The sequence below is a fragment of the Rhinichthys klamathensis genome, unplaced genomic scaffold, assembly GCF_029890125.1.
Source record: "Rhinichthys klamathensis goyatoka isolate OS25496 unplaced genomic scaffold, OSU_Roscu_1.1 h1tg000485l_1, whole genome shotgun sequence".
NCBI classification, from domain to species: domain Eukaryota; kingdom Metazoa; phylum Chordata; class Actinopteri; order Cypriniformes; family Leuciscidae; genus Rhinichthys; species Rhinichthys klamathensis.
The window spans coordinates 2,214,430-2,358,608 of record NW_026606972.1 but is presented as its reverse complement, the minus strand read 5'-3'; the positions used below and the strand labels follow the sequence as shown (position 1 = coordinate 2,358,608).

Genomic DNA, 144,179 nt, shown 5'->3' with positions numbered 1-144,179 from the left:
CCCTAAATAGCCGACTTCCTGTTGGGCTGGCGTAAAACTTAGAGCGCGAAAGTTGTTCAGCCCGATGAGATCTATAAGTGTACTGAGTTTCAGATTATTACATGCAAGCGTGTTTGATATATGGACAAGTGTTCAAACCCCATTCCAGGGGGCGCTGTCGAGCCCCCCTGCCACGCCCGGGTACCAGCTTCAGCCCGGCCCTGATGGCCGCGGGTTCTGACCCGTGTGCAAAGTTTCAGGAGTTTTTGAGCACGTTAAGAGCCCCAAAAGTGCCCAAAAGGTAGTAAAATAATAATAATAAGTCGGAAGAATAATAATAAATATAGCTGCGAGCAGCGATTACGGGCCCAAGCCTGTGGCACCGCAACCCCGGTGCCTTTAGTTATCTAAAGGCACCGGGGTGGCGGTGCCGCCGGCTTGGGCCCTTCATCGCTGCTCGCAGCTATATATATATATATATATATATATATAAAGCCGGTGGCACCGCCACCCTGGTGCCTTTAGGGTTATTGTGCACGACGTGCAAAAAAACGTAACCCTGCTTTGACTGTCGAAAAGAAGTGTGCTGTAGAGCTTGCATTGGTGTGGGCTCTGCAAAAGCGCGCATCGAGGGCACATATCAATCACAAAGTATGCGTGAGCAACCTTCTGAAAGGTCAGGTCTACATCCAGGTCTGCATCTGCCGTGTGTTTACATTATAGTAGTGAAGTTTGAAGCAAATCAGGTAAAAATAAGAGGGTGATTTCAAATAATTTTGAAAGTGACACACTTCCTGCTGCCAGTTGGTGGCGCTATAACCGGGGTTGCGGTGCCACCGGCTTGGGCCCGTAATCGCTGCTCGTAGCTATAAATATATATATATATATATACACACACACACACACATTCATTCATTTAGCTGACGCTTTTATCCAAAGCGACTTACAATTGCCATATATGTCAGAGGTCGCACACCTCTGGAGCAACTAGGGGTTAAGTGTCTTGCTCAGGGACACATTGGTGTCTCACAGTGGATTCGAACCCGGGTCTTTCACACCAAAGGCATGTGTCTTATCCACTGCGCCATTACCACCATGTGTGTATATTTATATAAAGATACAGAGAATATTACTTGCTTTACCTGGTTAGAATGCTACCTTGAAAAACAATCATTTAAATTAAATCTCACCCAAAAGATAAATCCCCCTGCCACCTCCCCACACAGGATTGTCCTCAAACAAAGCTCTAATCTGTTTATTTTTAAGTTACACATTCTACATTGATTAAAAAAGAAACATCAAAAGTGTTTTTAGTCAGAGTATTATTTCATACAGAAAAAAAAATATTTGTAATTCAGATGAGAATGAGGTTAGTGTTTTAAAATTTTAAGGAAAACAAATATATTGAAATATAGCACATGAATTTTAAATTCATTCAGCTTCAATTACCAAAACAATCTTACTTTTATTTAAAGCAAACTATACATTTAAAAGATGGGGGTTATATGCATATTTTGTCATTTAAAAAAAATACAAAAATTGTTATGCGAAAAGACAAGGACTTAGAGATTTCTTTATCCTTTAATGCAGGAAAAATCATACAGCCAGCCACACACACACACACATAAACACAGACACCAACCCTCCCTCCCTCCCCTCCCCTCTGGTCCCCTCCCCTCCCCTCCCCACTCAAACACACACACACACACACACACACACACACACACACACACACACACACACACACACACACACACACACACACACACACACACACACACACACACACACACACACACACACACACACACACACACACACACACACACACACACACACACACACACACAGAGAGAGAGAATGGCAGGGGGTACAAGAAATCCATTCAAACTACAATATCTGACTTTCTGTTGCTCAGAGCTAATGACTTTAAATTAGAAAATTGATCGGCTTTATGAGAACAATATCCGTGGCAAGTTTTGTAACTGTAGGTAAAACGAGCAAAGTTATAACACACTTTATGTGTCCTTTTTTAGTCATAAAATTCATTTCCTCGCCACGGCCAAACCGTTCGAGATATCAAAAATCCGTCTGGAATTTAGCATCCTCAATGTCTTGACTTCATGCTGACCGAGTTTGGTTGGAATCCGATCAATTCCCAAGGAGAATTAAATTGAATTTCAGGGGTATGCGTTTCCAAACAAACCATAATAGCCGGCTTCCTGTTGGACTGTCGTAAAACTTAGAGCACGAAAGTTGTTCAACCCAATGAGATCTATAAGTGTACCGAGTTTCATATTATTACATGCAAGTGTGTTTGACTTATGGAAAAGTGTTTGAATCCCAGTCCAGGGGGCGCTGTCAAGCAGCCCTGCCACGCCCGGGTACCAGCTTCAGCCCGGCCCTGATGGCCGCGGGTTCTGACCCGTGTGCAAAGTTTCAAGAGTTTTAGAGGATGTTAAGGGCCCCAAAAGCCCCCGAAACCTTGAACAACAATAATTAAAAGCATTCTCACTCAAACAGACACATCCCCCTCCCCCCACAGACACAGAGGTACGCAGAGAGAGGGAGAGAGTGACAGAGATTACTCCGAAACATCCACATTCAAACCAAAATATCTGACTTTCTTTTGTTCGGAGCCAAAATCTGTAAATTAGAAAGTTGTCCGGCTTGATCTGAACAATATGCCTACCGAGTTTTATGATTGCAGGTAAAACTATGAAACTAACCCTCTCACTTTTGTCAAAAGGTGGCGCTACTGAGCCCCTGCACCACGTCCGTTGCTGAAACTTTGCACATGTCTACTGGCTAATAAATGTGACATGTCTGTCGAGTTTCATGCAATTTCAAGCATGCTAAGAGTCTCAAAAGCATCCTAAAATAATTTTAAAGTGTGATGCGTTGCCACGGCAACAGTATCAAATATATCAAGAATCCATTCACAGGTCTACATCTGCCGTATGTTTACATTATACAGATGAAGTTTGAAGCAAATTGGGTTCAAATAAGAGGGTGATTTCACAGCATTTTGAAAGTGACACACTTCCTGCTGCCAGTTGGTGGCGCTATAACTTTGACTCACAATAGTCACATCCATGTGATCGTCCTCTTACAACGAACACACTGCTGAAGTTTCATTAAGATCAGTTAATGTATGCTGAAGTTTATCCTCTGAGCCATACAATATGTGTTTATGTATTTAGTATGTTTTAGGGTCTTTTATGCAGTTCTTTTCTTTTGTTTTGAATCAGGTTTTCAAAGCTAGCATCAAACTGGACATGTCATGTGATTTCAGAAAATGAGGTTTCTTCACATCATACTGTCACGAAACATTTGGACATTTTGATGGTTCGCCACTAGGGGGTTTGTGACCATCTGGTGAACCCATGAACAATTGTTTAATACATGGTTTCTACTGATCTGGGTCAGTTTTATATTTAGGTTAAGTTTAATGACAAACACGAGTGTGTATAATTGAAAAATTGAGACTGATAGAGTTAACTGTCTTTCATTGGCCTGATTAGGCAAAAACCTCCTAAAACCACATACTACAAATTAATACAATTATACAGTTTGCACATACACTTCATATTTAATAATGGAGTAATTTAATAATCATCATTAAATTACACTTTAATGGAAATATGTAGTGTCATCATTTCTAGAGGCCTGCATTTCAGCCCGAGCCCGACGGGCCCCGACTTATTTAAGCTCCTAGGGCCGGGCTTCGGGCCAATTTTCACGTCATAGTTCACACGCGGGCCGGGCCTCGGGCCTGTTTTTAGACGGTGGGCCGAGGGGGGATTTCGTGTTTTCAGACGATCTCTGGGGATGGATAACCCAGTTTTTTATATATAACCACTACACTTTTCAACAAAGCAAATAAAAATTGTTGCCACTCACATACTTTGCACATTACTATAATATCGGTAACTTTGTCCAGGTTATTTTCCCGGCGAATAGAGCAGGCGGCTACGTGTTGGGTCCGACATGCGTGACGTATTTGTTGCCTTCATCCAATAGCGTGCGTGGGAAAGTGTCGGTGTTGGTGACGCGTTTGTCAACACACGGGCGCGCTGATATGAAGTTGCTGTCTGACCTACAGTCTATGCTCTGTGCACATCTTTTCGAGAAGTGATTTTAGCCCAGGAAAGATTGAACTTGTTAACTAATTTTGCCCACTTATGCTACGTATTCAGTTTGACACAAAATGTGAATGTAGAGGTAACGTTATGCATTGTCACTGTTTTTATTTTATGTAACCATCTTTTGTCATACGATGTCCTGTCATTTCGTTGTAATCTTTAATAAATATACCGTTCTGATTTCACACATTTAATCCATGGTATTGCTTGGAAACACAACATCATGAAAACCATAGACATCTACAGCAGGATACAACGTTAAAATAGCCTAAATATAAAGTTATGAAACTTTACTTTGCCCTCAGCCAAAACGATTTGCCAAGGAACAAATTATAGATTAATGAGACCAAAGATTACCTGTTAGATATACACAAGTCGAATTATATATCATGTTTAACCACTAGACATCAGAGCCAGCGGCAAACGTCAGAAGCACTATAGCCGAGGTAAGGCTGTTCCAGGTGGGGTACATGAGCGCCCGGATCTCTCACTCCAAAAACGTCAGATAAAATTTTTAAATAGGCTCCATCTTTACGAATAAACCATAGATTTGAGCTTTAGACAACTACATTGTCGACTGAAAAACTATTAAAACTACATTTCGTGACACAATAACAGTAGTATTTTGAAATTTCTAATTATATAATGGCCAAATACAACCAGAAACAAATTTTCAGTCTTGCTTGTGAAAAGTAATTGCTCGAGACCTGTTTTCAATTGTGTGGCGATTTGTACAGCCCCAAGCAGCACACGAAACACATTTTTCTCAATTCCCAGTATGAAATCTATGGGAAAGTTGCCCTCCGCAATATGGCCGCACCGTTGACGTACGCTCCAGCGGGCAATTGGGCGTCTATGTATTGATTATGTCTATGATAAAAACGCACATTTCTCTTTTTCCCGCACATTTTTACTATGGATGAAATCGCAAAAACATGAAGTGCTGCATGCATATATGTGAGGGAAATAGACCCACCATTCCCTTCACAGACATAAGTTGGGAGAAATTTATTAAATCTGTGTTTCTGTGGAAAGACCTTGAATGCAGAGAAAGTATTATAGCAGAAGAGGCAGTACAGGCATACAAATTACAAAGCCAGGAACCTACAAACCAGTTAGTCAAACCAGCTAACATTGGCTACCACAGGGAGTGCTACAGCCATTTCACAAATATCACGAAGATAGAACGAGCACAAAGGAGAAGAGAGAAGGCAGTATTAGTTGAAGAAACTGCAAATGAAGGTTGGTATTATATTGTACAGACAGGAGGTGCAGTAAAAGACATACAGTGCAGTATTATATTGTATAGACAGGTGGCGCAGTATATTACAGTGCAGTATTATATTGTATAGATAGGTGGCGCAGTATAAGACATTCGGTACAGTAGTATACATTTAAGAAAGTAGTATGTTTTACAGTAATATTAATTAAATATAAATGTGCAATGTATTAGCAGTAGCCTTATAAGAGTGTAATAGATATGGATTTCCAGTACGATCAAACACATACAGTTATGTGCAGTGTAATAGCAGTAACAGTATAATAGTACAAATAATATAAATATATTACTGTTAATACACTGTATATAATAAAAACATCCTGCAAAAATGTACCCTTCCAATTATGGCATTATTAACATCAACAAGGCCAGACACCTGAACGCTGTGAAACTGGTTTATTAACCATGTTAAGGGAACAGGTGAAACCAATATATGAAGGATGAGTTTTCCCCTGCCTAAAGTTTCAAACCATTTCTTAATTCAGTGATGTGGGGAAGGGTGGTAGGGGATTTCTACGGAGTGGACTGGATGACACTTCCGCCAGCTCCAGAGGCCATTCTGGAACTTGTGCACTGCTCATGTAAAAAAACAAATTGTGTTAAGGGTAGATGCACATGTAAACTGCATGAGCTGCCATGTACAAACCTCTGTCAGTGTGTAAACTGTGACAATAAGTCACTTGAAGATGACTAGGGCACATGTGGTTATGTAAATGCACATGTGGGGAGGGGTGTGTGTGTGTGTGTTGGCTACTCCAGCAGAAGTAAATCTGTACGATGTTTATGTACATTATAACTCTGCTCTGTTTGATAGCATATGTTCTTTGATAGTCTAATCTTATTTCTATTACATGCCGTTCTTCTTGAGCTCTTAGCTCTCTGGTTATAATATTGGCTGCTTGCTGACCCTTTAATGTTATGTCAGATATAACTGATAATTAAATATGTTTTATATATCAAGAGGTTCATGTTTACCTTGAGTTTTTGGCGAACGTTTGCAAAACAGTCTGAGGTAATTATCCGGGGACATACAGTGGAGCTGTAGCCTATGTGAGTTGGACGAAGTGTTACCGTTAGAATTAAGTACTTAAAACTTTACACCAAATCAAATATGTAATCGCATGATGCTAGCTACTGCTAGTTAGCCAGCTGAAACTACCCTACTTAAAAAGACACTAACGAGACGCTTACATCCATTTTAATTCCAAAATCTAAACCAAGCTAATCTCATGCATACGATCGCAAGAGATCGTATGCAGGAGATTAGCTTGGTTTAGATTTTGGAATTAAAATGAAGGATGCATTAATCTACTAGTAATGTTGTAGTTTTGGTTCAGAGCTGTGACCTAACGTTAGACATGCTAGCTACTATGTCAGTTAGCCAGCTGAAACTACCCTACTTAAAACGACACTAACGAGACGCTTACATACGTTTGAACAACACAGTGTACAAAACAAACATTTGTCATAGATATCATATTCTAATTAAATGAATACTTACAATCACAAAAACAATGTCCTTGGCGATTGTCACTGTGCTGCCGCCGCAGATGCTGTTCGTGTCTGACAGCTGAATCATCCGCGTAACAACTGTTCTAAATAAGCTACATCTGATTGGTTAATAATAATCCTATGTCAGTATCTTGCCACGCTATTGGCTCGACTGATATAGTAGGCAACCGCGTTTGCCTGCATATTTACGGTCGTGCATTATGATTTCGGGGGAAAATGTGCAACAAATGGGAGTGGCAACACTTTTCATATCGTTGAGGATAAAACAACCGTCCCAACTTTACAAATTCAGGTTCTCCCTCCATGGGGATCATTCATTTCGAAAAGTAAAGCAGATACGGGGCCTCGGCCCACCGTCTATTTAGGCTTATCTTTTTTATAGCCTATTTTAGACATTAATTAAAATAAAACATGAGAAGATGACGATTGAAAAGCAAACATAGAAAGACGTTTTATAGCCTATCACACTGACATATGACTGACACATGACAGTCTGCTCATGCTCACGCTCACGCACACACACACAGGTTTCCCGGCGGCGCGATCTGAGATTCGCGCGACCGGCTCGTTCTAGTGTCCCGCTATGGTAGCGAGCGTGACTTCAGCGCAGCTGGAAAAAGTACGACTGGATTAAAACCTTCCACTGTGGATGCTGTGCTTTTTCTTCACGATGCTCTGAGACTGTTCTTAGCCATGTTAGGAGGAGGTTGTTTTTTGTTTGATTGGACTTTATTTTCATGAGTCTGTTGGAAACTATTGGAAATGGCCATGTTCTGTAGTGAAGAATTGATTTTTGAGGTAAGATAACCTGCATGTTTGTTTTTAATGTAATTTATTTGATTTGTTTAGATTGCATTCTCTGTATTGTAGCCTATATTATAAATTCATTTAGTTTGCGAGCGCTGTTGCGACTGAGCAGCAGAGCAGTTTGCCTCAGCTTTTCAAAAATGACAATAAACGTTTAAACTAACGTTAACTGTCTGTGTGATATGCTTAAGTTGTTTTATATCTATGGATTTTATTGTAGCCAAGTAAAGTGTTGATTTGAGAGGCTATAAATCAATCAATGGATCAAACATGTTTAACTCGCTGTCGGCTGCTTGGTCGTCATACATTTTTGTTGTTGTTTTTTCTTAATTAACTGTATAAAGAAATGAAAATAAACTTACCGGTAAATACTTTGCCATTGAAAACAAAATATATCTGGTTTACTGACTGCAACATAGGTCAGGCTGTTTATCTTTTTTTTTTTTACGGGCTCGGGTCGGACTCGGGCTGATCATTCTGGTGAGCTGTCGGACACGGGCCGGGCTAGGGCCTGAGCGTCTCGGGGCAGGGCCGGGCTAGGGCCTAGATTTGAGGCCCGTGCAGGGCTCTAATCATTTCACATGTTTGGGCTGTTCTCGTTGCATTGACAATATTTTAAACAGCATGTGTCACTAGCGTGCAGTGCTTCACTTTCCACAGCTGAAGGATCCCACAGGCTTCATGTGTATCTCAGCTTTATCAACTCATTCACAGCAAGAGTGGGATTATATATATATATATATATATATATATATATATATATATATATTAGAAATGTACTACATCATTTATGTTTAACTTGCTCAATGTACGTGGATATGGTGATTCATCTAAACTTTTTATGTTTATTATGGGTTTTAATAATACAATTATTAGTTTGCTTGGTGTAATTAGTCACGGCTCTCTATCCTCTTCCTTTCATTCCTCAAAATTCATTCCGTCTCTTTAATCCTGCTGGTGTCATCAATTATTAATGCAGATATACTTCATGTCCACAAGGAGGGGCTGTATATATGCTGCTTGAATCTGCAACAACGACTCGAAATCATTGTTTAATTGTGAACAAAAATACATAGATCACGTTAAATCGAAAGATTCAAAAAGCTTCTTTACTCATAAACAAACCATTCAAGAAGTCTAGTAATGTCGTTTGTTCCTTTATTTGTGTTTGTGTTTCGGCCATGTGACTGTCAGTTCAACACATCAGGCGTTTCATCTGTCTCTTACCCTTCAGTTGAGAGCTGATCTGAGTCAATTAACTAGTAGATTACAACTTTATCTGCTGGTCCAGATTCTGACAAAATCACGGATTTACTTAAAAGTATGTCACAATTAAACATTTCTGTCGTCTCGTTTGAGTTTGAGTTTGGCGTTTCATTAATGCTGTTGATGCACTTATTGGCCACAGGAGGGAGCTGGTGATCAGCTGTCTTATTTCACGTAATAAATTTGATTTTTTTGAGTATGACATTTTTAAAGTAAGCTGGACGCATAAGAACTAAGCAACCTGAAGCAATTTTCGGTCTGTTGGTGGTAATTACACGATTCGTCTGGTAGAAACTGTGCAGTTTGGCATCCGCTCCTCTAGGCGGCGTAAGCGCGCTTCACGTTCAGCATGACACCTTTGGATTCTTGTCAACAACAACCACAACAACATGACACCTGCTGACAGTCGCCACAACACGTTCTGGTAGTTTTAAGGCCATTAAATTACAAATCCTGCAGATTACAGCTCAGTGAAAGACTCGCAATGTCACTTAACAACACATATTTCAGTCCATCTGCAAAAACAACCGACACACACTGTTATAAAGTGCAGGAATCAAGAATGTCACGCGACTCACCTGTAAGTCTCTTTCCACATGAAGTGCTTTTCTCTTGTAAAGTCACAACCACACATTATATAGCAATCATCATTTGAATTTGATTTAAGTTTGTGTTGATGCATCATTCTTCTATGTGTCAGAGCACGGGTTTAATGTGTTTGCTGGATTATTTTGGTGATGCTGCTCTTTCTGTATCAGATACTCATTCTCTGTTTAAAAGTCTTACGTTAACCCTGCTGTTGCATGATCTTTATCATGTGAATCTAAGGAGGTGATTCCTATAAGGCTTATAAAGTAGAACAATAAGCAGTAGAGCTGATGTTGTGGTGGTGTCACTGTAGTTAATAGTCTGCTGGATTCATGTATAATAGAGTTAGTTGGTGTTCTGTGAAGCTCTGATGTTCTTGCTAATTTACACAGTTCAGGTTATCACAGCATTTGGTCATGAAGTCTTTTGAATCTTTATCTTTTGTTTTGTAGATCTGGGATTCTCTGACTTTAACAGAGTCGTTGCCCTCAACTTCATCATGGGCTTTGGTTTTTCAGACAAACCGGTAAGATGAAAGACTCACAGCCATTTCAAGTAGTCATTACACTCCTCCAGTACCACAAATTTAAAGCTCTGTCTATATAATTTATTTTATTATTCATAATTTAATAAAAGCTGTTTAAATGGCATACACTGAAAAGGTAAAAGGTGAAGAGAGGGGGGGGGGGGGGGTAGCGGGGCATAAATGTGTAAATTAAGATTGTTTGTGCTATTATAACATGTAACGTTTATATACAATATAGAGCGACGTCTTTGTTGATTATGTGTTTGCCCCACAGAATAAGAGATGTGTTTGGACCGTTACACCCAGTGACGTGTGGACAGACATTCACTGTTTGATGGACATCTGCTCAGACACTGGTAATGCTTCTAACATGTCAATGTGTGTTGTTGGCTTGTAAATGTGTAGGTTACCATCATTTTCGGTTTGAAGGATTTCCCCTTTGAAAAGCAAATGATGGTAACCTAAGTAGGTGGGGAAGGGATGGTGATGGGAAATTTTTTTCTAGCCTTTTTAATTTTTTTTCAGTTAAAAGCATAACCATTGCTGGACCCCATGATCCCCCATACCTTCTCACTCGCACAACAGCATTCATTCATATCGTGGAGATCTGGCTGGAGTCGAACCAGCAACCTCTGAAACTGTGAGGCAGCGCTCTTACCTGTGAGCCACAGATCTCGTCTGGACATGTGAAGGAACTTATATTTCACTATTCACCCATCTGGGATTTTACAATAAACCAGTTAAAGCCACGCTGCCGAAGTGGGATTTGAACCCAAGCCTTTATTGCAGCCTCATCCTCAACTGATGTGTGTTTAGCCACTGCACCATCATGGCTCTCACACTGAGTGCTGGCATTTGGGGTGTTTTGTTGAATATTAGTAAGGTTTGTTGGATGTAATGCAATTTAATATAAGTAATAGTAGGATTTGAACCCAAGCCTTTATTGCAGCCTCATCCACAACTCATGTGTCTAGCCACTGCACCATCATGGCTTTCACGAGAAGTACTGCTGTTCGGGCCAACTTTGCTGGATATAATACAAAACGTGGGTTTTAATGTAAGCGATAATGGGATTTGAACCCAAGCATCTAGCACAGCCTTGTTCACAACTAACGTGTGCTTAGCCACTTGCGCCACTGTGACTTTCACAGCAAGTGCTGCTGTTTGGGCCTCTTTGTTGGAAATAATACAAAACATGGGTTTTAATGTAAGCAACAATGTGATTTGAACCCAAGCATTTAGCACAGTCTTGCTCACAACTAACACGTGTTTAGCCACTTGCGCCACTGTGACTTTCATAAGAAATGCCGCTGTTTGGGTCGCTTTGTTGGATATAATGCAAAACGTGAGTTTTAAAGTAGGCAATAGTGGGATTTGAACTAAGGACTCTGGGTGAATGCGTTTGTATTTCAGTTTGAAATGTGATCAAATATAACAAGACATGACAAAATAAAACAACTGGATTTTAATTAAGTTTTATGTACTAAAGGCAAACAATTATCTTGTAAGCCACAAATTTTGTAAATAATTGACTTTCCTTTTGTGTTTTTGTAAAATGCAGAGTTGGGATTAGGACCCAGGCTCTTAACTCTCCACACAAACACTCATACCACTGCACCGCTGGCAACTTCTTACAGTGAAAAAATAACTTAGAAGAATAGTCTGAGTTGCATGTGAGTGAAACAACCCTAATTAACATCATTATTTAGTTAGAGTTAGAGCTAAACGCAACAGTTTAAGTCATAGATCTTAGTCACACAAAACACACACAAACTTTTGACTGAAGATCTTTTCATCTTCTATGAGACTGATGAGCATTACAACTTATTTATTATATTTATCATGAATGAATGAATCATATTCAGTGTTTTTTTTACTCATATCCTGTTATGAGCTGATTGTCATTTTGTTGTTGGCTGGCTGCTGTTATAAGTGTTACCGCTGATTTCACACCAGGTACATCTGTTCAGATGTTCGAGTTTTATTGTGAGTGAATTGTACAGATTCAGTCACTGAGCACAAGAGTCACTCAAAGAGACACCAGAACATCAAATGAGCTCAGAGAGACTTTATTCACATTTGACAATACATTTGTGACACAACATTATTAATGCATCAGGAAGATCTTATGGATGTGAAAAAGACATTGTAATATCCTTCAGGGACAAACAAACACACCATTGAACTTTTAACATATAATAGCATTTCAGACAAGGAGATGGAGACATAAACCTCGAATGTGTTAACAGTCAAAATGTTATTAATTTAATATAACAGTTCATAACATGAAGCAATTACAACGGTTTTATAACGGTTAAATAATTTAATGAGATTGCTTTAAATATTCAAATAAGAAACGTTAGAAAGAAGCACAGTAGTATGTTTTAAACATAACACTAAACCGCCAGTAGGAGGCGGCAGGTGACCGTCTTAATGAGCCAATCATTGATTCATTCATTCAAATGATTTGTTCAAAAATGCTGAATCATTTATTAATGAAAACACGTGCGAGTGTTGCTGTTAGATGTATATGGTTCTGTGATGTTTGGAACTATTTTCGCGGCTAAAACAGAACAACAACCGTCAATATTGTATCTAAAATGTAAGTGACTTAATTTGAACTGTTTATTGAACTGTTGTATGAAATCAATGTCACATTTTCAATCCTGATGATATTCAGGAAAACAGCACTCGTTGTGTGAGGTCTAACTGTATCATGCAGTTCTACTCGTCAACGGTATCGTTAAAAATATAGAAACTCTTCGTGTGTGCTGCGCTCATTTGTTTTGATTTCTCCGAGAGGGCCTGCGCGAGCCTAAACGGCGCAACCTTGTTACTGCCAGTAATACATTTATTATCCATCGATCACAACCATGATCGCAACTTACAATACATGTAATAAAATCAGAATCATTCTCTCGGTTTAATGATTTCCTAGTCATTTTTTTCTTATTAACGTTCAAATCGGCTACTCCTGTCGTGCAAGTAAAATTCTTTTTTACTTGTCCCTTAAAAAAAATCCACTTGTCGTGGTGTGGTGCCGAATTGGCTTTATGCCACAGCTTCACTACTTCCTGAACTTCAGCCAGCCCTTTGTTTCCTGTCTGTCATTATTGGACAAACTGATTAATCCAGGTGTGCCTGGCCTCAGTAACAATAATCAGGCACACCTGGATTAATCAGTTTGTCCAATAATGGCAGACAGGAAACAAAGGAGCTGGCTGAAGTTCAGGAAGTAGTGAAGCTGTGGCATAAAGCCTATTCTGACCCCCGCCAAATTATTACCCCCCCTAGTATGGTAGGTTTAGGATTAGTTGTGGGGGAGGGGTTAGGATTAGGGGTGGGGTTAGGATTAGGCAATCAGGTACTGATTTCAACGAGGGGGGTAATAATTTGGCAGGGAGTCGAAATTCGGCACAACACCGGACAATCGTTAATGTCGAGCCCTGATATACTGCATTAATTTTCCGATGCGGATATGTGTATTAATCCATGAAAATGTGTTTTTGTAAGTTGGACGTGGGGAAAAGTTTAATCAGTCGATCCCATAGACTGTAAAAAAAGGTCAGTCCCATAGATCGACAGTAAAAGAAAGGCCAGTCTACTTGATTATGTCTGAAATGCCATTCGTGACCAACAGAGGGGGACCGTCGGAATGTGAAACCCACGCAAAAATAATTTTCAACACATTTATGTTTCTTAAAAACGACAACGCTTCGTTACAGATACCATATTATATTTAGCCTCACAAAACAGAATAGCTTTAGAAAGTCTTCAAACCACAGTAACGTAAAACAATAACTTGCTAGAGAGGGGATATTAACAAACAAGTTGTGATGTTTACTCGTTTAGTAGGCTAACCGAGATTAGAGTTTGTGGACTCTTTGGAATTACAAATACCATTGACACCAAAAATTGTTAACTGGGATATCATTCTTATTCACACATGTTTGTGCAGTGTGTTAAAGGGATACTCCACTTTTTTTGGAAATAGGCTCATTTTACAACTCCCCCAGAGTTAAACTGTTGAGTTTTTACCGTTTTTGAATCCATTCAGCCGATCTCCGGTTCTGGCCCGTTTTTGAATCCATTCAGCCGATCTCCGGTTCTGGCGGTACCACTTTTAGCATAGCTTAGCATACATCATTGGAGTGGACAAGACCATTAGCATTTCTAAAAAAAAAATGACCAAAGAGTTTCGATATTTTTCCTATTTAAAACTTGACTCTTCTGTAGTTACATCGTGCACTAAGACCGACGGAAAATATAAAGTTGCGATTTTCTAGGCTGATATGGCTTGGAACTATACTCTCATTCCTGTGTAATAATCAAGAAACTTCACTGCCGTACCATGAGTGCAGCAGGCGTAATGATATGACGCAGCGCCTGAAAATAGTTCCGTTGTGTTGACGGAAGGTGGCCTATTTTCAGGCGCTGCGTCATATCATTACGCCTGCTGCTCTCATGGTACGGCAGTGAAGTTTCTTGATTATTACGCAGGAATGAGAGTATAGTTCCAAGCCATATCAGCCTAGAAAATCGCAACTTTATATTTTCCGTCGGTCTTAGTGCACGATGTAACTACAGAAGAGTCAAGTTTTAAATAGGAAAAATATCAAAACTCTTTGGTCATTTTTTTTTTTTAGAAATGCTAATGGTCTTGTCCACTTCAATGATGTATGCTAAGCTATGCTAAAAGTGGTACCGCCAGAACCGGAGATCGGCTGAATGGATTCAAAAACGGTAAAACTCAACAGTTTAAAGCTGCTGTCCGTAGCTTTTTTTGGGTTAAAAATTATCCAAAATACATATTTGATAAAATACATAACCAGCCAGTGTTCAAAACTATCTGCTTGCCTTAGCTCGATGCAAAACGGTAAGCTTGTAATAATGTTTTTAATTTTAGTGGTACTGGTGGATTTCCACGGGAGATTCGAGCATGTCTTTGCGTCATTACGTCACACCCGTACACATAAAGAAGGAGTCTCGGCTAGTATAAGCTATATTGCGTATGAGGATGTTGGAGGTAGAGATTTATAGCCTTTTCTCACAGCACTTGATATAATTAAACTTATCAATTTGATGGCGGATCCAGAAAGGTTCAAACGACGATCATCATCAGTGACAACTAGAGACTCACCCGCTGTAAAATGCAAAAGACTTCGTTCGGACTTCGGAGTGGCTACAGAAAAAAAGAGACTGCAACCGGACCCATGCGAAAACAAGGATAATATCGGAAGGACATTACATGATGTAGTCACGCAATGCTTGCTGACGTTGTTAACATTAACAATTAGAGAACATAGTATAGCTACTTTGCACGGTTTTGCGTGAAATGATAACTTATAAGCAATTGTTAGATTTAATCAGCGCGATTTACTGCAATGTCAGAACCAGAACAAAAGTGGATGTTTCTTACTAGTTCAGATGACATTTCCCGGTGAAAATTCTTATGTTGGTCATACTTCCAAAATGAATAATCTGTGATTCTGAATGACAATATCCACATCGGCGCGGTGACTGACAGCCTCACAGTCTCCTCAAAACACTGTGTTCATCCGCGCTGTGCCGTGTCGAGGGTGTTGAACTACAACCCACGTAAAGTTGATAATTCCGCGAATGACTGCAATTGCAGATTTCGAACAGAGATGGCGACAAAGAGGAAAAATGCCGGACTGCAGCTTTAACTCTGGGGGAGTTGTAAAATGAGCCTATTTCCAAAAAAAGTGGAGTATCCCTTTAAGACCATAGACTGTAAAAAAATAGGTTAAGACCAGTAGTCTTAAACATTCCCAAACCTACCCTCTTGTAGTAAAACATTAAAAGTGCAACTACATCTAACTTAAGGAAATAATATTAAGGTTCTCTGAATGTGAAAAGCTACAACACGGGATGATATTCTAAATCAGATGAATCATATTTGTCATGTTAGAGTTGGATACATACTCACAATCACAAGCATTTTTGCTCCAGTTTTGACACAGGATCAGAAATGAACTAGTCTGGTCTTGCTAAACTCATCGATGAGTGGGTGTTCAAACTTTCTGGCTGTGATAATCCGTGGATCGTTCATTACAAGGAAACTATTCTGCAACCAAACCGGCTAGTCCAGCTTTTCACACGCACCGAAACGCCGTGAAACACGGAGTTTTTTTTTTTTTACGATTCTCACACGTTATTATGCCGTTTTGAACTACTGATTCAAACTGCGCGTGTTGGCACGTTAAACTTTGACGCGTTTCGTTATTAGGTTTTTGTCCCTTATGGCCGCTCATACATCATCAGTTCCTTTACTGTGGCGCTTACATCAGAGGCGGCGCGCTCGTGCGGCGCTCGAGACACTCCTCAAACAGACAGGCTCGAGACTAGTGCGGCTGGCAGAGCTGACGCATCGGTACGTATCATGTCATGTCTGTTTGACAACAACAACACACGCGAGCACATGATAGACGAGACAAGACACATACATTCTGCTTTATAATCCGCTCCGGGGTTGTCGGGTTAGTTATAAACTGTTGTTTTCTTTTCAGGTTGATTTATCACCTTTTATGAAGGTATATAGGCTATTACAAATGTGGCATAATTAGATTCTCTGGCCAGATAAATATAGCATATTCCTTCGAGACAGTGCACGTTACATGTTTTTTTTTATGAAGGGTGTCTGCCAGAATAAAAAAAAAATGCACTATCAAGGTATAGGTTTTTAATAGTCCAGTTTTGAGTTTACAGCCTTGTCCTAAAAAGGTGTGTTTACAGTGATAACAGTCAAATGATTAAATTATGCAAAGCTGCTTTGAAACAATCTCTATTGTATAAAGCGCTATACAAATAAAGGCTACTTGTACAGATGGATACTGGTATGTTCAGTAACGGCAATGCAAATGTGCACAAGCGACCAGAAGGATATGCAGAAAAATGAGATTATCAAAAATAGCCATGTGTGATGTGAATAATTTTTTTTTTTTTTTTTTGCAGTTTTCTGCAGGACAGTTGTGTTAATTAAGGTCTTTCACCTCTTATGTGTTCTTATCTGTCTTATGCTAAAGTAGCTCAAATATGTTTTTAACAGGTGTTTGTGCAGTTCAGCTGCAGACAGGACTATCATGGCAGAGAAACCTTTAGTCACTGCAGGGAACAACTTCCCGCTGGATTACCGAGGAGAGCAAGATGTCTCATGTTCCAGACGGGACTCTCGTGGATGCTTTGTAAACCCTTGGACAACATGGCAGTTCCCCTCCTACAGTACCATTGCTCGCCTGTTCCTCATGGAGAAGAACAACAGTAATGTGCCCAGTGTCAAAGAGGTAAACAACACACATTTTGTGCTCGGTTTAGGAGTCACTGATCAGGAATGCATTGATTCAGCAGCGTGGAATCTGAAATGTCACACACACATGATTGCTGTGCTTTAAAACGGGAATATTATTGAATATAAGCATTCGCAAGTAAAACTAGTTTAGATTTGATTATTGTCTGTAAAGTCTGGGGTATAGAGGATTTTTAAAGTAGAAAAGGAGCAGCTAAATGGCATTCAACATTTCCTTTAATGTTTTGAAATAATTTGCTTCGAACGGTGGAATAGTTTTTCAGTTTAACATAATAGTTTAACATATTTTATATAACATATATAAATATGTTATATAAAACGTTTATTTTATACATTTGAATAAATCTTTAATTTACTTTTTACCTATTAATACATTTATAGTATACATTTACTTGTTATACACATTTATAGTAATTATAAATGTAATGTACATTTATATATAAAATGATTACATTTCCTATACATTTATAATTCTATATTTACTTTTTATGCCTATTTATAATCATTATAAAATACAATATACATTTACTTTTATAGAAAATTACATTAAATGTATAAAAAGTAATAACCATATATAAATGTATATTCATTTTATAATTGTATATTATAATAATTATATAAACTTATTATTTTATATTTAGACATTTATATATAAATGTATAATCAATTTCATATATTCAGTATAATGCATTTATAAATAGGTATGAGATGTAAATATGCAATTATAAATGTATATAAAATTGAACAATTGTATGCATCTTTTTTTATTTCAAATTTTATGAAAAAAAGGAAAACATTTTTTAAATGTTTTCTGTTTTTTTTATCCTCAGGTTCTGGACCGTGAGCTGCCGGTTCTGGAGCCGTATTTCGTCCAGAGGCCAGATCAGTGCGGGCAGACGGGCCCATCTGTGCGAGCGACCTGGCTGGGTCATGCCTCTGTTCTGGTGGAGATGGAAGGACTGGTGGTTCTGACTGATCCCATGTTCAGCCAGAGAGCCTCTCCACTGGCATTCGTGGGCCCGAAGCGTTACCGTGACCCGCCTTGCACTGTAGAACAGATTCCTCGCCTGGACGCTGTGGTCATCAGTCATACACACTACGATCACCTCGACGCAGGCTCTGTGGCAGCGCTGAACGTTCGCTTCGGTTCTGGTTTGCGCTGGTTTGTGCCGCTCGGGTTGGCCGAATGGATGAGGAAGGCAGGCTGTGAGAACGTCACAGAGCTGGACTGGTGGGTGGGGAGCCGCATTCCCGGGCATGATGATGTCACTTTTTTTTGCACGCCTGCACAGCACTGGTGCAAACGCTCGCCTGTGGATGAGAACAAAGCATTATGGGGTAGCTGGACTATCGTAGGGCCCAATTGTCGTTTCTTCTTCGCTGGGGATACGGGATACTGTTCAGAGTTTAAGGAGATCGGAAAACGGCTCGGACCGTTTGACCTGGCTGCCATCCCGATCGGAGCGTACCTGCCCAGGTAAGACTGTAAAGAACAGCTGTGTGTATTAAACAAAAGTTCATTAAATAATGATTTAACTTGTCTTGTTTAGAGGGATCATGAAGTCTCAACATGTGGACCCTGAAGAGGCTGTTCTGATTCACATTGACATTCAGGCGAAAACATCGCTGGCCATTCACTGGGGGACATTTGCGTTGGCCTATGAGGTATTAGCCCGTCTTTCTCTCACTCTCCCACACATTAATTTTCTCAGTGTGAATGGCTTTCACCGAGCTGGCCAGCGGTCACTGCTCTGATTGTGTGTAATAGCTGTCCAGCTGCAGTTGGGAAGTCCAGTCTTTGTAGTTGTAGTCAGTGCTTCCAGAAAAACGCTCCGGTTTTCTTTAAAAATGCGATGGAATATGAGGGATATTTATGCAATATTATGCGATGAAATTGCTGGAACTTGCAAAAACTATGGTTTGATGAAAAAGAGGGGGAAAAAGTGATTCCCCCAACACCCTGTTCTCACTAGGCTACTACCTTAATGTAAAGAGTCATTTCTTATTACTTTCTATGATAAGCAAGCATACTACATCACAGAAAGTGCTGGGAATATTTAAGTTCTCATCTTGTTTTATCTCAGACCATAATAAATACATCAAACTTACAAAACATTGATGAGTCAAACAAGTTCTGTAGCTTTACAAAAGGAATATGCTACAATTTCGGTAAAAATGAATAAATGAAATCTAAAAAAAGAAAGTGTGCTGTTTTACAGCTTTTCGATGTTCACGTCGCGTAATTACGTCACTTCATAACGTTCCCATGGCAACAGGGGGAAATGGCTGCTCTTGTGTGAAACGCAACATTTTTCAACTTTCTGCTAAGATATGACTTTTTTGCAACGAAAATGCGAGGATTATGACATCATGCAAGCCCCACATATTTTACATGGAAATCGGCAATTTATGCGACGAAAGTGCGGCGTATTTGAAAAAATGCGGCCCCCGCATAAATATGCGGATTTGGCTGATTATGCACTAAATCATGCGATCGCATAATCGCGTTTTTCTGGAGGGACTGTGTAGTGTGTCAGGCTTCACTGTTGTGTCTACGTTTCCATGCTTCTTCAGGCTCAACACTCCCTCAGAGGCATGTACACATTTGAGCTGGTTTCTAGATTACAATTAGCTGATTAAGTCAGTTTAGAGAACTTAAGTTTTACTGTGTCTCAGGATTAGGTTAGCATTGTTTATTATATTTGTCAGTCCGAGGATTATTAACCCTTTCATGCATGAATTATGATAACCTCAGTCAGGATTTTTTTACTATGTGTTTTTATTGCTCTTATGGCATGAAAAACAAGATTTGATTTTTAAATATTTTTTTTTTCAAAGAGATTTTCAGGTGTCCACTTGAGTGGACAGCATGCATTTATGGTTTAAAACTGAAGAGATACTATATTAAACATAATACAATAATCAAACAGATAAAGTATGTGTATTTAACAAACTAATCAATACAATTATATCAAATCATGTGAAAACTATAAAATATATACAAAAAATATAAATTTGAAATATTGCAAATGCAATTGAACTTCATACAAGTTGCACTTCGTGTATCTTTGATATCAGAACATGAGGACGTGATTCCATCAGAAATTTCTTTATTAGCTGATAATTCTGATTATGTTCAAGATAGACACATTTCTAGCATAGGCCTCTTCTGGGAAAACCAAGCGATACGTATTTTTCAATCTCATCTGAAATTAGCAGTGTTGGGGCATGCATAACGCATTCAGGTTACTTTTTTGATGTTACAAGTAAAGTAATGTGTCACAAGTAATGTGCATTACATAATCAGATTTGTTTTAATGTTACGAGTAAAGTAATGTATTACAAGTAACATGTATTACCTAATCAGACTACTTTTTGATCTAACAAGTAAAGTAATTAATTACAAGTAATGTGCATTACGTAATCAGATTACTTTTTGTTGTTACGAGTAAAGTAACGCATTACAATATAGTACATTACGAAATCAGATTACTTTTTGATCTAACAAGTAAAATAATGCATTACATGTAACATGCATAACGTAATCAGATTACTTTTTGATGTTACGAGTAAAATGCATTACAAGCAACATTCATTGCGTAAACATAACTTTTTGATCTAACAAGTAATGCATTACATAATTAGATTACTTTTTTGATGAAATGAGTAAAGTAATACATAAGTCACATAAATTATGTAATCGCATAACTTTTTTCGATGTCAATGAAATTAACATTCTAATAATACAAATACATTTATTTACAGTAAAAAAACGTCACTGCAGATTAAGTATTTTCAAAAACAATATTCACAGTATAAGTATGAATTGTAGCTGAAATATAGCCATTGATGCATGAGGTCCACTATAGTGGACAGGTGATTAATCAGATTTTTCTCCCAATCTAAAATCAAAACTTGAAAAATTTTACTGTCATATGACTCATTAGATATTGCTTGATGCTGCAATATTTTTTTTACCTACAAGAGTCTCCTAGGATAGAAGGAATGGGTGGATATTCCGGAGCAACTTGGCATGTCTGACTGACCATTGGCCATCTTGGTTTGGAGGGGGAAAAACTCGAAACACAACGGCTTGCAACTTGGTTGCAATGTATAGGATGATGCACCAGGGTCCACTGAAGAGATTGATGTGCAACTTTGCCATCAAAACCCTTGCAAATTCAAGAAAATGCTTTTTTTTAATAGCTGTCCACTCTAGTGACCACTGTGCATGAAAGGGGAGACATTTTTTCTGACCTGTATTTAGGCCTCACTTGCTGAACTAGGAATTCAGTATTTGTATTGCAGTTGTTTTTCCTGTTTATTTATATAATATGTTGTGTAAACTCACACGAGTTTTAATATTGACATGTTTTTCTTGCATGTTTCTTGAGCACCAAATCTGGAATAAATTACAATGCAAAATATTTTGCAATAGAAAACAGTTTATTTAAATTGTAATATTTCAGAGTATTATTGTTTTTACTGATGAGCACAAGAGATCCCCAAACTTTTGAACAGTAGTACATATAAACTACTTTTCAAACTGTTTTATTAAAATGTTTTTGAAAGAATTGAATTAAATCCTGTTCCCCTCCCTCTCTCTCTCTCTCTCTCTCTCTCTCTCTCTCTCTCTCTCTCTCTCTCTCTCTCTCTCTCTCTCTCTCTCTCTCTCTCTCTCTCTCTCTCTCTCTCTCTCTCTCTCTCACTCTCTCTCTCTCTCTCTCTCTCTCTCTCTCTCTCTCTCTCTCTCTCTCTCTCTCTCTCTCTCTCTCTCTCTCTCTCTCAGCATTATCTTGAGCCTCCAGCACGTTTGCGTGAGGCTATGGTGAATCATGGACTGAATCCAGATCAGTTCTTCACGCTCCATCACGGAGAGTCACGGATGATCAACCACAAGGACATGCACTCGTCCAGCTAAACCAAAACACAGGAAGTAAGCAGACACACATATATGACTGCTTTACACAGGCTGCATTTTTATAAATCATTTTGAAGATAGTGCTGATCCAGTGGCTGGACTCTGGATTTAATGCAACATGAATGTATTATATTTCTATTTTGTTTAATATAATTTGTCATTTAAAATATCATGGAATGACCATAATAAAACAACATCTGAGTTTAGCCTGTGTTTCAAAACAGTATTTAGAAGCTCTGCTGTCTAGAAGAAGAACATAGTTCAGGTGAGAACAATTACCTGTGAACATTGCAGCGTTCATAAGATGGAGAAGAACCAAACCTTAAGAAATTCACTTTATTTGCAATTGTTTAATAACATCATTCTCAGATAAAAATGCAATATTACAGGAATATACAGCAGAGATTAATTTAAAACTTCCTGTCAAGAACCATACAATCTAAAGATATTTTTTAGTTTTTATTTACTGGTAGCGTGCGTTATAAGCAAGACACACTCTGTCACCAAAGACAGACTGACAGATACAGATACAAACTGTACAATCACTTATTTACAAATCCAATTTTTTGTTGTTTTTTTTCTTTTCACTTATTTTTTGAAAATAGGAGTAGAAAAAGTGATTGAATCTTCAGATTTACGTAGCGTATTCTTTTTAAAATCTAAATGAACAAATGAAAGAATGATGGAATGAAACAAAAGAGTCAGTAAAAGTAGAGGAGGGAATGACAGACCATGCAGACGTCTCACAGACTTATCAATAACACCTGGGGTCTAAACTCGATTAAATAGTCCAAAATGTGAATGACCTCTGACGGTGTTTCGTGAGAGTCCTGAATGGTCAGCACTGATTCCTTCGAATTCTACCAAAAGCACGACACGCATCTAATTTTAATTCAGCTCGTAAATCTAACAAACAGCTCAGGACCTTGAGACTACTCTTCCCGTCCGCACCGTCGATCAAAACTAGAGAAGCTGCTTGTGTGGTCACTGAAATAAAGCCACTGAGACGATCCGCTCAGATTTCTCCCTTTGCGAGTCTGATGGACTTGAGTGGTTAAATGACAACCGAATCGCATCAAAACAGTGTGGCGCAGATTCGCCTTTCAGCCAACAGAAAGACTTGTGGGACGGTGTAGATGAGTGAGCGTGAGGGAATCAATTCCCTCAGTTCTCCTACCCTTTATAGAAAGAGACCCAACGAATCAAGCCCAGAGCTGGAGCATTACGTCCATCTCTGCAGAAAGATAAAGAATAAGCCATTACAATATGTTCACTCATACATGGAGATTTGTGCAATATTAACTATTCGAGCTCCTCATCATAATCGTTACCGTTCTGATAATTTCTTTGTCTCTAGTGCTACATTCGCTGGGTGGAACTAGAGGCGGGGAAATGCCACTTAAAATATAAATTGTTCTGCATTCATTAGGCCCTAATCTACCCGTGATTTCGGGTTTCAAAAGCAGTCAGTGCACTAAAAAACACTGAAGACCCGTCTCACCTACTGCAGGAGACAGCCTGAAACAATCTGCATTAATTATCGTCCCACCTGTTGAAATGAAACTATGGCAAGATTGACATTTTGAGCTTAGGGCGAAATTAATAATTACACGACAGCTAAAATCTATGCATAAATTCATCCTTCACTTGGATTGTGTACGATGTGTCAAACTAAATGTGGTTTAAATGTGCAAATTGTGATTATTGCATCACCACCTTAGCTTTTAATTTATCATTAAAACTCATTAACAAACTAGATTAACTTATAATATCAAATTAACAGTCATATAAAGGAGGACATTAGAGATACGTGCTACACAAAGGTTAAACCAGAGGGCAGACATTGCAGCTGTCCAGGCTTCCTCTGGGTCAAAGGTCAACCCCACGGCACGTTCCTTCAGTCTGACACATGCAGAATTAGCCAACGAACACACATGAACCCAGAAACACCAGATGGCCCGACTGCATTACTGGGTTTATCCAAATAAAACAAAAACACCCTAAAGATAAAAAAAAAAAAAAAACTGACCTACTGTGGTTTACTGTAATGTTTTATGAACTTGAAAGATTATAACAATGCTGCTCAATTGCAAAAAAAAATTTCTCATACATTCTGATCAAACGATTTTTTTTTTTTTTTTCAATATATCCTTTTTTTTTTATTAGGGAAACTTGTGTGTGCTCTACTGCTACTGATGGCAAATCGAAATATAAGCCACAACCAATCAGAGTCCATCAGGAGAGCGGCCTACGCTTCCCCCACTGAAATATCACGACTTTGGCCGTTCCCTCCAACCAGAGCAAAATATCTAAACTTCCATCTGATAAATATTTCTCATATATTAAAATATATAAAATAACTTCTGATTCTCTGAGAGAAGAAAAGCTACATTACAACCATTTGGGCAAAAAACCTCACTGAGCAACTAATAAAATATTCAGTCAAATATTTGGTACATTTCCCCAAGGCCTGAGCGGACAGCTCTCTGTGTTCATTCGTTAGTGGTTTCATTTAACACAGGGGCTGCTTTTGTGTCATAAAAGCTCGTGGCTTTTCCACTCTGTTCTATCATGTGCAGGTGCTCGGAGGGGAACGTGATGTGTTGATCTGAATAAAGCAGCGGTGAAAAAGCCCTCGGATTTGAAATCTCTTGATTGATCTCATTGCACTCCTCCCTCAGCAAAAACGCCCAACCATCCTGCTTAAAAACAGGCCGTACGACCGGAGTTTCAAAGGAGCTACTGCGGTGAATACGAATGATTTACTCTATATTTCTCTATCATAAATTTAATTTCTATCTATACATAATCACTACATACATTCTCAAACACGGTTGTGTGTAGCCATTTTAACCCTGACATTCAGCAGATATAGATGAGTTTATATTGTCGCTTTTCTAGTGTTAATTCTTTTCTAAGTCTATAAAAATATACAATCATTGGCTAATGAAGGGAGAGGACGACTCCGTCTGCTAGGTTGATTCTTAAGATTCCATGCAAACGCAACCAAAAACGAGAAAGAAAAATTCAAGCTTAGCATCCAAATCCATTATTTCCAACCTAAATCTCCTCGCCGAACGCGGATTGTCCATGAGGCTTGAGAAATGACGGGGGATTTCTAATGTTTCCGCTTGCAGCCTTAAATAATAGTGAGAATTTATGTGCATGACCAACCATTTAGAGTGAGCCCATTCACCGGCATGCGGGTGCCGTAATAAAACGCCTTCACTGTGATGTCTGCTGAAGAAAGGACAAGGAGGGTGAGTGAATGAAAAGATAAAAGGGAAAAAAGCGAGAGAGAGAGAGAGAGAGAGAGAGCTGCTCTTGCGTATCATGCACCTTTCAGCTGAGCACAAGATATGCAAAATCATTTTCACACCATCGAGACACTTCTCTTCTCCGTCTGTATTTACACCTTCACTCCTCGTCATCAGTGTTTCCTCAATGTTTAAAATGAAAACAACAAAAAAAATACTCAAAACGCTTGGCACACCAAAATAATCCTCATGCAGAGATAATTGAAACCAACAGAAGAAAAACATCAAACCAAACTGACCCGCACAAGATTTTCAAAATACTCAATACTCAAATGCACCCGATTTCAAGTATGACAGGTTTCTTCGATTTAAAGTTCTGTAACTTAATACACAACAGTGAATATATTTCTCTCTGTATCTTAGATTTTTGTACAGCTGTAGTTCTGAAAGAAAACTGTTGTACAGTCAAAGTTATTGCATTGTTTTTGCATATCTTGTGGTATGCAAGCACATACGCATGCACTCACGCACTCATCCTGCATATACTAACACGAACACCACACAAACACGCTCGTTTCTGCACTCTGTATATGCTAAACACGGAGAAACTCGCACACGTACACAACCAAGGCCTCGAAATATGCCTGGGGCAGCCTCACAATGACATATGGCACGTGTGTGGAGGAGATATGAGGGTGAGGTGGCGGCTTTGGAACAGAGCAGGTGGATTCTGGCTACATTTGTCACGTTTTTTTTTAAAAGCTTTGCATCATCCTCAGAGCAGAGACCTCCTGTAAACAATCAGGAACTCTATCGCACTCTAAAACAGCACAGGACCAGAGACGGAAATCAAATGGGATGTTTGAGGCCTGAAACGAAACGCCAGGACGCTCGGTGTAGAAAGTGAAGAGTCAGTTTGACAAAAATAGTCGATTATCTTTTCATGTATGGAAAGAGAAATTTATATTGTCTGAAGTAGTGTGCAAAACGGTGACAGAACTTCTAACCGAGTCTAGTGTTGCACGAACGGAGAGATGCCTGGAAGTGGATTGGTCAGGTTTCTCATCAGCGGATGTGTTTTGGGGACACCTTCCATCCTGTCGACACATTACCAACACAATGCTAATGCTTCAACACCTTATTTGCATAATAGATCAATAAGTAGTTCTCTGTGTGTCTGCCGAACTGCATGGAAACAGCAGAAAAATATCCTTATCAATAGTAGTAATAATAATAGCGATCAATAACATTGTATGATGATGACACTGCTGATGTTGGTACTTTCATAAGGATGGTCATATATTTAGCCCTGTGTGAACTACATTAGTTTGTTTGTTTTTTCTTAAATGATGCGCTACCCAGACATCCCTGAATACTCCACCCTTCTTCCTCTCTTCAAAGTGCACCTTTACTGACCTTCCAAAGATCTGCTGTTTCCTGTGTCGAGCAGGTGGGATCATGACAGAATCGCAGCTGTCAGCTGAATGTTTCTGGAGATCAGCAGTGAAGAAACGTCAGTAGTTTCAGAGCAAAACGCGAGTCCGATCCAACAGCAGCAAGGGGAACCATGAGACCTGTCAGTGCTACCTGATTCCAGGCGAGTGACACTGCTCATTTACAGCTTGTGAGCTACCAATAAACATTGTGAGTGAGACCGAACCCCCGGCGGAACACGCTTCACCTCTGACAGGAATAAATAAATAAATAATTTTTTGTGTGTCAGTAAGAGGCATTAGATTCACAACACTGCATCTGGCATAAACATCTTAAATGCCTTCAATAATAATAAGAAGAATAATTTAAGAAGAAAAAAAACAGCATCCACCTGTGCGCAATCCAAGATAAACATTATAAACACTAAATGCTGGACGATAAAAAAAGAAATAAAACCTGAAGCAGATCTCGAATAAAAGGCCACTGATGCAATGACCCGTACCTTGCACGGCTAGCAGCTACCTGAAAGCCGAAACGGTACACGAGAAAAAGCAATTTTGGGAGTTCAGTCTTCCACTAAAAAAAAAAAAAAAAAGTGCAGGCTTACCTAGAGAATCATGGGTGGAAATCAAATTTAAAAAGCAGCAAAAATCATTAACTGAACAAGAAAGCCGAAAAGGAGACGGATGACATTTCTCTTGATGAACAGATGGATGGATAGATGGACAGTCCCGTGAAAGGAAAGAGAGCGAGCATGAGAGAGCCGCTCCAGTGTGTCTCTCTGAGCATCTCTTGAACCCCTGACGGCTCCTGGGCCGACAAGATCCACCTGCTCGGCACAACACGTCCCCGCCGATGAGGCGGCCGTCGAGTCCTACCATCACACACACAGGTCAGCGCAAACTCGCTCTGTCCTCCCACCGGCAGACAGATCCCACTGCTTGAGCAACAACATCGCATCTTTTCCCTTAATTCCCTGCTCGGTCAGGGTTGTTTTTCATTTCCTTACTGCAATCAAGGTTGTGAGAACTGTGAGGCACTTTTAGAAACACGCACACAAACATGTACACACGCCTACTCGCTCGTGCTCTTGCAAACACACAGACGAACTAAAAACCAACTCGGTCTCAGCTAAGCAGAATGGCCTTATACCCCTACGGTAGGTACACGCAACAGACGGGTCAGACTGCAGGACAGCAGTGTCCTTGGAGAGAGCTGGGCTAAGACAGGAAGTCCTCCGTGCTGCTGCTGTTCCCCCTACAAGCTCGTCACACACTCCATATCTTCGTCGTCCATCAGAGCGCTGTTCCTCTGCCCAGCCCCCTCGGACTGGTCTAACTCCGTCCCCAGCAGCTCATCAGAGCCTGTGGGGGTGGAGAGGCCCAGTGCGTGGCTGCAATGGGACTCCTGCGAGCCAGTGTCTCTGCACTGCATGAAGGGTAGCAGGTTTCCGTTGGCGTTGGGCGGCGCGTTAGCATTGAGAATGTTGTCAGCGGCATTCTCCATCTCCTCCATGGTCATGTCGCAGGCGTCCGCTAGTTCCTGCTTCGCTACCTGGATGAAGGTGGGATCGTGTGCATACCGACCCAAACCCTCAGATATCAACACCTGAGTGGAGAAAGTAAGACTTTGAGGACTGTAGACAAGACACTACAAAAAAAAAAAAAAACAGTCACCATACTTTCCCCAGTTGATCAATCACAGTACATTAAGACATTTGTTTATTATGAGTTTTCTGAAATGTTATGTTTAAATGTGCAAAAGAGGCATTACCTTATTAAACATGCACTCAATTGTATACATTTCCACCACAGAAATCTGAACATTGGATAAAGCCAGGTTTAAAATTATTGTTTCATTTTATGTTCAGGTTAAAGGTTTTTAATGAGGGGATCTTGGATATCTGTTTCTCTCCATAAATCAGAAAATACCATCAACAGCCAGAAAAAACAATATTTAAGGAATAAAATGTTATATAAATTAGGCAAATGTTCTATGAACAAACCCCTCTGTAAAAACCTTCAGAATATAGGTAAGAATAAAACTGAACAGTTTGGTGAAAGTGCTTCTGAAATGAGTTTCAGAGGAGTTTCTGGCTCCTTGCATGAGAAAAAAAACCTCATTTTGAGAACTTTTGTTTTGTAACTGAAATCTACAGATGAAAATAGATAAATTGTGTACACTTAAATGTGTATTTGGGATGTTTTCTTTCCACCAGTCTGAGGCCCTGTTTACAGCTGGTATTAAGCGTTTTGGTCGATCGGATCACAAGTAGACGAGGGAGACATATCTGTTTACACCTGGTGTTTTAATCACTTAATCTTTTATCCACTTTCAACCACTTCTGTCCTGATTTATTTGAGCGGAGTGTCAATGGGCGGGTAAATGTGTGAGCTTTTTCAGATCTTTCAATTTAATGGAAGAAATAAGCTCACAATTTAGATATGAACGCAACCGAAGATGACGGAAAAACATACGGAGAGCGTGAGCGAGAAATCAGGAATGGTAAGAGAACATTGTGCTTGGTACATTTTTTTCATCTTCAAACCAAACTTGGGTCTTCAGTCAACAAAGTTTAAATCCCATCTGGCTAGCGTGCTTCCCATAATGTTTAGGCGTTATAGGTCAGTAGGCGGAGAGTAGGTAGTCTTTTGTGGTACGAACTCATTCCACCACGAGCGTTTACACTACAAAAGTAATCCGGTCTAATGCGTTTTCGACTACCTCTAGAAGTTGTCGAAAGAGGACAAGCTCAAATCGTTTTAGACCCCGTTTACACCTGTATTTAGCGTTGCCCACTTGTGATCCGATCGAACAAAATGCATCTTAATTGCAGATGTAAACAGGGCTTGAAAGAAAACGTTTTGGAACCAAAACAACCCACAATTTTAAGATTTACCATTGGCTTTAAAAAAATAAAGGTTTTGCCCATAAAGTCTTGCATAAAGTGAGGGAAAATGCATCTTACCGCCTCCACAAGGCTGCCAGCGCTCCCGTGTGCCAGGGATGTGGAGTCTCTGCGCGAGACCGGCGGAACCGTGAGGGACACGGGTCGCTGCATCCTCTGCACGCTCCTGCTGTGGTTGCCGTTACTGTCGCTGTACCACGAGCTGCAGTTCACAGACGGCATGCTGCTGTTGAGTTTCTCGTAAGATCCGCTGCCCTCCAACCGCAGAGAAGGAACGGGCTGGTAGCACGGCCCTCCCCCGCCGCGGCCGCTGGGACTCGCAGGAGGTGTGGAACACAGACGCGTGAACAGCGTCGGAGAATGACTCCGTCTCAGCAAGGGACTTAACCCAGCAACAGCCAGAGCCTTTGAAAACCAGATGATGAATGAGTGAAAAGGATTAAAAAATATGTGTGGATAATAAAGTGTGGATAAGCTCACCTGATGATGCACTAGGTGCAGTGGTAGTGCTGTCTTCTGAGAAACATCAGGTCTGTTATGTTTTCTCAGACACTCCAAGTGAAAGGAAGACCGTCGACCTGTTAAAAAGTAAATATGCAGTTAACTTCAGCATCACATCTGAAGCAAAACTAAAGATTGTATGGAATCAAAGGAACTGTAATGTATGTGTGTGAGTATTTACCCAGTGCAGTGGGGCAGAGAAAGGCCCGGCGCCGTGGAGACTGCCACAGCCTCCTCTCCTCCTCTACATCCGCCTCCACCATGGGAGCCAACTGCTTGCTCTCTTCATCCTGAAATTCCAGCCTGCACCCAGCACACACATTCAGAATATTAATATATTAGGTAACACTTTATTTCGATGGTCCACTTTAGACATTCTACTAACTATAAGGAAGTTTGCAACTACATGTCAACTAACTCTCATTAGAGTATTAGTAGACTGTCTGCTTAAAATCTGTCAACTCTTTATTTTGATGGTCCCCCAACAGACATTCTACTGTCTAGAAGTATCTTTGCAACTACATGTCATCTTATTCTACTAACCTGAACCCTAACCTAATGAGAGTTAGTTGACATGTAGTTGCAAAGTTACTTATAGTTAGTTGAATGTCTGAAGTGGACTCGAAATAACCAAATATTATTCTTTCTAGGAGGCTGAATCTCACGAAAGTGTCAAATTTCACCCCAAAATAAAGAATAAGAAATTATATTTTGTTAAGTTTGGGGTCAGTAAGATTTTTATGTTTTTGAAAGAAGTCTCTTACTGTATGTTGCACCAAGGCTGCATTTATTTGATCAAAAATACAGTAAAACAGCAATTGTGAAATATTACAATTTAAAATAACTGGTTTTCTATTCCTTCTATGAAATATTGCGTCTTTATACCAAATTTGTCATTTTTATAGAAGGCAATAAGCAACCTGAGGTCATGCATCACTGTATCGCACACCCTCCTGTGGCTTATTGTTGTATTAAATGTTCTGATATTAATTTAGGTAAAAGCAGAATATTGAAGTCTTACATGTCCATTGAGAGCATGGCCTGATCTCTCTCATCTAGAAATGTTTCATCGTACGTCTCATCCGTAGACGCTTCCTCTCTGCGTATTATAGGGAGACGACTGTCACTGGAATCAGAGCTACACAAGACACACATCAACACACACAGGTGAACTATAAGCATATTGCGCATCTTTATCATCTGCTCTTCAGAAAGTGAGGAAACCTCACCTATAACTTTACAGATAACAGCAGTTACTCTCTCCTCAAGCTCTCATAAGGCTGATATAATGTGAACAATCAATTGAAGCAGCTTACGGTTTGTTTTGTCTGAAGCACTGCTGTCTAACAAACCGCATTGCACAGTTTTAACCGATTGTGTCACATTACAGAAGCACTGATATTATTTTTGCGTGGAAACCTTATGATACTACATTTAAGAGGAGACATTTTTTGTCAAGGGGCACTTCATAAAGACTGGAGCTCCACTAACAGAAGTAACTGTATATCCTGTTTTTGGGATTGTGCTGAAAACATGTAGTACTTCCTGTTTAATAGCTTGCCGGCAGAGCTGCTTGTACAATTGATGCTTTTGTATTTTGGTCGAAATGAAGAGCCCCTTCAGTACAGCCTGGAAATGACCAGCAGGATGAGCTTCAACACTAACACCTAACATGGCCGAGCAGAGCGGTTTTCAACTGGTGGGTCGCAAGTTCTGATAGCAAACATGCTTAGTTATGATAAATAGGCTACAGTTTTATATAAAAAAATAGCCTTAATCTATATGTTATGTTGATGTCAAAGGGTCTACATTCAAATATTCAAACAAATACAGTATTTTGCAACAAATTTATCTGTCAGCAGTGTATTTATTAATATTTTGAATTAGCTTTTTATTTCAATTTTTATTTAAGTTTAAGTAATTTTAGTAATAATGAAGTAATTTAACTTGATGAACATGTTTCACATCCCCAGGTTTGGGTGAATTTCCCATCACTGAGAGCATGAAATCTGGGTTCAGAAGGAAAACCAGTTGAAATCCGCTGGCCTAGCACATGCTCATTCAGCTGTCAGCCAATCAGGAAAGCTGCTCACAGATCCTGCTAGATAAACTTATGCATGGAGTGGATCTCTCAACACACTGAGAGTGTGTGTTGCACACATTTCGCTTCAGATCCACCCCAGTATGGACAGAGCATACAACAGCCCTCCAAAGAGATGAGGTCTCTCTCTGTCTCTGTGAGAGGAACGTACCGCATGAAAGAATCATAGAAACAGCTCCTGGTTCACATCAGAGACAATCAGGGGTGAGACAAACCACAATTAGGAACCATATTCTGACAAACCTGAAAATCTCCCCACTAACTCACACATCTGCTTTCTAGTACAGAAAGCATATGTTATCCTACCTCTTATTAGGAAAGCACCATGTGGGCCGTGGCAGTGGGACGGTGGTGAGGGGAGGCCCCGTTTGTCCGTCCACTGTGCTGATGGTAGGTTTGGGATACCGGTGTCCGATGGCTGTGTTGTTGGCGTTGTTGATGTTTGCGTTGGATCCTGAGGAAGAGTAACTGCTCGGAGTGAAGGTGGAGTCGACGAGCTTCTGATGAGAGGGAGATTCTGCCTCCCCGGGACTCCCGGATTTACTGATGTGCAATGGCCGCTGTGTTGTGAAGGATTGTGGGAAGGAGGCGTGACCATCACTCTGGTTATAGTAGTTGACGTGGTTACCGAAGAGGCCCCCAGACCGCTGCAAAGACAAATATGCGAGCATGAGTGGTCACATTTACGCAAACCTGATCAACCCTCCCCGTTCACACCTGGTATTAATATCTTCAGGGATTTTTCAGTAGATGTCGTCGAGCAGAGGGACTACATACATAGTGTTAGTGTGACATTACATGTCATGCACAAGTCATGACGTCTTGTGCAAGTACATGTTTGCATGGATGAGTTTGCTTGGACGTTGCTTTCTGTAAAACCTCTGATTTCTTTTCTTGTTTTCTCATGATCAACTTAATTTTCTTTTGATCTCAACACAACAAAAAATCTTAGGGAATAACATTCTCAATAATATTTTATATTATGGTTACTACTATCTATTAAATTCTATAATTAACTTTGTATACTATTATTAAACTCATTACATTTGGTTTGATTTCTACAGTTTCTTGATTTGTACAGTAACACGCTTTCAGCTATATTTAGTGATGTCTACATCTGATCCGGATTACTCAACACAAATGTTAATACCAGGTAAATGAGGCCAAACAGACACACATACACTGAAACACTTTCCACTTCCTCTGTTCACTCTGCACTTACATTCAGACAGCAGTGATGTTTTTGATTTTTCTAAACCGTCTACAAATGTACTTCAACATCACTGATGACTAAATCCAAATGAATCATTCTTAATAGAGTTATTTGGATTTTCCTTTAAAACTCTGATCTGTATGATGAGGGCAAAGCGCTGCTCATTAATGACTTCTAATATATTTAGAAGTAAAGCTTGTAAAATTGGAAACGTTTATGAACTTAATATGAACATAATGATTTTGTTATACTAAATAACAAATGGAAAAAAGAATTTAAGGCCCCCAGTGCTGAGCAATGAATCTAAACAAGCAGCTCTGCCACAGCAACCCTTCACAGCCTGGAAAGGACTCTGGTTTGAAGATCCGGCTGATGGTCGCATGCAAGTGGGCAGAAGCTCCGGCAGCAGAAGCGATGATGTGAGCAGAGAAGAGAGGAAATAAGAGGCAATATCAGACCTTTACCCTGAAGATATCATCCTCAGAAGCAGTACACACGGTTTCTTTCATGGCTCTCTCCAATTCCTCCTCCACGGTCAGGTCTCCTGATATCGCTCTTCTGATCTCAGGACCCATATCATGCAGTGTACGCAGGCCAGCCTGGTCAGAACACACGCAAACAGACACAGATTCATATGCTAACAAAAACACACTTCTCAGCTGTAGCAGGTGAAAGTGTGCATGTGGTCTTCTGTACCCACCTGCAGTGAAAGCGCAGTCTTTGGGGGAATTTTGGCCACCAGGCCCTGTTCCTTGCGCTTCTTAAATTTCCTGAAGTATTCCTGAATCAGGAATGTGGCATAGAACTTCCCCACTGTTACTTCATCATCTGTTGGGCAAGGTAACACACACTCAGGTTTTGTTTGTTGTGCTGGGTGGTTATGTTGCTTCCTGCATTTTTCTTTTAGTTAATACATATATCAGTTTAAGCTCTTGAAATACACTTGACAGCATCTTGAAGTTCTAGGACAGGAGAAGAGAACTTGACTACATTTCTTTTTATTATTTAGTTTACAAGTTTGGGGTCAGATCGATTTTTTTTCTTTTATTCAGCAAAGATGCATTAAACTGATCAAAAGTGTCAGTCAAGACTTTGTCTTACATTGTTACAAAAGATTTTCATCTTCAAATAAAGGCTGTTGTTTTGAACTTTCTATTCATCAAAGCAGCATATTAGATCATGTGACACTGAAGACTGGAGTAATGATGTTGAAAATTCAGTTTTGCATCACAGGAATAAATTACATTTTTACATTTTACAATTTTAACATTGAGCTCAATTTTTTTGTACATTTGGAGTGCTGTCAGTACAGACAAAAACGACAAAAATCAGTGTTGCCTACACCGTGTTATCCTCTTTTTAAAATTCGCACCCTGTTGACTTCAATGGGGCAAGTTCTAAACCTGCTTTTAGCCTCTTAACAACCTTAATGTGTCATTACAAGTGCACAGCCATGTGAGTGGTGTTATTAAGAGTGACCACGGTCAATCTGACTGCAGTAGATGTGAAAGATATTAATAAAAATGATGTTAATTCAGCCAGCTCACATACCTGTATTTACTTCCTGTTTTCATTCGAAGTCCACAGTAGTCGATTGTCGAGTTCGCGCGCGCGATCATTAGTTATATTAGTTACCAATGATCACTCTTAATAACACCACTCACATGGCTGTGCACTTGTAATGACAAATCAAGGATGTTAAGAGGCTAAAAGCAGGTTTAGAACTTGCCCCATTGAAGTCAACAGGGTGCGAATTTTAAAAAGAGGATAACACGGTGTAGGCAACACTGATTTTTGTCGTTTTTGTCTGTACTGACAGCACTCCAAATGTACAAAAAAATGAGCTCAATGTTAAAATTGACCGGAGTTCTCCTTTAACGTCTGAGTAGTGTACATAAACGTAACATAAACCTTCAACCTTTTCCCACCACCCACCTCCAGCAGGGGGAACAACTTGATCCAGCAGCTTCATGCTCGTCCTCTTCCAGATCTTCTTCACGATGGCCCTGAGTTCCTCATTCGCTTGTTCCAGGTTACCTGATTAAAAGCAAACACATACAAGCAGTGACTGATAAAGATCTGTCCGTTTTGAAGGTTGAAGGTTAGTATGTGTATTAGGGTTATGCGTGTGTTTATGACCTGCATAAGTATTGTGTGACATTTTCACACCTTCAGTTTTGATTCGTAAAGCCGTCCGTACTAGGGCAAAGAGAGTAGCGTTGAACATCACCGTTCCGTCGCTATTGAGAGGCATGTTCATGGACACAAGCCGCTGCAGATGCACGCATTAAAATAAGTCAAGCAATGTGAATAATGCACTGCAGAATTAGTTTGTTTTGTGATTTTGGGTACCTTGCAAGCCACTCTATGTGGACAAAGCTTTCCAAATCCAAGGGGAGGCTGAATCCTGCGCAGTAACGTCACCACATCCAGGTGCTTTATCCGACCCCTGCAATCACATTGAAGTCCGATCTCAACTTTAGTGATAATAATAATCAATGATTATTCATGATAAGACCTAGAGACTGCAGATGATTGGAGAGAGCGGAAGTGTGAAAGATGGCAAAACAGGAAGTGACTGACTTGGCCTCAGGATCGTATTCCGCCCATATCCTCTTGAACTCGTCCAGATGATGCGGCCCCAATATTGACCAATCACGTGTTAAATAGTCAAAGTTGTCCATGATGACGGCCACAAAGAGGTTAATGATCTGTGGGAGAGCAAGGATCTGAATCATCTTGTGTTCGCGAAACCCAGAATCACACCCGCTGCTTCTGTTATTATTATGGATATGGTAAACACTGATGTCGTGCTCGTGGAGATGATTTCACAGCAAATTTCACAGCTGATATACAATAACACAGTTGCTTAGTGGGAAGGAATCTCGATGTCAACTTACCAGGAAGGCGCAGAGCATATAAAAGCTGACAAAGTAGATGATGGCAAAGTGGCTGCCACAGTCTTCACTGGAATTGCCGACCTCTGACCCCTTCTCACACGGGCGGTTCGGGGAACAGGCCAGCATGATTTCCTGCCATGCCTCCCCTGTTGCACACCTACACAAATACACAAGCTCACAGTGACAACGAGACATCAAACGAGTGAAAGAGCGAAAGTGAAAGGGTAGCTGACCTGAAGAGCAGCAGAACAGCCTGAGGAAACGTCTGGAAGTTGTTGTTTCGGTTGATCTGGCTGTTGTCCCTCAGGCCAATCTTACCAAACATCTGTGGAGTCAGACACACATAGCTCAGCATCAACATGTACAAGTACAGGAGCTCTAACAGACATGAAGTCACTTCCTTGAGGAAGATGAGGAGGGAGTGTGAAGCAAATGAAGCCGGGTCTGACCTGCATCCCAATGACGGCATAGATGAAGAACAGCATTACGATCAGCAAAGCAACATAGGGAAGAGCCTGTGAACAAAGAGAGGGAGATGGAGAAGGGGAAAAGGAAAGATTAAATATACAAAGCAATACAGGAATATAGCAGAAAAATGTAAGGCCACTTTCTGTTCCTTTTCACTCGTTAACCTGAACGACCTATTAGTCAAATAACAATTTTTTTTTAACAAAGTCTGGACCACAGTACAGTTACACAGAAAGATGCAGCCTAATTTCATTCTTCTCACCTGAAAGGATTTAATGAATGTCCAGAGTAGCGTCCGAATGCCCTCTCCCCGAGACAGGAGCTTCACCAGCCTCATCACGCGGAACAGCCGAAAGAACGTGATTGAGATCCTGGCGTTATCTTCAGTGTTTTGGAGTCCCTTTTTCAGCATGACAGACACAAACATATGAGTGTTCATGGGGAGGCACACACACATAAATACACTCAACCATTTGTACACCACCAAGAACAATTCAAGGTGACACACACACACACACACACACACACACATTTAATATGTCTACTACAGCATGTTAAACACTTCCACCAATAGCACACTACAGAGACACATAGGATGTCTGGTGGCTTTATGAAAAAATGACAATTTTCCAAATGGATGCAAAGCACTAATAGATGTCCACCACAATGCACAACACCCCTGAAGTAATAATCTTTCCAGCTAATCAAATATAATATACCCTACAGCACTAACCTGCATTGGAAGCATATCACTGTATTTCACAGGTGATATTAGAACACAGACATTAAACCACAGGCGTAACATTTATCTCGTCCTTTAACATCTATCATATACATCATGGCACATTTCCGCCACATGAGAAAAAAAAACCCATCATACTTTGGTAAGTCATAATTATGACATAAAGCGTTATAATTATGACAAAAAAAAGCAAAAATTAGGAGATAGTAAGTCATATGAGATCAAAAGTCCTAATCATGACCAGAATTTTTTTAATTATGAGATAAAAAGGTGAAATTATGAAATAAAATGTCATAAATATGATCAACACTGACAAAAGTCAAAATGGCGGTCACTATGACATCATAATTATCACTTATCTCATAATTATCACTTATTTCATAATTATGTATGTCGACTTAGTATGTCGATTTAAATTTTTTATCTCATAACTGAGTGAGTTAGTGTCATAATTTTGACTTAGTACATCATAATGACATAATTTAAACTTTTTATGTCATAATTAGTATTTACGTGACTTTTTTCCCTTATGTGGCGGAAATGGGCATAGTCATTTGTACACCCTTTAAAATTTTAATTCTATATATCTAAATATATACATAAAATTGCTGCTCACTGTTTTAAAGGTGCACTCAGTGTTTTCTCATTAAAATAGCTTTACAAATAGAAATTAATTGTAGTTTTAAAAATTTGTTAACAATCACGTAAATCAACAATTATATAGAATAAAGCCAGCAGTCATATCGGTCACCTAAAAACCGGTTTTATTTTCATGGAGAGGGTGACCTCATAGAATTTGTATTTCTTGCCAGTGTGAAATCCACTGACCAACCAAATCTTGACAAGACCCCTGTTATCTGACACTTTAACTTGTGGAAAATATTTGATATGCATGACAGCGAATAGTGCATTTCTTCAATGGCATTGGTTGGTAAAATTTTACTTTGACACCTAGTGGTGTGGATGCATCAAATAATATCAGTGTAAGCACAACACAAAAAATTACTCGGTGCACCTCTAAAAATGTCTAATACCTACATCTGCACACACATGCCCTGTAAAAACACATCAAACAAACCAAGCAAAACTGAGAAAAAGCTTCATGCATATGGACATCGCACAGGAAATCGTCTTTTCACAAGCCCCCAGCTTATTTCAGAGCTCTGCCACACAGATGGTGAACTGTCACATCAGAGCTGACCAGCAGAGGCCGACACTGGACCACACACAGAGAGAGCGATGACCATGTGACTACAGCGCACCAATGACAGGCATCGCAGCCTAGGGGAGGGGAGAGGTCGAGGCAATGGACACACTACCAGCATATACACGTGCCTGCCCAATGCCACAGTGATGAGAGAGAACACGTGCGTTCATGCCGAAGTCACGTGGTGAATGACAGGTGGTGATGGACAGGTTGACAGGTGATGGGGTGGAATGAGAGGTGGGGTTTTGGTTACCGTTGGTCCGTACCATTGGTCTTACCACAGAGGAGGGGGGAGAGGAGGAGAGGTCAGCTGGCTTTAAAGAAAGACAGACAGATGAAAGCTATAGCAACGCCAACCACCCACTGTACACCTGTGTGTGTGTGTGTGTGTGTGTGTGGGAATATGTGTGGGAAAGTGTCCGTCAGTGTGTTTTGAGGTACATCTGTTGGGTCGTTTGCAGGGGAGACGCCTCATAGCACATCTGTCTTTCTGCCAGCTGAGGGGCTACAGCACATGGTCCGTGTGAGGAGGAGCCATACGCTGTTCTGCAGCCGCAGACTGGAGGATGGGTTGGTGACACACGCAGACACATGCACAGATTTGACATCTCTCACGACCCGAGTCAAGAATCTCTCATAAGGTCTATCACGGTGTGTGTGTGTGATGCAGTGGGTGACTGTATGTGTGACTGTATGTAGGTGTGTGTTGAATTTCTACATGCAGAGAGACTGATTTCTAAATCCTCTGCAGTGCCACGATAGGCTGAAATGACTGTCTATTATATTTTCATGTTTTTATTGCCAATGACAATTCGATTATTTAATCGATGTTGTTGCGGTAGAACTGCAGAGGATCTGGCAACCCCAACCATGCATGTAGCACACACATTACAGAACTGGGTCAACGGTAACTTGTTCCAAATGTGCATCTGTGAGACAGTTATCATGATCAAATCTCCACACAGAGCCACTTTCAGAGGACTGCTCCATATCACAGATATTATCTCACATTGCACAAGTATAGAGATTTGGCACACACTGGTAAACGCTGCCCCCTGGAGGTTACAATCATGCCCATCGGCTGGCTGACACTCAATGATAACTTCAGGTCTTAGGCCTTGTCCACACGGACACGGGTATTTTTATAACCGGAGTTTTTCCTACAGCGTTTTTAAAAAAAATCCCATCCACACATGCTCGGTCTCCGTCTACATGAAAACGCAAAAACACGCTATCAAGCGCGATCAAGAGCATGCCACGCCAGCAGGCGGCGATATAAACCTTAACCCTAAAGCCACGTTGGCCAGTCAGAAGCGCAAATCTGACGTCAAACACAGCGGATAACGGCACACACTCTGACGTCGCAAGGCAAAAACCCCGGTTTCACTGTCTACACGACAGCACTGTAACCGGCGTTTCTGAAAATCCTCACCCTGGCAGGGGTTTTCAAAAACGTTTGGTTTCAGTGCGTTTTCGTGTGGACGAACAGCCGAACCGCGTAAAAAAACTCACGGTTATAAAAATACCCGTGTCCGTGTGGACAGGGCCTTAGGGTGAATATCACGAAAATAAATGTCTTGTTTATATTTTCAAACAAAAGAATCAATCAATCAATCAATCAATCAATCAATCAATCAGTCAATCAATCAATCAATCAACTAAATCAAAATACCCAATTTTAGATCTATTTATTTTAAATAAATTTAGTATTTAACGTAAACATATAAACCATAGTGGTATTTGCCTTATGCATGTTGTATTTAATTTATGCACATTTAAACCCACTTTCCCCAATGATAATAATAATGATAAACTTTAGATGTATTAATTCATTCTAAATAAATTAATTAATATTTAAATGTAAACATAAATTCGAGGTAGTATTTGTTGCATTTTATTTATGCTTAAATGAAAATAAATAAATAAATAAAATAAATCTCCATTTTCTTTATAATATTATATATATATATATATATATATATATATATATATATATATATATATAACATTACTATATCTTTCTTTTTATTCTTTCTTTTTGAGGTAAAATACAAATCAGGACATTTCAAGAGATTCCCCCTGGTTGGTCAATAGGAGTTTTCTGAAATGCGTTTTAGCCAATTAATATCAGTGATTGTGGTTGTATCAGTCAGCCAACAGCTAATGACACAGGGAGCAGGCCTACACAGAATGCTATGAGGGTGTACAAGAGTACAAAAGAAGAAAGAGAGAAGAGACAGAAGAAAAAAAAACACTGAAAAAGGGGAGGAAAATGCAGAACAGAGAGACAGAAAAGAAGAGGCATTCATAGAGAAGGATGCAATGTGGCATCGTCAGCAAGACAGAGCTGGCAAACACTCCCATCTCTCCACCCCCCGCTTCTGTCCAATCAGACACCGCGAATCAGACAGCGCCTCCAACAGGCAGGGAGGACAAAGCACTGAGAGGAGCAGAGCGGCCTCAGGGGGAGGAGGGGTTACATTAACGCTTTTCTAAGGGAGAACAGAGTCGTCCGGTTTCACTCTAATCTCCTTGTAGCACTGAGAGGAGGGACTGGCTATCAGCACGGATTCATCAGTTTCATTTCAGATCACTAATCAGATTAATTAACGGGTTAATGAAGCATGAGAAAAAAGTGCTCAGAGTTTTCTCAAAGGAAAATAAGGGGGGAAAAAACAAACAATCACAATGCTGGGACAAAGGTCATGCCTTTATATCAAATCAGATGCTCGATGAAGAGAAAACTCCAACCAAATCAAACCCAGTCAGTGCTGAAATGGATGTGTATAGCAAAACAGGGGGTATATCTCCGGCACAACTGCTGTCAATCATAAACTACCTTCAATAATTCCTTTTGATCAAAGAGCTCAAATCTTTAACTGAAGTTAAAAAAAACAACAACACATGGACCTGTAGTCTTGTAGTCAATGTTCATCTACCTTCAAGCATATTCATGTAGCTTGATGTTCTCAGAAGATGGAGGATGTGTTTTCATAACTTTTTAGAATAAATAGTAACAGATAAAACCACTACCACTCAAAAGTTTGGGATCAGTTTTTTTTAAATACTTTACCTTTTGACCAATTTAATGCATCCTTGTTGAATTGTTAAAGTAAAGACATTTATAAAGTTACAAATAAATGCTGTTCTTTTCATGAAAAACATCAGTTTCCACAGAAATACTAAGCAGCACAACAGTTTCCAACATAGATATTAATGAGAAATGTTTCTTGAGTACCAAACCAAACTTTTGAAAGGTAGTGTACCTGTATAAAAACAGTGCCAAAGATAAAGTGCTGTCTGAGTTTTAACTACAGATTTTTTTTTTTTTTTTTAAATATGAATTTGACATTTTACAAGTGATGATTTCAGGTGAAACCCAGCCAATCTACCAGATATTCATCAAGTTTCCCATTTAAAACCACATTTAAATGTGGCCCAAATTCGAAGAGAAAAATGTTGACCCTTATATGCGCTTTTGTTGTTTACACACATACAACAAGTCTGTACCAGATCTAAATTGGTTGACAATATAAATTAAGTATTAATACCAATGTGGAGGGGGGAAACAGTTTTTCTGAGTAGAATCTGGGCTCTTCTGTCCAAATGAGTTTGAAGGTTTATGAATCGATACAACAGTTAAACATTTATCAGAATTTATTGAATTATGGGCAACATTGATAAGACTGACCATCCATCTTAATGTAACTGATTGGCAAAACAATTTGATTGAATATTGATTGTGAAGCCAGAATATATCACCCTGAGAGCTATACAAGGTCATTCATGCCTATGTGTGCGGGTGGAGGGTTAAAGCAACTCCATCTTTGTTAGTGTGGGAGGGTTATGGGGGTGCAGGCAGGCAGATTGAGAGAGAGAGATTACTTACGTTAACCTCTGTGATGGCTATATCAACAACACTACCCACTACAATAAGGGCATCAAACGTGTTCCATGCATCAACAAAATAATGCTGGACGGAAAAAAATGAAAAAGAAAAGGAGAGAGGAGAAAATAAGGAAGAAAACAGTTACACATGAACATTTAACTCACAGAAGACATGAGGAAAAAAATCATAAAATCAAATGACGGGTGTGAAGAAATCAAAACGAAATCAGAGAATCCCATGATGACCTGGGACCTGTCATGCTCCACAACAGCAGTCAAACATCCATCAAAACCACCCTGAAAAGAATGGCCGGGACTCCTGGGTTAGTTCAGGTGTGACTGTTAGTTACAGCAAAAAAATATACATCACGGCCTGGAAGATGAATACAAGCGTTCGCTCTCTCTCTTTCACTGGCCTACTGAAAAACGCTCCTGTTCGAACCATTCGTTTTCTTGCGCGCTGTGTGCCCTAAATAAACCTCTCACCACCAGAGGGCGACCTGCCATAGAAGCCATCTTGCCATTGGAACAGGAAATGAAGAGTTGGAGGAGATAGCAGGAGCAGAGAATGGCAGGAAGCACAGGGGAATGAAAGACAGCAGAGATGGACAGGAGAGCAAAAGAGAGAAAAGGAGGTGGGAAAAGAGAGAGAGAGAGAGAGAGAAAGAGAGAGAGGTGGCGATGTACTTACGTTGATCTCACTCAGAATGACGTCTATAATGCTGCCAATTACGATGAGGAAGTCAAAAACATTCCAGGGGTCACTAAAGTAACCCTACACAGGACGAGGGGAAGGTGGGGTGAGGGGTGAGAGAGGGCAGTTAGAGAGGCAGAATTGACCATAACTAGCGCTGCCCGTACCCATGATGCATGAGCACAGTCAACATCCCAAATGCTCGTTAGCCAATTACAATTCAGCACAACAAAATCACCTCATCCAGACTTTCAGGAAATTACTGATTAAATATATCCATTTCCACAGGAAAATGCTCTTAGAATTGTGTTGATGCTCTTGTATACTGGGAAAAGATGGCTTTCATTGCGCTAGAGGAATTCTGAGAGCACGTCTGCTTCTTCCTGTGAGTAATTCTGAGCGGTAATATTTGATTTGTGCTTAATAGGGCAGGAAACCTTTAACGGACTGGAAATGGCTGCCAAGTTATGCAAGAAATAAAGCTCTTTAAACACTAACTGATAGAATTACTGGCTGTCTATGTCTTAAGGCAGGCGATGTAACTCATTTCTGAAGAAGAGCGTGAGAGAGACTATTATTTTACATTACATTTATCTCAGTCATCATCTGGGGCAAAGCTAGTGATTGTAGTTAAAGCCATATAGGGTAAATAAGTGAAATGTGACATTTCTGGTGATAAGCAGAGTTATCCACTATAAACTGCATTTTTGATAAAACAAAACAAAACAAAAACAAAACAAATAAAAACATAAGCAAATGAACAGAAAACATCTAGCCTGGAGGACAGCTGCAAAAATTGGTTATTAAATGGCACACAGCAAAAGAACACAAAAGCACTGATAATAAAATACTAAACAATGCATGCTGGGACATCTGTATTAAGAATAGCTCATAGTCTAATCATCTCAAATCTGATATTTAAAAATTATATATAATTTCATTTTAAAGACTTGATTTTGAGTATTTCATGGACACAACAGCCTAATAATAAATCTAAATTCACTGCTTAATTTAAATTTTTTGTAATATATAATACATAAAAACAAGCAGGGTGTGTGTGAGGACGTACCCTTGGTTTGAAGGCGATGAGTTTGAGGATCATTTCCACAGTGAAGAGGCCGGTGAACAACATATTGAGGATATTCATGGCTTTGTTGAAGGACTGAGATTGACCATGATGCTGCAAACAACAAAATTAATAAAAAAAAATATATTTTTTAAAAAGATAAGGATCTGTGTATTTGTCTGTATGCATTAGTTAGGTTCCTGAGTGTACTGACCTGCATGGCCAGGCAGATGGTATTGAGAAGAATGAGGGTGAACATCAGGTACTCAAAGTAGGTGGAGTTCACCACGTACCAAACCTTGTACTGATACGGGTTCTTGGGGATGTACCTGCGCAGGGGGCGAGCCTTCAGGGCATATTCCACACACTGACGCTGTACACACACACAGAAACACATGGACATATATAATCAGAGTTACACTTTAAAACACTCTCTGTATTCCTGAAGAAATACTATACATTTCAACCATTATCAAAAACATTCATTTAACCAAACTCGATTTATTTACTGGTCTACCTGGTTCTTGTCCAGCTCACAGTTCTTGTACTCTTGCTCTCCCTGCTCCTGAAATGTCACAATCACGAAACCTACAAATATGTTCATCATGAAGAAGGCGATGATGATGATGTAGATGATGAAGAATATAGAGATGACCACCCGGTAGTTGTAGATCGGCCCAACATCCTCTGTATGGGAGTCAATGGCTCTGTAGAGGAGCCTGTGGGAGGACAGAGAAGTTCCTGTCAGTGTTTTGAATCACTGTTTTGAATTAAAAATATATATTACAGACTGTTCACTTGAATAAATATATTAAAATAGAAACACATATTTTAAATTAAATTTTTGATATATAGTGTATGTGAAGTATGTCTGTGAGCATATGAGTAAGTGTCCGTGAGTTTGTGTATCGTACGCTGGCCAACCCTCAAAAGTAGACACGGCAAACAGAGCCATCATGCCCTGCAGAACATCATCAAAGTTGAAATCACTATTCTCCCATGAACGCAGAGCTTTCTCTGGCTTCCCAACATTCCCATCCTTGTACAATATGTATGACCCCCTGTAACACAAACACACACACACACACACACACAGATGAATTGGCTTTGAGCAGTTTTTTTAACTGTAAATGTACATCTTTGCATCCAAAGACAAAGGGACGTTACCTGCAATCGGCCTGTGTCTGTTTAGAGGTGTCTGTGCAGTAGTAGAATTTGCCCTAGAAAACAAACATTAGTTCACACACATTGACTAATGTGCCAACAGCACATACAAAACAACAGCTGGGTTCCGGAATTAAAAAAAATCATGTTTATGTTCTCTATAGAGAAATAGGTTTTTAATGTATAAACCTGTTCGATCTGTTACTGAAGTGTGTGTTGTGAAACAGCAGAACTTACCTTGAAGAGTTGAACACCAATACAGGCAAACATGAACTGCAGCAAAGAGGTGACGATGACGATATTCCCAATGGTGCGGATGGCTACAAACACACACTGGACCACATGCTGTGGATGCAAATAAAGCTCTCAATTAAAATAAATGTTCATCACATCTATCACAATACATGAAAAGCATTGGTCAGAGTCATCTGAACAGTTTTTTGTGCAAATTTTCTGTGAATAAAAGAGAGACTCACTTTGAGGCCCTTGGCTCTGTTGATTGCTCTCAGGGGCCTCAATACCCTCAGCACTCTGAGAATCTTCACTACATTAATGGCACTTGACCTGTGAATCACAGCGCACAGTTTAGCACCACCAATCACACTGGCTAATTACTGATCATGTGACCTACGCACAACACTATACAGAGATGCAGATTCCCACGGACAGCAGGGGAGGTGAGAAATGCAACTCCATATTAATCTTAATTACACTGGATATGACCATTTATATGTATAGATTAAACGTAAAAAAACAGTTAAAAGTTTTGTTTCATAATAATTAATATTAAAATATACAAAAATATATTTAAAAAAAATTGAAAGTGAGCAACAGGGTCTCATTTACAGTTGGGATTTAGTTTTAATTTAGATTAAGGATTTATATTTAAATGTCGTTGCTGACCTCCTCCCATAGGATGCTAATTAATTTAGTGCCAGAAATTTGGAACAGACAGCATCTTTATTGGCCCAGTGTTATTTATTTTAACATTATTTGTATTATAATATTTATTCATATTTTTGATTAGCTTTCATGTTCATATTTTCAGTTTAATTTTAGTTTAAATTATCTTTATTTCAGTTTTCATTTTAGTACTTAAACTTTTATAATTTTATTAGTTCCCAAGGCATCGTTTCAATTTCCATTATCATTTTTTACCACAAGGTGACACTGTATCAACTGAAACTTTTTAAATACCCTCAGAGGCATGGTGATGACACTTACTAAGATTCGTAAGGATACGCCAATGTGGTCATACAAATTCTAAATGGCCTACACCTAAAATAACTGGGTAACTGGGAAATAGTAACACTGGGTTGGCTGTGTCACGTCTTGGTTGTGGTCCATGTTTCATGTCAGTCATGTTTCCTGTTGTAATGTGATGTCCATCCATGTGTTCCCAATGTGAATGTGTCATGTTGTCATTGGTTGATTGTCATGATTATGTTCACAGGTGTCACTTGTCTAGTCATTAGTGTGTATTTAAGCCCTCATGTTTTCCATGTGTCCTGGGGCCTGTACCATGATGGTAGTTGAACAAACTCCGGGTTACAGGATTAGTTTTGAGTTGACCAAACCAAACCGGCTTTGTTGGTACCATGATGCTGATCATCAACTTTATCAACTCAGGCTTGGATCCTGAGTATAGGTGTGACATCAGTAGCCAACAGCCAATCACATGCTGAGAAGAGAGAAGCAGCGCGATTCACTTTTCTCTTCTGCAGAATATTTTTTTTTAAATTAGGAATTTAAACAAATTTACACACCAAGAACAAAATAGCTGTCTATGAAAGAGCACAACTAAAAGAAAAAGTCTTGCTATATCAGTGCAAGTAAAAGTTGTGAAGTTAATTTATTCAGTTGATAAAGGTATAGAGAGCATTGAACTTTTAAGATCACATTTTGTTCATTTTATAGCTTAATCTATTGATTCTAAAGCGTATTTATATTACCTTTATATATTTATTCCTTTAAATTGTACTTAAAAAAAATGATAAACTAAAATTGTACGTGTGATCGATTAATAATTACATGAATAATATCTAAATCATACAAAATTATTATTTTAAATAAGTGTTACTAAAAGCCAGACGATTTTGTCTTTAAAAATCATTTGCTATGTAGTGACCTTTAATTTGGAGTAGAAACAGGTGGAGTGACTTTATCCTTTGCTCACAGCTGATTGGTCCAATTTCGGGTTGAGATCTCTTACCTGGAACATAATCTGCCCCGGACCAGGTTAGCCGTGGAGTGTGAGTTACTATGGCGATGAACACTGCTAAAAGCCAAACCACTTTCATGGTGCATAAAACCTAGGGTTGGCGCAAACTAAACTGAAACATACCTGGCTAGCCAGCTAAACCGGCTTCATGGTATAGGCCCCTGGTCAAGTATTGTTTCCCTGTAACCACTGTTGGTAAGCGTCATGTCCATGTTTCTGTTTTGAGTTCCATGCCAAGCCATTCCTTTGTTTTACGTTTGATCTTGTTTTGAGTATTAATAAATTGCACTTGGGTTCTACAACTTGCCTCTAGTGGATCACCTGTTACAGGCTGGACATGAACTGAATAGCATTTGATTGGACATAGATATTAAAAAGGGTTGCACTGGATAGGTTATTTGTGACATGAGAAGCAGTAGTACTGGTTAGTTTGTCAGTTAGTTTGGAAAAAGTACTTACTGAATTCCAGAGGAGATCAGAGACACACTGACCACCACCAGATCCAAAATATTAAAATAATTTCGACAAAATGAACCCTTATGTAGGAACGCTCCATACGCTGTCATCTGAGAGGAAGAGCAGACAAATGGAGAGACAGCGAGGAATTAGATGAGTATGAAAGAAACTCATGAGAAGGTTATAGTAGGAAAGATATTATTAGCATGAAATGAACAAGGACACATTTACCTTTACATGTAAATTTACCTTTAATATGATCTCTATGGTGAAGATTCCTGTAAACACATAATCTGCATAGCCTAGAATCTAGCAGAGAAAAAGTGAGACACGCACATATCAAAGCCTCGTAACAGCAGCGCTACAAATATGATGTATATGTCAGTGTGTGTTTGCGTGTACCTGATTCCTGAATGAGTCATTCTTCACTGGGTCCTCCGCTGCCAGTGAAATGCTGCTCAGCAGTATAAAGAACAGGATTAAATTGGTGAAGACGTTGTGGTTTACAATCTTATGACACAAAACCCTGAACCTACAGAAGAGAGAGAGAGAGGTAGGAGAGACATTTTCGAGTGTGGACTGTAGAATACATACCGAGTGACATAACCCACTGAAAATCAAGGTCTATAGGTGTGTGTGTGTGCATTTCATACTTGTTACTGGGGCTGAAAATAAAGAAAGCTCTGGCTTCTGGCATGGGGATGGCTTTCTCCTTCAGCTGAATGTCGGAGAGTGGACGTGGACGAGGACCTACTGGCATCTCTGGCTCTTCCTCGTCCTCCGCTCCTGCTAAAAAGAACAGACAAAAGAGAATTAAAAAAAAAAAAAAAAAAATCCACTAACTGCATCAGACACATCATTCCTCAACAGTCCAACAGAAGAAGTCTTCGCATCACTCTAATGACCCACGTCATCTAGTGAAGGTGACAAGGGCCGGGGAGAAGATCTTTTCTCAACTGAAAAACAATTCACATCGAGTGCTCCCAGAGCTGAATAAAACAGGCCTGGGCTCTTCTGTGGAATTACTTCTGTCAGTTTCCTCGGTTTTTTTATTTTTATATAAATATATTTTTAACACACCTGGGAAATCGTTCACAGGATATGGATTCTTCTCTTCGTTCTCCTCCCCCGTGTACTCATCTATGTTGATCTAAAATCAGAGAAGCAAACCATTTTAAAAATGTTATAATATTAATTATTATACAATTAATACTATTATTTTAAAATGATTATTATTAATAATAATATTATATTATTATTATTAATTATTATTATAAATACTTTTTTACCCAACAAATTACTGTAAAGGGAAATTAATTTAAAAAAACGATTCATTAGAAGAATTAATTATTACAAATAAATGAACAACTACAAAGTCCCAGTGCATCTGTAAATGGCTGTGTATTCGTGTATGGTTTGTATGTCATTTTTTCCACAATAAACAAAGATTTGAACATTTGTGTCATTTATTTATCATGGTGTTGTTACCACCATTTTAAACAAGTCATTCTAGGCTGTGTGCAGAATAAAGATTTGCCTTTGGAGATAATAATATTATAATTAAAATTTAAATTATTATTATTTCTTCGCCCAAATTACTGGAAAATGTTAATTAATCCCCAAAAACTTAATTAGACAATTATTTTGAAGAATTATCTTAATAATAGATTAATTGATACAAAAAGTCCCTGTCCATCTAAATATAAATGCCTGCATATTTGTGTGTGTGGTCCGTTGTCTTTTTGCATTGATGCATTGAGATTTTTTATGTTAATTAACTTTCTCCTTTATCGTATTTACAAATATAAATACAGTGTGTGGTGCTTTCAGAATGTACTACTGGGACTATCAATTAATCCAAACAATATTATGAACATAAGTGATTTTAACATGTTTTTGATTTCACTCTAGGGTGTGCACTATATTCCTATTATTATTGCTTTATTTTGTGTTTCTATCTCTGCCTCTTGCTAGTGACCTTGGTGGCAGTTGGTGTCTCTCCATCAGAAGTGATGGATTTTAGTTCAATCTTTTCCTCTTTCTTTTTATCCTCCAGAGGTGGTTTCTCAGAGTTCTGGCGCTTCTCGGGACTAGCCGTTCTGTAAGACAGAAATCACGTCATAAATGTGTGTGTGTGCAGCTCTACCGTCCCACTAAGCACCTGTATTTACAGCTCTTCAGAGGGGCAAAAACACTTCTGTAAAACGATACTTCATTTCCTAATGAAGTCATAACCGATACAGCCTTAATGAGCTCATTAAGCGAGAGACAGGAAATCCTCATAGGAAGGTTTAATAGCCCCTCAGACCATCTAAAAGCACTGCACTTATATGAACTGAGTCACTGAACCTGGCTAGTTTCTTCCTCTCTTTCTCCTCCTCTTCCTCTTTCTGTGCTGATGTCAGACTTTCGGCGTCTGCCAAGTTGTCCACGGCAATGGCCAAGAAGACATTCAGGAGGATGTCTGTTTAGAGTTCAGGAACATCCAGGAACAGAACTATCAGTTTTATAAGATTAGAAACAGGTGTTTTTTTTAGGATACAGTTTCCACAGATGAAGAGGATGATGAAATAAATGCAGACGAGCATGCCAGGAAAGGAGGGCCCTCCATAGGCCATGATGCCATCATACATCACAGAGTTCCAGTCCTCACCGGTTAAAATCTACAATCACAAAACAAATTCATGTCACACATGGGTCATGTTTAATGACACATGTAGAGTGTGTGCTGAGATTCAGACTGTGGCAGAACCTGAAAGACGGTGAGGAGAGACTGGGGGAAATTATCAAAGGTGCTGCGGCGGGTCTCATCGAAGTTGAACTTGCCACCAAAGAGCTGCATTCCAAGCAGACTGAAGATGATGATGAACAGGAAGAGCAGCAGAAGCAGGGACGCGATCGAACGCACCGAATTCAGTAGAGACGCAACCAGATTACTGAGAGAGTTCCAGTACCTGAGAATGGACAGTCAGAATTAATACAAAGTCACACACCACAACTAGCTAAACATACACACACACACGTCTCAAACACATACCTGGTGATCTTGAAGATGCGGAGCAGACGTACGCAGCGCAGCACAGAGATACCGAGGGGTGACATGATCTTTGTCTCCACCAGGATGGTCTCCAGAATCCCACCGCACACCACAAAACTGTCGAAGCGGTTAAAAAGGGAGACGAAATAGGCCTGTAGGCCCAGGCTGTACATCTTCAGCAGCATCTCACCGGTAAAAAGAGCAAGCAACACCTTATTGGCGATATCTGTAGGCACATAAACAACACATCCATTCACTTTAAGATTTATACAAATTCAAAAGTTCGGAGTCAGTAAGATTTTTTTTAATGAAATGAATACTTTTTATTCAGCAAGGAGACATTAAAGTGATCAGAAATGACATTAAAGACATTAATAATATTACAAAAGATTTATACATTTAAATAAAAGCTGTTCTTTGGAACTTTCTATATAGGTATTTATCAACGAGTTTCAACGTTGATAATAATATTAAATGTTTTTTGAGCAGCAAATCAGCATATTATACTGATTTCTGAAGGATCATGTGATACTGAAGACTGGAGTAATGATGCTGAAAATTAATTTCATTTATTTTAAATTGTAATAATATTTCACAATATTACTGTTTTTAATGTATTTTTGATCAAATAAATGCAGCCTCAGTAAGCATAAGAGATCTTAGAACAGTAGTGTACATTGAGTGGATCCGAAAAAACAAATATAGTGTGACATTACACACAGAATCAATATTGTGTTATTTTTTTATATATATATTTTTTTTATATCTACAGTAATGTAGCATTATTAACAGAGCAGCCTTGGTCGGCCAAGTATTTTTCATTTTGTCTATAGACATTTCAAAACATCTTTTAATATAGATAGACCAGACCAAGGCTCTGAGATCAATCACATTACAACATTTGACAGGGTTTAATGAGACTGGATGGTCACTGCTGAGCTCCAAGAGACTGTAGAGCAGGGATGGGCAACTTCGGACCTGGAGGGCCACTTTCAGAGTTCAGCTCCAACCCAAATTAAACACACCTGAACAAGCTAATCAAGGTCAAGAATGCTATTTCCTGGGTTAGAAACTCTGCAGGACAGTGGCTCTTTAGCCCTCTGAAGTTGCCCATTCCTGCTGTAGAGAGATATGAGACATGGAACACATAAAAGTAGCATTGCCAAAGGGAATTAAACTAATTACAGTACAGTTTATCAAAAGTTTATCAAAGATACATTTTTACAAATATTTGACCGCTCAAAGCTACATTGTTTTATATTTCAATAGTTACAGTATTTTAGTATTGTATTTTGAAATATGTACAGTATTGTAATGTTGAGTACCTTGAACATTGGTGAGCCAGTCTAGCTGCTGATGGTGCTCTGAGGCAATGGTAAGTGTGTTCAAAAATACCAGGAAAATCACCAGCCAGTAGAACACATTTGACTTCACTGCTGCGCGGCACTTGCGCCGGCATAACCGATTCCACCGGCGTGAATATCGACTGCAAAAACAAAGACAGAGAGATAGAGAGACGAAGAGAAGAATGTTATATAAAAAGTTCAGAATTCAAAGTATGTGCAACCTGATTCTTCAACCCGCAATTCTTACCAGCTGGGATAAATATCCTTTCAGTATTCACTAACTGCACTTTCTATAAACATAACTATGTGTGTTTCAACTGGCAGTGATTGGAAATTCTGCTGCTCTGAATTATTTTGGCATCTATAGCAAACAAGTCTGAATAATTCTGAACTTGTTAATGGATATGCAGCCACTGATTAGAGGGCAACCGTGATGATCAAAACACAACACTGGCATCAAAACACAACACACACATATATATATATATACATGAGAGGCAGCCTCGCCTGCAGACGGTATGTAATGTACTAACCTGAATTTGGATTTGGAGATCCTATTTCTGGAATGGAAAACAGAATGTATTATACATTCAGAACAGACACGACATCATGAAGGACAGTGTTTCCACAGAGACATCAGAACTGGGGGGGCAGTCAGGTGGGCTTGCTCATACATCATCACTGTTACAGCGCCCCCATGTGGAACAAAAGATGATGAGCAGGAGCAACTGAGTGACACCCATAGATAGACAGACAGATAGACATAGATAGACAGATAGATAGATAGATAGATAGATAGATAGATAGATAGATAGATAGATAGATAGATAGATAGATAGATAGATAGATAGATAGATAGATAGATAGATAGATAGATAGATAGATAGATAGATAGATAGATAGATAGATAGATAGATAGATAGATAGATAGATAGATAGGATATCAACAGGTCTGTTTTAGTTTAGTGTGATGCATTGGCTTGACAAATGTTGTTTTCAGGAAAGACTTATAGTTTACAGCATAGGTTCTCAAAGTGCGGCCCGCGGGCCAATGGCGGCCCGCCGAAACATTTCTGGCGGCCCGCGATAACATCTGATAACATCTGTAAAACTGTTAAAACTATTGCTTTGAAAAAATGAATATCTCCGTTTAGTGGTGTTTAGCGACATCTATAGGCATAAGCGGTAATTACATGGTCCGACCGACCGATCGCACTTGACCTCACTCCCAAGGCCACCAGGAACAGTGGTTGTCTACACAGGAATAGGAATCGTGGCCAACCGAAACCAGCACCACAAATCCCATTGCAATTTAAAAGGGTATGTTGACCAAGTAATCAATATTCAATGTGACTTAATAATAATCTTAACAATGTCAAGCTTATTAATAGCCGCGTTTCCATTAGCCTACCTTTCAAATTTTTCGCGGGCGCGAACACTTGCATTTTCCTATCAACAGTGGAAACAACTTAAACTAGTCTATCATTTCTGGTCATACAGAAAATAATAATGCATTATTCGCAACTACTTTTATTTGTGTAAACTCATAACAAGAAAACGTGCTTTTGTAAAATAAAATAAAACAATCAGTAGGCCTAGGCTACGCGCTTTCATGATCTCCGTGAACTGGAGCGCGAGAACTGAAACAAAATATAGCCTATGTAGGCTAAAGCTTAAAATGTGCACTTTAAAACAAACAAACTCGAATCGAAAGCAAATACCTGATTATGTGATCCGTATGAAAGGTGGATTTCTCTCTAAAAGCGCATCTGCTTAACAGCGGAGATGGAGATATGTTTTTAGCCGACACTTAACAATAGTTTATTAATAAACAATTAAAATGCCTCGCTGTTTTTTCAGACGCATTTATTATCATTAGCCTATAACTCACCTCTAAATCAGGCTAGATCAGACACAGGCTATATGGCTCTTCTCATTCATCACTGCGGGAAAAATATAAATTCCAGGTTCTAATTTGGCCTTAGAAAACCAGTATTCCATATTAATTTGTGAATATTTAAAATATTTAATAAAGGGGCAAAAAGTCACTTAAACAAAAATCTGAAAAAGTCTGTCGATATTTACTTTTTTTGCGCAGCAGTTGGTGAAGCCAGTTCAAATTAAAATTGTGTTCAACTTTGCGTTTTAAAAAGACAACAACCGTTCATTTTTCGTTTTTCAGTTACGGGTTAAAAAAGATACATAATAATATGCAAATCTGCAATAATGGAAACGCGACTAAAAAGCAATGATAGAAATGAATGATGATGATGACTTGTTTGGTAAGCTTCTATTTTAAAAGTTTCTTTCTCTCCCCACCCAAGATTTTCACAAGTTTTGCCAGGTTTAGCCTCAGTTAAGTTAATTAAAATGTGTTTATTGCAACTAATGTAAACTGTAGAGATGCAACCTGGTCATTAAAATAATTTCAAATGGGATTTTCTTTTCAGTTTTTTTTTCTTTTTCGTTTTCTCCCCCGCCCCTTTGGCGGCCCTCAGTTCAATGTTGGGTTCCTAAATTGGCCCTCACCTATCAAAACTTTGAGAACCCCTGGTTTACAGGAATACATTTTTGTTCAATACATTTTTTCGTTTAACTTTGTATTCACATTTGCGAGTAATTGAACAGTTCTTCTGATTTAACAGTTTAATAGATTCACATTCAATTTTCAATATCTGTGGGAATGTTTGTATATAATAACTATTATGGCTATAGTGTTCCTATCTGTGTTTGTGACATAAAACACTGATCACTGACAGGGCAGATCAGCTGGAAAACAGACAACAGCAACAGATGCACAGAGAGAAAACGACACTGAAGATCACGGGAGCGCCAGAAGCCGCCCACTGGGCCATGCTGACCTCGCCTGCCAGTTTACTGCCAAAAACCTGGGACTCCGTTTAAAACTAGAGCTCAACCTTACAACTGAGATTTCTGTAAATGTCTGAATACTGAAAAGAATATGTCTGAAGAGGATTAAACATGGGGCAAAATGAATATAGGAATTAGAGAAAAGCAGAGGAGATGATCAGGAAGGAGAACAGAAGCAAGAGGAGAAAAGAGGATGAACGGAATGCTGTGGAGACTTACGCCATACGGGTACAGCAGGTCTCTCCTTCCATGTCTCCAGCTGGAGCATTATCAGTGTTCACTGACTCATTTTCACTCGCCGGCATACTCACTAAGAGAGAGAGAGAGAGAGAGAGAGCGAGAGAGAGATGAATTACCAGTAAAGACGATACTCATTGCTCATCAAAGGCTGGTTTCACACACGCACTGACAAACAAGAAACTGACTTCCAACCTGTAAAGAACACTTTGACAGCAGAGATTAGATCAGGGTCCAAAATAAAAAAATACTAAATGTCAAATGCCAGTAATCACAATATATTTTCACTATTTTTGTGATAAGTGCAGTTTCACTGAGAAACAGAGACTAGATAATTTTGTATATAATGCTGCAAGCATCATAAAGCTGGTTGTCAGCAATATGCAATAATAAAAAATGAATAATCCTAAATTCCACAGAATAAAAAAAACTAAATCATTACATACAAACATAGTTGTTACTGTGCCAGTTCTTTATAAACACAGTCCTGATAACATCCAAGCCAGCTTTTCATCCATATCCATGCTCAGATGTGACCTTCAACGTTTAAGATGAACCATGATTAAGATGAAAGTGCTTGCAAAGAATAAAATACCACACTTCATCAACAGACACATACTTACAACATACTATACTCTTAGTATAGTTTTATGGGTGTTGAACCTATGAATCAATCTTGATTAAACTAGGCCTTAAATACATAAAAAAAAAAAAAAAAAAACGGAAAACAAAACAAAAAACAGTTTGACAAACTTACCCAAATATGTCATGTAAAAGATTCTGTTGCCAGCCAAAAGTCTAATCTACCAATCAGCATGCAGGCCTACAATTCCATCTCATTAACATGCATAGGGGGCGGGCTCAAGCAGGGTCTCTAAATTCCATGCTGCATCCTCATTGGCTCTGACCTTTTTTCCCCTAATTCTATTTCTCAAAAAAAAAATATATATATATATATATATATATATATTTATATATATAATATATATATATATATTATCAACCAGAATACACCACCCTTGGAAATGGGATTATGGGATTATGTTTGATCGAATATCACGAGAGAAGATTACAGATGTCGAACAGTGACATTGCATCATTAGTACACTGATGATGTATTTAGAAAATTAATGTATTTTAGATGGAAATGATTGTTACTCTTGTCATTTTTTCTTCTTGTTTTATTAAAGATATAAAAAAATAACATAAACACGAATGCAAATCTAGCGTAGACCGATGGGGATAGGCAACATGAGTCAGAAAAAAATATGTCCACAATACTTTGCATCCTATCTCTCTATGAACGTCTCACAATGGCTGTCAAAGAGAAACCACAATCTCAGAGTCAGAACCATCTGGACCGTGGTGTGCACAGCAGAACTGTTTCTGTCTAGGCATCACATGCAGATCACATCAGAACAGGAGCCTGTGTGACTGAAATGTAATACAAAGCACCTGATTCTGATTAAAATACCTGGAGAGAAAAAAAAAAAAAAAAAAAAACAACAACATGCTAAAAGTCCAGATATTTCAAACAGAAAAAACTTCTACCACCCAAAAGAGCAGTGGGCCAAAATTTCAAAACTCTCAGATCTTCATGCCCATCATCCTCATTCAGAAATCTAAAAGAACTGAGCAGGGAGTCCCCATCACCCTCCGTACCCAGATTGGAGGGTGAGGATGGGTTAGGGGTCAGTATAAAGGTCTGGGAGGCTTGTTGCACTTTTGCCATGCAGACGCAAAAGTAAACCGTGGTTGCTATTGAGACGCACACGCCTTACGAAGCAGAGCCGCTTTTTTCTTCACCGCTCCACGGATGTACTGTAAACGATGAGTCTTCCCTGAAAACAACAGAGCAAGACTCAAACAGTCAAAGACAGACACATTCGCAGACACTGAAAGAGAGAGAGAGTCCACCAGTCCTCTCCATCCTGAACATTTATCATTGAGCACGCAAGTCACACCCAACACTTAACATAAAACATCACTGTTCATACAAAACACACAAATAATTGTTGCATTAATGAGGTGCAGTTCTATTTTGTGCCACTAGATGTGCGTCAGCATGTGCATTGGGGTATATCTGAATATATTGTACGTGTGTGAAAGTCCTTTCCCATCTGATCTCAGTACACAATCTCAGGCTATGAAAAAAGTCCAAATACACACACACACACACACACACACACACAAGTATATCCCTGCAAGAACTTATCGTTTGCATCTATTATTCTTAACATAGATGAATTATAATTACTCTAAACAAACCCTAAGCATAAAGCTGGCATTTTTAGACATCTGGCTCGATCTAGATCACTATCTATATCCTCTCTGAAATTTGTATCCTTATTGAAATATCCTCACAAGGAGGTTTGGTCCGCTTCTGTTTGCTGCTTTTTTTATATCCCTAATAAGGACTGCAAAGCCAGTCCACATACAAGCACAAACGTCCATAATATCTCTTTGAGTTTCGGTTTGTGGTGAGTTTCTGATGGAGAACTCTCATCTGCAGTATACAGTAATATGAGCTAATGATTTATATCTGGATGAACGTATTCCAAAGGTTTTGTCCACTAGAACTTGGCAGCCAATGTGCACAGTTAATCTTTTAAGGTGAGCTGCTGTTTATTTTCAAATGGAAAACAGAGACAGAAAACTAGCCAATAGGCAAATTTGTTTCTTCAGAGAATATTACCCAAAATCCACACAGTGTTTCTAATATTTCAGGATTGTTTGCATATGTAGAGAGTGAGAATGTACATCAGCCTTGCTGTGTGATGTCAGGCCTTGAGCATGCATGAAGGGCCAGAGATAAAAGAAAAAAAAAAATTCGTGTAGATATATATAGATTTGGAAGTATTTTCAGATTAAGTATAGATTAAAGCAATCATTGGAACACTTAAAACATTTCAATGTCCTCATTTGCTTTCAAAATTAATATATTAAATATGCATGGACAAAGTTCTCGCACACAACTCGGATTTTAACAAACTAAGAGCAGATCAATTCCCTATCCTAGAGCTTCCCTGCGTCGTACTTACGATTTCTAGGTTTGTCGTCATCCAGTCCCTCGTCGTCATTCTCAGGGTCGATATCCTCCGCCTGCGTGATCCAGTCCAGGTAGCCCTTCAGATCCTCCTCCAGCTGCTGCTTCTCACGGAGCTTCTGGAAATCGCCGCGAGCTTTGGCCTTTTCTCGCTCTTTAGAGAACTCTCTGAAAAGAGGAGAGACTTCTGCTAAATATCCATCCTTTAAACTGAATTAAGAATTAAAGAATTATTCTTAAAAGTGCAATTAAATATTATAAAAGTGATTAAAGTCAGCATAAATTGGTATTCACTAGTTCACTATATGCACTAGTTTTTGTCACCAAGGCTGCATTTATTTGATCAAAAATACAGTAAAAACATGAATAATGTACAATATTAATACAATTTAAAATAACTGTTTTCTATACTAATATATTTTAAATTGACTCTCAGTGATTACTCCAGTAAAATTACTCCAGTCTTCAGTTTCACATGATCCTTCAGAAATCATTCTAATATGTTGATTTAGTGCTCAAGAAACATCGTGTCGCACAAAAGAACAGCATTTACTTGAAATAGAAATCTTCACAACATTATAAATGCCTTTTGTGTCACCTTTGATAAATGTAATGCATCCTTGATGAACAAAGGTATCAATTTCTTTAAAAACTAATCTTACGGATCCCAAACTTTTGTACATTAGTACTTTCATGAAACAGAACAAGATATTCAACGAGAAATTTTTAAAGCTGATTTCATGTTGACTTTTGGGCACATTTTGAAGAAGTGTGATTAAATTCATAGCAAAGTTGGCTATAAAATGCACACATGTAATTAGATATTAAAGAGTGTCATCAGAAACCAATTTTTTATAGAAAGAGAAAAAGGAAACAAAACACCTCCGATCCTTCATTGTTTACATTTGTGTTAAACAGAAAATACACAGAGCTCTCTCACACACACACACTCTCTCCGACAAAGGATAAAAATTCAGTTAGAAAGAGAGAAAAAAATATGGAGAGAGAATGAATGAGTGTCCCTTACCCGCTTAAAACCCCAAGAACCAAATTAAGAACAAAAAAGGAGCCAATGATGATTAAAGTGACAAAATAAAGCCACGGCCAGGAATTCCCTACAGCATCATTGACCTGGGAATGGAGGGAAGGGTTGAAATATGGGGAGAGAGAGGGATGGATGGAGGGGTACAGAGGGATGAATGATCGATTAGTATGTGTCTGCTGGACATGGACAGTGCTACACAAACCCTCTGTGGCTCGCTCAATCCCAGTGCTTTAAGAAAAAAAAATGTTGGATGGTTCAGTGAGAGCTTGTTGTATTGTCCACAGAAAACACACACACACACACACTCAGCACACAATGCTTACCCGCTCAACACACCCAGAACCAGATTTAGAACGAAAAAGGATCCAAAGATGACCAGACTGACAAAATAGACCCACGGAAGCTCATAACCCATGGCATCCTGCATCTGAGACGAGGAGGGGACAGTTAGAAAAAAAGACAGAAGAGTGGAGAGAAGAGGAAGACAGTCAGCAGAAACGAGTGCAGTGAACAGCACATGCTTGTCCCTCTGAAACCCAGAACATCAAGCAAACCCATGAAGCATAGAGCATCTTCAACAGAGAGAAAGACAGAGAGAGAGAGAGAGAGAGAGAAACGTTCAGCCGAGTCTTTTTGACTGTGTTACAGGATGTTATCAGGAAAACCGTCAATCACTTTAAGTATCTGTGAGAGTGCAGAAGACTGAGATACAGTATAGATGGCCTGTAGAGATCAGCAGTGATAATCACACACAGAGGGCTCAACAGGGTTTTTTTCTGCTAGCGACTGCGAGTCAGGCATGTAGTCCTTATTTTTACTTGCCTTGCAAACATTTTCAATGGTTCCATCATACAAGAATGTTCAATGTTTAGTTTTAGCAATGGTTTTATATATTTGCTAGAAATATACTGATTATATACTAAAATTATAAGTTTACAAATAATTTACTAATTTTTTCTTTACAAAAAGCAAAGTGTAACACACTGGAAATTATACAGCTATAATATAACTTCATAAATTCATAAAAACTCTTTTGCTGGAAAATAATGTCATATGATGTTTTCAACACATTCAACACATTCTTACTGATGTTTAGCAAGTTATTTCTGTAAATTTAAAACATTATCTTGGTGAAAAATTGACAGAATCATTTTCAATGTAACCAAAGGTTTAAGTATAAAAATGGATGTACAAAATCAATAAATGTAAAATTTTCAGTGGCAAAGCAGTATTGGACAGTGAGTCATCCTTGTTGTTGAGCCCTAACCTACACACCACCCACCTAGTCCAAAAAAAAAACAAAAAAACACTAATACAAATAAAAATAGAAAAGCCAACATATACACATATGAATTAAATAAATAAATACATATAACAAACTATCAAGCCCCTAAAGCGACACGGTGAAGGAAAAAAATATGAGATGGGAGGAAAAATTATTTATCAATGATTTTGCGTTGTCTCGCAAATGTATTGTGTTCCCCCAAGAAATGTTAAGTGAGTGTGAACACAGTTTCACGGGGGAACACAAAAGTTGACAAATAATTTTTCCTCCCATCTCATATTTTTTCCTTCACATGTCCCTTTAGGGGCTCCGTAACAAACAAACAAATACACAAAATTGCAAAATAATGTGTGCAGGATTCCTAATAGAATTTCTATTAGATTTTGGAACTAAGACTGCAGATCCTTTTAAAATATCTGAAATTCTTACAACATTTTTATTTGATCTTTATCAGAAACTCAGAATGTCACAGAATGTCCATCCATTATAATGGAAATCAAATCACATAGTTAAATAGTTTAAATGTTATGCATTTTATCTTGCAGGTAATCATTATAGTCCTATTGACAATTGTATGTTCTAAAATACCTAGATTTTGTGTGAAATCCTATGAGAACATTCCCATTATGCTACATTAGGATTCCCTTTAGAAATTCCAATAGGGTTCCTTTATGATTTTTAACTAAGAAGACTGGGAAATATTCCTAACCCTACCTCATTCATATGCTGTGCATGTCTCGCTGTACTGGACCATGTTTGCTCATGTGTTCAATCATAAGGTGTGGTGTGCCGTTACTGGAGCAGACTCACCCAGTACAGGACGTCAGTCCAGCCCTCCATCGTGATGCATTGAAACACAGTCAGCATGGCAAATGCAAAGTTATCAAAGTTTGTGATTCCGTCATTTGGACCCTCCCATCCCATCATGCACTGTGTTAAGTTGGCCGGGGAGCAGTGTCGTCCATGGGCGGAGCTTGGGGCGCAGGGGGCTGGCTTCTCTTCAGATATAGGACCTGAACGAAAATAGGATTTTGTCCGTTTATCTGGGTGAAAACCAGGGGCTAATGACTAGAACAAGGGAGGAACAATTTCTAAAGATAAAGTCCTGACCTTTGTGTCCATCTTTGAAGAAAAAACAGGTTCTGTGCATCTTGCCCATGAAGAGCTCGAGGCCGATGATAGCATAAATGATGATGACGAACAGAACGAGCAGAGCGATGTGCAGGAGGGGAACCATGGCTTTAATGATGGAGTTCAGCACCACCTGTAAACCTGCAACCACAAAGGAAATCATTAAAAAAAAAAACTCAATCATCAAACTAATCATTTTCCTCATGGATGGTTTTCTTTGTTTTATGAATGAAGTGCAAAGTAACTGTTTATACTTTGAATATGATCAATGATCAAATGATCATGTACAGTCAGCTGATCATGAATCTCATAGTGAAGTGAAGCCAGAACAGGTTAAAATGGATGGTCAATTACAGTGTACAGTTTAACAGTCATTATACTTAAGTGTTGAAAAAAACATTTGACTGCCGAATAAAGCAACTGCTTAAACAGAAGTATTCCAGAGAGACACATAATAACGGGTAATGAACAGACACATTCTGGACAAATTTGCCAATCAAAAAGGAAATGGATTTTCCTACATAACAATAAAAAGCTGTGCTTGCACCTGCTGATAACAACAGCTTAATAGAGTTTTGACTTCTGAATTTCTGGGTTGTGATTACTGAATCTAGGCTACATTTTGTAGAATCGTTTCAGATCCTCCCACAGAAAGGACATTTAAATTCATGTTCTCTCTGTTTCTCAGCCCTGACTCATAAACGACTTACTCAGCAATCATCAGATGAGTGTGTGTGTGTGTGTGTGTGTGTTACTCACTAGGTACTCCAGACACGAGTCTCAGAGGTCTCAACACTCTAAAGGCTCGCAGGGCTTTAACATCAAACCCCGCAGCCTTGCCTCCCATTGAAGTCCCACCGTCTCCTTTAGTGGCCTGCTCTAATATTGCACTGAAGAGCCTAAAAGAGAGAATGAAAGAGGAAGTTACTGACTCATTATCATTTTACATTCCAGATTTCAAAATATGTTAACTAATTAAAGTAATGTGTTGTTTAAGTCATTAAATGATAGCAATCTTGACTTTACTCAGGATGCAGCATCATGCAAAATAAAATAGCTTTTCCGACGTGAAAAGTCCATTTGAATTGAAGATGTTTTTCTATTTTGAATGAGACATAGAACTTAACGGTTACATTCAGAAATGACATTCAGACAATTAGTGTGAGTGACTTTTTTGATTGGGAATCCCCCCAAAAACTTTTTTCAGCAGGTCCTGGAAATGAACTATGTTCAAATAAAAGTCACTCATTGTCATCTGCGACAGATGGGGGCAAAGGAGATATATATATATATATATATATACACTACCGTTCAAAAGTTTGGGGTCAGTGAGAATTTTATTTTTATTTTTTGGAGGAAAGAAATCAATACTTTTATTTATCAAGGAATAATTAATTTGATCGAAAGTGACAGTAAAGACATTTATAATGTTACAAAAGTCTTTTGAACTTCCTATTCATCAAAGAATCCAAAAAAAAAAAAAAAAACTGTACAACTGACAGACCAACAACTGTTTCAACATTGATAATAATAATAAATGTTTCTTGAGCATCAAATCCTCATATTATACTGATCTGTGAAGGATCATTTGACACTGAAGACACTGACACTGGTGATGCTGAAAATTCAGCTTTGATCACAGGAATAAATTACACTTTACTATATATTCACACAGAAAACAGCTGATTTACACTGGAATAATATTTAATACTATAACTGATTTTTGTTGTATTTTTAATCAAATAAGCGCAGCCATGGTTAGCAGAAGAGAATTCTTTTAAAAGTATTTAAAATCGTACCGACAACAAACTTTTGAACGGTAGTGTATATATATATATATATATATATATATATATATGACAGCAAATAAAATAATATATATATTTTTTATTACGGCGCAGCTTTTATATTTGCCACTAAAGATGTGCAAACGCAATGATGCTATACACTGACGCGTTATAAAAAGCATTTTTCTTTATTAAAATGATGTTTCCATGATAACTCAAACCATACACTCACTCGTCCATATGTGTCTCAAGGGTTACACAGGGTTCTTGTACTCACCCTACCACCACAATGATGAAATCCAACAGGTTCCAGCCATTCCGCAGGTACGCATTAGGATGACACAGCAGCCCGTATGCAATAACTTTCAGAAACGCCTCCACCGTAAAAATGATCAGAAAGAGATACTCCACCCGTTCCTAAACAGACAAAACAGAGAGAAAGAGGATATTAGTTCTGTAATTGCATCATCTCTAATATCTTTAAACGTAAAGCCGCCCGAAGCTCTGAACCAACATCAGAAAATGTAGAGCCATTTGTCTGCATGACATTTTATTACAGATCAGGCCTATCAGAAGAGAACAGATATCACACGCACAAACACACAGAATGTCGCTGCACCAGAGACACTGTGTTCGAGTGGATTATAGAGCAGAAATGCTGCGTCTGTAAATGCCAGATGAATTTCAGTCTTTGCTGACTGTCTCCCAACTTTCCTGTGAGAATCAAAACACAGACATTCATCTCTGAGGATGTGTCTAGAGCTACAGGACTGTGGGAAAAAAGGGATTTCAGACGTGATTTGTTTCAATGAAGGCCGTCAATTGATTAATTGATAATATTGATTTCATATCAATATTTGCTGGAATAAAAATATATAAAATTGCAATAAATTATATAATTAGTTTTTAATAATAATGAAAGAGACTTAAAAGAGACAAAGAGCTCAACTGTTACTCTCAGAAATAACATTTGGACCATTACACATTCAGTGGGAATCAAAAAAATAATAATATTAAGATAAAGGTCAAAATAGTTTCTACACACAGAAGGGAGAACATTAACTTGGAAATTACCATAAATGTCATTGTAGCTGAGTTTTATTTAAAAAAATAAAAAATCTGCTGGCAATTTCCTTTGTGGAGGGGATAGTGGACTGAACATCATGATAAGCCTTCATTTTAAGGAACTAGTCAATTTAAAACTTCAACACATGTAGATGATTCACTGCAAAGCTGCACTCTGAATCAAAACCACTTAATTCAGATGAGAAAAACATGTTTCTTAGTAACAGAAACACTAGTATACAGAGCCAATTGTTGCTTACATTTAAAATGCATTAGTCACTTTTTAACACAAACTTTTAAAAAAAAATTTTGAACACGAGAGTAACACATTAAGCAAATGCAGCTAATTAATGAGTCCAATAAATGTGTCTGCTGATTTTATATATAATGTTATAATATAATATATATATATAATGACCTTTATCATTTCAAATTATTTTTGTGTTCATAAGAAAAAAAAACAGCAGCACATGGATTTGCAACAATAAAAATATAGAAAACCGCTACATGTGTGTTAATAATGATGGATTTTCAACAGATATTGAACAGGAGCAGAATGGTGTTTAGTTTGTGTGGAATCACATTTTAAATCCAGCCGCTTTAAAAACAGGGTTAAATGATCCTGTTATCACCTACTTTACTGTACACTAAACTCTGAGATCCGGAATCAATCCGAGGCTCTTAAATTAATTAAGCTCAATTACTGACAAGAGCCCTCGGTCATCAGCGCAATCAACGCCACAGCAATCCATTACACACACACAGACAGACAAACACACACACAGACACGCACACACACGCACACGCAATCTAACAATTACATTTAAATAGACAGATGAATCTGCTGTATTAGATTTAATCATGGATTCACAATTTGATATCCTGTTCTCTTCATTCCCTCTGTGTTCTACAATGTGACTGGATAAGACGTATCCATGCAGTCTAACTAGAACACATTCAATCTTGCTTGACTCCACCCCTTTTCTCCTGTTTTGCTGTGTTTGTGGATGTAGGAGGTCAGAGGTCGTGGGAGCTGCACTGAGACGGTCTAGTCCCCTGAGATCTGTTTGGGTCTACAGAACAAAATAAGGCCTCCAACTATTCTCTCACTGAGAGAGACAGAAATATTCCCATGGCTTGACCTGTCAACAGTAACTTTTACCAAATACGATAACTGTAGGGATCGTCAATCTGTCCTCAACAGTTCATGGGTCTTCCCAAAATCCGGATTTGGGCCCATAAGTTCTCAGATCCATTCAAACTACACAACCTGCCAGAATCCTCTTCTTTCCTGCACATCAGTAACAAGTACAAATTGGTTGTGTAAAGAAAATGGAGTGGAATAATGCTGGAATGACTCTTGATTGTGCTCCACTCACTTTGTTTAAAGGGATCCTTCCTGAGTAATCAAATTTGCAAAGGTTTGATGTACTATAAAAACATACTGTATGTTCAAAACTGCCCAGTACTTCTCAGTCCAAAGAGACCATATATTGAAGCTAAGCTACAAAAAAAATCAACTCCAATTTCCAAAATTAGCTGGAATCTCATGCAATCTCATTCACATGCAGAGGACTTTACATAGGCTATGCGTTTTAAAGCCATATAAACAAAAATCATCCAGTTTAATTCTAAGTGTCAGAGAGAGGGTGGAAAATAGTCAATAGAAAACTTTTTTTATTTTATTACTGATAGCATTATGTGGACCTGGGGGGAAAAATGAACTGCATAAATCATGAAAAGATCCTTTTTAAACCAAGCATTACTTCTTTAAAGAGTCAATATTCTCTCAAAATTCTTTCAGTATTCTCTCCACCAGCCTTAATTTGTGCTAAACACATCTATATATCAGTCCATCAGGGGACAATATCATGCCTATCACAACAGTCCCATATCTAATCTCTCCTTGTGAGGTATCTGTGAGGACAATGAAGATAAAGATAAAGTGTGTGTTTGTGTTTATGTGTGTTATGACTTCATAATTATGAGTTTACGCTGCATATCCTTCAGCAAGACTGACCGGCTGCTCTCTGAAAGACGGAGCGAGAGAGACAGAGAAAGTGTAAGTGAGAGAGAGCGATTTACAGGGCTACTCACTCATGCCCATAATTGCAGCAATAGCACATTTAAAAAGGTCAATTTAAGCCTGGAGTAGCGTAAGATATCCGTGTGAGTGAGAATGTATTATTAAGACTCTTAGAAGGCGAGACGTGTTAGTTCCTTTGAACCAGCTGGCACAGAGACAGACACACACACTCAGAGGCATCTAGCACAGTGTAACTCTGCGCACTCAGGTTCTGCCTCTGATCCAGGACCTTTCCCGGACACACACATGTTGGGTTTTCATGTATTATGGGGACTTACCATAGACACAATTATTTTTATACTGTACAAACTGTATATTCTGTCCCCCGACACTAACCCTACCCTTAAACCTACCCATCACAGAAAACTTTCTACATTTTTACTTTTAAGAAAAAAACTCATTTAGTCTGATTTATAAGCTGTTTTCCTCATGGGGACCAAAAACTATACCCACAAGGACAAGGATTTCGGATATTGCCATCTTTGTGGGGACATTTTGTCCTCATAACATAGGGTTTACCAGGCTACACACAAACACACACACATATAACATATAACAGTATCATAAAAGTGGTACATCTGACTTTTGCACCACATTGCAAATGTTCACCTATGATAGTTTTGTGTTAGAAATCGTGATAATCTTTATCTCAACCTGAAATTTACTACAGAGCCTCTAAGGGGAGTATATAAAAAACAGGCACATAAGAAATGTTTTAGTTTTACATTCCCCTGAGAAACTTTGCATTGTTTTTGGGCAAATGTAACATTTCTTGGGGGAACGTAAAACTTTTGCGAGCGAATGTAAACTTTCTTGAGGGAACACATAAGTTTTTCGAGTGAATGCAAAACAATCATGATATAATTTATCCTTCCATCTCATATTTTTTTCCTTTAGTGGCTCCAATCATTTGCGTTGACGTTTAGAATAAAAAAGGGCACACTGAGGAGTGCCATCAGCTTTGACGTAATTGTCGTCAAATTCCATTCGTTTTTGAGTGTTGTATTCAAACAAGATGCACCAGTCTGAATATGTGGAAGGAAAAACATTTACTTTATGTTTTTTCATCCTTTTTTGAGCTTGTAAGCCGTGAGCAGCACTATAAAATGTTGTTATATGAGGGGGGAAAATGACAGAATATTACTTTTTGGGTATTCCTTTAACTCGCATCTGCACAGGAACAGCAATTAAGTTGTTTAACTGGTTTGCAACCCATCCCTTTCTTTTTCCACTCTCTAAAAAGTGAGCAACAACGATGCAGGCAAACAAAATAGATGAGAGAAGACATGATAAAAGAATCGAAGGAAGAGCAGAGAGGCAAAAATGAGAAGTAAATGAGAGGAGGAGGGGAGAGATGGAGGGATGCAGACAGGAGAGGTGAGCTGTGCGGCTCTCTGGATGACAGTCACGATAATTCAATTTTCTGTGATGGGTGCACAAACGGGGCCGCGAGCCAATCAAATTACAAGGAGCTGCTCGGGGGACAGAACCTCCCGATCTTTGTGACCTTACCTTTATGCCCAGTCTGTCTGTAACCAAGGTAACAGGATTTGCGGTCAGCAGATGCCATGTCAGACACACCTACCCACAAGTCATTTCTGACGGACAAATGATGTCACAAAGCAACACACTGTTCCTTAGTTAGGGACACGGCAGCTTATAGAAACACTCTTTTTGTCTTGACAGCATGGACAAAATAAAGTGGACGGGAACAAGTGAATGAAGACGCAAGCCAAATTCAAACTCGGACACATGCACTAACTTCTAAACCACGGCTCCGGCAACAGGCTTTGCATCTGGTACGTTCCTGCTGGGTTTGCGTAAGTGCTTGTGTGATCATTTGGTTACAGCTGTGACATGCTCTTCATTTGTATCGGGTTTATATTCCCACGTGGCCGAAGAACCTGCGAGAAACGACATGATGAATTAGGAGATTTTAGTTGAAGTCCTGACTCAGATTAAATATTGACTGTACGCACAGAGTTAAATAGTGCTCTCGGGAGCCGTACACGTTGCAAAACCCACAGCATGCTGCTGTCAGTTTCCATGACAACCAGAGCCCATCTTGGTCTCCATGGAGACAGCTGGTGAGCAGCAGCCTGCTGTGAATCCTGCGTATGCGTGTAAGTGTTCGCACGTGTGTGGCTCGGCTCATTTCACTGAGGAAAGCCGCTCTCCGTCGTTACCCCACGCCACACTGCGACAGGAAGTTACACGGCCACATGCGTGCTTACCACACCTGTAGTCAACACACAAGGAAGCTTTCAGCCTTTATGGTCTCGCAAATCTGTTCCATTTTATTCTTTTCATTCAGAGTCACTGTAGCATGAATCTACTGCAGGAGAAAGAAAAAGTAGGTGAATAGACCCGTTCTAACTATTGGGACGTATCCTAAACTGCATTTTTTAAGTACTTAAACCATTTTTATTATTAAATTGTTATTAATATAATTTAACAACCTGTTAACTGTCAGTGTCCTGCTTAAAATTTGGAACACAACTTGGTTAGACATTATGGCTTTGATTTTCTAGCAATTTTAGACTCAGAATTACCTTTTAACTTTTTTAACTAACTAAAAAAAAAATGTTTTTGACATTTTACTTCAGCAATGATATGAGTGTCTTCTTTAAAATATATCAACATTATGCCTGTATTCCACAGCATTCATGAATTACCATTTAAAGGGGACGTATCATGAAAATCTGACTTTTTCAGTGTTTAAGTGCTATTCCCTGCTGCATCAACCAACCCAGAAAATGTGAAAAGTGACAACCAAATAACTTTTTTTTAATAAGCCATTCTCTGCAAGCATGTTAAAAATCTATGTTAAAAATAAACTGATGAGATTTCGCTCCCCTTCTGACGCAAGGGGATCTTATTATAATATTACCGCCCCTTAAAGCTGCTGTCCGTAAACTTTTTTCAAGTTAAAAATAATCCAAAATAATAATTAAAAAAAAAACATATTCTGCCAGTGGTCAAAACTATCTGCTTGCCATAGCTAGATTCAAAACGGTTAGCTTGTAATAATGATTTTAATTCCAGTGGTACTGGTGGGTTTCCGCGGGAGATTCGAGCATGTCTTTGCGTCATTACGTCACATCTGTACACATAAAGAAGGAGTTTCGGCTAGCCGGCTATACTGCGCGTGAGGATGTTGATGTTGGGGAGAGTGGAGATGCCTTTTCTCGCAGCACTTTACATAATTGAACTTATGGCGGATCCAGAAAGATCCAAACGACAATCATCAGTGTCAACTGGAGATTCACCAGTTATAAAACCCAAAAGACTTCGTACTTCGGATTTAAAGTGGCTAGAGAAAGACAGCAACCGTCTCATGTGAACACAAGGAACATAGGCAGGGCGTTTGGTGTTTTGAAGGGGTTCAAAACGGAAGAAGAGACGCTTTTTTCTGCTGGACAAGTAAGACATTTCAATAGTTCAATCGTGTAACAGTACCACAATTGTTTGCTTAATTCACACAGTTATGGAGTTTCCTTTGTTGTGCCTTTCTCGTTTAGCTATTATGGAGAAAATGAATTCTGAACTGCAGGTAACCATAAAACACATTAAATGTAGTCACGTAAAGCTGATGTTGTTAACATTAACAATTTGAGAACAAAGTATAATTTGCACGGTTCGGCATAAGCGATCGTTAGATTTAATCAGCACGATTTACTGCAGTGCAATCAATGCATTTTCCCTGTAGTTGATCTGAACAAAAGTGAATGTTACTTACTTGTTTAGATGACATTTTCCGGTGAAAATTCTTATGTTGGTCATCCTGTACTTCCAAAAAGTAGAATGTGTACTTTTGAATGCCAGTAACGTTATCCACACCGGCGCTGACCATAGACAGCCGCGACGCGCACTCTCCTCACAACATTGTGTTCATCCGCGCTGTTTCATGCCGATGTACAACTCACGTAAAATTAATAATTCCGCGAATGACTGCAATTGCAGACTTCAAACAGAGATGGCGACAAAGAGGAAAAGCTACGGACTGCAGCTTTAATCTGCACGTTTCCTCGCACGGGCACGGCGCCGCCATTTGGTTTTCGCAAGCCACAACAGTGTAACCAGTTCTAACAATGGCAAAAGTTCGAGCAAAACATGCAAACTGTTCTGCACAGACGAGCACAGAACACTATTTTACCAAAAAAAAATCCAAAAAAAATCACAGCTGTCTGATAAAGACCTCAGGGATCTGTGTCAACTTTTGTAAAAAGTTAAACATGACAGTAACTTACATGCAAGTCGGTGAGATGAATTAATGTAACTCCACAACAACTACATAAATGTATCAACTAACCATTCAGAAACGTCCAGGTGTTTCTAAAAGTTGCATCCTAGCTCTCCTGAGTTATTTCTGAGATTTCGGATGAGTGAGATTCGCGTTTTGTTATAGCTGGAGGTATCCGAAGCTTGTGTAAATGATCGTTTGTCTTCTTCTGAATGGAGGCAGGGAGCAGCAACTCATTTGCATTTAAAGGGGCACACACAAAAAAGCCGCGTTTTTGCTCACACCCAAAATGGGGCAAATTTGACAAGCTATAATGGATGATCTGGGGGGTATTTTGAGCTGAAATTTCACAGACACATTCTGGGGACACCATATCTGTATATTATATCTTGTGAAAAGGGGAATAATATGTCACCTTTAAGCTCAGATCTATGCTCAAAAAGGGGGTAGTTAACAGGTCAATTTTTTTCACTCTCATTCTTATAACCCACACTAATAATTCAAATAATTTTTCAAAATACCTAATTATATTTTATGCATTATATATTTACTACTTTATCATCAATATTTTATTAATAATTACAGTAGCCTACATGTCAAAAGTTTGGAAACATACATTTTTTTTAAAGAAAAATTAGAGTAAAAACAGTAATATTGTGAAATATTACAATTTAAAATAATTTATTTTATGTATTCCTGTGACAACAAATTATCATCATTACTCCAGTCTTCAGTGTCACATGATCCTTCAGAAATCAGTATTATGCTGATTTGCTGCTCAATAAATATTTCTTATTATTATCAATGTTGAAAACAGTTTTTGCTGCTTAATATTTTTGTGGAAACAATGATACCATTCAAACATTTGGGTTAATATCTTTAAAAAATAGAGAAATTAATACCTTTATTCATCAAGGATGCATTAAATTGATCTAAAGTGACATTTATAATGCTACTAAAGATTTCTATTTAATAAATGCTTTAATACATTTAATAAATACATTTAATAAATGCAAAAAAAAAAAAAAAAAAAGTGTCCATTGAACTTTTTATTCTTCAAAGAAACCTGAAAAAAGTATCACCATTTCCACAAAAATGTTAAGCAGAACAACCATTTTCAACATTGATGATAATAATAAATGTTTCTTTATCAGCATATTATGCTGACTTCTGAAGGATCACGTGACACTGAAGACTGGAGTAATGATACTGGAAATTCAGCTTTGACATCACAGGAATAAATTACCTTTCACAATATATTCAAATAGAAGATAGTTCTTTTATTTTGTAATAATATTTTACAAAAATAAAATTTTTACTCTATTTTAATTTATATATAGGCTATATATGTCAAAATACAGTCAAAATAGTAATTTTGTATCATTTTTATTCTTTTTATTATTATTAATAATTCATTTCAATTTTCATTTGGGTTGGCTGCAGTGCAAACAACAACTTGAAAACTCTGCCAGCTGAAGTCTCTGCCAAATGTTTGTGACGGCAATGCGCAAACAGTAAGCAGCAATCCTAGCAAGAATTGTGATTCTTTACCGGTGACTCTTTTTCAGCAAATCATGTGAAGACTATTGGCCAAACATCTTGAACTAAGCTACATTTTTATAATGTGCCTCCCCCACTTTTCCAAACGTTCCTGTGCTCCTGGACTAAACCCAAACAAACCTAGACAAACTATCCAAACTGAACCTGCTCTAAAACCAGATATGAAGGGAGTTCTGGCAGTGTCGTAATTTCTCCAGAAATAACATCACTAGGTCTATTCATCATCACACTGCAGCCCAGAGCGTGTGTGTGTGTGTGTGTGTGTGTGTGTGTGTGTGTGTGTGTGTGTGTGTGTGTGTGTGTGTGTGTGTGTGTGTGTGTGTGTGAGAGAGGAATTATTTATGGTGCAGTGCTCAAATGCTATCTAAAAGTGACTGCCAAATTCCACCCACTCTCCCTACACTAATATAATAATCGACATGGGGCGGGGATCATATTTTCTCTGAGTGTGTGTATATTTAAGGAAGGACCCTGATGGGTCTATTACTCTCATAATTCCCCCATGACGATACGTCTCATTGGCCAAAAGGGATCACTGCGCAAAGTTCGACCAATCGGAGGTGAACGGCTGAGAAAAGAGGAGGAACGCTCTGTTCCGCTGCATTTTTCACACCACTTTCTAAAATTAACCACATACTCATCAGTATACCCTCCCTTTCTTTCTCTCTTTGTCTCTCTCTATCTGTCTCAGCAGGTACCAAAAATATTCTGTCCCATAGGAACAGACTTATCTGCAGCTTCTAGTTCTTAAGAACGAGAGTGTGTACGTCTGTATGCTGGGTGGCCGTCTTACCATCTCAGGTAGAGTCAGAAACACATACACACACAACTTCTTCAGCTTCACACTAAACCATTTTTTTCTTAGGCAAACATGAGGTACAAAATCAACATGAAATTAATTTTCTTTTATGTCCGATCTTCTTCAACAGGAGGGTCTCTTGGTAGGACCTTATACCAAGTACATAAGGCAATTTTAAAAAAGAAAACTAGATTTTTATAGCTTTATAAGAAAATGTAAGTGATACTTTCTTGTGCTGGATTCACTATCATGATGCTAGTCTGTTCTGGGTGGTTGCTAGGGTGTTGCTATGTGATTGTTAAGGTGTTTTGAGTGGTCTTTAGAACGTTGCTATGCAGTAGCTAGTGGTTAATAAATGGCCTAAGTAAAAAATTCCCAACCAGAAAGTCTATTTAGATATGGTTATTGTACCTATTATAGTCCACCAGGTGAAACATTTTTCAAGTCTGTTTTGAGGTATTTTTCACATCTACTGCAGAAAAATCATGGGATGTTCAACATGTCGGAGATAGGTGCAATTACAATAGCGACATTTTTTATGAGATTTTGCAGGCAAAAAAAAAAAAGACAAAAAAGATCCATTGTCAATAGTGTGTGCATGTCACTTTCAATCCAATCAGCTTTCTGTTAGTTAACGCAGCAAATTTGTGTGACATACAAAATCTTTTGTCCTCACAAGAAATTCTAGCTTGCTAGAAATGACTGGATTTTGCCCGTGAAAATTCAGCAGAAAATAGGACTGCACCTTAATAGTGATTCTTGGCTTTCTTGCAAAAACCACTAATAGGCAATCAACAATAAATAAAGGGCTTTATTGTTGATTTTGTGGGTTGCTTGTTAGTTTATGTCACTTGTAGTGACCGTTATGGAACAACTCCCCTCTCCTGTTCATGAGAAACTGAACGCGGCGTGAATGTCGAGGATGTTGCTGCCAGCAGGAGAGGAGACATGTATGAAAACGGCATTAAGGATGGACGAGGTAGCGCTGCCTTTCTCAAAGGAGTGAAATCTTGTTAGTCTTTTAATTGACAGTGGAGGTTGGGTGGGTGGAGTGTAACGTACTGTTTGATGCTGGGTCAAGAAAAAAAAGAAAAAAAGAACCAAACAAAGATGCTACATTCCCGAGATTAAAGCGGCACATGCTCGTCACCTCTGTAGAGTTATATGTGACTAAGATGTGAGTTATTTGTGAGAAAAATAGATTTCATGGTTTAAGGTACAGCACTTGTGTAATTTATACATTTGGGGAGATAAATGGATAAGTGACATTGGGCGTCTCTCTTTCTTTCCTTTTCCTTCTGTCTTTTTCTCTCTATCCATCTGTCGGACAGCTTCTCTACGGCATGATTAAAGCAATATGACTCACTCTGCCGTTCCAGTGACTCACAGAGAGAGAAGTAAGGAGGGTTTAAAGGAAGCTGTAAACTGTTGGGACTCAAAGCCACCAGCCCTATTACATGTCTACAGACTCATAGAGATACACACATACAGATGTTCATGCATATGTTTGCGGTCATAATCACATATGTGCACAGTCTCTCACACACACACACACACACAAACACACACATTTGTTTCAGCAGTATATACTAGATATAAAGCTATGGGCTGTCAAGTGTCTGCCGACCGGGGCTCCATCCCAGAGGACCCTGCCCCCCCCCCCCCCCCCCCGCCGCCTCCTCCACCTTGATGACCAGGGGTCTCTGCAGCAGATTAATCAATCAATAGAAGCCAAATTCACTCACACACACATGCGCACAACCTTCAAAAAGGACAATATCAAACACCTGCAGTGCATAAATAGTAAGTATATCAAAAAGGGACATTTTTACTATTTTAATCTATTTATTAAACATTAGTAATTTTTATAATTACTATTAGTAATATTACAATATCTCTTTTTCTGGTTGAACATTAAAATTAAGCCTATTTTTAGGAACACTGATTATTATGCATTGTGACTTTATTTTCATGACAATTAAGACTCTAAAATTCTCATTATCATAATGCGTTCAGATATTATATATATATATAAACAGTATCTCATGAAAGTGAGTAAACCCCTCACATTTCAGCAAACATTTTAGTGTATCTTCTCAAGGGACAATACTATAGAAATTAAACTTGGATATATTTTAGAGTAGTCATTATGTGCTGCTTGTATAGCAGTATATACACTGAACAAAATTATAAACGCAAAAAGGACAATGTCAAACACCTGCAGTGCATAAATAGTAAGTATTATATATCAAAAAGGGACTTTTTACTATTTTAATCTATTTAGCCAGCTTCAGAAGAGGCTTCCTTCTGGGATGACGAACATGCAAACCAACTTGTTGGTTGGCTGAGCACTAACAAGCTGACCTTCCGCTATATGTCGTTTAACCATGCAAAGCCACATGTCCTATTCATCATTTTCATGTTTTTGTCTGCTTGACAGGACCATACAAATTTGTATTGTCGTGCTGTGCGTCAGGTGCAGAAGCTGGCTTCAAAAAACTGACGCATGATTGCTGCCAGCATTGCTTTAGAGGTTGCAGAAGCGGAAGGTCAGCTTGTCAGTGCTCAGACCATACGCCGCACACTGCAACAAGACGGTTTGCATGTTCGTCATCCCAGAAGGAAGCCTCTTCTGAAGCTGGCTCACAAGATGGCCCGCAAACAGTTTGCTGAAAACAACCTGTCCAAAGAGCATGAATTACTGGAACCATGTCCTGTGGTCAGATGAGACTAAGATAAACTTGTTTGGCTCAGACAGTGTCCAGCATGTGTGGCGACGCCCTGGTGAGGAGGACCAAGAAAATTGTGTCTTGCCTACAGTCAAGCATGGTGGTGGTAACATCATGGTCTGGGGCTGCATGAGTGCCGCTGGTACTGAGGAGCTGCGCTTCAGTGAGAGAAACATGGATTCCAACATGTACTGTGACATTTTGAAGCAGGACATGATGCCCTCCCTTCAGAAACTGGGCCGAACGGCATGATAACAACCCCAAACACACCGCCAAGATGACAACTGCCTTGCTGAGGAAGCTGAAGGTGAAGGTGATGGAGTGGCCAAGTATGTCTCCAGACCTGAACCCTATTGAGCACCTGTGGGGTGTCCTCAAGCGGAAGGTGGCGAGGCGCCATGTGTCTAACATCCAGCAGCTCTGTGATGTCATTATGGAAGAGTGGAAGAGGATCCCAGCAACAGCTTGTGCAGCTCTGGTGAATGCCATGCCCAGGAGGATTAAGGCAATGCTAGATAACAATGGTGCTCAAACAAAATATTGACACTTTGGACACAGACATGTTCACTTTTGTTGCCAGCTATTTTGACAATAATGGCTGTTGAGTTATTTTCAGAGGACAGTAAATATATACTGCTATACAAGCAGCACATCATGACTACTCTAAAATCTTTCCAAGTTTCATTTCTATAGTATTGTCCCTTGAGATGGTATGCTAAAATGTTTGCTGAAATGTGAGGGGTGTACTCACTTTTGTGATATATATATATAAATTTCTTAATTTTCCCCCTTTGATTGTGTGGTTAAATGTTACCTGGACATGTTTTGACAGGTTTGGTCAAATTCACAGTTCTATCAATTATAATATGGAGCCTAAAATGCTGCACAAAATATTCTGATGACTATAACCTCTGTGTCTGCACAATAATACGACTGGTAAAAATTATACACACATAAACAGAGACATCTGCCCTTTTGTGCATTTGGCTGACAGGAATGATCACAGAGAAGCACAAAAGCTTACAAAGAGAGGGGAAGAGCTGGTCTGCTTTTCTCAGTGGAATGTAAATAATGTTGATGAGACCGGTGTGACATCTCAGTGAAGGACTCAAGCCAAATATTTCAGATGTCTCTTCTGGCTGCCAAGCTCAGACCTTTAACAAACACCACAGTCTGAAAACACACTGTTCCACCTCCATCTACCTGTCTTTATGTTTTTGTTTCAATTCAGGCTGAATAATTTTAAAGAGAAATCTAGTCTAACTGTCCTTGTCATTTCTCTCTTAACTCTATAAACAAGTTTTCATTTACATCCATTGTTGCCATGGCAACACACTCACACAGAGCCTAAGAACTGAAAAAAAAGTTTAACAAGACATGAGATAATAAAAAAACAGCAGGAGAAAAGTGTTAATAGGAGAGAAAGACTTTACTGCATCTAAACAGTGTACTTCTTATCTTATTGGGATTAGCTTTAAAAAACAGAATAATATATCACACAGTCTCATACGGGAACATCAGAGGTTTTTAGAAGTGCTATTAAATTCATAGACAAATTCAGAGAGTGGCAAATTCATAGAAAAAAAATTAATAACGTCCAGTTAAATTTAATTAAATGATTCCAGATTTTCTTCTTAAACAACCATGGTTTTAGTAGCTTGGCTTAGTTTGTGCCACATTTAACATAGATTACAACATAGATTACAACATCTATTTGCAGGCATTGAAATCACACTCCACAATTTTCATTAAATAAACAAACAAACTCACTCTTTAGACTGAATCATCAATGACCTCAGAAGTCATTGATGAACTGAGTGAGTCAGTGGAAACACTGCGCTCACTGAACTCTCTTCAACTGCTGAAGTAAACTACAGAACAGAATAGAGAGAAATACAAGACAGAACAATAGGACAAAAAAGGACTGACCAAAAGAACAAATTTTTAAATTGGGCACTGTATTAAAGGCTAGGCAGTAGGCACTGAAATACAGGGAAGACTCTAAACCACAGATTCTCAACTTTGGCCCTCACACAGCAACTTTGCTGCAGAGTTCAGCTCCAACCATAATCAAACACACCTGAACAAAATAATAAAGGTGTTTAGGATTACTAGAAAGTTCCAGGCAGGTGAGTTTGATCAAGGTTGGAGGTAAACTCTGCAGGACAGTGGACCTCAAGATTTGAGAAAACCTGCTCTAAACTATAAGACAGACACAAAACTACAGGACAGGCATGAGCCACATGACAGATTGTCAACTACAGACAGACTCGGTCACCTTAACAACAGGACAGATTCTGTCTACTTGACAAACATTGCACTACCATTCTAACCCACAGGACACACTCAGAACTTTGAGATTGTAAACTACAGAAGAGAATCTACCACCTGAAATACAGGACATAAACAGTGACAGGACAAATTCTGAACTACAGTACACACTCAAAACAGAGAGACTGTGAACTACAAGAAGACAGATTGCAAACTACAGGACAGGACTTCCACCTGAACACCCTGACAAACTGAGTGACAGGACAGATTCTGAACTACAGCACACGGCATGCTAAAAATGGAGTGATTGTAAATTACATGATGGTAGACATAATGATTTTCTTTGCAACCACATTAAAAGGCAAAATTGTGGGTGGTGAAATGTTACCTGGACACTACAGTTCAAAACACAAAGTAAACTGTGCACTGTAAAACAAATCTGTAGAAATTACAGTATTACTGGCAGCTGCTTGCCAGTAACTTACTGTAGTTTTAAATTGGTGTTATTTACTGGCAACAGTTTGTTCAAAGTTAAATGAACATTAAACATTAACAAGTCTTTATCTTTACAGAATAAAACTAAAATAACAGCCTCATGCAAAGCATTCTGGGAACCAAAAAAAACAGAAAAAGGTTGAAGAAGATTTCTGGTTCCCAGAATGCTTTGCATTAGATTGTTATTTTATAATTTTATTCTGTAAAGACAAAGACTTGTTAATGTTTAATGTTCATTTAACTTTGAACAAACTGTTGCCAGTAAATATACATCAATTTAAATCTACAGTAAGTTACTGGCAAACAGCTGCATAACTACAGCAATTTTTTTACAGTGTAGGACAGACAGTAAACTACAGAATGGACTTAAAAAGGACTAAACTACAGAAATAGAAATGTGTTGCAAAATAGAACCAGCTGATTGTAAAAGCTGATGAGTATACATGAATACCCTGCATTCGCATCTGTAATACACAAACAATGAGACCTGTGCTCTCATGTTGCTGCATTTCACCGTTTATTCACCTTTCACACTCCAGCTCATCTCCACAGCAACATGCTCACATTGCTCAGGATCAGGAATGTTAGGAATCTGAGTGAGATGGCTAAAGAGCATCGCCATGACGACAGTACAGAGAGGGATGAGTTTAGAGGAGCACCATGTAAGGAGGAGTTGATGTCACCGGCATCAGGGAAGAGAGAGGCTGAAACTAAACAGAGCGCAGCATAGGACAGAGAGAGAGAATTATTCTGAGATGTCTTTACGTAAACAACACTGAACCATTAATTCATCATTCCCAAGCATTCATTTGCCATGGCAACAGTGCCACATTGTGCGATCGGGGACTGGTGACGGATTGATTCCAGGATGAGGTTTGTGTGACCAGCGCTTCAATCACTCTCGTCCTTTCTGAGCAGTGTGTTACCACACTCCTATGATGCTATTTAGGGTCTGACTGTGCACCCTGAGATAAAAACGAACAGAAATGTGCTCTTTGATGATTATTTACTTCTAAAGATTATTATAGCACCACTGTTACCATGGTGAAGTGATGGTAAAAGCATGACACTTTGATATATTCAATAGAATTTACAAAATAATACAGTAATATGGTAAAACCATTACGGTACATGTCCAAAAACAAAACAAAACATGGTAACAATTTATGTTATGGTCCGACATAAATGTTTAAATGTGTTTAATTGATTCAGAGATGACTGAAGACTGTCTTAATTATGTACAGAGGAGCTCATGCAGACATGAAGCACATAAATAAATGCACAAAAAGCTGAATTTGGGCAGAAAGCTGAAAGTCTGTGGTAACTATGACACTTGTTGTCATGGAGACCGTGTACTCTGCAGAGCATTGTTTTGATTGGTGATGATGCCAAAGTGAGGCTCCATCAAACGTCATGAACAGCCAAAACCACAATCCTCCCACACTGTGTGTGTGTGGGCAAGAACATGACATTTTTCTCTGTTGAAGACTCTTGTAAAAGACTGGTTAAAAGTTAAATGTGAAGCAGCAGCTTATTATCTCCATACAGTAATTCACAAAACACACAAAAAGAATCAATTAAGTATTTGATTATTCTGTTAATGTGTGAGGGTTTGCTGACGTTGACCCTCATCACAGACGTTTGTTGCAGCGTGGGACTGCAGGATTGCAAAAGATATTCAAGAAATGCTCAGGTCACAGGACCACAACAAACTTTATAAAAGACCCACAACAAACACATACAGGCCAGGGGCATTTTCTCTGAGCAGGCACAGGAGGCAGTGAAATATGAAATTGGATAATGTATAAATCATTCGTAAGTAACACTGTCCAACAGGAACACCAGAGGACGATATATTTCAGAGGGAGGGTGCCTTCCTTGAGCTCAAGGTGTTCTCATTGAGATCCAAACCAAGTGCAAAGAATGTAATGGAAGTAGCAGCACAAATGCATGCATTTGATTATTTTGTTAATGTGCATAAATACATAAGTACATGTGAAATATGCTTTTACTGTATTATTGTAGTATTGAAATATATACATAAATATATATAACTTGAAATGACTTGAAACGATGAAATTACTGTGCACTCAGGTCCATTAAATAAAATCTGCACCTCTGCACTTGTATGATACCTGTTGTGTTTACAGACTAATTGAAACTAGTAATACTAATACAAATAATAACAACACCAAGCTATAACAAAACAGAAAAAAATCAACATGAAACATGGTTTTTACTATATTATTGTAGTAGCTATTTTTGAGGAAATATAAAAAAGACAAATTTGATGAAACTCCGTTGTGACTTGGTTTTATTAATTTTGTGTTAACCCTTAAACAGGCAAGAGTGGAAAATCCTAAGCAAAAAATAATTTCATGTCATTTTTTATATCATCTGGACTTGAATTTTGTAAAAATTTGATATATTTTGGATTTTATGAGTTGTGTCTCCTGGATCACGTTGCCTGATTAAAAAAAGGACCAAGTCATTAATCTGTTAACTGTTACTGCCACTGCATGTTTAAAACAATTATATCCCATACTTCACCTGATCTAATGTTGACAAATGATATATCATTCGAAAGCTTGCGAACTCAAGATTCAGCCTGTGAAACCCGTTTTGAAATTGGACGTTACGTTACCATAGAAACGGTACTCTAAATTCTTTTATCGGGCTCCTCCCCTTTTGGGCATCGTCATGTTTCATAATTTATGATCAAAACCTTTTCTAATCTTGACAAAACACATATTGTCAGAAAGGTCTGAGTCTCAAGGTTCCATATTTTGTGACAGAGGTGATATTTGGACAGAAATGTATTAATTTGTCATGGCAGAATGCATATAATTAAATTCAATGGAATGTAAGTCACCCAGTGGCTATTTTTGGTATTATGCCTAAACAAAATATCATGGGAACATCAATTTTTGTGATATCAACTTCAAATTTGGAACACAACTTGGTTAGATACATGGCTTTGATTTTATAGTAATTTTATAGTAAAAAATATTTTGTAAAATACATATTTTATAAAAAAGAAAAAAATATTAAGTACAGTATATTTGATTTACTGTAAGTTTAAACTTTGTAACTTTTTCATACTTTCATTTTTTGAAGTACTTTCAGTACTTCAGCAATAATCTGCTGACTGTTTTCTTTAAAACAAGACCAAACTTAGGTCTATATTCCAAAGCATTCTTGAATTAGAGTGACTCGTGAGTCACGTTGTCTGTTTTAGGGTTAATATAAACATACAACAATATAGAACCGATTGCTTATGTAAGGTGTTGTAACGCACTGGCTTGACTTGATAATCCAAAAATAATGCTTGGGAATCGTGAATCGTGAAACCGCACCTTAAGGAACGGATTCCAGACGCTCCTAAATCTGACACAAAAAGTCCAGGAGGGTGTTGAAGTGGAGGAGGAACAGGGGGAGGGATGGAGGGCCAGGCCTATGTGGTGGAATGAGCCTATATAGACCAAGGTTGTTGAGACCATCACCAGTTCGGGGAGCCAAGGTGAAGCCGGCAGCGACCAGGGTGGAGCAGGCGGAGCATGAGACCCCAAGGCGGAGCTCAAGGTGGAGGAGACCACCAGGGTGGAGCAGATGGATAAGAAGACCACCATGGTGGAGCCAGTACCATCAGAGCAGAGCAGATGGTACTGAAGATCCCCATGGTGGAGCAGAAGAACATCACGGTGTATAAACAGAGCATACTGAACTGGCAGAAAGTTCAACGATGGCCTTTTTGGCCATCACAGGGCAGACAAAGAGTTCATATTCGGCGTCCTTGGCCGTGACAGAGACAACAGGGAGCGCAGGTAAAACAGAGTTCACAGAGCTGTAGCGGTCACCGGTGACTCGGGATAATATAATATAGACTAGGAAGTAGGAACAATACAGATAAATACAAGCATGAAACGTTAACACAAGACAGTAAACAGATGAGGACTGAAGGTTTAAATACACATAGGTAACAAGAGGCTAAATGATGGACAGGTAATAGTGATTAGTTGACATGGTAACAAACAAGAGTATCGATGGAAACAGGAACTAAACCACAAGAAGAGAACACAGGCACAGAAAGAAAACAGATTATTAAAAAAAGAGTCCATGAAACAGACAGGGAATTGTGACAGGTGTAAAAGGTGGTTGTTGTGTCTTTACAATGTAACTGTTAACATCAAATGGAACATACATATTCTAATTAAATTAAAAATAAACCAACGCAGTTTCAGAACTCCGCGACACAGCACTAACACACACACAATGTACCTAAACCGCAGCAAACTAAAGACAGACAAAAATAACCATACTCAGAGTGCATAAATATCTGCCTAACAGCAAAACACAGCTCTTTCTAATCTAATGCGACAGAGAAGAAAAGAGAGAGAGGAGAGAAGTTATGAAGAGATGAGAGTAGGAGGTGTGAAGATGGAGACAGGACAAAATGAGTGCCATCTACCAAAAAGAGGTCTTTGGCCCAAGGACATCTGTAACTCACAGGACAGAGAGATCTGACTTCCTAATATTTATCTAAGATGCTGCAGCTGCAACTCATCCTTCCATATACCAATCTGATAGCAGATTTTCTCTGTATGCAAAGAAACCCTAAAGATTTTTTATCAATATTTTATTTTTGTGGTGGGACATTTACAAAAACTGTAGTGGCAGTGGTTTACACTTACGGGAGGGTTTCATTCTAATCCTGCTTGCTATTTTAGATGGATAGTAAATCAATTTACACCTGAGCATTGATTATTATATGATAGTGACATCATATAATAATCAATGCTCAGGTGTAAATTGATTTACTATCCATCTAAAATAGTAAGTATGGATGAAAAATAGTGATATGGATGACACATTCGCCCACAATAACCAAACATGCTTAATTTAAATCTGCTGCTTGTAAACCCAAACACTTGTGACCTGAGGACCCACAAAGCACCTGTCACAAACATCTGTCCTGGTGCCACTGTGCAGCTCTGTATAGCATTACGTAATTACATCAATATATTCAAATGGCACATCGCTGCATGATGGCTTGTTTAATTTTGGACCACAGAACAGACTTGGAATGATAACGAGCAACTGCGCACACACGCACACACATGCGCACACACACACACGGTAATTCAATCTATAAGATATTTTCTTCATGTTTTATGCCTGCTTCCCATGGAGCATCATGAATAAAGGCATGTTTTTTCCTTTTTAAATTGTATTTATAATTTATTCATTCTCATATAACACACTATGCAACATTATAACTACATGATTTCCTCAAACTCAAACACTAAGAAACTTGCTTCACTTTCTGATGATTCTCTGTTGTCATAGCAACTTGTTGTAAGCCTTTGCTGGGATACAGGAAGCTGGGGGCCGCAGGAACTACATTACCCAGCAGAAAGGGGTTGTGCTAAATTATTTGTTGAGAATTCTTGAAGCCAAGAGGTCACATAAAACGAAGCGAGATGTATAAAACGAAAAATGATTTTTTACATATAGAAAGTAAATATGTGGGTTTACATGATTTACAATTACAATACTATATACGTATACACATAAAACATGGGCTAAGTGGAGTCTGAAATATAATAATAAATTCATATCTAACACAGTGAAGCACTGTTGGTACTGTTGAGCACTACTTGAGCACTATGAAAAGTCATGAGAGCACTATGGGAGCAAGTCTATCAGGCTCATGGTTTGGCCTGGTCAGAGTCCAGATTTGAACCATAGTGAAAATTTGGACTCACATTAAACTCAAACCAACTGAGAGACGTTTCATCAACAACTTATGAACTGTTTGAAGCCATCAACATTGAGTGGAACAACACTGACTCTTCTTTCTGTAAAAAGCTGTCTGCAAAGTTTACCCACACAGATTAAACATTTAAAGAAAACAAAGAGAAAGGCTGTTCCATGTTAAATAACTTTATCTACAAAACCAACAAAATATTAATAACTGATAAATGTATGTTTTTTTTCTGAGCGTTTTGCTTTTCTATGCATTTTTTGTTGCATAAGTAAAATAAAAGCTGTAGTTTGCCTTTTTGCCAAAATATTTTGTCAGATGAATACCTCAACCAAGTTTAGTGTTTTGTTCTTCCCTTATAATTAATATATATATATATATTTAAATATAAAATGTTTTTCTCATATTTTGATTGTTTAATCGAACTTGTAGGGTCGTTAAAAACAAATATTCCCTCCGATGTTTAAAAGAGACCAGCTAATGATAAGGTGTACAAATATAGAACATATAATACTTATTCCTTCTATATTAAAACATTCAATACTTTTACTGTATACTCTATAAATAAGATTTAAAAAAGAAAAGAAAATTAATTTATGCAAACAGTTAGAAATACATTTAGCACTGTAAGGTAATTTACTCGAGTCACTAGGTGGCGTCTGAGAGCAAGTGTCATCCAAAATCTCTTATTCAGCTGCCACACACTCCAATCTCTCTTCCCTTCATACTCTCTGAGAGGTGTGTTACCAGAATCCAGCCCCCTAAAGTAGGTCAGTCTCTTTCTAGCTCTTCTTTCACCTCTTCAACGTGTGTGTGTGTGTGTGTGTCCTACTGAATGCCTCAATATAGAAATAGCCAAAAATAATAAAATTCCTGAACATTTAATGGTGGCATAGACAACCGCATGTATGAAAAACACATGCACACACGTGTGTATCCGGCGTCTGGATGATGTATAAGGGTCTTAATTAACTAATAAAAACACAGAAGCTATCCTTCACAGAAACACGCACAAACAAATAATTAGCTCAAACAAAATCATTTACATAAACACAACCTACATACTTACAGTACACACAAACACCAGGAGGGGAGAAAGAAATAAAGAGAAAGAGAGGGAGAGAGAAGAAGTAGAGAAAGGAGGAATCTGGGCCTTTGAAGTGTCATGGCTAAATTAGCCTTTCTAATTGTGGCAGTTCATTTCCGGCCTTTTCCCAAAAGCTCAAGATTCAGAGGTCACAACAGCATACCTGCGTACTAGAAAGACACGCACACGCACACACACACACACACTTTTGAAGGTATATTCATGAGGATCACTAGACGCAACGGTTTTCATACTATAAGTCAAAAATATTAACTTGGCCCTCACAAGTACAGGTCAACCTCTACACACACTTTCTAACCTCTACACACACTTTCTTAGCTGGGTATTGCTTCTAATAGTAAGACTATTTTGAGGGAATACAAAATAAATACTGAAATAATGCAAAGTAATCAAATCATAAGGAAGTGAATATTCATTTTATTTACTGTATTTGTTGTCAAAGCAATAGATTACTTAAGAACAATGGCAGGAGGCAGAGAGAGACATCCATTCATGACATATATAAGCATCAGAGGAAATGCTCTACTACTTACACTCATGTACACACTGTGTCTGAAGCCTCTCACTCTTTCACTCATTCACCATTTAGTAAACGAAATATAACAAAGCTTCCAAAGGGGGGTTTTCACAGCTATGCCATATAAGAACCATTTAGGGTTCCCCAAAGAGAACACCTTTATTTTCCAACCGTAAAGAACTGTTTTTTTTGTTTATTCTAAAGATTTTTTTTTTTCACTATAAAAAAAAAAAAAAAAAAATTTTGGAAAGATTCTATGGATGTCAAAGGTTCTTCATGGAACCATAGATGCCAATAAACATGCTTTATTTTCAAGAATGTGGGTGAACTTTCGTATATAATTAAATCAAAATTCATGTTGTTTTAGCTGTTTAGGCTATGAAGAACTACACTGAATTGATTGGATATACCTAAAACAGTCTGACAAAATGCATTGCTCACATTTAGTCTAGAACTACAATAAGCATCATGTTCACACAGCGCACACAACGCCTCTGCACTTACTCCCAATTTCTCTCAACATGGTGACAGAAGAGGTGCCAACCAAAAAAAAAAGAAAAAAAAAAGTAACTTGCGTTAATTGTTACTTGAAAAAAGTAATTGATTACGTAACTCGCGCTACTTGAAATGTAGTAAAATGACAACTGTACAACTAAATACACTTGTGTGTGTGTGTGTGTGTGTGTGTGTGTGTGTGTGTGTGTGTGTGTGTGTGTGTGTGTGTGCGGAGCTTTATAACAGGATGGACAGCAATAAAAACAGTTTGTGAACTCCATAACAGATGGCTGAAAAACAGAGTCATGCCTTAACTACACACACAAATACACACACACACCAGTTGTGGGTTATGATGGACTAAAACTGTAGGTAGTGGGTGGTGTCGTGAGAGAGAGAGAAAGCGAAATACGCAGTTCAGTTACTGAGAGGAGAAAAGATTTGCTTTGGGAAGAGGAAAGCGAGCGCATGAATGCCGTGTGGCAGGTGAGTCTAAAACAGAAAATCTCTAAAGAGGCTTTTCACACTGACAACAATTTGCAACGACAAAACAGCCGGAGGTCATTCCTTTTCCATGAGAGTCGCTGATGTGAGGTGACACAGACCATGTACACCAGAGTTAAACTTTAGGCAAATGAGCAGTGATGCAATGCAGCGAACACCAATGGGAAGGAAGACACAGTAGAGGACATGTGATCCACCTCCTCATACAGCAGTCGAGATGGAACGCCTACTAGCAACCAGCCACACAGACACTTGGCAACCTCCGGTGGTTAAATCGCTGTCAACATGAACGCACCTTAAACTGGGAGACGTTACATAAATGTAGAGAAAACTCATGGAGTTTTCATCAAAATTGAAAAATAAAAAAAGATTTGCCACCATGTGCCAACCTGCACGCAAGAACTGAGCGGGTTGTTGAGAAACGGTTGTAATTACATCACCCTGACATGATTCATGCCGTCTTTTTTGAGGGTGATCTCTTTTTCAATAAATAAATCAATATTGCTGAGTCATTGTCATCTCTCTTTAATATTATCATAAGCCTATGGGAAATGTGTACTTTAACATTAGCACAACATTTTTTGAAATAAGCTGAAACTTCCTGAAGACAAGCCCACTGACTTTCATAATACACAATCCTGGTCTAATAAAGAATGATTATTAGCTTCATATTATTCCATGAAAAAAACATTTACATTTATGCATTTAGCAGACTCTTTTATCCAACGTCACTTACAATAGTGAAAACAAACCAACAAATAAACATTTACGCTTACATTCATGCATTTAGCAGAAACTTATCCAAAGTGACAGAGGAAACAAACAAACAAACAAACAAACAAACAAACATACATTCACATCTGTGAATTTAGCAGACACTTATCCAAAGTGACTTGTAATAGTAGAATGAACAAACAAACAAACAAACAAACATTTACATACATGCATTTAGCAGACACTTTTATCCAAAATGGCTTAGAATAGAGGGAAGAAACAAACAAACAAACAAACAAACAAACAAACATTTACATGCATTTAGGAAACTCTTTTATCCAAAGTGACTTGTAATAGAGGGAAGAAACAAAAAAAAACAAAAAAACAAGCAGTTATATCTTTACATTAAGGAAATGCTTTTATCCAAAGTGACTTACAATAGAGCAAACAAACAAAAAACAAACAAATTCTTGCCTGCATAATCTTTCATCAAATGTAATAACCTGATCCGGCTCTAAAGCGACTTTCCTTGTCAGCTGATGTCACCAAGCCCTCATATTTTTTCAGTCCCTCCCCTCAAACTACCTGTCATTTGGAGACAGTTTTCCACAATCCAATAACTTCCTGATTAAGATGATCAAATCAAATCCTACATTTTTTCTCTTTGAATACCCTGCATTTAATTTCACGAAAGTAAAAAAGAGGATGTGAACGCTGTGTCATGCTTCCAGTGTAAAGAGAGCAAAGAACAGTACACACACACACACACACACAAACACACACACACACACACACTGACACTGCCTGCAGTGATGCCAGCAGCCTGGCATAAGGGTTACCAGGTAGAATTCTCTCTCTCTTTCAATGTAGCTTATTGGCATGACAGAGAATTACATATTTGACAAAGAACTATTGGCCAAGACAACATTTATATGAAACGATGCAAAATAAGAAAGAAAAAAATCATTCACTCTCTGAGGTGAAGGATGTGCATTCATTCACTGCGATTGATTTACTGATACTGAAGGATGAGAGCATGAGTGATTCATTCTGTCTGAGAGAGAAAGAGGGAGCAAGAGACAATACAGGATAGAGGAGCATCCAATGGCATGGACACCATAAAACATGGAACCGCTTGGCAAATGTGTGTGTGTGAGTGTAATTTAGTTTGTGAGTGATGATGGTAATATACAAGGGTCTATGGGCATCTCTGTTCCTCAGTACAAGGTGACTCTCTCTCTCTGACTGACACACATACACACACACACACACACACACACACACACACACACACACACACACAGTCTCTCTTCTAATTTTCTCTCAAACTCTCCAAATTCATCTCTCACATTTATCATTGCCAACTTCCTGTCAATACACACCTGGAATAATGAGAAACATGGTCACATTATACTGAGCCTCACACACACTCATAGACACAAAAAGCTCTAAATATGACGTTGTAACAATGTAAAACATTTGCAGCATGACCAAAGAAACAAATCCCAAACCCTATGGACATGAAGGATCCCTGAAATCATGCTTTTTTTTTCAGAAGAGGTGTGCTATTAATATTCTAGATATTAGGAGATGACTTAAAATTTTCACCCAACTTAAATAGGAGACAATTTTTTGATGAGATTTTGTGAGCAAAAGGTCCATTGTCAATAGAATAGTGAGGTATAAAACATAGCTCACACAGAAGTCACTTTCAAATCAAACAGCTTTCTGTTGGTTAACACACAAGGAGATTGCATGGATTCTGATTGAAATGACTGGATTTCGTCAGTGAAAATTCTGCAAACACCAGTAAATGTGACAAAACCCTAAAGGCCAATTCACACTGCACCGACAGACGCTGACAGACAGCAACAGACACTTTGTCAGGTTTTGTCGGATCAGTGTGTTACACCTGTGTCGGAGTCTGTTGTCGTCTGTCTGAGCTTGTATTCGCCTTTTGCCCGACTGGACATGTTGAATCGGTGCTTGTCAGGTTGAGGAATGTCTGAGAAGTGACGTACTGTGATCTTGTGATTGTCCACATCTGTCCGCGTCTGTCAGTGCGGTGTGAATTGGCCTTTAGTGGTGGGCCAGTAAGCAACCAACTAGCAATTGGCCAGAATACCCTAGCAACAACCTAGCAACAACGTAACAACATCCTTAACACTGAAGTTCCGAGTTTTTAAGCTTAAGTGAGTGTGCAGTTACATTCTCTTTGCATTAAGTTTGTTCCTTTAACTTGCACCTCAAAAGGTGTGCGTTTGCTTTGCTGTTCTTTTAAGGCCCCACTCCCAATTTCTTCATAAAATTGAATAAAAATCTAGTTTACTGATAATCTCGAAATAAAAAATGTGTTGGTTAATATTATTGAAAATAATATTTATCAAATAATACATTCATAAACATGTATTAACATAATAAAAGCAAAACAAAATAGAGAATGAGAGAGTAAAAGGTTTGACTTGATAACAAAAGGGAGGAAAAATTCGAAAGGAAATTACAGTGGGCCAAATAGAATTTCACTCAATTTCCTTTTCAGCCATCTTGAGGGCGGTGATGAACAAATGATTGTGCAAGGAACGTAGAGAGATAGAGGGATTGAGAGGCTACAGGGACTGTATGTGTTATGTGTGTCCAAGGCTTAGAGTTCATCTGTCTGAAAAACACTAATCAATCAGCCTGATGCTTTATCCAGCTTACACACACACACACACACACGTATGTCTCATCATGGTCTTATTCAATCATTTGTGTGCTGATGTCAGCAAGGTGTCGTATGTCATTTAAGGTAGGATTGTGTGTGTGTGTGTGTGTGTGGGAGTGAGAGAGAGTATTTGAGAGTTCACTATAATTAAAGACAGCTGATGTGCATCACAGATTATCATCAGTTTAATCTGGCTCACTTTAACTCCAATCTACACACACACATCCATGGTAACTTCAGTGTTATGCCTATGGCATGTTTATATTGCATCAAAGCGTGTTTAGACACTCCAGAGTCCAGAGCATAACTCTGACCTTTTTCAACTTTCAGATCTGACCTGCCTGCCGACTCAGAGAAACATGGCAAAAGAAATAAACAATTTAGTTCAGCAATGCTTCCAGCTAATAATGATCATGCTTTGTTTGTATCTTTCTATGCTGCTCTCATTGATGGTGTGATTTCTGCAGTCAGATGTATTTGTTTCTTACGACCAGTGCTGGATTAATACCTGTGCTCGACATATAGATTAATAATAATTCAACATAACAGTACTGGTAGGCAAGGATGCCTCACTCAGCAGTGTGTGTGTGTGTGTGTGTGTGTGTGTGTGTGTGTGTGTGTGTGTGTGTGTGTGTGTGTGTGTGTGTGTGTGTGTGTGTGTGTGTGTGCGTGCGTGCGTGCGTGCGAGCGAGCGTGCGTGTTCAAGTGGTCTCTAGACTTAACTACATTCATAGTAAGAGATAAAAGTAACAGATCAGTTTAAGAGTTTAGTAGTGTGAGTTATCTGTATATGAACAGTAAATTTAAGTCTGTTAGATATATGATCACACAAAGTAATAAAAGCACATCTTTATGGTGTAAATACTTCCACCAGAAGGAACTAGTGACTCTACACTGACAATGGCTACAGTATGTTTACATGCACCCTTATTATGCGATTAAAGGCAGTATAGAGATTAAAATCACAGTACTCCACATATTTTATACTCTGATTATGGTTACTGTAATTATTACCATAATCACAGTATTCTGTTTATGTAACTTAAATTATATCATACAGGCATATATATGCTTTAATCGCACTTCTTTCAATTTAAACATATTGTGATGTGCAAGTCCTGCAGACAGATGTGTATTTCACTAATGGCAACAAAAACCCTCTAATGGAGACATTTTTAGACATTTCAGAAAAAAAAGGTACCCTAGAATTAACAATTAGCTGTTGCAGCAGGCAAGTGAAGGTAACACTAAATAGCAACAAAAAAAAAATCATATAAACATATTAATCCTAGCTCTGTTAAAATGTGTGAAAACAAAACAAAAAACAAAACACACCTTTGACAATTTAAAAAAAGTATACATACAGTATATGTGTATACAATATGACATGACTTTTTGTTAATTAGTTAATTAAAAATTCCTAAAAAAAAATGCAATTCATATCAAAAACAATTGAATGACATGCTTCCAATTCTTTTTCTGTCTTTTTTTTATTGTGTAATACGCAAGATGCTACAACCTTCTGGGAAATCACGTAAAAAGAGCTGTTAATTGAGATGAGCTGTTGGTAGAAACATCACTGGAATGGACAGCAGAGAGGACAGTGTGACAAAGAGAACCACACACACACACACACACCAGTCACAAGATCCATCTTACTCAAACACATCACCTATAACACCTTGGAGAGGGAGAGAGGGACAGAGAGAGAGAGAAAAGAGTAGGAGGAGAGAGAGCTGATATCTCATTAGTAAAGCGTAAGAGGACATTTCCATATGAATACAATCTCATCTTGTCATGCTTCAGGGCTGCCACAAACTTATGGATGAGATGAAAGTGTGTTCATGGGATATATATCATGCGCTGAAGCATACAGGTAACATCTTAGCTGTGTCATTGCTGTCAAACCCTTCTGAGCTCATGACCCGAAGCAGCTCTCAGAAGTGACAGCATGGGCCATAAGTTGTGATAGCCAATTAGATTGCAGCACAACTTCACTTCACTCATTCCTACCTAAATCAACTTTACAGTATAAATCATACTCGCATACTAACATGCAGAGAAAACTAAAATGACACAGAAAGGAGGACGGAGATAGAACGGGGGACGTGCTGAAGCTCCATCATTCTGCTTTGGATGTGGTTGCTAGGCAGCGCTTAGACAGCTAACTATAGTTCGGGCCGTGGGGCAAAGGTGGTGTGTGTGTGTGCGTGTCTGTTGGGGGGCGGCCCCCCTGGCAGGCTGAGAGGATGCAGCTGTTCCACATCCCCAAATACCTCCCCACCCGCCCCCCATTTCTCTCTTGCCTTGCTACTATTTACACCCTCCCCTCTTTCTCTACTATTAAAAGCTCATTTTTTCTTAAGATCCTCAAAAACAAGTGTTGATCATGTTGCCTAGCAACTTTTTTTTTTTTTTTTTTTTTTTTCAGAGCTAACACGCCCACTGATGTGTTTTAACCTATGGTTTTAACTGAAGTTACATGAAGAACTGATCCAGAACATTCTACGGTGCAGGTGATCACATAGTGCATACACTATAAAAAAGTATTTTCATGATTTATCACAACTTTTTTGTTTTTGTCAAATCAACTTGGATAATTAATGTGGTTCAGATAACATAATACAATGGATATCGGTTTAATAAATAGAAACTCAAAATATTAACTCAATTTTTAATTTCAAAGAACTCAAAGGTAACTTACTTTCTTAAATCAAAGCAATATTTTTTATAGTGTACTGCACAGTATGCGGCGACAAACCTTTCAAAGTATGCTTTATTCATGTGTAATATGAACACAATAAGGACATACTACATCATCCATTTTAGCATGGTCATGTGATCTCCAACATCCTCCCCTCTCCTGTGTATTTTCCCCAGTATTTTCACCTATGTTTTATGAATACTGCCATTTGACGTACTGCTTTTGGGATATTAGGAAGTAGGCATATTCGGTTGCAGAAAGGGAGAATGTTGTGTACTTAAAATTATATTTAATAAGTACTACTTAAAGGCACACTATGCAAGAATTGTACCTTAATATAACAGCTTCAAAGTCATTTCGGTGGTAAACAAACTCATAGTAGGGCAAATCATCCTGGTAGTAAAGCTTGGGGGGGACGCCGCTGGAAAAACCAGCAATGCAAGTTTGAGAGGAGCGCCCCCCGAAAAATCTCGCGAGAATCAAGACATGCTTTACGGCAACGACGTCACACACATCAACAACAACATCTGAAGCACGAAGACACTTGCGCGCATTTCAGACATGATACTCGACGATGGAAAAAGCAAAGAAAACACGATCGGAAGAGACTAGGAAAAGGAAAAGAGAATCTGACCGCGTGAGGAACCGGACAAGAGTCCCACTCTGTCAGGCTTTCACTAGTTGGCGCGAGCTAAAAAGCAGCACTGGATGCAACAGCGATGCTGACCTGGCGACCTTGTTCATGGACTAGTAAGTCTATGTTGTTGTGCTTTCTTGTATAGGTCATTTTTTTTACGATGCTGTTCATTCATCCATTGTTGATAATTAGATCAGTCCAATAATTTCCACATATGTCTAGCTAGCTATTTACGACAGTGAAAGTATTCCACAGTGACTATAGGGGGCGCTGTTTGACAAAAACACAATTTCTACATAGTGTGCCTTTAAAATAATATTGGTGGAGAGTATACACAAATGTACTTGACTTCCTTTGATCAACAGCAAAAGGTGTGAAAAGTAAATTCAGAAACTTAAATGTTTGCAACCAACCACAAAGATTATCAAGAGGCCACACAGGGGTGAAGAGAAGGTTTTAAAACCACAAGCGGAGGTAAGATTGACGAAGACTATAGTAAAGAAGGAGAAGAGTGTAAGAAAAACCACAAATAGTGTAGGAGAAGGTGGAAGGACATCTGGCTATTGGACATGAAACACAGAGATTGATACTCCTACAACAGGAAGATTGGATTAACAAAATGTAATTGGAATTTCCAAAAACAAAGTAAAAAAAGACTGAGGGGTCAAGCTCTCTTCAGATGCTGCCTGCATTAAGTGTGAAGGACACCTGAAACCCTATCGAGGGACGATTGACAGCAGAGTTTGATTATAGAGCTCTTAGCTTAGTTGATTTTAATCAATTAAATAAGTGTTTGTTACGATTGCCTCCTTTGGGACTACAAACTGAGCCTAAAAAAACTTTTATAGGCTAGATTTGATTTTACTTACTCTACCTGAATAATCGTAGGGTTAAAAGGTGCAAGATAAAAAGACACACCAAGTAACAATCAATAATTTATGTTTTCACACATCAGCCAATTTGGCTACTAGATTTAAGTTACCAGCCATGCAGAATTTCTACAAGGGGAATTCTGTTGCCCGAAACAGAACGGGCGCTACGAGGCTACGGGCGCTTGCCCACGAGGCTATCGGCACCGACAATTTCTAAACAGTATAAAAATGTATCTTTAATGGTAAAAGCGTTGAAGATTAAAGGCCAGCCTGTCAATTCATAAAGTGAGTAGCTGTATTCTCACAAAAGTAAGCAAACTGAATTCAGAGTATTGAAGCCACTCTTCCATTGACATACAGAGGTGTCATTCTGTACTCACTTTCCCAACTTCAAGGCGGCAGTCCAATACAGGCAAAAGTTCACTTAAAGAATAAACAAAAGGACATCAATGAGTTTGAATTGAGGTGTCTGCCAGAAAACAAATTACTGAAAAAGGCACTAGTGTCAAACTATGGGTGTGCGTAGCAAAAAGGCCAAAAACTACCCTCTTTGCACTTTGTTTTGCTGATGTTGAGGCTCCACGTTGTAGAATATTATTTATGAATCAACCTGCAAAATTTTCAAGTGAGTTGTCTGTATAAAAGTGAAAATTGTCTGAGATTTTGTTAGCCAATACTAACATATGATGCTTGATAAAGAGCTGTCTGAATGTTGGAACAATCAGATTTCACTGTGGGCGGTGCTACCCATCATAATGTCACAGAAGTAGAAACCAAGAAACCAATAAGCACCAAAATCTCTACTACCAAACTCCAGGATGTACTCAAATATCACAAACTCTATAGCGAGATGAGCTAAGAGTCCAAACGCTCACTGTGCAGAACAACATGGTGGGCCGCAGGCTCATAAGGCTTCAGCCGTCAGTCAGTATTGCCCCGATGCATTGATTCAAGACCAAACGTCAAATCGCAAGATTAAAATTCAACAGTCCTGTCAGAATGAGGGACTTTTTGTCCTTCCCTTGAGGCCACCACTGGTGGAGGACAAGGAAGACGACAAGGTCATTCTGAGCTCATTCTGATTAGTGTGTGAGTAGAGAGAGAGAGAGAGAGAGAGAGAGAGAGAGAGGGAGCTCTTAAAGAGTGGGAGCTGATTCATTATTCATAGTTCAGCCATCGTTTGTATTAGAACATCAGCTTGTAGCTACCGGCCACAAAAACTGGGTTACCTCCCCCGAGTACTGACAACAGGAGAAAGAGGAGGAGGAGGAGGAGGAGGAGGAGGAGAAAGAGGGATGGAGAGGTGTAAGACAAGTTCAGAGGAGGTGAGGAGCAATGTGTCACTAACCTGCTTAAATTACAACCTCACACCAACCCAAGTGCCCTTCACAAACTGTGGCCAAGGTAAGGAGAGAGAAGAGAAATGCCATGAGAGCGATTTTTCTTGCTCGTCCTCAATCTGAAATCCCAGAGCTGTGTGAGTGAGTGAGTGAGTGAGTGAGTGAGTGAGTGAGTGAGTGAGTGAGTGAGTTTAGGACATGCTCGTGTTCGTGGCGGCGTTCGCTTCCCTTCCTCGGTTCTTTAGGAGACACTGTACCAGGTTGCGTGCCAACGGATCTCAGGTACGTCGGTGATGATGTAGCTGTTCTGCTGGCCACAGGACAAGTCGATCAATGCAGTCAATATGATTTCATATGATCCGAATGTTTAATAAACAGCGGTCTGACGCAGGTGGGCGTTTAGTCACATGCTGTTACGGTACTGTGTTCAGGCTGAAAAAATGCCTCCCACTGCTCCCATAATGCTTCTATGTCTTTGTGTTTGGCATTAAATATGCATCTGCAGAGCAAACTCACATAACACAACGCATTTATGATTTACTATTCATATATTCCCATTTAAGGGTCATAACTGTGAGGACGTAAATGAGGGTGAGGGAGGTATGGGTTAGCAGAGGGGATGAGCTTTCAGATTAAATATTCTTTAGCATTTGTGGTATAATGCTGGTTACTAAACAATAATTTTAACTTGAGGCACTTACAATGGAAGGGGGCAAATTTTTAAAAGCAGAAATGTAAAGCTAATCATTAAAGTAAATAATTTACAGTACTTTAAAACTTGTGAACTATTTGAGGTGTAAAGCTGTTTAAGGGTTTATGGCTTGCCATGGTGACAAAGTTGTAAAACTGCATATAACATTACAAAAGGTTAGTAAGTGTTTTTTTTCCACACATATTATTAATTTCTTGTGGCTATACTATTGAAAGTATTTTAACAGACTCTTGCAAACCTACGTAACAATGTAACAAATTGGCATAATGCCAGCCAATGGTCTTCATTGGCTGCCTGTTAACAACGTCTACTTTGACCCGCCCTCTACTCATAAACACTGTCGTTGTAATTGAGTCCTGGAAGAGTTTGGTTCGTGTTGTCGATATGTCGAGAAAACGCTGTTTTCAGTGCTGCGAATCCACTTTGCATGCACTTCAAAAGGATGAGTACCCGAACTGGAATTGATACAGAAACCAGACGTCATCGTACATATCACTGTGTATCAAGAGCTGAGAAAGCCTCTGGAGCTGAAATTCAGTTATGGTAATGGACATTTTGTTTCTGAAACGCACTGTAAACAGTAGACCAATCACAACAGACAGGGCTGTCTGACCAATTAGAGCAGAGTAGGCCCATGCAAAGGAGGGGTTTAGAGAGAATGACGTTGCGTCCGAAATCAAATACATCAAATACAATCAAATACAACATAGTATGTGAAAACTATACACGGGAGAGGATTTATGAATGGAAGTGAAGTGACGCAACACGCTGGTAGGTCACATGATAATGTCAAAATGACGGATGTAGTGCGTCCGGATTAAATTTATACTACACACATTCATATTGAACATACTTTTTAAATATTCCCCTAGCATGCAATCGTCTACGGTTTTCAAACTTAGCCAGCTATGAACTGCCTTAAAATAAAAAATATAGCAATTGTGTGATCTAAAAATATGGCAAAAAGTATTTTATTTATATACACATGCAAAAGACTTCACAGAACATCTTCAGTAAGCCTGACATCAGCGACAGATCATATGAGGCAGGAACATCTGAAGTTGAGAGTTAATACAGCTGCTTGACTAAAATAAAAAAATAAAAAATTTTGCATTCTACTCGACACCACACATGGTGAGATTAAAATTCAAGTATATTTTGGAGAAACTCCAACACTGTTTTGTTTGTGTGCGTGTTCCTTTTTCCCAGCTTTATCAGCACCACCCCACTTTTAAGTCCAAAATTGACCATAAATGAACATCCTGACTTAGCGTGAGGTACACTAGACACACAGGAACCCAGTGATATATACAACAACCACAGAAGCAAAAGATCAAATGCTTATTATTGAAGTAATTCAGCCCACACACACACACAAGCATAAATCAAGCTTCCTCTCACACATGCTCTGTGCAACATGAAATAAACATCTGTTGCATTTGCCATGTGTGACCCATGCAACAATGCATAAAGTCTACACGTGCACTGTCCCTCTCTGCCCAAGATCAAAGATTATTCCACTTCAAAATCTGTGATGTACAAAAACACATTTTCGAAAATGACTAGTCGTGTGTTATCTGATCGGAACTCCCGGCCCCCTCGGCAGACATTAAACAAATAAACATCACCAGGGATATGTCAAATATAACAACTTTTAAAGTACCACCACTATAAAAGTGGACCACTTTTTGGACAACTTGTCAACCATCCAGTGCATTTTTAATCCAAATATTCTCCATGTTTGCATGAGATGCATTTCAGATCTTCTAAGACTTAGAAAGTCTAAAAAGCTTTGTCATAATCATTTTAAAATGAACACGACAGAGTCAGGCAGAGATTTTATTTGCTCAATATAATTGAATTATACAACAAAACAAAAACAAAAAAGGGATTATGCTGTTCCTCAACACCTTCCCGAAGACAAACACTGACTGCGACTTACACAGTACTGCGTTTGGCCAAACATTTATTTTCCTGTTAAAATGTAACTCGTATTTACATGTAATGCTGTAAAGACTACATATACAAGACTACAAAAAAAAAAATCTGATTTGTTGTGACATCAGGAACGCTTATTTGAACTGAAACACCTCTGATTTGTTTAGTAGAGAAAGCTAGCTTAACTCCACCTCCCTAAACAAACATACACCGGGGACATGCACAGCTTTAAATGCCAGCAAAGATCTCATATGGAGGAGTGAGAATGTAAAACAGAAACCAGAGAAAGCAAAGACAGAAACTAGATGCGCATGGATTTAATCTTGACAACCAAGTGACCTTGCCATGGATCACCAAACAATAAAAGTGCAACAGGTGCTAAAGATGAACAAATAGATGGGACACTGCTCAAATATTACACACACAGAGCCCAGACACCTCTCTATGTCACATTCTTTCATTACGGACGGACGGATGGATGGAATAAAAACAAATAAATAAATCAGACTGACGGACAGAGACAGACAGACAGCTGGATGGATGGATGGATGATGGATAAATAGAAGGATATGATAGATGAATAGATAATAAGATCATAAATAAATCAGTTTACAATCAGAGAATTGGTTTACTTTTTTCTAATCTTCTCTTTTTCTCTCTCTCAGAAAAAAAAGAAAAGATGAGGCAGAAAAGAAAGAGAGAAATAGTTGTGAGCTCTTTAACAATGACCTCATCTAGTGGAGTGGAAATTTCCTGGTAGGCATGGTGACAGCAGTAGCAGAACTGAGAACATTTAGCAAGATGAGAGAGACCGAGAGAAACAGACCCCAACTCACTGACACAGCAGTATCACAGTGAAGATTATCCCCCCCCCTCTCTCTCTCTCTCTCTCTCTCTCTCTCTCTCTCTCTCTCTCTCTCTCTCTCTCTCTCTCTCTCTCCCTCACACACACACACAACAGATGAAAACACAACTTCATACATCTCTGTGGTGTCACAGAGAGCACATTACAGAGATATGCTTGTGTTGTTGTAGCCAGGTTTAAGCTACACTAGGCTGCAGTGCTCAGTGGAGTAGGTAGAGGGCACTGTGGAAAGAGAGCGAGAAGGAGAGAGAGAACAAGAAATGTATGTGGGTCACTCTCTGCACTAGTGATGTTTTTAGCTGTCTTAAAATACTGCACTGTCCCCACAGAGCTCTGACCCTTTCCCACTCACTCCACACACACCCTTAACCACACACACGTTACACCTTGCACACATATCTCTTACACACACACCATGGCAAATCTTTATGGCACAGGCTCACTGTTGCGGGTAAGAGGGTGCACACTGCACATGTGTTGTGTGGGCTGTGTATTGCAGTGAAGAGAGAATGGATCTCTTCTAAATATGATGTTTGTGTAGATGAAATGGGCAGAATGTGAACTGGCCAGTCGCCAGAGTCTCAGCGACAGCCGTTTTCTCACAGTGCTCTAAAAATAAAAACGCCTTTATTTCAGATCTCACCAATCAGACACATCCTGCTCGATACAATCACATTTACACACACACACACACACACATACAGTACATATACTATACACTATACACACAATATAAACATATACCTACTCAACACACATTGTCCCTTCAGTCACGATGTACTATTTTGCCAAGCTTTAAATTTGCAGAATTTACAGCAAAAATATATTTATTTATTTAATAGTGCTGTATTGTATCATATTGTATATTCATTTATTCATATTAGTTCTTTTTATCATTTTTATGTATGCAGATTTTATGACTTCATTTGAATATGCTACTGCACTATAAAAAGTGATCAGCTGACTTAACTTAAAATAGGGACGAAACCCATTGCCTTTAAATTATAAGGTAAATAAACTTCATGCATAATTGAAAAAAAAGTCAAGTTTACATAACGTCATTTTTTCAATTTACGAATGAGGTTATTTACTTGATTTTAAGGCAATGGGTTTGCTTACTTTTTTTAAGTTAAGTCAACTGATCACTTTTTGTTCATTTTGTATGCGTTCATATAAAATGTAACTAATAAAAGTATTAAAAAAGCTTATGAAAATGATTAATCAAATATCCACAAACTCACATTCAACACACCCACATATACTCATCACGAGGTTTGGATGATTGACTAGTCGTTATGTATATTTGTTTATTGAATGTAATGAGATTTTATAGATTTCTTACAGATATTTTTTTAGCCATGATGCTTTAACTAGCATAGCACGCAGTTAGTCACAATAAAACGAAATGCTGTATTTTTCTGCTTTAAAGTAACACCACTACAGGCATACAATACACATTAAGACAAATGTCTTTTGCCATTGTGTCACATCTCACACTGTTTTATAGCGTCCCACTATGAGTGTTGCATTTTTAAGGCGGCATGTCAAGTTAAAAATAGTCCAGCTTGAGACTCTTGCATTCTGTTCCATTCTGTTGCACTTCATCTAGCTGTGTTTGCACACAAGAATATAAACGCTTACATAAACGCTCCTCAAGGAATATGTCCAAACGGGGTCAGGTAAGCCCAAACCCAATTATACAGGTTTTCTTAAGACCAATTATTTGACTACTTGTTAAAGCAACAAGCCTAATAATGATGCTTCTTGTATGGAGTGCAAGAAGCAGATGTGAAAAGTGTTAAAAGATATCTAGATTGTTAAGCCTAACAAATAACGGTGTGAAGTTCCTTCTTGATTAATGATGTTTTTGACACTTAGCCTCCTTTCATATGTGCTGTCTGGCTGCTGATGAGTTCCTGTCAGTCGCTGCTCCACAGGTGTTGGCATTCCGCTGAGAGAAGTGGTGTGAAAGCGACTCTTGCTAGACAAAGTCAAATGCCACAAAACGCAGCTTGACCAGTAACTTTAAGTCTGAGAAGAATGTGTTAGACCTGCTGATACACATGGGTACTATTCAAATCTGTGAACATTACCAAGAGGAGAGAGTTTTATATCTGGTTGAACGTAAACATACTATCTATGGAAGGGAGCAGCAGATAAGTGGATAGTTAACGAAGAGTTCTTTGTCTCAGAGTAAATGCACCTTCTGCTTTAGAGGTTGGCTGCATTGTTACTGTGTTACCACGGTAGCTGTGCATTTTACCATCACCAAGGATACCATATCCATGACAACCTCTACCCATCAAAAGATTCCATTCATAGCACATAAGAAGATGGCTGTACTGTATGCATCAAATGAAGGAAGCTGTACTTGTGTCACTCTAACCTAACCTGTTGTGAGCAACATTTGGCTACTGGAAGTAAAAATCCAGTTCATTTTCTCCATAGCGAAATAATTTTTTAATGAATATTTAGAGGTTTAAATGACAGACCTACCAACTCTGAGCCAAGAAGTCAATGCGTACATGTTTGATTGCTGAATTCCTATAAAAACTACATTACCCATAATAGTGAGGAGGAGAGCGAGCTTTACCAATGAGAGAAGTCACTGTAACCATGAAAATGATAACCTGGTTAAAACCCACTCGGATTAAGCACTGCAAATTATGTAATCAATTCAGTAAAAGCCCACTCTCATGAAGCATTGTAAATGACGTAATGGGTATCCTTACACTTTCCAACAACTTACATTTTTTAAATATTCAAAACTTATATAGCTAACTATATATTATTTGTATGTGCTTTAATATTTTAAAATAAACTTCAAATGTATTGTATTGTATACTTAAATAAAGGGCACTTAAAATTATTTATATGGGGAATAACAATATTTCATATCACAATATATACAAAATACAATACAAAAATGCAAAATGTGTCGTGACAATCTGTATTGTGTATAGGCCTAGTTCACCCAAAATAAAAAATTACTGTGTGAAAAAAAAATCAAGTTTACAGAGTTTTAGTGTCAGTACTACATTAAACTACTATTTATAATGTTGAATATAATGTGAATGGAGGTATATTTGTGGGTCCTGATGAATGTCTAGTTACCAGTAAAAAATGGCCTACATTATTTTAAATATATCTAGTCAGTGACAAGTCAGTGCAAGCATATTTGTCTAAAATAATTCTCTTTTTTCAGCTTCAGAATCAGAATCATGAATATTTTTTTGGGATTCTGGTGTCACCATTTTCCTGTGCATTGGGTTACCAGCACCAACTCCAAGCCTATTCATTTCCAACCCCAATGTAGGCTAATACTAAATTAAGCATTTTAATAAACAGTACATTTTTTTTGTTAACCTTTTACCATATGTCTTGGAGTAGTGAAATAATATTGTTTCGTGAGTTCAGTATCGTGATCTGTATCGAATCGTGACATGAGGGTATCGTTACACCACTATTTTATTTATATAGTACAGTTATTTCTCAGATAGGTAATTCTCAAATGCTTCATGGGGTGCAGTTCATTGCCTCATAAAATACATTTTAAATTAACCAAGGCTGCTGCAAATGTAAGCGCAATCACTGCTTGGCCATGAGCAGCATACCCTTAAAAGTGTGGATACATGCTTTCATTCATTTACAGGTTTCCATTATGCATTTTCCCGGTGAGGAACACAATGTAGCTTCAGATCTCAAAGCTGATGGGTGGATGGATTAGTGTTACTCGGGCTACGGCATGAAGCTCTGAGAGGTCTGACGACTCTTTCCACAGCCAAACATCCAGATTAACCACAAACTCATCGTTCTGCATTCATCCAAGCTGAATGTACTGTACATTGAGCATTGAAGCACACAGGCTGTTCTCAGGCTTACAGAGCTCCACTCTCTCTATTCTAGTTTCAGCAATATGCACTTCAAGATCTTCAAAATTCAGTATAAGTTCTAAAATGCATGTAGCTTTGATGTAACGTAAGATGTAACTTTCCCCAACACTGATCACGACTATAATTACAGCCATTACCGTATCATCACTGCCATCTAACCACTTCCATCATCACATTACCACAATATAATATACTATCACATACTATCATCAATATCGTGACTGTCACAACCATTATTATTGCCACCTCCACCGTCACATCACCACCACCATAACCATTGTCATCCTCACCAGTCACCACTACCATCAGCATTGTCAATCACCATCACAACCAACACTATCCTCATTGCTACTATCATTGGCATAATCATCATCACCACCATCAATCATCATTACCATCACAACCATTTTCATTTCTCACCACTAACACCATCATCGCATATGCGAAATCACCACTATCATCAACATTACCATCATCACATTATTATAACCACAATCATCCCCACCACCATTACCATTATCAATTAGTCACAACCAGTATTATCTTCACCATTACATCACTGTCACAACCATCCTAAATACTACCATCATTGCCATAATCAGCAATATTATCACCATTATCACATAATATTAATCACTATCACCACCTCATATAACCATCAAAATCATCATCACCATCACAACCAACATACTCATCCACACTACAATTGGCATATATATCAGTACTACCATCAGGAGCAGCACAAACATTATAATTATAAACATGATAATAATGAGCTGCGTCATTGTCATTACTATCAAATCATCATCATTTTTGACATTGTGCTTACCAGGTTTGAGTTGGTTGCGTTGGAATCATCCTCAGGGAAAGGGATGTAGACAGCTAAGGCCACACAGTTTGCAAAAATAGTCATCAAAATTATGATTTCAAACGGTCTGAGGAGTCAATGTTAAAGGAAATGGCATCAGAGCTGGTGCATACACAAAGCAAAAGGAGAATACACACAGATACAGTACAGTGCATGTTAACTCTTAACATTGCACACAATAGTGTCTAAGGGTCCAGATCCACTATTGTCTTTTTTTCTCCATCCAAATCTTTTTCTTCTCTTTGCCATTAATAGCACGGCTGAGCTCGTCAAAAACCTGGCCTTCATCAAGACAACGATCTTCACCACCCCCCAACCCCCAACCCTTTTCCTCCCTCTCTCTCTTTTCACTGGCCAAATTGTTTGTTTGGCTTTCAGTTCTGCTGGAAATGCAATCAAACTGTGTCATCATTTGTTACAGGAATGGATTTCTCCGAGATGGGTGTTGAGTCGCATGGCACGTGTCCTGAGGAGAAACAGATGTGTTCTTGTTTTTCTGGATGTTTCTCTTGTATCTGCTGTCTGGGCCTTGAGTTATGGCTCTCTGTGGTTAGTTCAGAATTACAGAGCCATAGACCCTGTAACCCGTTTAGATAAACATGCTTGTAGATCAGTAGTTCAGGTCCCTAAGGGAGTAAAAACAGACCATTGTAGGCAGGCCCAAACTGAATTTTATCTTTAAAGCTCTTACAATGTAATAAATAACACTTCTATATATGAAAGCTGCTTGATGGTGGATTCAGTATGAATGTGCATGACCGAATGCGTGTTTGTAGGAGGGGTCAATATCCGTGTGCATTTGTGTTTGAATGTGGGAGGGGTGAATATATTTGTGTGTGTGTGTGTGTGTGTACGCGTGGACCTGTTCAGCTTGTTGAGAGGAGCTGTTGGCATGGCAGTCTCCCAGTCTCTGGAGATGCAGATCCAGTCAAGTGTGTGCAAGACTGAAGACAAATATGGATGGGACCGGCAAAAGATTAACTTTTATAAAATATCCCACAGAAACTAATGAGGGAAAATATTTCACTGTCTCCGCAGTTCAGCCGTTCCCTCATGCCGGTTTGTGAATTTATGAGGAAATCTTTGATGATGTGATCAGTTCTTGGCTGAAACTGTGAATGGGAGCTGGATCTCCTTTTCCTGATGAATGAAGCATTTTACTCAACCAATCAATCCTCATTAACATATTTTCCTAGTTGGGGGCCTATCGCTGTCTCTTGTGGGCAGAAATGATTACACAAAACTGTAAGAGAGAGGGGGAAAAAGAGAAAGGAAGAGAAGAAAGGGGAAAAGGACAGGGGAACACGCTGTCCTACAGTCTCCAGTAAAAGGGCAGTTGAGGGGAGAATTTAAATGACTCAAAGCTAATCTTGATTTAACCCTTTTTGTAATCTAAAGAGACCTATAAACCATTACACAAAAACACTATAAAAGCGAACCACAACAAATTGCATTTACACCCATAAGGTGTAATAAAGTGGCTATAACGCATCTGTAATACTAACAAGCAGATAATACAGCAATTAATAATAACTGCATACAGTGTATTCAAATGCACCTCTGTGAATTAATGTGAAAATGCATTTATGACTGAGATCAAATTCTGAGCCATTTTTCCTGAAGAGTTTATGAGCAGTGTGTATTTGTAACACTGATAAAATGACACTCAAAAAAAACGACAGTATCCTCTGCTACCTGCTGAAGCAATCATCATAAACCCAATGTCAATGTGAGGCTTTTTTGGATGTAGCTCAGGGAGGAAAGTGTCTGCCAAGAATGCAAATGTATAAATTAAAGATAAAACAGAACCTTCATAAGTATTGGCTGCTCTCTAATGTGACATCAGTTTGAGCATCAGTTCACCAGCTTGTCATATTCATGTGCGCTCTTTCAAACTAAATATGTGGTCAGATACAGTCCAGATATACATATACACACTACTGTTCAAAGTTTGGGATCAGTACTTTTTTAAATAGAGGAATTAATACTTTAATTCAGAAAAAGGATGCATTAAATTGATCAAAAGTCACAGGAGAGAATGTAACGAAGTCTATTTCAAATAAATGATGTTCATTTGAACTTTCCAGTCATCAAAGAATCCTGAAAACAACTGTATTACAGTTTCCACAAAAACATTAGGCTGCACAACATTGATGATAATAATAAGAAATGTTTCAGCATATCAGACTTATTTAATAAGAATCATGTGACAATGATGACTGGCATAATAATGCTGAAAATTCTGATTTGCCATCACAGGAATTAAGCACAATTTTAAAATAGAAAACAGTTATTATAGATTGCAATCGTATTTTACAATATAACTTTTTACTCTATTTTTGATTAAATAAAGGCACTTCTTTCAAAACATTAAACTTTTTTACCGACCCTAAACCTTTGAACAGTATTATATTATATCAGCAAGTCAGAGTTCAGAAAAGGATACTTCCATTCCACGATATTGATGCACGCCCTGCGGATGGGGTTTTTAAGAGTGAGGCAGAGAAGGGCTCGGGGTGGGCGTGTGGAGGCAGTGCTGGCCTGTTTCTTGGGTTTGGTGTAGTGCTGGCGTTTGCGCTGCGTGGAGCTTATGGTGGAGATCGGGGCTCCGGTGGTGCCCATCAGCTTGGCCTGCCGTGCCGCGTCGATGGCTGCCTGCCAGCTAAGGGGGGCGCCAGGGGTGGGAATGTGTTCAGGTGCAAGACCCAACACCCCACCCCCGCCCCCCACACCCTCGTCCTCATTCAGACTGGGGACCGGAGCCAACGACGGACTGGAATAGTTGGAGCCTGTAGAGGAAGAGAAGGAAACAGTGAATGAGAGAGCATGAGGGGCGATAATAGCAGAAACACACACAAAAAAGGAACTTCTACACAAAACACTAAGTTCTGTGAAGGTTTTGTCATATTCATTTTTATTTTTTTAAATTGGCAACTTTTCTAATGTCTTTTAGGGTAGATTTAAAAAGGTGAAATAATAATAATAATAATGATGATAATACAATATTTTATTTATTTAGCATTGTCCCAGACCCAGATTCATTATAACAAAAAAGCCCACAGCCAGAAGGACAAGCGGTTATTAAAACAGTTTGTGTGCTTGTCACATGCTTGTCCAATCTATGTTATTAACCTTGTGAATATGCAAATAAGACCATCAATCCATCCACAAATGGGTTTACAAACGTACAGCGTGAAATCTCGAAGCTAAGGAACCCAAGATTTAATACCCTTGGTATTTATATTTTATGTCCCCTGGGTAACCAATTTCAGGTGTGAAAAGCCAATGAATCAACAATGTTAATTGTTTTGTGGCATTCCAATTTAATCATACTGGCCAATAGCAACAGAGTATTCATATGATATCACACTAAACAGCACACATGGCAGCCCTGCAGGACTGTGTCTCATCTCCATGCAGTCCAAGAACGTACAATCCAAAGTGTGTGTGTGTGTGTGTGTGTGTGTGTGTGTGTGTGTGTGTGTGTGTGTGTGTGTGTGTGTGTGTGTGTGTGTGTGTGTGTGTGTGTGTGTGTGTGTGTGTGTGTGTGTGTGTGTGTGTGTGTAAAATGAGAGACAGAGTGAGATCTCAGCAGTAAACCACAGAACTGACAATTTCTCCCATCCTGTACACTCCTTTTTCTCTCCTCCTCTCTTTGTGATAAATGGTTCAGCCCACCGAATAGGCCAAAGTCTAGATTAGTTTGAAACATCATATAAGAATGAGGTGAGTTGAACATGCATTACCTAGAAGTAAGTTATTTGTAGGGCTAGAGGTGCAGTCTTTAAATTAGACGTTTTAGATAAGAGAAAGTGCTGGGTTTTGGTCATTATGATTCAGTAAAGTATGTTTGAGAGTAAGAAGAGTACTGAAAGGCTGTTGTCTCTTATCAGACTGTTGAAATACAGGAAGTCAAAGTGGGCTTTTCTCGATGACATGCTGACTCTCCTAAAACGCTGTCTCTAATTACCGTAGTAATGCCATGCTCTGGTTAAAGTACTTTCAAAAGGAAGAATCTCAGTTACTCATTCTAAAGCACCCACATTCAATTCACTCTCTTGAGAGATACTCTCTCTCACACACACTTTCTAATTAGGAAATAAGTTTGTGTCTTAACGTGAGACACACGATCATACATAAAAGCAGAAACAAACAAAAAGAGCTACACACACATATACACTTGTAAACTTGAATTCACCCAAAGGAAAGAGGACGTCAAGAAAAGAAAAGAAAAAAATCACCACATTTCAAATCCCACAATCATACACGGATATCAAATCTGCACCTCACTGAAAACCTTCAAAAGTATGAGCCATCAGCTCTGACAGCCACTAAAGCTCTTCGGTTTGGAATCCATATTGCTGATGGATGGATGAACTGAGATTCAATCACATTCTGCAACTGCATCCCAGACACCAGGGGATCCCCTTTTACGCTGATCTGAGATCAGTATTGGGCTTCTCTCAGAGCTTTTGAATAAAGGGTGACTTTAAAAAAAGATTAACATTGTATTTTAACTAGCAGAATCAAATTAATGAAAACTACAATGGACACACATAAAAGACAAAGTGAACAAATCAATGAGCAATATAAGCAAGGGAAACAAACTGTAAAAAGTGATTTAACTTTTGAAAAAAACAAAACAAAACAAAAAACAATTAATGGTCTTTATATTTTAGTCATGAACATGACAACGGAATGAATGAATAAAAAAGCCTTTAGCAAATGGCATTTTTATTTACCTATATATTTTCTTACAGTATGAGCTATTTTAAATATGTAAATACATTTATTTATTTAACATTTTGTAATAAGCTATGTAAGTACTGGATGAGCAAAAAACAGACTGAAACATAATCAGGGAGGGGCTAAATGAGATTGGGCAGAGGATACATTTTTTTCTCCAAAATATGGAATATTTGACCATATGTCATCATTTTCACTCCAGCAACTAAGCAAACACACATATCCCTCAGCATGTGTTAATCTAGTGCACTGCATGGATGAGTGCATTTTAACGCCACAGTCGCACACTCTTTCGCATACTGTTTTATGAGTCAGCATCACCATTCATATATTCATCTCACCACACAAAAACACATACACTCGTTCACTTTCTCTCTGAGCAGTACAGTAAGAGCTTTTTCACTGTTGCATTACAGCAGTGGATGTCAGATGATGATTTGACCATTACTGTACGAGAAAACAATCTTTGTCACAACACAAAGATAAATACACCTTTTAATCACACTGTGGCATTGTTTGGAGGTGTTAAGGGAGTGCTATTGGGGTGGGATTAAACTTTACTCTTGTGCATACAGGCGCTGTATTAAACCGTACATAAAGTATCGAATGAAAAGTGTTTCTTTTTCTACATAAAAACGTCTGTGTATTTGACAAATATTGCATCTAATCCACTTCATCTGAGATAAAGTGTGCAAACACTGCAAGCTTCGCTGTGAGAAACTAAATTCGACTTTTTCATCACCTCACAGATCAATTAAATCCAGCCACAGTCGAAGTCAAACACATCTAGTGGGATATTGTTTGGGGGTGTGGTTAAAGCTGTGATATTGTTTTGTATGCTGGGTTCTGCTCAGTTAGCCAGTAAAGGACAATCTGCATGACATAAAATGACTGGGGTATTTAGAGGTGAGAAAATATGAAACTACAGCAGCATAAAGCAGAATGTAAGCAGGGTACCCATTTACATTACTTGTATCTAGTCAGTTCGCTGTCTTTGTCATCTCTTCTACATACCATGGATAGAGTTTTTCTGTAAAGCATAGACACCACGTCTAAGAAATCTGACCCCTTGGCCTCTGCAAGCATCTTAATCTATTCAAAGATCAATAATCATTACAAACATTCATTAATTATCCATATATTATAGAAATTGAGATTAAGATTTTAATAGTGTGGCAGAGGGGGCACAAGTTAAGCCTTAAAACCTAGTACATTACTTGCAGAAAGATCCAAACACAGAAAGAGACACGGGACCCTGTGGACCCAAAACACCGACAGACACAGACACACACACACACGCACGCACACGCACACACGCAACACAGTATTAATAACATCCTGTTTAAAATTCATCTGCAGAGATACAAGGCCAGCATAACCCAGATTCATAGGGAGAAAGTGTCATCTTTCTTTCTGAGGTAAGGTAACAGAACGCAAGAGTGAGAGAGAGAAGAAGTGACAGAGAGAGCGAAAGATCTGTATGTGGTGGCATCAACAGATCTTGTAACGCATCTTGGTGAACTAAGTTTCCTTCATTCAGATGAGACACTTTAAACTCTATTAGGTCAATGGGTTTATTAATATTCGGAAAATTTAAAATAATTTTAATGTATCAGAATATTATGTGTGGAACAAAGCCCTTTAAAGTGAGGTTGAGCTGTGCATCATAAAAGTTTAACTTTGACTTTATGTGTGCCAAGTTAATGTGGCACTGAGTCATTGCTCGATGATGTCACACATGCGGCAGTGAGCTGTAAAGCACGAAATACTCACTGTTCATGACTTAGTAGGGAATTGTGGGAAATGGAGTTGATGATGTTCTGAAGCCATAAAGCTAAAATAAATATACCAGTGAGAAAAGACCCAGCTACTGAGAAGAAAATTAGCCAATGACAGGATAATAAAGATGAGATACACACAGGGCTTTGGCCACCTGATTTTTTGACTCTCTCACACACACACAGATGAAAGACACAGACACAAAGAGTGTTTGCTAAAGAGAGATACAGACAAAACAACAGCAGTGCTTGTGATGCACATTCAAAAACTCTGCCATTGCTGTGTGTGTGTGTGTGGCATGAGAAGAGTAGGCGGGGCACACTGAAGGTGTCATCCATTACCATCTGTTCAATTACATCACTGCTATCAAAGCCAGCCAATCAGATCAAGCAGCTCAGTCACGCTTCACTGGTCCTTCAGCCATAGCACACGCACACACACCAACACATGACCAAAACCTTAACAAAGCAGGACGCCAACACCAACATGTTTACACGCCCCAGGATGTGTTCTCACATAATTAGCCGTCATTCAGCATTAACATATACGTACACACCTGAGGCAACAAACACACAAAATCACACACCTGAGACGTACACACAGATACACCTGAGACATAGACACATACATTCGCACACCTGAGCTCACATTTCTGAAATACTTACACACACTCACATCCTGACCTGAGATATTCACATACACACACCAGAGACAGCAAAACAGTGGTGCACAGCAGCAGCAAAATTATTTAGCCACCGAAAAAAAACTGACATCATCTGTAAAATAAATAAATCATATCATATAAGTCGATAGGATAGGATGGGATGGAATAGAATAATGGTGTAGAGAAAAAAATAAATGGTGGTTCATAAAAATTCAGCCATAAAGTCAACAATAATAGTAACAAACATTAATAAAGTAAATAGGGTCAGTTTTGATTTCAAACTGACTTTAATTTATCCACTAAAATGCTGCTGTCTCATTCATCTTTTTTATCGACAAGCTAGATTAGAAAATAATCTCCACCGACACACTAACATATAGTGAACGCTGTGTCCTAATGCTGCTCCACATTGCATATCAGATATGAAACATGTTCTGATCTGCTTTGATTGTGTTGTGTCGAATAGCCATTCTGCTTTTTGTGTGAACAGACAAATTACTTTCTTAAAATGAGTTGTGCCGTGTCTAGTTAAGTCATGTTGCAAGTAGTCCTCCTGGGGTACTGCTCAAGGCTTTCACTGAAAACTGCAACAATTATAATCTTGTATTGATTTAATTGTTCTATTTCTTACAATGGTTTTACTGGGATGAGGTTAAACAAGGTATTTGCACAACAATGAGTCTGGTTATATAAGCAAACCTATACACTCACCGGCCACTTTATTAGGTACCCCATGCTAGTAACGGGTTGGACCCCCTTTTGCCTTCAGAACTGCCTCAATTCTTCGTGGCATAGATTCAACAAGGTGCTGGAAGCATTCCTCAGGGAGTTTGGTCCATATTGACATGATGGCATCACACAGTTGCCGCAGATTTGTTGGCTGCACATCCATGATGCGAATCTCCCGTTCCACCACATCCCAAAGATGCTCTATTGGGTTGAGATCTGGTGACTGTGAAGGCCATTTTAGTACAGTGAACTCATTGTCATGTTCAAGAAACCAATTTGAAATGATTAGAGCTTTGTGACATGGTGGAAGTAGCCATCAGAGGATGGGTACATGGTGGCCATAAAGGGATGGACATGGTCAGAAACAATGCTCAGGTAGGCCGTGGCATTTAAACGATGCCCAATTGGCACTAAGGGGCCTAAAGTGTGCCAGGAAAACATCCCCCACACCATTACACCACCACCACCAGCCTGCACAGTGGTAACAAGGCATGATGGTTCCATGTTCTCATTCTGTTTACGCCAAATTCTGACTCTAACATCTGAATGTCTCAACAGAAATCGAGACTCATCAGACCAGGCAACATTTTTCCAGTCTTCAACTGTTCAATTTTGGTGAGCTCTTGCAAATTGTAGCCTCTTTTTCCTATTTGTAGTGGAGATGAGTGGTACCCGGTGGAGTCTTCTGCTGTTGTAGCCCATCCGCCTCAAGGTTGTGCGTGTTGTGGCTTCACAAATGCTTTGCTGCATACCTCGGTTGTAACGAGTGGTTATTTCAGTCACTGTTGCCCTTCTATCAGCTCGAACCAGTCTGGCCATTCTCCTCTGACCTCTGGCATCAACAAGGCATTTCCGCCCACAGAACTGCCGCTCACTGGATGTTTTTTCTTTTTCGGACCATTCTCTGTAAACCCTAGAGATGGTTGTGCGTGAAAATCCCAGTAGATTAGCAGTTTCTGAAATACTCAGACCAGCTCTTCTGGCACCAACAATCATGCCACGTTCAAAGTCACTCAAATCAACTTTCTTCCCCATACTGATGCTCGGTTTGAACTGCAGGAGATTGTCTTGACCATGTCTACATGCCTAAATGCACTGAGTTGCCGCCATGTGATTGGCTGCTTAGAAATTAAGTGTTAACGAGCAGTTGGACAGGTGTACCTAATAAAGTGGCCGGTGAGTGTATAATCTCTTTCTCTTTCTTTCTTGGGATTATGTTTTTTATTCTTTCAATCCGTTCCTGATGTCCTAAAACAAGACTGCTCACAAACATTTAGACTACAGGACCAGGAGATAAGGTCACAGTCCAGTTATTTTAAGAAACAGACAACAGTCACTATGGAGTTCAAAGCATGTCTGTTTAATATTGGTCATCAACACAGACACACATGGGTGGGTGCCAGAGAGTGAGGGATTCCAGAGAGATGGCAGCGATCATAGCTTACTTAGACTTAAACACATCTACCATGAAATTTAACCACACGTTCATAGAGAGAAGTAACCTACACAATGAGAGTCCTTTTTATTGTTATTTTGCTACGACAAAAAAGACAAACTTATTATGCTTCTCGTACTTGTGTGTTTGGTTTTGAAGTAGTGCTAAAAGTGTGTTGCTATGAATTTCTTGAGTTACAACAATAGTGTTATTCAATGTCTAATTTAAACCAATGGTATTTTTTTTTTGCACAGTTTTATCAGATAGTACATCAGATGAAATTCAGAAGTCTGATTGTAAAAGTTAAAACACACCTCACATCAACAAGTGACAATTTAAGCTATCTACAGAGTGCACATGACTGTGGGACGAATAAAAAAAAAAACATGTATAAAATATGAATCACTGGAACATTTAAACAACATTTACGTTTCAGTAACTAACTGCCATTGTACTGCCATACTGACTAATAGTAGTGAGAATGCATATAGTGCATTGATAAAACAAATACTGTCATTGTCATTCTGTGTTTTGTTTAAAACGTATTTACGATAGATGGCCTGTAGCTAAAAAACACACAAAAAAATGAAAAGCAGAAGTGCCTTTAAAAACATTCCCTGAATTGACAGCATCATTTTCACACTTTTTGAATTTATTCATGGTCATCGCTTACACCAAAAAGGGTCAGACTATTGTTCTTTCTTACAATGTAAATAATTCATTCTTTTGTAATTCTTTAAAAAGTTACCAGCCAACTGGCCAGGAACTCGCAAATTTACTCGCCGAAGCCATTTTTTACTTGTATTTGGCGAGTGTTAATTTTAGAACATATCTTTTTTGTTTATTTGATGCCCCATGGCTTAACAGGACTTTAAATTAACAACTGCTTTCACAATAAAAAAAGACCCAAAAACTGGAATGGAAACTGGAAAATTGGCACTTGATCCTGAACTGAACTTGATTCCAACCCAAACCACAAATCTGCATTTGCAGACGTCTGAACGACTGCCTCATATATATTGGACACATATACATATGCCGTCATGAGGCCTTTCATACACTGAGTAAAATGTTCCATCGTGATGCAGTTTGGCCTGTTTAAATCCAACCAAAGTGCAGCTGGTTTTAATGGAATTCGATGCTTCTAGAAGGAAAGTCAAGACATGAATGAGAGTCCTGGAATTCTGTATTGGAATTTGGCCCGGAGTGTGCAGAGGGATTCGGTAATCTCCGTTACGAAAAGAGCCTCGCAGCACAAACCTCGCAGGTCCAGATTAACGCTGCGTTTAACCCGGAGCATTAATGCTGATCTGAACAACCGCGTTTCTCTCCTAAATCCTCACACACACATTCAGACCGACTTTATCTCATCTTCATTTCTCTCATTCTGTCTGTGCTTTCTCCCTCTTTCTCTTAATTTATGCCTGTGTGTATAACAGCTAAATATGAACTCTCTTTAATAATGTATAACTTACTGAATTATACATAACTCATCAGACCATCTCTTCTGCTCTCTCTCTCTCTTCCCTCCTCTCCATCCGCCATTGCCAATATCATCTCTTCCTCTCTATCTGTTCTGTCCAACTCATTCACCCTGTCTCTTCCTGTCTTTCTCTAAACACCTTTCCCCTCTTCTGTGACGTGATGTGAAGGGTATGTGGCAATCCTTCAATTCAATTTTCAAAAGCAATTTATGTTTGGGTAAATTCACACACCTTTTGTTGCTCTTAAATACTATGCAGGCGAAACTGTTACATTCTTGTTTAGTAATGAAAGAATGTGACCATGACAATGTGACAAGCTAAAATTTTCAGGAGTTATAACTAAAGTTAGAATTTTGGTTGATATGTGCTAAACAGGAAAAAAAAAATCAAGAAAAAAGAGGAAAGTAGCACAGGACAAAAAATTTGAAACATTAACTGACCCCGCAACTACACTATCAGAAAAAAAAGTGCCTTTTGGGGTACAACAGCTTGTCGTTGGGGCAGTACCCTTAAAAGGTACAAAGTTGCCCTTTATCTTAAAAAGTGCATATTACTGCATCTTATAATATGTACCCATAAGGTAACCATTTAGGGGTACTGCTGTAGAAGCTGTTGTACTCTAGAATTGTTGCAATTTTTTTCTGAGAGGGTACCTAAATGCAGTTTACAATGACATACTTAAAGACACAATACAGCACATCACATACATATCAGTCACTATTTGCTTGACACATCGAACTTCCAATAGTTTACTATTTCCTGGTCCAACTCTCTGCTGTGTTGACTAATAAGGCACTAGTCTTTTCATCATGCCGTAGTGATGTGTCCTTTGTGGTTTGAATAGGTCTGAATAAAAAAAAAAAAATGTGATTGTCATTCTACTGCATTCCTTGCAATGGGAAAGAGAAAAGAAAAAAGGCTGCAGTTCATAAGGTAAGTTATAATTCCTTTGACCCTCAATGGTGTCGCACTGCAGAAGGAAGTGATTGTGAAAAGTTGCACAGGTTCCACCATTGTTGTTTGTTTTTGGGATCTAACGGAGCATTTGGACATGCAAAAAACTATTACATCACGTGCGGCACTTTAAAAACAGATGGTTACAGGTATTACAAGTTACAGAAGAGAATTGACTTCGGTTACCCAATGTTACAGACACTATTGAATCATGCTCTCGTCCACTGTAGTATGAACAGGACAAATTGGAGACTCACACCTGTATGTAAAACAGTTGTCAATCTCAAACACTATGTGAATGCAGCATCCAATTTCCTGTACTTTAATATAAAGGGATAGTTCACCCAAAAATTTAAATTCAGTCATCATTTACTCACTCTCAAGTTGTTCCAAACCTGTATGAATTAATTTATTTATTAATTTATTTATTCACATCCAGGTTTTAACAACACAGAAAAATGATGTCACTGGATTCACTAAAAGACATATATATATATATATATATATATATATTTTTTACTTATAATAACAGAACATTATCACCTGTTGGTGCGGACGCTAATAGAGTTATCTTTATAGTTCTCATTCTTGGCGTGAACAGGCCTTTATACTTGACAAGAGCTGCCATAGCTCACAGCTCCACCAACTTTTTAAATATGCTGGTACTGCAAGGAAGTATGCATATTTGACCACCTGTAACAGGACTGTAACAGGAACTGGGTTGAGCTGACCTAAACTCTTTTCAGTTCTGAGATGTTATTAGCCAGTTTAACAGTCATCATTACACACAGGCGCTCACGGCAGCACTCAGGAGGGCTAAAATAGGGAGAGAAGCAGAAAAAAAGACAGAAGATGTAATTGGGTTCACGTCTTTTCTTCAGGAGTGCATGAGTAGCTCTAATCTTCCTCCACTGCCCTAAACCAAGATTAGACAGACTCCTGAGACCACCACCTTCTCTCTTTTCATCTCTCGCTCTCTCACTTCATTCCAGCGCTCTGTTCTTCACCCATTCTGAAATAATTAACTGCTATAAGTGAAATTAATTACGTTAATTAGAACAGCAGAGTTATTTTGGGGTCCAAGAAGACGAAGAGGAAGGTTTGGGACCGCACTGACCCTTCTGCACACCTGTGTGTGTGTGTGTTAGAAGGGAATGGTGAAAAGTCACATGAGAAAGGGTGGGCTGGTGGGAAAATTCCTAGCCATTTCTGATCATAAAAACGAAGGAATCAATCAAGCCTTTGCGAGGAAACTACGGCTGTCATTCCTCTGATATAACCCTAACCCTCGGAAATGGTTCTTCCAGGATTTATTTCACGGAAAGGGTCAGATAGTTCTTTGAAAAACTACTTAGGGGAAGGTTCAACTATAAAATAAAAACTGACTGCCAGACTCACAGAGACGCCGTCATTGACATCTGTTACGCACACAAACCGCAGACAGGCAGAGAGTCAAAAGCAACAGCGCAACAGAGAAGAAGGAAAAAAAACAAGCGCAAGCTTGATAATTCGTCATCTCTGCCAGTCCTGAAATTACTTCTCTATTGACCCTGAAGAGTCTTACCTCATTCCTTTGAGCTAGAACATTAGATGAAAAGCCTAAGGGCTGCTTATGGGTACAATGACAGGAAAAGCAAAGCAAACTTAGGTCAGGCTACAGCCCAGAGTCCTGTTTGTTTGAGGATCTGGATTCTTCATCAGAGCAGAGACATCCATTACAGCTCAAATTCACTTCACACGTGCTGCTGTTTTAAATGCCAATATGAAATGTATAGGGAAATGTAAAGAAAGCCTTAAACAGCATTTACAAGACTGTTACCAACTGTAATGTTATCTATATCTGAAAGAAAAAAATATTTAACATAAAATAATTAGAGGTTAACAAAAACTTAAATGGAAATTCACCCTTTCATCTCTTTTCTAAATGCATCTTAATGATCTTATTATGAACAATTCATCCATGCATAGGTTTACATTTCAATTAAAAATGTCATTGTTTGGATATGTGGCGAGCAGGACGAGGCCGAGGGACGTGAGAGAACGGCGCGAGGCCGGTGGCGTGAGTGCTAATTAATGACACCTGTGAGACGCACCGGTCTCGCATCTCTCACGGAGGAGCGGAAGCATAAAGGAGGAGAGACGACAGTGAAGATCGAGAGAGGAACAGGCCTGAACCTGTGTATTGTTTTGTTGGTGTTTTATTATGTGACAGCAGTCGTCCGTGAGGGGCTGCTGCCTTTTACTTTCATTTTGTATTTGTTTATTTTATTATTAAATTGTTGAATGTTCGCCGGTTCCCGCCTCCTTCTTCCCATAACATCTAAACTGCGTTACAGGATACAACTTTACAAACCACATAAAACTCTTGGGACACTTGTCCAATCAAATCAGTGGACCGGAAATAAATGTATGAATTCATAATACAATTTAATGCAGTAAATGTGATGTACGCATAATTGCTGAAATGAATTCAATTAATGTATCCCAAATTAACACAGCATAAAAAAACCATATATATCTTTGATTGTTATCAGTTCATGTAAAACTAGTCTACTACTTAATGATTACATATGGTGTATATTAAATATTTAAAATTAACTTAATGTGGAATTTAACTAAAAAGGTTACTATACTATATTACTAAAGGATTTTAGGGATTTTTAAAGGAAATTGTCAAATTTGATTTGATGTCGACTTAAAAAGTTATAGGAAATGAACTCCAACTGCTGATAATTCAGAACAAGACAAGGGTATGCTGGGAAAGACATTTACATCATTAGAATGATTTTACAACCAGGACCAGTGTGTTTATAACAGGTAAGGGGGCCCAAAGACCCTCAGCACCATCTGCCTGACACATCAGCTGCTCTAAGGTCAGAACCTACATGTCTCATATCATATTTTACAAAACCGCTGCTGAGATTTAGGGATAAAAGATCACACTCCAAATGAAGCAGTACATTTCTGAGAGAAAGCAGAGGTTTAACATGAGATTATACCCACAAAGCTGATTGACACCTGATTGGTGAGCAGGATACTGATATAACAAAAGCTGAAGCTGACAATAGGAAAATGAATCTGCCCCTCAAAAGCTGAAGCTGACAATAGGAAAATGAATCTGCCCCTCTCTCTCTCTCTCTCTCTTATTCATATTCCAGTAGTGTGCTCACACGCTCCTTGTGCTCATAGTGCACCGGGCCGGTCTTCCATCTCTCTTACCCTGGCACCGAGACAGGAGAGCCCACAGTGTATCTGTAATGAATACAAATCCCGATACATTACTTCTGGCTGCGGCCCAGCCCCAGCGCTCAACCACTACCTGTTCCCCAGTGATCAAACTGCAGACTGTATTAATCAGAGGTGTTAAACTGAGGTTTGTGTCCTGTTGGAATGTGCAACTGGGTCCTTCATCAGAGCAGAGACATCCATTACGGCTCAAATACAATTGAGTTATTCATTAGTTCTGGTTGGTGGGACAGGATTCTGGTCCTGATTTTAGGGAGAAAGAGCCCACCAGACATTTACAACATGGTTTGGTATTTAGGCTCAAATATGACGGCAGCAATGATCCAACTCAAACAAAAACAAAATTCACAAATTTATACAGACTGATAAGAATCTCTAAACTCTTGGTCAACACTGATTTGGTTGAATGAACGATTTGTTATAAACATCAAGAAATATTTGTTAAATCTAAAACAATGACTCAGAAAGATTTTTTTTTTTCTGATGTGAAATTTTGGATCACAATTGTGCAATGTCGCTGTTAAAATATTGATTCTGGAGTGTAAATATATTAGCATTGACCACACTGTACTGTCAAAACGATCTTGAATTATTAATTATACACATTCACTGTATTTCTTGCCCTGAGGAAAATAATCTCACATTACATTCAAAACATGGACTAAAATTTCTCTCAAGAGGATTGAGTTCAATTGTTTACACTCACACTCACACACACACACACACACACTCTCGGGTCAGTAGATTTTGTTTTTTTGTTTTTTTAAGACATTTATGAGCAACAGCAAGGATGCATTAAATCAATCAAAAGAGGCAGTAAAGACATTTTATAATTTTACAAAATATTTCTATTCTAACCATTTTTTTTTTTAGGATTGTTTAATGAATAGAAAGTGCAAAAGAACAAAATGTTTTTAACATTTTGTTCTTTTGCACTTTCTATTCATTAAACAATCCTAAAAAAAAAATGTTTTCCAAAATATTTAGCAGCACAACAGTTTTCAACAACAAATAATAAGAAATGTTTCTAGAGTAGCAAATCAGCATATTATGATTTCAGAAGACTGGAGTAATGATGCTGAACATTCAGCTTTGCCATCACAGGAATAAATTACATTTTCAAATATTTTCAAATAGAAAAAAGTTATTTTAATTTGTAATAATAATATTACTGTATTTACTGTATTTGTAATCAAATAAATGCAGCCTTGGTGAGCAGCATAAAAGACCACTGTAAAAAACACTGACAGCAAACTTTTGAACGGTAGAGTATGTGAATATATAAATTACAGCTTACACTCTCAGAAAACAAAAGTGCAAAGATTGTACCTTAAGGCGTACAACAGCTTGTCACTGGGGCAGTGCCCTAAAAGGGACATCAAGGTACTAAGGAAATCTTTAAAGGTTCAAATACGCACATTTTTAGGGGTACATAAGGTGCAAAGTTGTACCAAAGTTGTACTTAAGACTCCCTTTGAGGTTACTGCTGCAGTGACAAGATGTTGCACCCCTTAAGGAAATTATTTTTTGACACTGTAAATATAATATATATACTTGTCACCCTATTAAAAAAAAAAAAGAAAAAAGATCTTGACTGAGATCTGTTAAATAAATCCTATTTTGTCCTGTTAAATTTCCTCAATGTTATTTTCAGTCTGTCCCCAGTATTTCTTTCCCCTCTGTTAATGTACTAATGGCAGCCTCAAGAAATGAACCCAAAAATAAGTAAATTCATCAGCTTTGGCATCAATTTCTAGATGACACATTAAACAAGCCTCACTTAATTTAAACACTTGATTTGTTTTATCATCATATCTAGCTTGTCCACTCATACACGCTCCAACCATGTAAGAAAAAAAAAATCATGAAATCAATTCAATTTCAAAACTTTCTAATATAGCACTAACATGTATTAAATAAAAGTTCAAGATCAGCTACTGATCTACTGCCTATTCATTTAACATTTATTGCTAAGCAACAGGAACATTTTTATAATGCAGAGTGTTTTAAATATTAGTAATTCTATTGCAAGCTGACAAATTTCCTAAATAACGTATCTGAATGTCATTTTGGCACCATGCATGCACCTATACCACATTTTCACTAATTTCAAACATATTAGCTGCAGCTGCAATAGACATCCTGATGCAAAAATCTGATCCAAATCACTTTTTTTTCAACATATCATGAGGGCCGAAAGGCACGGTATAAAAAGAATGATACTTTTAACAGCTTGTTCATAGAAATCAATCAGGTCATGAAAAGTCCTCCATTCCTGTTAAGCCGAAAGCAGCATGGTTGACAGCAGTGGAAGTAATCCAAATGCTTTCTTTCTTTTCTTCCTTAACTCACATTGGTTTTCCCAGCGATGAAAGCATCTCATTTGTGGTCTCCAAATGACATACTCTATCCAAAACCATCTAAACAACACTGAGTACAAAGAGAGACAATGTGTTTGAGGAAAAGAGGAAAAAAGGAAAAGGAGGTTTTACTCTTTGGAAACCTGCCCCCTATTCATTTTCCATGAAGAATTACATCCTCACTAAATCCAACAGGATTCCTGGATTCGGCAGAAGAACTGAAGTTCATCAGGCATAAAACACACCCACACTTCCTTCTGGGCCAACCTTCCACTGCACCTGAAGGGCACCTTGAGGAAATTCAGGCATTTCATTAGCAGGCCACGTTTCTTCAACATCTAATTACAACACAGCAAATTGTGCTCTGGGATAATATATTTCCACTCAAAATGTATTCAAATAATTAATCAATTAATCACCTGCATACTAAGGACAGGATTAACATACACGCAATTATGGCCACATGCCACTTACGTACACCCAGAGCCTGTCCATCTATAATCAGATAAGAGTCATGCACATGTGTGTATGTGTGAGCAGCTTCATAAACAGAAAAGCAGAAAGATCAAACCTGCCAAGAACAAACACAGAGAAATATATTACACAATTAGCCAGGTTTTAGATGCTTTAATCCACTTCTCTAGGAGAAGATGCTTTCATAGCATTGTGTTGTTTAGTCTGCGTCTGTTAGCTGTGAGGCAAATCTATACGCTGAAGTCCTCCTAAATGTGGACAACATTTGTTTACAGTGATTCTCTTCCAGGAAATCCATCAAAAATATCGGATGACAACAAAATCTTTGTCGAATAAAATGTCCCTCCTCCTAACAGCTAGGAATATCAATTAAACCAAAAGTATAAATACAAAATACAAGTATATCGATATCCCACCAACTTCCTGTTACAAAAAATACATTACAATTGTCCATTTAATTTAAAAGGGTCCATTTGATACTGAATACTAGAAAATATAGGGGTCTAAGGAACGTTGAACATGATAAACTAGTGTAGTAAGGCATTGTACTTGTTTTAACAACTCTTTTTATATATAAAGAAATCCATTTGTTTTACTATGGACTGTAAAATTTTAGAAGACCCTGAATTGGAATACATCAAACTGACCATTCCTTTACGTCAACAGACCAAGTGAAAATAGATCTTTGACCTCAGCAGTCAGCCTTTAAGTCAATTTGATGCAATATCTGGCACACACACGAGAGGCAAATGTCTGCATCTGAACATTCTGTTATTGCTGAAGTACTACATGGTTTAGACAGGACACACAACTTGCTGCCAATTGCTGAAAATTCAAATTACATCTTCAGAAGAACAGGAATAAAAGAGTCTCCGCTGCTGACTTAATATCTGCTCGTGTCATTTGCAAAACGACACTGTTCTCAGCTGTCGAATATATACCACCAGAGGACATTACTTAAAAAATCAGTTTCAGTAAAAAAAAAAAAAAAAAAAAAAAACGAAAATGGAAGATTCTTGAACTGAAGCTTAATGCAGTTAATATTTTATCCACATGGTTTTAAGTTTGTTCCAGAGGAGAATCTGCTCAGAGTCTGCATGGCTAAAGTAGCTGATAGATTGAATAAAGGGGTGAAACTTAAGTTGATTCATATATGCTTAAAGAGATAGTTCATAAAAAAAAATCTCATTTTCTCAATCTCATGTTGTTCCAGACATTTCTTTTGTGGAACACAAAAAAAAAGATATTCTGAAGAGTGTTTGTCCAAAAACAACACTGGACCCCATTGACTTTTAGTGTATGGACTGTTGTGTTAAGCAGAAAAAATATAGTTAAATATAAATTATATAGTTAAGTCAGTTTTTAACACTGGACTATGTTTTACTGGGTTAACCCAAAATTGTAGTGCCCAAACAACATTGGACCCCATAGCCTTTCATACAAGGTACATAGTGTAAAACAATGTAGTGCAAGAGTTGACAACTAATCATAAACTGCCTCAGTGCACATCTCATTAAATATTCATATGCTTTGTAGAGTCACAGAAACATTCATGCTCTGTTTAGTTTAAGCGTCTGAAGGCGACAGTTAAAATGTTGAACAGTGACAGCAAACGCTCATCTTTGTTTTCCTTCTATTTTCGTCATTTATTTTTTTGTAGCTTCTTGTTTGTTGTAGTGTTTAAGAAGACCAGAACAGATTTACATGGTGACATTTCCACAGACTGACAAGCAGTTAATAAAATGTGCTGTACTTGTCCAATCAATGTTATTCACCTTGCAAATATGCAAAGAAGAACATGATGTAATGTCATTTTGAAATCTGACTACTTAAAGTTAATTCCTAACTCAGGGTATGAACAATGTGAACAAGATAACCCAATATTACATTAACTCAGGGTTTAAAATGACTATTTCAAGTGTAAAAAAAAATTAATTTAGGTTTGCAAATGTAAATATGATAGGATGTTCAAGTGGGATTGATGTCATTTCAAAAAGAAGATATTTTAAAGAACTGCATGTTTTTGTCCACACAATGATAGTCAATGGGGTCCAAAACAACACTGGACCCTATTGACTTTCATTATGGCCCAAATATCACTGAGATCAAAATATCTTCTTTGATGTTCCACAGAAACAAGTTTGGAACAACATGAGGGTTAATAAATGATGACAGAATATTTCCTTTTGGGTGAACTATCCCTTTAAGTCCCAAGGGCTAATTCAGTAGCCTATACGGATTAGCCAAATGCTTGTCGGGCTAATATTCAGAGGGCTATGGGTTTGAGTCCCCGGGGGCTAATGCCTTGGAGGAGAGCTGCATTGTGCCATGCTGATGTGGCTGGAACAGCAGGTGTGTGTCTGCTTTTGTCAGAGAGTGCCAGAGCGAGTAAACTGTTTAGATAGAGTCCATCTGTGCTCGGCACTGCGGAGAATACAGAGGCGTCCAGTCAGCAGCTTTAGGACGATGCACAAAGAATCGGCCATCATATGGATCCAGGATGAATCAAAGGAAAAATGTATGGAAGATATATAAATGAAGATGTGGCCTTTAAAAGCGCACCGCTATGACTCTCTTTCTGCTCTTTTTATCTCAATGCTCAGGTCTCAAATGTGTCATATCAGCACTTTTAGTCACTCCATGCTGGAATGGTTCTGACCCAAAGAATGTTGACATCCCACGTCTGGCAAACAGCGGCACCCTCTAATCAAGGCCCGAGTCACCATCTCACTCACCACATGTAGATTTATTGCCTCGCTGTGCACTTGTAAGGCTCTTTTCAAGCAATGTGATTAATCAGCCAAGGACGCCGATAACAGAGTCATGACATGCCTGTTTCCCCCCTGTTCATTTATTTGTCTTGAAGGTCGAGAGATTGCGAATTGAGGAAGAAACGGAAAAGGAGAGGAAGACCGAACCGGCCTCGGGTCTTCGCTTTCCTGGGCTGCTCAGCATCATGGCCGGTGTTATTATTTCCACCGGCAGCCCGTGTTTGTGTGTCGTTATGTGCCGTCACAGGGAATTATGGGAGTCTTGGGTGATTAGCACTGATGAGAAGCAGATGGCTGCAGAGGTACAGTAAGACAACACGGCGTTAGCAGTTAGCACGCTAGCCGGGGTTATGCTGCAGCTGATACCGTTCTTGTGCCGCAGATGTGTGCTAAACGCTCGTAAAAGTAGGACTTAAGCCATCGCTAAAACAAAACACACGTGCATATACAGTCGTTTAAAGATACAAATGGACATTAGTCTATTGCACATGGGTCAGGGAAAAGAGAGGTAAGTTCTGATCCTTGTGCCAGAACAGAATTGGGCCCAGAGCCAAGCGATCCATCACGATAAGTTGTCACGAGAGACTTGATTGCAGCAACATGGCAGAAGGATCTTGTTCCTTCTAATGCCTGTGTAAACACAGTGTCAGTGTTACTACGGACCACTGAGCCTGTTTTCGAGCACATTTTCATGCCCGTTGTGCAGGTCGAACAGTTTGCTGAGGCGGTAAAGCCAGCAAAGGCCCAACGGATTTAGTCCTGATGATCAAAAAATGAACTGTTAGTTAATTAACTGGTTTAGTATTGATTGAGAAACAAGACACAAGAAAAGCATTAAATTGTCTGGGAGAAATGAAAGGGTGAAAGAGAGAGAGAGAGAGAGAGATGATCATGAGTTTCTGTCTTCCTGCTGACCAGGAAATCTTTTCAGCCTAATGCAATTACTCCAGAACTCAAAGCTTAATCAAATAAGGTTTAAAAACACTGTATTCATCGTTTCTGTCATGTGACCTTTTCAACCTGGAATGAAAAAAATGAAATAATGTTTTTGTGTTGTTTTCCGATCTTATTAGGTTACAATATTACATAATAAAATACAGGGCATTTGCCATGAGTTCCCACTACTTTTCAAAAGTTGTGTGTCGGTAAGATGTTTTTGAATTATGTCTCTTATGCTCACCAAGGCTGCATTTCTTTGATTAATAATCCAGTAAAAACTATATTGTAAAATGTAATTTAGTCCTTTGATGGCAAAGCTGCAAATTTCAGCAGCCATTACTCCAGTATTCAGTGTCACATGTTGTGCTGCTTAATATTTTTGTGGAAAACGCGGGAATTTTTTTTAAATTAATAGAAAGTAAAGAAAAAACAGCATTTATTTTAAAAAAAATTACAATCTTTTGTAGCATTATAAATGTCTTTGCTACTTATTTAAGAAAAGTTTTAATTAAAAAGTATTAATTAAAAATTCTTACTGCCTACTGTGAAGGAAAATGATTATTGTGCTTCACTGATGTTATTATGCATTTAATTAGTAGAGGGTTTAAAATTAAAATGTACACATACTGAATGTAACATCAGGCTTCATGAAATTCTTTATGGTATCTGTCTCAATTCGGTATATGTTTTACTAATGTAACATCCTCTCAGAGGATAAAATTTCAATGGTTTAGGCTAAACCAAAAGGTATAACAATTATTCTTGCAGTCCCTTTGTGAGCAGTTTTACTTTATTAAGTGTAATAAATTGAAAAGTTTTGGTCGCATCCCTCATGAATCCATTGAAGAGAGAATGAGCACAACAACTCTCAGAACCTTAGCCATTCTGACTGTAAATGTAAATTTAAAATATTTGGTTATAAGTGCACTAAGGGATCAGACAGTTAAAATTGTATTGTCTGATTACACAAAGTAGGAAAACACAGATTTGGGCACAATCAAAGCAACCACAGCAGAACACCTTTCTAACAGGATTTCATAAATGTTTTCATGGGGAATGAATAGCGAGAATGTTATCTTTCAAAACAACATGCATACAAGGCGGGGAAATATATTTTGCTATAGCAAGAACAAGTTTACCTTTTCAAACCTTACATGACTGTGCTGTGATTTTATCATTACATCAGACTCTGAAATCATGAGGTGGGTAGAAAGAAACTTGTGTGGTCACATTTACAGTTGGTCAGCAAAAGCAAAAAATTCGCAGGTTAAAGAAAGCCAGACCAAATGAAATACCATGAAATACGGGTATATGGACCATGAAATAAGCATCCAAAGCTAATCTGCCGGCTAGCAAATGAACCAACCCTAAGTAACTACTTTCCAATTCTTTTTTTTATTTTTATCAATCATTATATAATATTGAAGTGCAGTGTTAAACAAAACTGACTGAGTAGACAACACAACACCTCGTCCATTGTGGATCAGTTTTGCTTTGATGTCAAGTTATGAATCTCCACCATATAAAGGTCCCTGCTGAACCAAGAGGTTTGCTATTGGTCGGTGCTGAAAATTCCTGTCAAAGTTCACCAAATCTGAACCTGACACAGGCAAATTTCTTCACCACCGGAAGTCCATCAGGCGAAAGTCTTCTTTGCGGCATTTCCTATTGAAATGGCTAAATTTTGCCTGTGCACTTTAAAAAATTTGATTGCACCTTTAGAATGATGGAAATGCTAAACAGACCACCAGTTTCCAATAAATTATTCGATTTTTAGAGAACGAGGTGGTGCATAGTTTTAGGTTTCTAACAATACAGACGTAGATTTTAAATATCTATTTTGTACTGTATATAAAAATAATTTTCTTTGTGTTTTGTGACTTGCTAATCAAAAATGCCTTACTATTTTATTTGAGACAATTCATTAGTATTACAAGGCAATGTTTCTTTATAATTATTCTCTTCATGAGCATTTTTCCATGCACAAATTATGCTGACAAAATCTGTACATCGGGTAAATCAAACTCACCAAAGTGTCAGTGAAGTCAGAAAAAGCTTCATCCCTGACCAAAGGAACCGATGTTTAAAGGTCATATCATGAAAGACCAAATTTCCCTTGATCTTTCGATATAAAAGTAGCACCTGTGTCTCTGCATACCCTTCTGAAGGATCCCAGTCATTTTTATCAGTTTTATTGATCACAATGTAACATCTTTGCAATGAGATTGTTATTGAATGATGAGGCAGCCCAAACTATACTGACCCGACAGCAAACCCACAACTCATTAGTAAATATTACTCATTTCACAAGACGTTACAGCAAAAAAAAAAAAAAAAATCAAACATTTGTGCCAGACACCCTAACATGTTTCTAATAAAAAAAAAATAATATGATTTGATATGATATGAAATGTCACCTACCTAATTATAAAAGCATTTTAGGTATTTACTTTTAACATTAGTTTATTTTATCATCATTCCAACCATAACATGTGTCATTTATGTACCTGGAGGACTACACAGCCATATTATTTATTTATTTATTGAGCAGGTCTTTTATCCGCACAGTTTCACCTGAGGGAGGATTGGAACATGTGTGAAGGGCGAGTTTGACGCCCTTGCTAGGCAGTCTGTCCGCCAGGCAGCAAAAGCTTAAGACTTCATAATAACAAAAACATTTAGAGCTTCATCTACTTATGTTAACTATGGTTTTGAATTTGATTCCAGTTGAAATACATCCACCATTTCTTGCAAAGGTTTGGTTTTAGGCTTTCAACAGATTTAAATTCTCTCAGTTGCCATGGTGATGATGACTTGCTGGGGCACAACTGCTAGATGGCGCCAATATTTCAACACTTATCTACTCATCTCCTGCATGAGTGTCTGCGTGTGTGACTGTGAGGGAGTTTGTGAGTGTCAGAAAGAGTGAGTGAGAAAGAGAGTGAATGAGAGATCTGACGTTAGTCTAAATGAAGCGAGCCTAAAGGAGAAGCTCAACATGCTGTCAAGACAGAGATGGACAGAAGAGGGACATACAGTGGGTGGATAACAGACAGGAAGAGAGACAGACTGCGGGTATAGATCAGACAGGGAGAGAAAGGGACAGACAGCTGGTAGAGGACAGGCAGGGAGCAACAGACAGCAGGTAGAGGGCAGAAAAACCTTGAGTCACTCGAACAAACATTTGTCTCAGGGATGCAGAGAGAGCTGGCATTTATTAATTATGCTGTATGTGGTAAATCTGCCTTATAACATCTATCAAGTGATTTTTTTTAAATCAACTAAAGACATACAACATGCCATTAACATGCTACTGCAAACTGTCAGGAAATGCTCAGGAGTTTCCTGATTTGACAAAAGAGGAAGTTAGCATGGCATGACAAGACATGACAATAAATGAGTTTGTACAATCTGTCTTGAACTAAATGTTTGATTTTGTAGGTAAAATGTCATGAAGGTCTACCCCTGAACCAACTGCTAAACCTTACACTTAGGGGGATGTAAATATATCGCACAAAAAAACTTTCACCAAATCTGAAAAATACTTATGAACTGTCAACCCAATCTCGAGAAAACAGTTTTATGAAGCAATTTGCAATTTCGTATGAAGTATGAATAATTCATAGGGAAATGTATGATGTGTAATAAAATTAAGCATAAACCTGTACTCATTTTGTTTCAGATTTGCGAAACATATCAATCAAAATTGAAATATTTCAAACTAAATCGTTTTTTAAAAAGTTGAAAATCACTCAATTTGTTTCAGATTTATCACAGAATAGAGCTGGGGCCTGTTTTTCGGCCATATTTCAGGCAGGGTTGGGTTGAGTGGATTTTGATGGAGACACAAGAGCAGCAGTCGTTTCAGACTGTGTGTGAGGCTGGCATGACTGACGTGGTACATAAATCACTCGATGTAATATGCCCCTGCCATCTTGGGAGAGAAAACCACTCCATTCCCCCTACAAATACACACATCCATCACTCCCTCATTCAATAAGCCCAAACAAGAATACAATATACAACCAATGAGTAATTAAAATTCAAGTGTATGCATCATTAATTATGTTAATCGGGAGGTTTGATTATTGAAAATGTGTTCCAGGGTCTTGAGTCGACAACATTTTCTCAATATAAGGGTACTTTCACACGACAACGATGTACTAAAAACAGAAAGGTTTTTCCCCAAAACGCCATTGTTATGTAAACGAAAGGCCAAAACACATAAAAAGTTCAGGTTTTTTGTGGAAAAGGTGTTGTGTAAACAGCCCCTAAGACAGTAAGAAAATTCTGAATCACAACACAGGATGGGCTGTAAACTTGTCAACTAATATATATTTTTCAGTCACCAATTCAGATATCTAGAAAGCAGGGTAGATGATGGGTGATATAATCCCTATGTATAGAATACAACTTTATAATAGCAAATGAGATGTACATAAAACTTATGAAATGAATCAAACACTTATTTTACACAATATACAGTATACTCAGAATTTTAAATATTTAAAATTAATTTGTGTATTTCCATTGGTGAGGCAACACTTCTAATTCATCCAGCAGATACAACTGCACCTATCGGTAAAGTAATTGGCCTGGCTAAGAAATACTATGGATATTTTAGTTTTTTAAGGGTCTTGGTTTAAAGGAGAACTCTGGCGCAAAATGAACCTTTGGTCTAATTACACATTGTTACCTAGTCAACCAATATCTGAGATTTGTTTTCATGATTATCGAATGTAAATAGTTTTATCTCTAAAAACAGTTTCGCCTATAAAGCTAGTATAACGCTAGTATATTGGGCATAGATCAATGACAAATAAAAATCGCTTGTTAATACCACTAACAAGGGTTAAAAATAGCCCCACACTAACACGGTAGCATAATGAGGGTCCCTACCTTCAAACCGAAGCATTGAGAACTTTGTCAGTGTCCAGACAGTTTAATAAGAAGATATTTTATACATACAGTCAACTTCGCGTATACAGGCAGAAGCCATCTTTGAAAAACAGTCTCTACCAGTCAATCTACGAACGCCGATCCAAGTGCTTTGGTGAGATGTGAACGAGCTATAAGTTGTGATAAGGTGAGCGCGAACAGCAGGCTTGGATCGGCGTTCGTAGATCGACTGGTAGAGACTGTTTTTCAAAGATGGCTTCTGCCTGTATACGCGAAGTTGACTGTATGTATAAAATATCTTCTTATTAAACTGTCTGGACACTGACAAAGTTCTCAATGCTTCGGTTTGAAGGTAGGGACCCTCATTATGCTGTGTGGGGCTATTTTGAGCCTTGTTAGTGGTATTAACAAGCGATTTTTATTTGTCATTACTCAATGCCCAATATACTAGCGTTATACTAGCTTTATAGGCTAAACTGTTTTTAGAGATAAAACTATTTACATTCGATAATCATGAAAACAAATCTCAGATAACGGTTGACTAGGTAACAATGTGTAATTAGACCAAAGGTTCATTTTGCGCCGGAGTTCTCCTTTAACCCTAGAACATGCACTTAAAATCTAAATTATACAACATGATCACATGAGAATTCTTAAGTAATGTACTAGTTGGCAGTTTCAAATGAATTCATCCGATCTGACTCATGCAACAAAAAGAAAAGATTTGTAGGCAAAAGTCACTATGAACATCCACCTCTAACTCTCATGGGGGTGTGAGGGGATCATACAAAAGTGTAATTCATAATCATAACCAATTCACCAAATCGTTAAATATTTACAAACTGTCATGAGACCAACCCGATCTCATGACAAAATATAATTATTTTACTCTTCGAACAAATTTGTATGATGAGATTGATTGAAATATGTACAATTTGTAATAAATAAACAAGACATGAACCTGCATCCCCCTAAACATAACTGTCAATGGGCTGGTCAAATGTACAAATGAGATTGTACAAATTCATAATTGCCACCAATTTGGCACAACTTAAAATAGTTACAAATTGTCATGAGACTATTATCATAGCTGAATTAACACCTGAATCTCAGCTCCCACTAACCATTATGAAACTTGCGATGAGACCCAGGTGAGGGGAATAACTGTAATCTTGTGCACATGAGGACACCTGGGTGAGTTAGATGAGATCAGGTCAAGGCCATGTGATAAATGTGCTACTATGGCCAAGTGCACTCTGAGTGCCAGTCATAAAGACCCATAAAGTCTTGATCTCATAGCTGAGCGAAGCTCAAACTGATGAATTAAACATGCAACCTACACTGAAAATTCAGCACCACCTAAACTAGGCCGCTAGCAGGAGGGACAGCTAAAGACAGACAGAGGAGAAAGAGATGGGGTACGAAGGAGACAGGAAATATTGTAACATCCAAGCAAAAGACCCCACTCTCATGTCCCAAGGTCAGACTTCCCGCTAAACCTTCTGACGGTCGTTCTCTCCACCTCAGGCCTGCAATCCGCGTGTTATTGCTCTCTGGATGTGACTCAACACCCACACAGTATCTGCTACAAAAACCAACACAGGACGCAAGAAGAGAATCAACTGTGGGCCAACATTTGGTTCTTTTTCTCGCCATTATTCACGGTGCTGGTTAATATCCTGAGCGAGGCAGTGTGCTGTACGACTGATGGTTTAAAAGAGACGGCAGTCTGCAGGGAACTGATCTGATATTCACTCAGAGCAAACGCATCAGGCCTGGCCTACATACACAACCATACTCACACTTCCACCCACATTTTAGAGGAGAAAAAAGAACCCTCTTAACTCTATCTCACATGCAGTCTCATTTTTTCTTTTAACCCTTATTATTAGGCAAGGACAACTATTATTATTGGGAATTAACATACCTTTAACACTAATGTTAAACTTTGAAAGTTATATACAGACATAATAGTATGCTAAAATTACTTGACTTAGTGATCAAACTTGATTTTGCAAGGTGGACAATAAAACGGGAGGTCGACCTGGTGTGATTGAACCTAAATTGAATCTAAAGTTGCGATGTAACAGAAGTAGTAATATACATCCCAGTGAAACTGTAAAAATGTTGGGCGTGGACATGATTTCATCGGTTGTTGTTGATTGGATGGGGGCAGATCTGAATGCAAGCTTGCAGCCGATTGTGAAGGGACGGGATTAAGGTAGCGGACTAAATGATTAAAGAAGTTATGTCATATGTCACCAGAAGTCTTTCTTTTACCAGAAAACCTTGCTATGATATTTTAATTAAAAAAATATGATGTCATATGCACAGGCGAATCGTTCACATTAAGATCATCATGACGCATTTAGAAAGTGGAAAATTTTGACTTGATTTTGTTGTAATTCACAACAGCTTGAACTTTAACACCAAACCTAAACTTTTACATTAAACCCAAATCCCTGCACATCTCTGCCAGACTATCACATGAGAGCAGTGGCACCGGTGCCAACAAATTCTACAGATGCTGGCATCAGCACCTAGTACCGGGGGAGGGGACAGAAACTAATAATTAAAACTGTAGTATTGTATTTCACAAATAAGTGCAGTTACTAATAATAACATAATTCGTCTCATGGAAATATAGATTTGACAGTAAGTGAGTTTAAGTTAGGATGCAAATGTAAATATATTTAAATCTACATCATCTGTCAATCTGTCAACATCCTAATTTCTATAGGGAAACATTTAAATCTCGACAGCTCTCGAATTTACTTTATCTACTAGATCATGGTAAGCACAGGTAAAATCATGCAAGGCTCCTCACTACCATGATAAAAAAATAACTATATGTTTTAGGGATGCACGATATATCGGCCACCATATCGGTATCGGCCGATATATGTTCATTTTTAATGTTATCGATATCGGCCCGATAAGAAAATTTGGTCTATATATTAAAGCCGATAAATAGGGGAATTTTTCCTTCAGCTGAGACACTTCAGATGCGCACTGTTCGCCACTTCAAAAAGGAAAATACGGTTAAGTGCAACATGTGCCAGTCTGTCATATAGGCTACATAATTAGAACATATAATTGTGTGCTAAGGACATGTATTTTAATGGTGAGACTTCAGGCTCTCAAAAATGATTTGGCCAATATGATGGTTATTGGCTTTCAAATATAAAGAATCATCGGTTATCGTATCGGCCAAAATTTTCATATTGGTGCATCTCTAATATGTTTTCTATAAAACAGTTGCCTAAATTCATTTAGTATATAAATGCAAAAATAACTATGTTTTTCTTTAAAACTATGGCATTTTTTATGAAAAACAGTAGCCTAAACACATTTAGTATAAATATAAATGCAAAAAAATACAGTGGGGAGAACAAGTATTTGATACCATGCCGATTTTGCAGGTTTTCCCACTTACAAAGCATGTAGAAGTCTGTAATTTTTATCATAGGTACTCTTCAACTGTGAATGACGGAATCTAAAACAAAAATCCAGAAAATCACATTGTATGATTTTTAAGTAATTAATTTGCTTTTTATTGCATGGCATAAGTATTTGATACATCCGAAAAGCAGACCTTAATATTTGGTACAGAAACCTTTGTTTGGAATTACAGAGATCATACGTTTCCTGTAGTTCTTGACCAGGTTTGCACACACTGCAGCAGGGATTTTGGCCCACTCCTCCATATAGACCTTCTCCAGATCCTTCAGGTTTCAGGGCTGTCGCTGGGCAATACGCCAAAGATTTTCTATTGGGTTCAGGTCTGGAGACTCGCTAGGCCACTCCAGGACCTTTATATGCTTCTTACGGAGTCACTCCTTAGTTGCCCTGACTGTGTGTTTCGGGTCGTTGTCATGCTGGAAGACCCAGCCACGACCCATCTTCAATGCTCTTACTGAGGGAAGGAGGTTATTGGCCAAGATCTCGCGATACATGGCCCCATCCATCCTCCCCTCAATACGGTGCAGTCGTCCTGTTCCCTTTGCAGAAAAGCATCCCCAAAAATGATGTTTCCACCTCCATGATTCACGGTTGCAATTGTGTTCTTGGGGTTGTACTCATCCTTCTTCTTCCTCCAAACATGGCGAGTGGAGTTTAGACCAAAAAGCTCTATTTTTGTCTCATCTGACCACATGACCTTCTCCCATTCATCCTCTGGATCATCCAGATGGTCATTGGCAAACTTCAGACGGACATGCGCTGGCTTGAGCAGGGGGACCTTGCGTCCGCTGCAGGATTTTAATCCATGACGTGTGTGTTACTAATGCTTTTCTTTGAGACTGTGGTCCCAGCTCTCTTCAGGTCATTGACCAGGTCCTGCCGTGTAGTTCTGGGCTGATCCCTCACCTTCCTCATGATCATTGATGCCCCACGAGGTGAGATCTTGCATGGAGCCCCAGACTGAGGGAGATTGACCGTCATCTTGAACTTCTTCCATTTTCTAATGATTGCGCCAACTGTTGTTGCCTTCTCACCAAGCTGCTTGCCTATTGTCCTGTAGCCCATCCCAGCCTTGTGCAGGTCTACAATTTTATCTGATGTCCTTACACAGCTCTCTGGTCTTGGCCATTATGGAGAGGTTGGAGTCTGTTTGATTGAGTGCGTGGACAGGTGTCTTTTATACAGGTAACGGGTTCAAACAGGTGCAGTTAATACAGGTAATGAGTGGAGAACAGGAGGGCTTCTAAAAGAGAAACTAACAGGTCTTTGAGAGCCGGAATTCTTACTGGTTGGTAGGTGGTCAAATACTTATGTCATGCAATAAAATGCAAATGAATTACTTAAATATCATACAATGTGATTTTCTGGATTTTTGTTTTAGATTCCGTCACTCACAGTTGAAGAGTACCTATGATACAAATTACAGACTTCTAAATGCTTTGTAAGTGGGAAAACCTGCAAAATCGGAAGTGTATCAAATACTTGTTCTCCCCACTGTATATATTGAAAAAAAAATACTGCCAAATTATATTCCGTTATACATTACTATATTAACATAATAACACTCAATAATAATATACCACAATTCTGCCAAAATATTGTTCCTACAGTAAATCCATGATGGGTGGAGTGAAAAGCCTTCTTTCTTACTAGTTTGTTCATGGCACAATGTCTCTCCTGTTTCCAACATCAGTGTTATCATTGTTTCATTAGGCTTTAAACTAGTTTAAATCACAGAGACATATGTGGGCTTATAATAGAGATAAGAGAATTCTGCTCCGAATTCAACTGCTTCTCACTGGATCTCGCAGCTCTTTTTAATAATGGTCACGTGATGGAGATCGGTCCGCATGTAAACGCACCTGCTCTAGGCTCGCTGTTTATTGGGCCGAGCTGATAAATGGTCCGTGTTGCGCGGTTCAACCAAGTAGGCACGTCATTTTGCAACCGCTGCAGTATCCCGGCCTAGAAATTTTGCGGCGTCAAAGACTAGTGTGACTTCCTACCACTTTTAAGGCAGCATATGTTGTTGTTTTTTTCCTTTTAAAGCTTTTAAGATGCTTGGCAATAGAAATGGTTTGTCAGATTTCCAGAAGTGAGTAGGTTTGTACTTAAAAGCTATTAGATCATATACATGGCTTTATCAGAAGGTGGGCAATAAAAGAACCTGTATATAGCTTAGTTTCATCATGTTTTCAGTTTACCCCTCAGTTGGTCTTTATGTTGTACTGCTGTCAAAGAACTACCTAACCCACCCACTCTTGTTACTTTAGGCACATATACTGATGCGAAAAAAAAGCATGGATCATAGCAATGTCAGTTAAAAATCTCTATTTATAACAATCAAACCAAAGCTAAGACTAATCATACAGACAAATAACATCCTGACTGTAATTCCGTCTATGGAACGTGGCTTGTAAAACATGGACTGTGATGATTTTATTAGGATATCTGGTCACTTTTGGGGATGGGCTAGTAAGAAAACACATAGCAACCACTCAAAACATCCTGGAAACCACACAACACATCAGAAACACACTGGCACCCAGTCGCAATATGGCATGGCTAAGCATGATTTTTTTTTCACAAAATGTAAAAATCTAGTTGCTTAAATTTTTGTATAGCCTAAAAAATCTAAACGTTTGACTGTGATGCGTTTTATGTAGTAAAACAATTAAACAAGGACCTGCTCACCAATAAACAAGTAATCCGTGTGTGTTCAAAATACAGTACTATGACGAAGTGCAGAGTCAACAACAGAGCTTTTTACTCGAGCTGGACGTGGCAGATTTAGTTTTAGATTAAAGATTAAAGACTGTGTGCGCAAAATCCAAGTGTATTTCCAAAAAGCTCACAGAAACACTGCTTCTCATACGGAAACCATTACTGACGAAATATTAAGATGATGAACTGACGTTACAGTGATAATTACAACCAGTCGCAATTCATTTAGCGCAGTTCAGAGCTTTTCACGCACAGATCGCTCAGAGCTCGCACACACTCGTGCAGTCTTTGCTAGGGGGACTACAGTTCAGAGGAGTGAGAGATGGTTGTTAGACTCCTATGTCGTGACCCGCTGCTGACTAATGTTAACGGGGGGCTTTGGTTATTTCCCATAATGCTGAGGGTGCCTGCGGTGCCAATGTGTCACAAGCAGCTGTTTTCTGCTTTATTAACATATACACATTTATTCATGCAGTCTGTCATTCTTCCATTTATCTACTTCTCCTTGCTCTGCATTTGACACTGAGCACTGGCATTGGGAGAAGAGGACCAAACATACACAAACATACGTTTTATTAGCTGGGTGGAGTGTACACACTTCAAACATGCAGAAAGAGTGTTTCCATGCATATGTTTGTGTCTAAATACATGGGTAGGGTCCATATAGGGAGTCTAGGGATCCCTAAAATCCCTAACTCAATATTTTGCCATGAAACTTTTACAACATAATTTGCGCTACAAACATGAGTTATAACTTAACTTGTTTAGGATGTGCTATTATTATTTTTTAATGTTCAAATGTATGGTTTTAACCTGATGAGCGGAAAAAAAGAGCATAAATTCACCAAAGCGTACTCTTTCACAGACAAGAACTATTCATATATTCTTCATAAAAATGCTCATACAACATTAACAGAAATACCAACATTGTAGAACATTAAAACCATTTTAAAAATCCAGAAAATCAGCTATATTTTATTCATTAGTAAACGTATTTTCCATAACAGTAAAGATGATATTGGCCGTATTATGAGCAAATCATGCAGTATCACAATTGTGCACTTAACCTTAGGTTGCTCCAGGGGGATTGCCAAAGCAACAAGTCTACTGTGAGTCACTTAGGATAAAAGCATCTGCTAAATGACTACTCACAGTGTCCAGCATGCGATTACCAACATATTAAAGTAACATGCCATAATAATTTAAATACAGTAAACATATATGAAAGCACTCTGGCTAGAAACACAAGCACTGATGTTAAGCAGAAGCGAGAGCAGATGATTTGTGCTCAACATGCGTGTTTTTACAGACAGCTAATAAGTCCTGAGTGTTGCTAAGACCAAACGCACTCCTGTGATTGTTATGTTACGACACCTAATGTGTCTCACAATCCCACAGTGACCAGCACCAACTGCTCCGCAGATTGAGAAGTCTACCAGGCAATGCAGCCTAATTACTTTGGCATCCTAATACACTTTGGCATATTTCTACATATCTCAAATTACATTTCAGATTTGAATGAATGAATAAATAGTGATTAAATAGAACAAGCTAAAGTGGATAAGTCTTTAGAATACACAGTGTCAAATGAGGAAGGCAAGAAACTGGTGACGATCTCTGTGTGACGGCAGATGCTCTTAGTTGCAGCCAAGGCAATAAACAAACTGACAACTTTCTCGACTTCACCACGCTCATGAAGGATTTATGTTGATGCAGGTTTAGCTGCCTTAAATATTTGTTAGGTAAACATTAAACAACGCTTTGAACAAACAACATTAGCAAACGTATTCCAGGAATCGAATAACTTGGGTGCACTTGCATGGGACTTTGGAGACCTGCATGTGTTTGACAGTGAAACAGAAGCAAGAAATGCTCGATCATTCTGCACAAGAAGGAAAAGTCCGGGACAGATCGCCTGTCAGACATCAGTCAGTCAGTCATCCGAGATGGCGTCCTAGAGGCTCGTCAGACATTTTGAAATCTATCATAAACATATTCATTTAGCTAATGACATAAATTACCTGTAAAATGAACCTGGCACAAAGCCGAGAAAGAAGCCAGATAATGCCACCCTCATTACCAATGAGCATCAAGGGAACCAACAACCTTCAAGAGAGAAAAAGAGCCAAAGAGAAAGGAATGCACATGCTAAGCACTCGCAAAACCTTTAAAGCCATTCCGTAAATGTCTCCTCGTGCTACATTGTAACAACGTTCTAGAAAAAGCCTCAAATGACTGGAGTGACATGAAAACTCAATAGCATCATTACATCACAGTACAGCAGAGTGGCATGACTGTGACATCAGCAATGATTTCATTATTCTGCATTTTCCCCTCAACTGCAGAGTAAAAATCTTACAAAACGTGTATGCTTGTGTTTCTCAGTAACTGCTTGTTCAGACACAGACATTCAAGCACTTCATGAGTCATATTTAACATTCCAGAAAGTGACGGTGTATCGTAGTGCACAAAACACGCTTTCCATTTTCCTGCTGTTTGAGTGTTTGTACAGCAGAAGAGGTTCATGTTTGGCTGTGATACGTTGCTCTGCCCTGGACCTGTGATTGACTGAGGTTGTGTTTACCTGAAAGCAAGTCCTTTTCAGCAGCGGTAGACGACAACACAACACAAACATGAACATCTGCTGGGCTACAGGCCACCATGGAGATCCTGCTCTGTCTACTAAAGGCTAGGTAAATCATTTAGTTAGATAATGATAAAGGTGCAAACAGTAAACATTTGGACTTACTGACACCTGTGGGCCTGGATGCATGAAGTTTGTTTACAAAGCTGTTTGTTTATCTTTCAGTTTTGTTCAAAGTTTTACCCTGTCTCATACCAAACACTTTAATAAAACATTCTTATAATATAAAATTCTTGGATTTAATCTCAATTTGTTTCCCCCCATTGTTGGACGTTAAGTGGATTGCTGCTTTTTTGTACTTTTTTTCTCTCTGTGGGCTGTGTTGCATACTTTTTTGTGCTTTGTAAAGTGTCTGATAGCGCTTTATAGATTAATATTATTATTTTAATAATTATTATTAGTAACAGTCTATTACAGTACACAGCTGGTCATGTGATCGCAACATGGCAGTGCCCATAATGGGGTGACTTGCTTCAAGCTGAAAAAAACAGTTTGGTCTAAAAAGACCATAAATTATGCATCATTTAAATATTTCTCAAAAACTTTGTTTGTGTCATTAGGAATACAACTTTTCTACTTAACAAACAATTACTGAGTGCACATTTAAAGAAACTGAAAAGTGATAAGAAACTGTTGTGATGTTTCAACATCAAGAGGAAATGTGTAAGACACAAATCTGAATAGGACAAAATGACATGCAGATCAAAAGATAAACGTTTACTGTCAAAGCTGACACAACAAAGCATCTAAAATTGGATTCTAAATCCTTTTCCCATCTTTGTCGCACTGTTTCTATTTTAATACCAACAAAGAGTGTGTGTCAGTGTATTCAATCGTCTATGAAAACGCAAAACTGTCCCTCACAGACAGTGCAAAAGAAACATCATTATTTCAGTTGTCATAATCAACTAGCTTTTTGCATGACAGATGTGCAGTGGGCCTGAAGGGGCGGGGCTACATATTGGCCGCAATTTGCAGGTTTTGCTTGGATGCGTTTGTTCACTCAGGTGCGGCAGGTGCGCGCGCCGGGAGCGGGCTTATCATGAGCCGCGCTGTTGCTATGGGTCGGCAGCTCCGTTGCCACGGCGCCAACAGGAGGCCCTGGATGGAGGGGAATCTTGTAAAGGGAAAAGACTGAGACTCCTCGCTTTGCGCAAGCGTTAAAAGCACGCAACCTGTGGAGACTGCTGCGCCACACCAGCTGTCTCAAAAGACATGAAATTCAACAGATGAACACGAGAATGAGGGGGCATGAGTGATGGTGCTTCATTTCAGCATTTGAGATGCTCTGAACAGAATAATCACTGATGCGCCGATGACACCACCCCGAGTTCATTTGAGCTGTTGGACTGTGATCAATGCAGTCTGGCCGCACAAAATGATTAAAAGGCCATTTTAAGTCTGAAGCAGCTGACAGGATAATCGATTGACATCTGTGTGCGCGTCTGTGACCACATGATACATGATCAAGCCGTGGCGTGTCCATAAGCAGCCGCACGAGCCAACCAACAAGTTCATCAACTACATGCATTTCCCTCCAAAAATAATATTAGAATAGCTGTTGGGCATGAGTGGCTAAATTTCATGACATTTGTTGATCGTCCTCCAAAAGCGATTTCAGTGCGCATAGTGTGTTTGGAAATGGATAGGTTCGGGTACACCCCCGCGTCATGCCCATGATAATGCCAACACACTCATCATACACCCCCAACACATCCATATGGCACACACACACACACACACACACACACGCGCGCGCACACACATAGTTTCCAAACAGAGGGAAGACAAATGGAAAAATTACCTTGATGGTTTTCAAGGGTGTCCTCCGGTATGTACATGTTTTTGCTTTCATTTACCATATATGTGGTCCAGCTTTATCCGAAGGTAAATGAAGAAAAGGTTGTAAAAAAAGAGAAGGGGGTAGGAAAAAACAACCCAAGGGAAAGAAATGAAAGAAAAAGGGGGAAGCAAAAAATGAAAAACGCAAAGCGTAAGATATTCCTTCTCTCGCGGCTTAGTTAATATTACCTGATCCCCATTATGGAGCTAAAGATCAGGAAAGGATATTCGCAGGAGCCACCTAAGAAAACGAACCAGTGCATCTTTGGAACATCCGGGCCCTACCTAAGAAACATGATACCAGCGCCGCTTGCTGATAATCGATAATCAAATCGGCGCGATTGGCTCGGAAACGGTTCGAAAAGGATGCTGCAACAGCCAGAAGAAGCGCAGGAAAAGCGGGCGTAGTTTCAGAGACCGTTTCAGAAAGCGCAGCAAAAGGTAAAAGGTGTGTATATTCCAGATCTCACGGGCTTCGATCTTCGCATATGATCGACTCCATCTGAGATGTTCCACAACAGGCGTAGTTTGCGTCGCGCCTCGTTAGGAAACAGAGTGCAGAATCGGCCGCGTCCAGTCCATATTGGAGAGAAAGGGGAGTAGTCAGTCTGTGGCCCTGCGGAGAGAGAGAGCGCACACCACCAGCCTCTCTGCAATGATCTGACGACCAAACCCCCTCCCCTGTAGACTCCCTGACTGCTTCCAGATGTGACTGCGCTAGAAAGGAGAATAAATCCTCCACGCTTTTCCACACGGGGCTGTATCTCTTGAGGGAGAGAGCAAACTTGGGGAAATCGAGTCAAATCAGCTCCAACACAGTGAAGCGTTTCAATTTCTTTTACAGTCCAGAAACATTTGAGAAGGTGATTTGTACCACAGCGAATCTGGTGTAAATACGCTCACCGTCACGGCTCCATGCACCATGTTTAGACATTATCCACTTCCTGCTGGCTGCTGTGATGCCACTTAAATGGGTGAATGTTGAGTTCCCCATGCAGCAGCAGGTGCCGGGACGATTTTTTCCCCTTCAGCTGAGCTTTAACCGACCTGATCCTCCCATGGCAGGACAAGCGGTTTCCTAAGGACTGGCGGGCTCTGATAAAGGGGACGATGGGGCCTGGGAATTTCTGCAAGATGACTGAGAATATTTCATCAGCAAACGGCCTTGTACGAATTTAGCAGGCCCTTCCCTGGTCCCTCCCTCCAGCCATGAGAAAACTTCACATATCCCAAGAGACACCCCTGGCCCCAGATTATCCTTTCTCTCTCTCTCTCTTGCGCTTTCACTCTCTGTGCATCAGATTTTTTTTTTTTTAATATTCAAGCAGTCAGAAGAATCATAATGCATAAGTAAGAAGAGACACTCAGAATTGCAGGTTTTCAGATGTTCCCCTGGATGAAGGAAGAACAAGGTTCCCGGACATTTAATCTACGGCCAAGTTCTTTGATCGGATTTGGCTTTGAACAAAAATTCATGACAGAGGTCAACGATTTCCCTTCAGCATCCCCAAATAATTGATTCACTTTGGTATGCTTATACAAAGCACAGAGGAAAAGTTCGCAAAGTGTTTTTCAGTCCCACCCTGTAATCATGAGCCTCTGGGAATCCAGGGATCCAGAGAATCACGGGCATCGGTACAGAAGGAAAATTTGTTAGGTTAATTTGCCACTTAAAAGATTACAAATATCCTCCCAGCTTCCAGGCCCACATTTCAAATGTCAAGACTAATCATGTCAAGACTAATAATGTCTGTCTGCACACGGAATATGATATAGGCCTACAACAGTG

At 38.7% G+C, this 144,179-nt stretch overlaps 2 protein-coding genes across 8 annotated transcripts; one reads left to right on the top strand and one right to left on the bottom strand.

Moving 5' to 3' along the window:
• The first annotated feature begins 16,269 nt into the window (after positions 1-16,269).
• napepld (N-acyl phosphatidylethanolamine phospholipase D) lies at positions 16,270-22,556 on the top strand. 2 transcript variants are annotated; one of them, XM_056237264.1, is made up of 5 exons: positions 16,270-16,496; positions 17,172-17,406; positions 18,260-18,906; positions 18,980-19,094; positions 22,219-22,556. In XM_056237264.1, exons 1-5 carry the CDS (start codon positions 16,366-16,368, stop codon positions 22,348-22,350), a joined length of 1,260 nt encoding a protein of 419 aa, XP_056093239.1. In that variant the 5' UTR covers positions 16,270-16,365; the 3' UTR covers positions 22,351-22,556. The 2 variants fall into 2 exon arrangements, with proteins under 2 accessions (XP_056093239.1, XP_056093240.1); XM_056237265.1 differs by lacking the exon at positions 16,270-16,496 and adding an exon at positions 16,535-16,602.
• A 5,102-nt stretch (positions 22,557-27,658) lies between these two features.
• Positions 27,659-143,094, bottom strand: cacna1c (calcium channel, voltage-dependent, L type, alpha 1C subunit). Of its 6 annotated transcripts, none has more exons than XM_056237353.1 (48): positions 142,353-143,094; positions 107,685-108,027; positions 105,200-105,305; positions 64,633-64,772; positions 63,328-63,467; positions 62,548-62,709; positions 62,248-62,450; positions 60,476-60,579; positions 59,103-59,275; positions 57,834-57,902; positions 56,044-56,134; positions 53,487-53,513; positions 52,933-53,093; positions 51,608-51,833; positions 51,323-51,524; positions 51,113-51,233; positions 50,920-51,034; positions 50,549-50,669; positions 49,651-49,720; positions 49,224-49,359; positions 48,973-49,102; positions 48,820-48,879; positions 48,574-48,680; positions 46,370-46,457; positions 46,131-46,238; positions 45,897-45,949; positions 45,644-45,790; positions 45,247-45,448; positions 44,944-45,102; positions 44,733-44,843; positions 42,971-43,054; positions 37,395-37,532; positions 37,114-37,179; positions 36,898-36,989; positions 36,665-36,821; positions 36,348-36,475; positions 36,117-36,213; positions 35,934-36,036; positions 35,700-35,801; positions 34,465-34,592; positions 34,229-34,363; positions 32,858-33,198; positions 32,703-32,729; positions 31,472-31,588; positions 30,632-30,753; positions 30,430-30,527; positions 30,010-30,354; positions 27,659-28,649 (listed from the first exon to the last, which is right to left on the bottom strand). In XM_056237353.1, the coding sequence occupies exons 1-48, from the start codon at positions 142,408-142,410 to the stop codon at positions 28,299-28,301; spliced, it is 6,564 nt and encodes a 2,187-aa protein (XP_056093328.1). In that variant the 5' UTR covers positions 142,411-143,094; the 3' UTR covers positions 27,659-28,298. The 6 variants fall into 6 exon arrangements, with proteins under 6 accessions (XP_056093328.1, XP_056093327.1, XP_056093331.1 ...); XM_056237352.1 differs by lacking the exon at positions 42,971-43,054 and adding an exon at positions 43,661-43,744 and having other exon boundaries at positions 142,353-143,093; XM_056237356.1 differs by lacking the exons at positions 57,834-57,902; positions 60,476-60,579 and adding an exon at positions 60,135-60,238 and having other exon boundaries at positions 49,224-49,356.
• Between the last annotated feature and the right edge of the window lie 1,085 nt (positions 143,095-144,179).

Bases quoted from the DNA above. Each gene is read 5' to 3' on its own strand.
- napepld (XM_056237264.1), top strand. From the start codon at position 16,366: ATGGCCGCTCATACATCATCAGTTCCTTTACTGTGGCGCTTACATCAG. The intron at 18,907-18,979 runs GTAAGACTGTAA...TGTCTTGTTTAG, and splicing joins ATCGGAGCGTACCTGCCCAG to AGGGATCATGAAGTCTCAAC. The intron at 19,095-22,218 runs GTATTAGCCCGT...TCTCTCTCTCAG, and splicing joins CATTTGCGTTGGCCTATGAG to CATTATCTTGAGCCTCCAGC.
- cacna1c (XM_056237353.1), bottom strand. From the start codon at position 142,410: ATGGTAAATGAAAGCAAAAACATGTACATACCGGAGGACACCCTTGAA. The intron at 46,239-46,369 runs GTGAGTCTCTCT...TTGCATCCACAG, and splicing joins ACAGAGCCAAGGGCCTCAAA to CATGTGGTCCAGTGTGTGTT. The intron at 45,791-45,896 runs GTAACGTCCCTT...TTTGTGTTACAG, and splicing joins CAGACACAGGCCGATTGCAG to GGGGTCATACATATTGTACA.